This window comes from Microtus oregoni, unplaced genomic scaffold, assembly GCF_018167655.1.
Source record: "Microtus oregoni isolate MIOR12 unplaced genomic scaffold, Mior012 000016F_ref0000370, whole genome shotgun sequence".
Taxonomy (NCBI): domain Eukaryota; kingdom Metazoa; phylum Chordata; class Mammalia; order Rodentia; family Cricetidae; genus Microtus; species Microtus oregoni.
This window is the reverse complement of record NW_024543075.1, coordinates 28,600,985-28,745,163: the sequence shown is the minus strand read 5'-3', so window position 1 is coordinate 28,745,163 and position 144,179 is coordinate 28,600,985. Positions and strand designations below refer to the sequence as shown.

Below are 144,179 nucleotides of genomic sequence, written 5' to 3'. Positions count from 1 at the left end.
TTTGTTTTGTTTTGTTTTTTTCAGTGTAAGAGCTCTAGCTGTCCTGGAACTCGCTCTGTACACCAGGGTGGCCTTGAGCTCACAGAGATCCGCCTGCCTCTGCCTTTGGAGTGCTGGGACTAAAGGCGTGCTCCACCACTGCCTGTCTTCAAATGGCAGTTTTTAAAACCAGCAATTCTAGGGTTAAAGAGATGGCTAAGTGGTTAAAGCTCTGGTTGAACTTCTAGAGGACTCAGGTTCAATTTCAGTACCCACAAGGCAGCTCACAACCATCTGTAACTTTCTTGGCTGGCCTTTGTGGGCACTGCAGGTGGTTGGAACCTCCAACTCACCCCTGCATGATCCAGAAAGCCCCATTCCTGTCTCCTCTCCCTCACCAAACACCGCCCACTCAGAGAATCTCCTAACAAAGAGAAGGCACCCAAAAGCCCAGTTCCAAATTCTTGGTGGCTACTGGAGTTTTCTCCCCTGAAGTTGCCAGCAGCCCAAGTCCCCACCTAAAGGGGTCAGTTTTTGGCTATACTTGGGCATAAACCCAGCTTGTGGCAGACACATCATCACCCCTTGCCTTCAACCTATATAAGCTCCCTACTTTAGTTCAGGCATGTGACTTCTCCTGCCTCAATCTCTGGGACTGGAGAATCTGCCCAGAAGTTGCTTTGCTCAAATAAACTTTTTCAGTTTGGCTTGATCTGACTTACTGCATCAGTGGAGAAACCTACTGTGGGGTGCAGAAAACCTATTAATACATGCAGACAAAATACCCTTACAAGCCGGGCGGTGGTGGCGCACGCCTTTAATCCCAGCACTCGGGAGGCAGAGGCAGGCGGATCTCTATGAGTTCGAGGCCAGCCTGGTCTACAAGAGCTAGTGCCAGGACAGGCTCCAAAGCTACAGAGAAACCCTGTCTCAAAAAACTAAAAAAAAAAAAAAAAAAAAAAACCAAAAAAAAAACCTTACATGTAAAATAAAATATTTTTTAGATTTATTTATGTGTATGAATTTCTCGTGCACATGTATGTCTGTGGACCACATGCATGCCGGGTGCCCGTGGAAGTCAGAACAGAGCATCAGATCCCCTGGAACTGGAGTTATGGATGGTGTGAGTCCCTAAAATAAAATTTTATATCAAATATTCTAACACAATACAACCCAAAGATATGCTAATTTGACAGTTGCATCTTGAGGGATGAATCCTGTGAAAATATTAAAGTCTTTGTTTCCCATGATTAAACTGTCACATTTCTCTCAAAGCAGAGAACAGCATGTACAGTAGCAACACCGCAGTTCATAGCTGGGTAACCTTGGATCTCAACCAAGTGTTTCAGGCAGTGCTGGTTGGCACTGCGTGGTAATGATGGTGCACACACAGTGCAAGGTGCCTATGATGTGTGTTCAGAACCAAGACTATGGTGAGGTCACGTGATGCAGCACGGGAAGAGCTTCCAGAAACACCTCAGAAGTATTACACATTTGGTTTTAAATTAATTTTTGGTGGTTCTGCACTCAGAAAGCTTTTGCCATTGTCACCCTCCCACTGAGTTTTTGAACTCCATATGATGTCACGGCCCACAGTTTGAGAAGCTGGAGTCGAGATTGCTTCCGTGAACTCTTGCCTACATAACTCAGAGGCTCTTTCCTTTGACTGGCCCTCGTGTTGGACTCCTGCTGAGCACAACACTGTCCCTTCAATTTAAGTGCGCAGTAATCCATATTCAAACGTGAGTCAAATTGTGACTTAGGTCTGACATGGCAGGTCAACGCTGTAATTTCAGCTGTGATTCAGGAGACTGAGACAGGAGGATCTTGAGTTCCAGGTCAGCGTGAGCTACTATAGTGAGACCCTGTCTCAAATAAACAACAAAAATGTGATTGTGTCAGCCAAATGTGTATGAAAGAATTTTCTACCTCCAGGTGATCCATTACTACCCTGTGTTCTCTCTAGGGACAGCATGGCCTAGTGGCTTTAGAGTCAGCCCTGTGACTCCACATACTGCTCTTCTCAGCAGAATGTGGGGCATGGTAGCAGACTGTGACGCAGCCTGGATCCCACATCCGGAGCTCTCACTACTGGAGTAAGGGCTTAGGAATGAGTCCTTTCAATGTGGGAGGACGGGAGGCTGAAACCACTGCGGAGCCTGAAGCTAGAACACCAACATGGGCTGTCCTGTCCAGGTGACTAATAAACCCCACTTTGAAGATAGAACACCAACATGGGCTATCCTGGCCAGGTGCCTAATAAACCCCCACCATGAAGCTAGAACACCAACATGGGCTATCCTGGCCAGGTGCCTAATAAACCCCACCTTGCCCACCTGCTGTGAAGCTCCCCCACAAGCCATCATGGATCCCCACTGTAGTGAATCAGCCCCCCCACCCCCCGCCCCGGGCTAGAGAAGGTCTCCTCAGCCCTCAACCCGTCTTCACTCCTCTGATATGAGCAGCTGTGTTTCTGTCGCTGTGTTTCTGTTGCTGCTTTTCTTTTAAAATCCCTTTCCATGACTCAGTTGGGAGAATGCTTGCCTAGTTTGTATGAAGCCTTGGTTTCAATCCCAAGCGCAAAAAAACAAAAAACAAGAAAAACAAAAACAAAACTAGGCATGGCAGCACTTACCTGCAATCCCAGTACTCAGGAGGTTGAGGCAGAAGGATCCAAAGTTCAAGGTCTTCTTGGCTACACAAGAGTTCAAGGCCAAGACACATGTGATCCTATCTAAAAAATTACAAAATCGGGGCTGGAGAGATGGCTCAGAGAATAAGAGCACAGGCTGCTCTTCCAGAAGTCCTGAGTTCAATTCCCAGCAACTACATGGTGGCTCACAACCATCTACAATGAGATCTGGTACCCTCTTATGGCATACAGGCATATATGCAGGTAGAATACTGTATACATAATAAATAAATCTTTAAAAAAGTACAAAACCTCTACCCTGTCCTAAGAAACTATCTTGTTAGTCCAGAGTCAAAGACACATAGGGGGAGGAAGAGTGAGAAAATAAGCAGCTTAGTCAAGGGTCTCTGGGGAGCTAAAGCGGCTCAGGACCATTCCTGTCAACCACTGGTTGCATCACTGCTAGTCGTGACTCTGCAACCACGACACCTGCTGGAAAATAAAGATTATTACACCTAAAACAATTTACCAGATCTCACAACAGGTACTTAATAAATCAATACGGCAGACTATATTAACATTGAAACGTTTAGTAACTTTTTTGCTAGTACTATGGACTGTATTCTTCAAGGCTTATATGGTTATGGTGATACATCCACTTATTGGATATTGGGACTCAGTTTTTTTCCTCATATTATATCCTTAAGAAAATGGTTTGAGGCTGGAGAGATGGCTCAGCGGTTAAGAGCATTGCCTGCTCTTCCAAAAGGTCCTGAGTTCAATTCCCAGCAACAACATGGTGGCTCACAACCATCTGTAATGAGGTCTGGTGCCCTCTTCTGGTCTACAGGCATACATGTAGACAGGATATTATATACATAATAAATGAATAAATATTTTAAAAAAATGGTTTGATAACAGAGCCAAGAATGAGGCACTTTTAGAAATGATACAGTCTTTACAGACTATTAATGAACAGTTAGTTGACAGGATTAATACCTTCGAAAATCAAAAAATTAATACTATTGAAAAGGGTAACATTAACTTGACAGACAAAATTGAATCCATCTAAGGGTACTGAGAAATTATCTGAAAGAATTCATACTGTTGAATTTGACAATCAAAATTTGTTAAACGTTATAATAGGTTAGCAGATAGAGTATCTCTCCAGGATGGCAATCTGCACACTATCAAAATAATATCCAAGGACTGAGGTGTTATCTTTAAAGGAGAAACTTCAGACCTTGGAATCACATGTTCAGAATGAGGACCAGAGGCTAGGTGCCTCAGTGAAATTACTAGAAATATATACAGGCCAGGAGATTCAGGCTTTACGAAAGACAATAGTAAAAAGATTTGAAACAAGTAAGGAAATTATTGGAGCTGATGAGCAGGGAAAGAAGGCACAAGATCAGGATTCAACATCACCAGTAGCTGTCAGAGATGACTTACCAAGGGTTTTAGCTTCCTACCCTGTAATCTACTCTGACAAAGCATCAAGTACTAAAGGCCAAAAGGATACAAAGAAGGTAGATGGATACCTATAGGAATGAATGATCTAAAAGAAATTAATCAAGCTGTCATAACTTATGGCTTGCATTCCGCATTTGTTAGAGAGATGATAAAGACATGGGCTTCTAAAGCATTGAGGCGACCCCACATGACTGGCTTCAGTTAGTTTTAGCAGAGCTAGATGATGGGCCCCAATTGATGTTTAAATGTTATTTCAGGAATGAGGCTAAAATTTTAGAACAACAGGGAAAAGCAAGAGGATTTGAGACTTCCCAAGATCAAATTCTTGAGAATTCTTGAGAAAGGATACAGGAGGGAGAAGGAGAGGGAAACTGTGTGGGAGATGATTTCTACTTAATCCTAGCTATGTGGAGGTCGAGGCAGGAAGATTGCTTAAATCAAGAAGTTTGAGGTCTGGCAGAGACACATAGCGACTTCTGTCTCTAAAAATTAAATAGCTAAGGTGAAGGTTGTGTGTCCTTGTGTCTTCCTGCAGGTCCTCCATTCCCAGCTTTCCCTCCTTCTCTGCATTCATTTTTCCATTTAAGTTCAACAAAAACTAAAATCTCTCTCTCTCTCTCTCTCTCTCTCTCTCTCTCTCTCTTTTTCTCTCTCTCTTTCTCTCCCCGTGTGTGTGTGTCTGTGTATTTTTTTTCTCTTTTGATTACAAATAAAGTACAAAGAAAAATCTTTTTCTCAAATCTTTTTGCACATACATCGCCCACATTATGTCCTGGGACCACCCAACCCAGTGCATCCCAACACTGTAAGGTATTTCCATGGCTGGGAAGAGCTGAGGTAGGGTACTTGACTAGCTCATGTTAGGAGCTATGTTCAATCCCCAGCACCACGAAACAAAACAAAAAGATGAATTCCAGTCGGGCGGTGGTGGCACATGCCTTTAATCCCAGCACTTGGGAGGCAGAGGCAGGCGGATCTCTGTGAGTTTGAAACCAGCCTGGTCTACAAGAGCTAGTTCCAGGACAGAAAAAAAAAAGGATGAATTCCCTGTGAACAAGGGCATCCTCCCATATGAGCAGTATAGGCTTTGACGATTAAAATCAGGCTTTTTTTTTTTTAAATGATGCTCTTTTTCATTGTTCCTCTTTAGCTGCATACTTCTTTCAGCCAATAGCAGTCAATAGCTCACTGAAGCAGTGGACATAAACTTCATAATTTCAATGAGAACAATCACAAACTGTAACCAGATTACTACCCTCGAATCTGTTTGTTCGACTGTTACAGGCTGTCACTATGTAGTCTTGGATGACCTATAACTCAGAGATCCTCTTGCCTCTGCTTCCTGAGTGCTGGGACTGAAGGTGTGCATCCCCAAGCTGGCTTCCCTCTAATCTTGAAGTTTCCTCATGTATCCATTCTTGTCAGCAAAAGCTTTCTGGAGGAACCCCCTCTCACTGGGTCCTGTCCTTTTCCCACTCACGCTCCACCTCCCAGAGCCATCTCTCAAGAGACATCCTCCTTACCCTGCTTGGCTTCTTTGGTGCCCTGTTCTTGACCAAGGAGGTTCCCCTTCTTCCCCTACTCCTCCTCACATGTACACATTGAGCATGCACTGCCTTCCCAGACCCTCCTAACATCTCCTAGACTGTTGTTTGCTAAGAGGAAAAGAGAAAGGCTACGAGCCCTGAACACTTCTTAGCAGGCTGGTACCCTATTGTCACATCTCTGCTTATCAGGCTCAGTCAGCTTTCCAGAGTCACAGGGAACTACAAGACCATAAGGCTGACACATTGTTCACAAGTGGAGTGGCCCCAGAGTTCCTCTGAGCTGTGACCTGATGCAGTATGTGCTGTCTGTCACACTGTTTTAGTGACTCCGGATTCCAGAGCACTGGAAACACCCTATCCCCATGCCCAGAGCACCCGCTGACATCACCAAGGCAGTCTGCAAAGGCCAGTTGCTGTTTTGGAAGCACTTTACATTAGCCAAAACCAAAGTCCCTAGTGCCTTTTCATAGAAAAGACTCCTGCTTTGCAACTGCTCTCGTGGGAAGCAATAGAACACCATAGAAAGTCATAGCCATGCTTTGCTTGGCAATGGAGACAGATTCTAAGAAAGGTGACCTCCCAGCTAGGTGTGTAAGTGGTGGTTTCTCTCTCCCCAGCATGCCTGAGACTCGGACAGGAAGATTACAAGTTGAAGGCAGCCTGGGCTACCTCAAGGGATCCACACTGTCTGCAGACATCTGAGTGATTTCATTTCATCCTGTACAAACATCCTAGGGTGACTTCTATAAATAAGGTGACTGGGTGGTGGTGATGGTGGCACATGTCTTTAATCCCAGCATTTGGGAGGCAGAGGCAGGTAGATCTCTGAGTTCAAGACCAGCCTGGCCTACAGAGTGAGTTCCAGAACAGCCAGGGCTACACAGAGAAACCCTGTCTTGAAAAACCAAAATAAATAAATGAAACAAAGTAAAGATGACTATAGTGTCACTAAGTGGTATTCTATGGTACCATACCCATGTCTACAATATGTTATAGAATGGAAGTTGCTTATTTCTCTTAGGTAATTATGTTATAGAATGGAAACCAACAGACAATGTGTGGGCATTTTTAAAATGTTTTGAAGATTTATGTGCAGGTGTGGGGGGGGGCTGTGTGGGTGTGTGTACATGAGCGTGGTGCCTGTGGAGACCAGAAAGGGGTGTCAGATTCCTGGAGCAGGGCTTACCCCACCTAATGTGGGTGATGGGAGCCTAACGGGGGTCTTCTGGATGAGAGCAGGCACTCTTCACTGCTCTCAACTGTTTTTGTTTTTAATTATGTGGATTAAGTGCTGGTTTCAGCCTGCAGAGATGGCTCAGAGGGTAAGAGCATTGGCTGCTCTTCCAGAGGCCCTGAGTTCAATTCCCAACAATCACATGGTGGCTCACAACCATCTATAATGAGATCTGGTGCCCTCTTCTGGTGGACAAGCATATATGCAGGCAGAGCACTATAATAAATAAATAAATAAATCTTTTTTTTTTTTAAAAGTGATGGAGAGATGGCTCAGAGGTTAAGAGCGTTGCCTGCTCTTCCAAAGGTCCCGAGTTCAATTCCCAGCAACCACATGGTGGCTCACAACCATCTGTAATGGGGTCTGGTGCCCTCTTCTGGCCTTCGGGCATACACACAGACAGAATATTGTATACATAATAAATAAGTTCTGGACTCAGGGTATAACTGAGGATAACCTTGATAGCGACTCCTGATTGAAAAGGATGATTCTTTTTTTTGTTTGTTTGTTTGTTTGTTTTATTTTCGAGACAGGGTTTCTCCGTAGCTTTTGGTTCCTGATCTGGAACTAGCTCTTCTAGACCAGGCTGGCCTCGAACTCACAGAGATCCACCTGCCTCTGCCTCCCAAGTGCTGGGATTAAAGGTGTGCGCCACCACCGCCCGGCAGGATGATTCTTTTAAAAAAAATATTTATTTATTATGTATACAACATTCTGCCTTCATTACAGATGGTTCTCTTCCAGAGGACCTGAGTTTGATTCCCAGTACCTTCATGGTGGTTCTTTGTGAAGGCCCAAAGAGACCAAAGTTCAGAGAGTTTGGGACTTGTTTTTTTTTTTTTTAACTTTTTAAATAATTATTTTATTTTTAGATTTATTTATTTATTATATATACAGTGTTCTGCCCATATGTATCCCTGCAGGCCAGAAGAGGGCACCAGAGCTCATTACAGATGGTTGTAAGCCATGTGGTTGCTGGGAATTGAACTCAGGACCTTTGGAAGAGCAGGCAGTGCTCTTAACCACTAAGCCATCTCTCCAGCCCTGGGACTTGTTTTTAGTTCATTCAAGGTTATTGTGCTTCTAACTCAAACAAAGGTCCCACCTAGTTGTAAATCAGAGTTCTGCTCTCTCAAGGCTATTGTCAACAGGTATGGCTAGTTGCCAGACCTCACGCTCCTGAAATAGGGAAGTAGTTGGTTCCTACCTAAAACAAAAGTCTAAGGATCCAACTAGGTTCCAGTTCCCTTTATGGAAATAACTTGGAATTCCACCCAGGGAGTGGTTTGCCTGTGGAGTGTTTGGTCTAGGGCAGGAGACTAGGACATGAGCAATGAATGTAGCCCATGACTTTCATTTTGTATGTTAATGCAGTCTTTTGTTTTACTCCTACATTTTAGGGTCAGGGGTATATTAAACAGCTGGAAATTAAACATGGGTGAATTTTTAGTACTCACTGAAAAATTCCCTCCCAATGCTTTCCTATATATTTCTGCATTTTATTATTTTCATTTGTGTCTTCATATTCTTTACTATATTTCTAAATTCCCTCGCTTCCACTCTGGAAGAGGGTATTTTTGTCAAGGTTGGCCCCCCGACAGTTCTTAACCATTTGTAACTCTAGTTCCAGGGATCTGATGTCCTCTTCTGGCTTCTGCAGGCACCAGGCATGCATATGGTACACAGACACACACGTAGCAAAACATGCACACACTTAAAAATAATTATTATCGGGGGCTGGAGAGATGGCTCAGGGGTTAAGCACACTGGCTATTCTTCCAAAGGACCTGGGTTCACTTCCCAGCACCCACATGGCAGCTCACAACTGTCTGTAACTCCAGCTCCAGAGGACCTGAGGTCACCTTCACACAGACACACAGCAGGGAATACACCAATGCATATAAAAATAAAAAAATCATTATCTTAAAAACACATCAAATGAAATCCTCAAAGAATTACTAGAACATATTTTAAAATATTATTTAGACAGCATGCCATTCTTCTCAATTAAAAAATATGAATTGAAATAACTTTTTATTATCAAGTGGCATTAGTAGGCATTCAGTCAGTAAAAAATTCTCTTTTCTGCCCTCCACTCAAGCACCTACATCCGTCTTCTGTCCTCACTTCTTTCCCTCAGCTATGCCACCATTTCTGAATTTCACTAAGTATTGCTGTGTCAGGCACTATTCAATTAGCTGCATACTCAAAACAGGCCCTACCTACATTGGCCTGGTATTCTATTCCCACCCCCACACATTTTCATGTATTAATTCTTCTTTCCCTTCTTTATGCAGGCCATCCTCTCCCAAGCCCACAAGATCCTTTCTTCTCCCCTTCATGATTATTTAACCTAATTCTCCTCCAGGAAAATGCCCTGTCAATCATTGGAGAGATGGAGAGGAGGGAGGATTGGGCCAGGATCCTGTTGCCCTCCACTGCCTGCTGCCCTTTCTTTGCTGGGCTCCCAGGTAGCTCAAAGCCTGCCACCTTCCAGGTTATGTCTTTTATAGGGTTAACCTTGGCCTGTAATCCAGCAGCAGTAGAGAGGCAGGAGAATCGGGACTTCAGAGTTATCCTTGGTTGTTACTCATGAATTAAAGGCTACAAGAGACCTTGACTTGAAAAAAAAGAAAGGAAGGAAGAAAGGAGAAAAGGAAGTGGTGGCAAAGAGATTATTAATCTCTGCTGCATAGGTTTCATGTAAGGCTCAGATAAAATGGGCTTTTACAGATGTAATCCGTGAATTCTAAACATGAGGCTGCACCGGTGGGAGTGCTCCTGGGGAGGAAATACTGTTATAAACAACAGTGTTATGGTTTAAGTAAAATGCTTCAGGTCCCCCGGCAGGCAGCGGGCGGTGCGTTCTGAGACCACGGCAAGCCATGAAGGCAGCTGGGTTCCAGGCAGAGAGCCGCATGGTGGGTGAGAGACTGAGATGGACAGACATGCCACAAGACCACGCTGCAGGTCTCCAAAGGCAGCTGGTCCTGGGCAAGGAGCCACACAGCAGGTAAGAGACAGAGACATAGATAGGCACGCCATACAGAGTGAAGTTGGATATTTATTTAGTGGGTTATGGAAGGGAAAAGGGAGAAAGGAGAAGAGGAGAGAGAGAGACAGAGAGAGACAGAAAAAGAGAGAAGAAAAGAGAGAGAAACAGAAGGGGGAAGGGGAGAAGTGGGGAGAAGGGAGAGACAGAAGCCCCCTCTTCAGGGGGCTGGAGAGATGGCTCAGTGGTTATGAGCGTTGCCTGCTCTTCCAAAGGTCCTGAGTTCAATTCCCAGCAGCCACATGATGGCTCACAACCATCTGTAGTGAGGTCTGGTGCCCTCTTCTGACCTTCAGGCATACACACAAATAAAAACATTGTATACATAATAAATAAATAAATAAATAAATATTTTTTTTTAAAAAAGAAGCTGCCTCTTCAAAAGAGAGATGAAAAAGAAGGAATTCAGGCTGGAAGCTGAAGATCAGCTTGCCTCAGCAAACAGGGGAGGGAGTGGGTGGGACTTGTCTGTTAAAGGAACAGGACAGATCATTACATTCCCATTTTTTTTTATGATAAAAAGGCAGGAGGTTATGCACCATAGGTTAAAGGAATTGGGGCGGTGGATTCTCAAGACTGCTTCCTGCTTATTTGTGGGTATCGTCTTTGGGGAGGGGAACCTGAGAAAGCTGAGTGCTGGTCACATCCTGGGGTAGCTGGTCTCTTTGTTCCTGTCTGGTGTTTGTGGTATGGAAATGGCTGGTGTCTCTTATAACTGTTTAAGTTATTGGCGGAACAGAAGACAAAGTTAGGTTTAGAAAAAAAAAAATTAGGACCAGGGAATTGAGAGAGGTGTATCTGACCTGTTTAAGGTTGATCCTTTAACTCAGCTCCCTGGAACTCACTAGAATTCTTTTTTTTTTTTTTTTTTTTTTTTTTGGTTTTTTCGAGACAGGGTTTCTCTGTGGCTTTGGAGCCTGGAACTAGCTCTGTAGACCAGGCTGGTCTCGAACTCACAGAGATCCATCTGCCTCTGCCTCCCGAGTGCTGGTATTAAAGGCCTGCGCCACCGCCACCCGGCCACAAGAATTCTTTGGCCTTATGAAAACATAAGTTTTAAACAGCAGCATATTTATATTAGAAAGACTGTAACAGACATTTTTGTACAATGAAAAGTATTTTTAAAACTATGGAAGGCAGCGTGAGAGAGAATTTAATTAACTTGTATTTGTTCTCACACCTTTATAACTTGAAGGTACACACCATATTAACTTGTATTTGTGTTTTACTGAAATTTGTTTGGTGAGGTTGTCTTTTTAAATTGACAAAACCTCTCAGCTGTCAAACTGCATTAGAAATCTTTGAGAAGGATAAATTTTTACTTGAGTTATTGATTAAAAAACAACAGAGAACTTACTTGGCTGGCACCTAGAGCCCCTCCTCAGGGTCCTTCATGGTCACTGAAGGTCGTATTTGTCTTTTGCTGTTAAGCGCAAGGCCTGCTAGGCCCCAGAAGATCCTGTGGGCTGGAAATCTATAGGGAGACAAGCTTACCTTGACCTGAGCAGTTAGGCTGTCGATTCCAGTGATTCTGTCTACATCTGGTGATCTTCCGTGTAGATGAAAGGCAGTTTTGTTAGCACTTGGCAGTTGAAGCGAATTGCAGCATTTTACTTAAACCATAACAGACAGTCCTTCAGTTAGTACCGATTTTACAGCTTACATTTCCACTCCGTTTGGGTCTGTGAACCTATCACTGGGGTTGTTTTTCAGCCCTCACACAGGTGCCAGCCTCTAAGACATCTCCGCGCTTCTCCAGTGAGAGGAATTCAGTCCCTGAAGCAAATTAGTGAGAGATGTGAGGGGGAGGCTCTGATATGATCAGGCGTCCTTGAAGAATACTGGCAGAGAAAGCCACAGGGGTGGGGGCAAAGGTGTTGCTGTGATAGAGTGCCACTGTTAAGGCAACTTATAGAAGTTATTTGAGCTTATGGCTCCTCAGGGTTAGAGTCCATCACGTCAGGGAGACCCAGGAGGGCAGAGCCGGTAGCTGCTATCACATTGGCAGGTATGAAGCAGAGGGCCTGGAAGCCGAAGGAAGCCATACTCTTAGAATCTGTCCCCATTGTCACACTTCCTCCAGAAAGGCCGCAGCTCCTAAACCTCCTCAAACATCAGCACCCACAGGGGGCTAAATGTTCAAATGCTTGAGCTAAAAAAGCACACGCGCACACGCACACACGCACGCACGCACGCACGGGTGCCACCTCAACCAGTCTTGCGTCTTTTTTTTTTTTTTGCAGACAGGGTCTTACATTACTCAGAGTAGCCTTCAACTAGCTATATAGTCAAGAATGGCCTTGCGCTCCTAATTCTTCTGGATCACTGCCTGGTGCAGATTTAAGCACCTAGCAGCTTCTGGCCACTCTGCCCCATCCCCTCAACTCTGTTCATCTCAAACACACACTACTATCAGGAAAGAGAAAAGCAGTTCCTGGGAGAGGCTTCCTGATGCATGGCGCCCCTCTAGCCTCCACTCACTGCTGTCCTGTGAAGTGGTGTTCACTTTAGGACTGTTGGGGTCGTGGGATACTTCCCAGTAGAGAAACCAAATTCCTCCCAAGTTCTGACTTTCCTGTCCGGAGGAACTCCGAACAGGCATCTGAGAGGACAGACCCAAGCATAGGCAGCTGCTGGGACCCACTTGTCCCTAAGTCTGTCTCTTTATGCTTTGGCCCTTACTATGCCCACCCAGGCTGAAGAAAGCAACCTGGCACTTCTTGCCCTCCCTACTGGTGATTACAAGAGCAAAGGACTCTGGGCTGTTGCAGAGAGCCCCAGCAACATGCTGCTAGGAGCAGTTTGGCCCTAGCCCTTTGGGAGTTCGCTCCTTTCCACTTTTCTTCCCGTTAGAGTCACTAGCCAAACTAAAGTGATTACTGGTCTCGTCAACCCCTCCTTTCTCCATATTCTGCTCTTGCTGATCCCTCTGCACAGAGGCACTTGCCTGGACTGCGCCCCTACTCCCCAATGTCCTTCAACATTCAGTGGCGGTCTCCCTAGAGGCTTTAAAGCTCTGTGGTCTTTTCTTAACATCTACCGTCACCTTTCTTCTGAAGTTCACGAGGCATACACACTTAATGAATAAAGCACGCACGCACACACGCACACACACACACACGCACGGGCGCCACCTCAACCAGTCTTGGGTCTTTTTTTTTTTTTTTTTTTTGAGACAGGGTCTTTTGTAACCCAGAGTAGCCTTCAGCTAACTATATAGTCAAGAATGGCCTTGCGCTCCTAATTCTTCTGCCCATACTCTCCACTGCGGGGATTACAGGTGTTTGCCACCATGTCCAGCAGTCTGTGAACCTTCTGAGGCACATGATCATTGTGATCATCTTATTAGCGCCTAGCGTAGAGCTTTGTTTATAGCAAGCACCCAATAAATGCGTTGAGTTAATTAGCTATGCAGCCAGGTCCTAAAATGCTGCTCACTGAAGCGCACCAGTCACAAAAGTGACAAGCTCAGAAACATTTGCTGGGTGAATGGACTGCTTTCACAATTCTGGACCCCGCAGAGATTTAAAGGAATTTTTGGCAATACGGAAACAACCAACCCCTAGGAGACAGCTGTGACCAAGCCCTGCCGCCTTGCTTATAGCTGAAACATTAGCCACGGCTCAAACTCCCCGGCTGGCCTGCCTAAAGCTCAAGGAGGGACCGCTGTCCGGACTTGGGAGTTCAGCTAAATATGCCATTTGGTTTGTGGCCGCAGCAACACACAATGGTGTAGGAAGGAATGCGGCTGAGGTAAGGCTGCAGAGCCAGAAGCAGCGCCAACAAGGAGGGGAAAAGCAACTCCATTTCTAACTAAGAAACCTTGAATTTGTACGTGTTAGTAAAAACATTAGACAGAGGGATAGTCTATGGGGGGGGGGACGGGTGTTCAGCAGTAGAACATGGTACACAATGCAGTCTCTGGACCCCATCACCAGAATCCCACCTCCCCAGCCAAAAGGGACCTGCTGTACGGTGGCACTAGGCTGCATTCCCAGCTCGTGGAAGGTGGAGACAAGAGGATCAGCAGTTCTTTATTCTCTGCTATGTAGTCAGTTCAAGAGTACACGTGAGGGGGCTGGAGAGATGGCTCAACAGTTAAGGGAACTGCCTGCTTTTCCAGAGATCCTGAGTTCGATTCCCAGCAACCACATGGTGGCTCACGACCATCGGTAATGAGATCTGGTGTCCTCTACTGGCCTGCAGTTATGTATGAAGGCAGAATGCTGTATACATAATAAATAAATAAATTAATTAAAAAAAAAAGAGTCTACGCGATTCTGTCTGAAAAACAAACAAACGCAGGGTGGTGGTGGTGCACACCTTTAATCCCAGGACTCAGGAGGCGAGACGAGTGGTGGATCTCTGTGAGTTCAAGTCCCACCCCCAAAAAGAATATTTCTAATTCTTGTTTTGTTTGAGACAGGATTTTACTGTGTGGAACTACACCGACGAGGCTGGCTCCGAGACAAAGGCACTCACCAGATACTCTTCTTCACAAAAACGGACAGAATCCTAAGAAGAATAAAGCTGCCGTGATAGGAATGCTGAACGTCAGTGACTTGATTTTGAGTCTTAATTACTTTCCTGAGCCTCAGCTTTTGCACCGTAATCTTTTTTTATTTTTATTTATTTATTTATTTATTTATTGACTTTTTGAGTCAGGGTTCTATCATGTAGCCTTGGCTGGCCTAGAACTTGCTTTGTAGACCAGGCTGGTCTCAAACTTGCTGGCTGTACTCTCCCGCCTGTATCTCCTGAGGGCTGGAATAGAGGCATGCGTCACTACACCTGGCAATTTTACCGTCTTTAAAAAAATGGGGGTGGGCTGGGGATGACTCAGAGCACTAACTCTCCTTCCAGAGAGCTGGGATTCAGTTCACATCACTCGGATGGTGGATCCCAACTGCGACTTCAGTCCAGGAGGATCAGTGACCTCTTCAGGCCTCTACAGGAACTGCGTACATGTGGTACACAGACATCTATAGAAGCAAAATACCCTTACACATAAAATACATCATTTTTCTAAAATGAGGGTGGGGCTGACAATGTGGCTTAACAGGTAAGGCACATGCCACGCATGGAGCCTAAAAGGGTGAGCTCAATTCCTGTGACCCACATGGTAGGAGAGAATTAGCTCCTGTAAGTTGTCTTCTAGCCTTTCCAGTCACCTTGGCATGCACATGTATACACACGTATACACACAATAAATAAATATGCAACCAATCCATAATCATGAATATAATTTAAAAATTAAAATGGGTACAATTTTTTTCATTAATGAATTTAGATCTAGCCTCCTTCCAAAAATAGTCTGGAGTCAGCTTTCAGGGAAGTTATAAAATTAAAGAAACAAATGTGAGAGACTTTTCAAATTCCAAGCAGCTGTGGGTATTGGGTCAATGCCAACAGCAGCAATCTACAGCACCTACAGTGAAAGGAGAACATAAGCCTAGCAGGAAGCCTATAACAGAACCCTAATGCAGGTAAACACGGTTGCTATATTTGAGAATAGCTCTACTTTTTCATTTTTTTAAAATATTTATTTATTTATTATGTATACAATATTCTGTGTGTGTGTGTGTGTATGTCTGCAGGCCAGAAGAGGGCACCAGATGGTTGTGAGCCACCATGTGGTTGCCGGGAATTGAACTCAGGACCTTTGGAAGAGCAGGCAATGCTCTTAACCACTGAGCCATCTCTCCAGCCCCTTTTTCATTTTTTTTAAAGTTTTTTTTTTTTTTTTCCAAGACAGGGTTTCTCTGGCTGCCCCGGAACTTGCTTTTTAGACCGGGCTGGCCTCAAACTCACGGAGATCCACCTGTCTCTGCCTCCAAAGTGCAGAGATTAAAGGTGTGCGCCACCTTACCCAGCACAATCTAATGTAAATTTTTGAAACAATCGCTAAAAGGAACTCAGAATAATGAAGAGGCAAGGACAGCTTCAGAAGTGTGTTTCTAGGATGACCAGATGCTACATTGATGATACAGGCCTCTACAAAAGTCACCGAGGAGAAAAAGATAAGCTCCGAGCGGGGGTGTGCTGGAGGTGCTTCTGTGGGCTCACTAGAGCCGACTGTGAAGCGGGCACTGTGAGCGTTTTCACACTGTAGCAACAGGCAAGCCCTATTGATCAGAGTCAATATTGTTGTCTCAAAGAGACAGTATATCCCTGAGGCTAGGAACTACAAGAAAGTAAAACTGAGGAAATTACCAATATTAGAAGGTAACGTTGGAACTTGCCAAAGAGATAGGCAGCCGGTAAAAAAATGAGAAAATTAGGAGACCAGAGAGTCGAATGTGCAAAGAATAAGCTCTAAAAAACGTGAAAATAGGGGTGGGGTGAAGTTATTGAAGTAGTAATTCAAGAAAGTTTCCCACAGCAGCAGGACAGTTGTGGCCTGATTTGGTACTGAGCACCGCGCAGAACAAAGGAGGAGTAAAAGCCAAGCGTTGCTGCAAACCGTGCACTGCTGGGCGATGAGTCTTAGAGCAGAGGAGATGGGCGAAGCCAGGTTAGTAGGAGCCAGAACTGGAATGGCACCCGACTTTACAGCAACACCTATCTGCTTGCTCTTCAAGTCAGGAGCAATTAGCACCAAGTTCTCCATCAATCAGCAGCGGGAGCTAGAAAAGGGCAGTGTCCAAGACCTACACTGAGTCCCAGGTCAGCCAGTGCCATACAGAGACCCTGTCTCAAAACAAACAAATCCCCCACTTTTCCTACTATTCTTCAATTTGAGTACACTACACAGCAGTTTCCTGCCAGGAACACAAGATGTTGTCTTGTCTTTTGCAGCAAGTGTAAGAACTTTAGAACATACTGAAAGAGTTGGACTAACTGGGAGATAGTAGTTATTTACTTATGGCTTTTTTTTTCTTAAACATTTATTACATATACAGGGTTCTGCCTGCCTGCATCCCTACACACCAGAAGAGGGCACCAGATCTCATTATAGATGGCACCATGTGGGTGCCCAGAGAGGCCAAGGGATTATCCAATCCCCTAACTACAGGTAGGCGGTTATGAGTTGTCTGACAAGATCACTGGGAACCAAACTCCTGCAAGTGATCAGCTGCTGAACCATCATCCAGTCTTGTTTTCTGAGAAAGGGTCCTATTATGCAGCTTTTGCTGGCCTGGAACTCACTATAGAGATCAGGCTGGCCTCAAATTCAGAGATTCACCTGCCTCTGCCTCTTACTTGATGACTGTAATAATGCTACATAGTGAGACCAGTGATCCTATGTCGAGATAGAAAATAGAAAGGAGAATCATCCAGAAGTTCAAAGGCCAGCTAGCCTGCGTGCTCAGTACAAGGGCAAGACATAAGACATGCCACCCCGGCTGGTCTACAGGGGGAGTTCCAGGAACACACAGCAAAACCCTGTCTCTAAAACCACAAAGTGGCACGCATATGCTTGCACTTACACATGGGGCATGTGTATTTGACTGTGGGGAAGCAAAAGATAACAAACACTAAACGCCAGTGAATCACTCAATAATAAAGCAAGACATGTCAGAAATACAAACCTTGGGATAGTTATCTTCATGAACCTGGGGCTCTAAAAAGGCTGTTTTATGTTGGGTGGCGGTGCACTTAGGATGGCACCTGGGAGGCAGAGGCAGGTGGATCTCTGTGAGTTAGCAGCCAGCCTGGTCTACAGAGTGAGTTCCAGGACAGCCAGGGCTACACAGGGAAACTCTGTCTTGAAAAAATAAAAGACAAAAAAAAAACCCTCAATCTTTGTCTAAGGTAAATAGCGGATATGGATTACTTGAATTTTTTTTCCAAAGGAAAACAACTATTGAAATAAACATGCAAACCCTCACAGGGAAGCATCTGGACAAATAACTGTGTATATGCTATTCCCAACTGTGTCAAAGTAGATGTTTACAAATATGAAATGCTTTTTAATTTTTTTTTGTTTTGTGCATTGGTGTGCAAGTATCTCTGTGTTACAGACAATTGTGAGCTGCCATGTGGGTGCTAGGAACTGAACTCGGGTCCTCTAGAACAGCCAGTTCTCTTAACCTTACTGATCCATCTCTCCAGTCCCCATAGGAAATGTACTTAGCTGGGAGAGGCACACACCTTTAATCCTAGCACTCAGAAAGCAGAGGCAGGTAAATCTGTAAATTTAGGGCCAGCATGGTCTACATAGTTCAGGCCAGTTTATGCTACAGTTGAGACCCTGACTCAAAATAGTGAAGGAGCAAGTAGAGAACAGATGAAATACTGGGACTAAAACAAAAAAACTAGAGACAGGGTCACATTGTGTAGTCCTGACTGACCTTGAACTCACTGGTCTGCCTGTCTCCCAAATCCTAAGATTAAGATGTATTTTTTGTTTGTTTTTTGAGACAGTTTTTTTTTTTTTTTTTCTGGTGTTAACAGCCCTGGCTGTCGTGGAACTCAATGCACTCTTCAATTAAAAAAAAAAAAAAAAGATTCAACTCTTGGGGCATGTTAAGTGAAATAACCTAAGAAAGGAACTTATTCCTAATGAGGCTGGCGCATGCCTTTAATCCCAGCACTCTGGAGGCAGAGGCAGGAGGATCGCTGTGAATTCAAGGCCAGCCTGGTCTACTACTGCAAAACTCTGTCTCAAATAACAAAAACAAAACAAACAAATCTAATGCTGATGGGCTCAGTAGTCTTCAATCCCAGTTCTCAGAAGGGAGAGGCTGGCAGATGGGGAGTTCCTGACTGGCCAGGGTTCCCCTCAGGGAGTGGGAAAAAAAAAGATATAGCACATGCTATTTCAAGTTTGTGATTGAATCTCACTGTCCTGCTCAGGACATCCATGCTGGACCTGCTACCTTTTATTCACTTGGTAGTCTTCAGCGATCTCACCCATCATGGTATCTCCATGTGTCTGCACACTAGCATTACAGCAACTCTTACATAGTAGTTACAGATCACCTCCCTTCATCCCATTTTATCACGAATGTTTTGTTATTTTTAAACATCTGTGTGCGCTTGTCTGTCGTATTTTAAATTTAAATGTTTAAATTTTTTCCTTCCACCAAATGGTTCCCAGGAATTGAATGCCAGGCTTGGTGTCAAGTGTCCCTAACCTACTGAACTATATCGCTGGCCCAAAGGCTAAATATTTTATTACATCCTAGTTAATAGTTCTGGCAACATATTCAGCCTATAATAATTTGAGACTTAGATTGGGTCCAGTTTCCAGGACCAACAACTCAAAACCTTCTCTAACTCCAATCCCAGAGTAACTAACACCCTCTTCTGGTCTCTGGAAGTACTGCATGATTGTGATGCGGCCATATACAGAGATGGACAAGCATGTGCACACACATGTTAATAAATAAAAAGAATTCATTCCAAAAGCTGCTATTCCTCAAGAGTTCCTAGAGACTGAGAAAGCTCTCAGCCAGCAGCCTGTACAATGTGGGCACACTTCTGATGCTAACCGTGGTTATGCCTGACACATCATAAAAATCAAATATATCAAGGACTCAAACACCCCCCCTACAGAGCACACTCCACTCCCACTTCCTAGTATCTTTCAATTCTACACGTAGATAGCAGTTAAGGAAAAACAAATAAACAGACACTAGCTTTCTGTCCATGCTGATCAGTAACTGCCAAAACCACTTCCCACCAAAAAAGATCAAAGGAGAAAAAAAACCACACACTTGAATTTATTCAAAGTGATTTTATTGCTCGTGTATACAAGGGAATTTACGCCACTAAAGCAGAGGCTGTGGATGACTCACTGGAAAAAAGAAAACAGAAGCTGGGATTAATACTAGATTTTGGGACCCATTCACAACTTTCTTCGCTACCAGAGCTATCCCCAAACAGCTCAAATACCTAACTGCACACAATGCACCAAACTGAGTGAGAACCCAAACCCCACAGACTTAATCAGGAGGATGAATGGCTATGCTCCATCCGACATCTGAGCAAGAGGGGTGACGGGAGAAATGCCTATCCTGGCAGAAACTGAATGTTTGGATGGTCGTCACAGCGAACAATCCATGAGGGTGGGGTAGAGGACCATTCCTGAGTCAGACATTTGCCAACCATGGTCCTCTTCTCTTGTGGGACATTTCTTTCTCCCTTTAATAAGACAGGATCTCGTGCAGACCAGCCTGCCTCCACACCCAGCTCTAAACATTTTGATTGAACATTGTCATTTGATTATGTATCTATCGCCTATGCGTGCTTTCCCACTATGACAGGGATGAGCTGAAGTGGCACTTAAACACAGGACGAGACAAGAAAGGCAAAACATGTACCACCAAGTCCCTTATCTACTACCACCGTTGTTCACTATCTGGCTGGCTCTTCAACAAAAATGCATATACTTACTATTTCCAGTTGGGTGGGAGGACCCGCTTGGTCTTATAGTAACGAGCCAGCCGGTGAATTCTGCTCTCTATCAGAATCAGGCGGAATTTAGCATCCTTATCCTAAAAATAAGATTTAAGAAAACCACCAAATAAGTAACCCTTCCAAAGCTAAGTTCTTAAGGCTTTAAACAGTCTGTTATCTTGCAACTTGCTAGACCAGGCTGGCCTTAAACTCAGAGATCCACCCACCGGCCTTGCTGAGATTATATGCACACACCACCAAACCCATAGAGTCGATTTGAGGACCCAGAATAAGGTCTATAGAAATTGTCAAAAAAACTACAACAGCTCCCAACATTTGGAACCAACTGGGTATGTTTAGGGGAGAAAAAAAAAAAATCAACCCTGCCTCCTGGAGACCAGGACAAGCACGGCTACACAATCCCAGGTTCGTGTCCTCACTTACCTTTCTGTTCCTCTCAAGATGCTTTCGGACAGCGACTGCCTTCTTAATCAAATGGTAGAGATCCTCAGGGAGATCAGGGGCAAGGCCTTTGGATTTAAGGATTCTCAAGATTTTATTACCAGTCACAAAACGGACCTGGGCCACACCGTGCGAGTCCCTCAGGATCACACCTGAAAAAAGCAAGTAATTTCTAACACAAACTTGAGCATGTAATAAAGCCCTGATAGCAAGGCCCTCCAAATAGCCAAGCTAACAGCGCTTGCAGCTCACTCAGACATCCAAGGAAGGTCTACCCAACATGGAAGAAGCCCTTCTGGTGGAAACCGCGAATGTTGGAACACCGTCATCACAGTGTGGCTGCTAGAATACAGCTGACCAAAGGAACCAATGAGATCTCTGCCTTTATATTTTGCCCTAATTAAGACCGCCTTAACGTGTATTTATACCAATTTTGAAAACTGCATGTTATTCCTTTTAAACCTCAAATTACTTCTGATTAGCTGAGTCCCTCTCAAATTCTTTGTTCTCCGTATCTGTAGTATACTCAAGTCTTAGCGAGCATGTTTTCCTATGACCACTTATCCCACACCCCAGAACCACATTAACAGGAAGAAAGTATCTGTTGTTTGTACAAAGTCCCAGCCAATTCACAGCTAGATGTGACTCGATCCCAGATGCTCCTCGTTTAGCTGTGGAAGCAGGGAAAAGCGTGTCCGACGCACGGATTAGACACGTTTGTCTTTCCAGACCACACGAGAGCAGAAGTTAGAGACGACACAAACACTCACCTATCTGGGAGGGAGTGAGGCCTTTCTTGGCCAGTTTGTAAATCTGTTCCTTCACGTCGTCAGACGTCAGCTTCAGCCACTGTAAGAGGAACAGAAATCGGCCTCAGCGTAAGAAAGCACGACAGCAATCTTCCCCTTGGGCCTCAGATCCCCTCCCCACCCCATGCTGCCCCCCAACCCGCCGCCTCTACTCACCGTGGGGACGCTGCGGCGGTAGGGCAGCGCCGACTGGGACAGGCCCTTCCTGAGAACAGAAGCACAGGGTGTGAAATGGCGGCCCGCGGCTCAAGCAGCCCGGTCTCCCCACCTGCAGCCCGCATCCTCCTCCTCTCATTGCCCCGCGCCCTAGCGCCCCAACTCCAGTCCCACAACCCGGTTTGGCGCCGCAGCTCACCCGGGAGCGTGCATGCGACCCATGATGGCGGAGGTCTGGCAGCAAAGAGAGAACGAGGGAGGAAAATCCGCAGGAAGGCAAGATACGCAGGAAGTGACGCCACACGTATACGCTTCATCCAACGCGGGGCGGGGCTATACGGAGCGGCCACGGGCACCCGCGTGACTACGAGTCCCAGAAGGCATTGCGGTGAGACGTCACGCCTCAGTTTTAGTTGAGTTCCCGCCGAGCCTCAAAGGCAGATCCGGAAGTCAGTCTAACCCCTGAGTGAAGGCAGTTTCTGAGAACATAGGGTGGGATCGAGCCCCGGACTGGAGGATTTGGGTAGGCTGCGGGGTCTGCGGTTCGTCAGGGCTCGCTTACCAGCCCCAGACTCGAGCGGTGCGGCGTGAGCGCTGCATCGAAGAGACCGCCGTGCCTCCGCCTCCCTCCTCTCCAGAGCGTTAACCCTTGGCTAGCACCGAGCCCGCCCCTGTCTTTCGCTGCCTGCGCCTTTGCTGAGCCCCGGACGCGCCTGAGAAGAGCTGGGGACCAGGAAAGCAGTTTGGAGATGAGGGGGAAAGGGCATTCCTAGGGAATTTAGCTTTGAAGGATGACCTAGTGCCGGCCCACCATTAATGCGTTCCAAGAATGGGTGAATGGAACAACTTGTTAAAAATGCAACAGAAAATGAAAAGCAAGGGCTTGGGGAGGAAACTAAAATCTACAAGACCCTGTTGACAAGTGACGGGCGAGAAGTTTAAAATAATGTGGTACTGAAACATTGCTGCCTTTTTTCGTGGTTTTTTTTTTTCTCTCTCTCTTTTTTTTTTTTGGGCAGGATCTCCTTCAAGGCTAGCTTCGAACACAAGAAGTCCTGCTTTTGCCTTGAGACAGTGCTTAGGTGAAAGGCATGAGCCACCATGCCCTGTCCAGCTGCATGCTTTTAACCCATCACTAATTGAATGTTTTCCAAAACATTGGGAACTTGAACCAAATTTGTATTTTTCCTAGCAAAGATATATTTGATTTTTGTTTTGTTTTCAAGACAGGGTTTCTCCGTGCAGCCCTGGCTGGACTGGCACTCGTGCTGTAGACCAGGCTAGCTTTGAACTCACAGAGATCCACCTGCTTCTGCCTCCAAAGTTCTGGGATTAAAGGCGTCATCACTGCCCGGCTGCAAAAATATATTTGAATAATTAACCAGATTCATACTTTTAGCCCAGATATGCGACCCGTACATCAAATTTGGCTTCAATTCATCATCCATAAGCTAGAGCCCTTCATTTCAGTTTAACACATTTGCCCAAAATATAAATTCAGGGTTCTTTATTCTTTCTCATTTCCATGAGTCACCCCAACACATCTCATTACAGAGTGTATAATTGTTTCCACGGATACCCCATCCTATCCATCGTTTCTCAGGTGTTTTAAATGGTACCCCATTCTTTATACAATCTATTGTCCACCTAGTGGTCAAATAAATGCATTGCTTCTGTGTAAATACCTCTAATTTTTAAAAATTTTTTTTTTTTTAAGTGGTGGTGAGGGGGCAGAAGAGAGATGGCTCAGGGATTAAGAGCATTGGCTGCTCTTCCAGTGGTTCCGTGTTCAACTCCCAACAACCACATGGTGGCTCACAACCTTCTATAATAGTATCTGATGCCCCCTTCTGGCATGCAAGTATATTTGCATGGCACTCATACATAAAATATAAAGTTTTTAAGAAAGTGTTGAGTATGGGGAATGTAAGAGGACAACATTATGGAGAATGTTGAATATTTTCACCTTCACCTGGCTTTGGACATCAAAACTAAGCTTGTCAGTGTATAGCAAGCATTTTTACTCACTGAGCCATCCCAGGAGCCCTTTTTACACGTTCTCAGTGCATTTGAAATATGCATCGAGATGGCCTCATTCCTCCCACTTTGCCATTATTGCTAAACATTCCAGGCACATTCACATTTCTGATTCTATACATAGCAACATGTTGTCTACCTGAAAGAAAATTATATTTTTAAATGTGTGTGTGTGTGTATGTATGCACATATTTGATGTGGGAGTCCCTCTGTATGCTATGAATGTTTTATTGCTATTGGTTAATAAAGAAGCTGCTTTGACCTATGGCAGGGCAGAATATAGCAAGGCAGGAAATCAAGCAGAGATAGAGGAGGAAAGAAGGTGGAGTGAGGAGGCACTGTGTAGCTGCCAAAGGAGGATGACCCTGGAACCTTATCAGTAAACCATGAGCCTTGTGAGCCTCGTGGTAAAAGATAAAATAATAGAAATGGGTAAGATATAAGAGCTAGCTAGAAATACTCCCGAGTCATTGGTCAAGCAGTATTGGAATAATATATAGTTTCTGTGTGGTTATTCAGGTCTGGGCAGCCAGGAAACAAACGAAAAAGAAGTCTACACTTAAATGAATTTATGTCTTTGTACCACAGTACCTGCAGTACCCATGGAGGACAGAAGAGGATATCAGATCCTTTGGACCTAGAGTCACAGAATTCCTTCTTAGCTGCCATGTGAGTGCTTGAAACTGAACCCAAGTCTTCTGCGAGAGCAATAAGCTCTTAACCCCTCAGTGACCTCCCCAGCCTCCAGGACTTTTTAAAGATTATTACATGAATATATGGCTGTGCATGTGGCGTACAGTGGCCAGAGGCCAGAAGGACACTGGATCCCTAGGAGCTAGAGTAATATGCAGTTGTGCCTCTGTACTGTACCGGGAACCAAACTCTAGTCCTTTACAACAGCAGGAAGCCATTGTAACCACTGCCTACAATACTATTTGTACACCAGCACCTCCAAACAGCCTGGCAGGAAGTTAGGCAGGCACTTATTCAAAGAGTAAGCCTACATAAGCCAGCTTTCATAGGCATCATGGATATTTATTGGGCTTTAATTGTCCTTTCAGGGTGTTTAGATTCCTTTTCACAGTAGAGAGACCCAGTCTCATGCCCACACCCAGGAGTAAAGGTATGGTGTTAGAATTTCCACTGAATGTGATCGTTGCTCTATTTTTACTGTTTAAGTGAACTGTCAGAGACCAGGAACCACATCTACAGAAGAATTCACATCTCAGGAATAGTGATGGGCTGTAGAAAAATGATATCCAAACCTTCAAAGAATCACACTTAGATAGCAATTCAAACTCTCTTTTTAGATATATTAGGGGAGTCTGACAGATCTGAAATCCAGGATTACTAAACTTTATAAACTCCTGGGTGAGATACAAAGAACACTGTTATAAAAGTTTGAAACCAAAATATTAAGACAAGAAAGAAAAGACAGATTGAGTTCTTTACTTCAGAAATATTTTAATATAATTGTAGTATAGTTATGAAGTCACATTCAAGCCACTGAATATATTCCAAGTATTAATAAAAATATTATACATCTTCACTATGCTGATATAATTAAAGCATTTGGTTCTTACAGATGACACCAGTAATCACATCCATATTTGCACTGCTAGTAAATAGCATGTAAGTAAATGTGTATTTTAATAGCAGGGCTTCAGTGTTTTTTTTTTAAATTATCAAAAGTGAATTTTTAAATGCCACAATTCATGAATCCTAGAAAGAATTAAAACAGCTTAAGGCAAGATTTTGAAGTTTTTATACAGTTTAATTTGAAAAAAAAAAGAATATGTAAAAAAGATACATGCTTTAACAACTCGTCACATAAACACAGTACTAAAAAGCATTGGTGCCAGTTCTCAGTGGATTCCTCAGAGACAACAGGTTCTTGGAATGAACCATCACCTTCAGATCCTAGAGCACTGCCAAGAACAAAGAATTCTGGCACAGGACTTCTATGTAGCAGAATTATTTTTACTTGACAAAGGTAGTTATAAATGATTATACAAAAAAGTTAGTGTCTTGGCCAGTTTAGGGTTTTGTTTTCAGATGTATTTTAAGGTAAGTGTTAAAAAGTTTGTAGAAAGCGAGGTGATTTATAATTGACTGCAGTAGTGCAAAGAGGCTATTCTCTCCTCCCTATTGCTATTTTTGGTATGGGCTGAAGTTAGCATTTTACAAATAACTTATATTAGAATATGTGTTTTAGCGACCAAAGGAGGCACAGATTGAGTTAAATTAAGAGAAAATATTATCTTTTCTTCTGAATTCTCAACTATACAGTATTAATCATAATATATACTTTTAGATATGAATCAGATTTCTTGTCATTGGAAAGTGGCATTACCTTTCCAAGTTCTCTTATTGTGCTAAGATGTGCTGTAACAGATCACAAAAGTCCACACTGAGTTCCATCAAAGGCAATCTTTCAAAAAGAACATCTTTTTAAAGAAGTAGATAGGTGACTCATGGAATGGAATTAGGTCTCTCTCAAAAGAAAAAAACAATTCTAGTGCTACGTACATTTACAAAACAATTTAAGGAAATATTAATTGTGGAAAAAGTAGACAACGGTGCTTTGATCTTCATTTTAATTTATCAACTAGACAACACATTTTAATATAAAAAAATTCATATACTATACTCAGCTTTCCCTAAAAGTGGACCATAGTGTTAGGCACCAAAAATTTCAAGTTTTGATTTCTTTAAAAATCTATTCCAACAATAACACCCTTGACTCTTATTTAGCTCTGTAAGCATCATTTCTGCTAATCACTTTGTACACTTTACAAAAATTTCATTCAGCAAACTGAATCAGATTGTCCTTTCTTGGTATTACCCTTCATTAAGTAGTTTGTCAGTTTTCTTATGACTACCAGACTTGCTACATCTCTATTACCATTCTAAAAATATTTGAAATTCTATTTTCACCATGAAGTCTGTTATATTTACATGTTTACTAAAACTAAACAAAGTTATGTCTGAAAGGAGAAATAAAAATGAATCTTATTCTTAATGGTTACACTATAGTAACTTCAAACTCCTCTCTTCTAATTCTGAATTTCTTTGTATTACAGAAAATAATTCTTTTATGTGAATGTACAATGTTTACAAATACAGGACAGTTTACACAACACCTTCCATAAATGTTTATATTAAAATTCAGTCTGGATCCTACCGTTCTTTTCCTGGGCCTCTTACCAAACAAAAATGGGCACAAGGCCAAACAATTTCCATTTGTTTAATGAGGGAGTAAAGCATAAATACACAGAAGTGAAACTCCAATTTCAGTTCACACCCCTACATATAAACATAGGATTATAATGGAATGATCGAATTTAGAATGCAGCAACATCAATGAATCTCATTCAGTTACTGGGCAACAAACATTAAATCAAATAGCTTAATAGTTAAAATAACTAAATCACAATCAGAAGTAGAGAACATAGTATTTTTGTGGGAAAATTATTAGTAAATGTACCTGATATCTGTCCTCATTAAGGTGAAGATGAATGGAAACTACTTACTCTCTAATCAGAATGAAGTGCCAACGAAGCATAGAAAGTTAAGTAAGGCACCATTATTTACAACTCCAGTGATTGGCACTTACTCTGAAAAGGCTTTAACAATGAATAAAAATAGTATTTTTTCTCTACTTCTATAAACTACTGAGTAGTTCTTAGCGTTCTGCCTACTATTTGTGCTTTGCTTTTCAGCCTGTTGAGTAGCAGCTGCATCTTTCCTTTCCTTTGGTGTCTGTGAACATACACAGTGGTAAAGGCTGTGAGGTGCATAACAGGAAAACCAACTTGCTGTGTCTGTGTAGAAAGAATGCAGACAAGGTGGCCGAAATGATACAGTATTATCTCAAAGTCTTTTTGAGGACTTGCTATATACTATATATTAAGTTTGGGATTGGTAGCATTTAACAGAATGATTTTGAAACAGCAATGGCTTCCCCAAATCTTTAAGTTAGTTATGTGACAGTTGGTCCAACAGATGTGTTGAAACACTGCAAGTATATTTAAGTTTATAGTTTCTGCCCACGTATAAAAATATACAAAATTCCCAAGTGTGTGTTTGTGTGTACACACATGTGCATACATTTATAACTCCTTGCTTCCAGCGCTCAGAAATCCACAGTTTATAGGTATGTGGCCGCAGTCAGCTGGTACCACTTAACTGTCTCTTTGCTCAAGTTGAAATCTTTCAACGGCAGGGTTATTCCACCCAAGAAGAAATTCTCCCGCAGAGATTCTGAACTGAGTACACTCAGTTGAAGTTCTTTCTGTCTCAAGGTTTCTTTGCTGTATCCATTATACACAAGCTAGAGGGGGGAAAATGATAAGATTTGGTTTCTTGGAATATCTTCAGTAAAATGTGAAGGTATCAGTCAAAGAGTGATACAATGAATGGCAGTGAGTATAGAAGCGGGGCTTGTCTCAATGTATCAGGAGCAAGTTTTAATTTCTGGAATACTGGATTGAACTATCATTTCTGTCAGTGTTTAACAAAGAGACTGTAGAAAGCAGGACCAATCATTGTCAAAAAACAAAACAACCTCCAAATCCTCAGATATGGGTTCTGAGAGATGCAAGTAATGGGGCAGGGAAAAGAGATTACCTGGTGATTACCTTAAGATGATTTAACAGCTGGAGAAAAAAAGAGGACGAAAGGAAAGCAAGTTGGAAAATATAATTTTAAAATTATTTTGCGAAATCAGATTAAAATTTCATTGTTCTGTCAAATGCCAGGAAGTGGTAACTTTTTATTCACAAGGAGATACAAACCCACAGAGAATGTAGTTTGCAGCAGATCTGCAATGCTCAAAGCTATTGCTATTAGTTCAAATCCTCATTACAGCACTTAAAATGTTTATTTTTCTACAAAATTTCACAGTAAGTTCTGAGAAATATTTCCTTAACTTAGACCTTCTCACTGTTTGACTAAATCACAAGAACACTTGCTTGTATGTCTTTGTCTTGACAATATAGTATCAACCAGGGGAAAATTCACTAAAAACCCCACCATTGTTTTCTAAGACTAACACCAAGTGTTCTTTGGTAAGTGCTGCATGTGTTTTTAAAGAGTGGATGACCCTTTAGAGGGCTCTCTGTGTGTATGTATTTGAGACAGGGTCTCTCTATCTAGACGGCCCAGGTTGACTTCAAATTTGCTATGTAACCCAGGCTAACCTTAAATTTACATTCTAATCTCCCTGCCTCGACTCTTAAGGGCTACAAGTACAGGAATGTACCAGCTCACCTGACTTTTTTCTCTTTAAATTTTATTTATTATCTTTTATTATTTTTTTTTAAATTCACGTGTATGTCATACATGTGTGGGTGCCTTAGGAAGTCAGAAGATGGTGCCAGATTCCGTGAAACTGGAGTTAATCAGCAATTGTAAGCCTCCCTGATATAGTTGCTGGGGACTGAACTCCAGTTCTCTGAAAGAACAAGTGCTCTTAAGTGCTGAGCCATTTCTCTAGCCCCATGCCTGGCTTTTCTACGGGTCTTGATACATTTATAATATTGATAAAAATTCAAATTGTCAAGCTGGGTGTGGTGGTATATGCTTTTAATCCCAACACAGAGGTAGGTGGATCTCTGTGAGTTCAAGGCCAGCTTGGTCTACTAGCTAAATTCCAGGACAGAGTGTCAAAAACAAAACAAAACAAAAAAAAAATTCAAGTTGTCTTCCAATCTCTATCCAGAAATTTTTTTGTGTGAATTAAATGCTAAGGTCCATAAATAATGTGTCTATTCTGCCCCCCAAAATAGTTAAGGAAGGCAGCAAGGTGAGAGAACTCTAGGAACTTTAAAGAAATGAAGTTTAGCTTGCTATGTCATTGAATGTTGGGTTCCTTGTTTTAGGTGAAATTTTGGTTTTACATTTTGATGTTTTGTGGATATCTGGAAGTAGGTTTTAGCCGGTTACTGATGGGTTGTGGATCTGCTAGTTGCCTTGAGTATCTCAGTCACAGTTATTGTTTGTTTGTTTGTTTATTTATTTATTTTTTAAAAAACCCCAATCAAGCCAAATTAAAGGATATCCAGGCTTAATGAGATTCCTGTGCAGTTTATTTTTTTTTAAAAGATTTTTTTATTATGTATACAACATTCTGCCTCGATGTATGCCCGCACGCCAGAGGAGGGCTCCAGATCTCAGTACAGATGGTTGTGAGCCACCATGTGGTTGCTGGGAATTGAGCTCAGGACCTCTGGAAGAGCAGCCAGTGCTCTTAACCTCTGAGCCATCTCTCCAGCCCCCTTTATTTATTTTTTTTGAGACAGTTTTATATCTCTCAGTCTCCAAAGAAATTTTTTTTTTTTTTTTTTGGTTTTTCAAGACAGGGTTTCTCTGTAGCTTTGGAGCCTGTCCTGGAACTAGCTCTTGTAGATCAGGCTGGCCTCGAACTCACAGAGATCTATCTGCCTCTAACTCCCAAGAGTTGGGATTAAAGGCATGCACCACCACTGTCCAGCTCTCAATCACAGTTATACTCTCTACTGTTCAGCTGATTTTTTTTTTTTATTTTTGCATTTTTCGAGACAGGGTTTCTCCATAGCTTTTGGTTCCTGTCCTGCTGACACTTCATTTTTGTAAGAGGATACTAAGAGAATAAAACATGCGGGGAAGGTTAGAAAGATGGCTCGGCAATTAAAAGCACTGATGCTCTTGCAGCGGACCTGAGTTCAATCCCCAGCACCTACATGGCAGTTTACAACTTCCTGTAACTCTGGACACTGTGTGTACAAGGCTCACATCCAATGCACTTACATACATGACAGCAAAACAATATATACACATAAAATAAAAATAAATAAATCTTAAATAAAAACGTTGAAATCTCAAACAAAACTCTAGGAAATTTCTAGAAATGAAGTTTAGCTTACCATTTCATTGAATGTTGGGTTCCTAGTTTTACGTGAAATTTTGGTTTTACGTTTTGATGTTTTTTGGGTATCTGGAAGTAGGTATGTTTTGACGTATGGATTTGGGTCAGCCCCATCTTCAGTAACCTATAAAGAAAAGCAGTCTCTTAACAGTAATGCTTCCCACCAGGTACAGATTTGCTCAGCAGTCAGCATTTGTAACCACTCACAAGGTCTTTGATGTGCATCACCATGATGAAGAGGGTGCCATTTCGGTAAGACACAGATAACTTCACTGCTCCTCCTATTTGGCCCAGAGTAGGGCTGAAGGAACCTGCACCTGAAAAGAGAAATACTTTCCTCTTTATCTCAGCGTGCCTGCAAAGGTCCACACTTCAACAAAAGAACTGCTGCACGAGGGCAGGGAGAAGGGAAGTGGACGGGAAAAGTAAACCTCATTTGTCACTAATTTGTACCTTTTTTTGTAATCACAAGCTAATTATTAGGAATGCTAAGTTTTTCTAGAAACGGACTTAGAAAGACTAACCTATTGAGAGAAAGGAAGGGAAGGAGGGAGACAGGACATTTATTGCTCTTACAAAGAACCTGGATTAGATTCCCAGTATCCACAGAGTGCTTACAACCACCCATAACATCCAATTCGTTCTTCTGATCTCTACAGCATGTACATATACATATATACATTCAGGCAAAATACTCATGTACATAAATAAATCTCAAAAAAAAAAAATCCAAGAGAGACACCTGAAAACACCCCAAACTGATTTCTAGCCTCCACACACATGCATGTGTGCTAACACACATCAACCCCACCCATCACAAAAGTCATGAGTTATCAACCGATGGGAAAAAGTCTCACCTGCAGACCTAGCTATTCCTTCAGCTTTCTCATCACGAAGTAAGGGGTGGAAAAAAGTACAAACAAGATCGCACTAAGATAAAAGAGAAAAAAGTTCATTAGTTAAATATTACACAACACAAAGGTAGACTGTGTTATTTACTTATATTGGAAAGTCACCTCTGCTACATCTGTTGATGCATTCAGCAAATTCTGTAAATAACTGTTTAATTCAATTTTCCTTTTGGCTGCTACATCTTTTATGTGTGTTCTTCCCAGAACCATCCTATTAGGGAAGCTACAAAAGATAAAGAAAAACAGCGAGATTTAAATTATTTTATCAGAAAATATTTGTAGAGTATCATGCACAATATTTACCTAGAAATATATTTTGAAGACACAAAAGTGTGGTTTTAACCTATTATATTTTGCCGGTGTGATTCAAAACACTAGGGATAAACTATTCAATTATTCATTTTCTTCATTTAAGTCTTGGCATCAAGATGCATGTGTTAGTTGGGCTTGGTGGCACATGTCTGTAATCTCAGTACCACTTGGGAGGTAGAGATGGGTAGGTCAGGAGTTGAAGGACACTCTGAGCTACACAGCAAATTCCAGGCCAAAAAAAAGAGAGAGACCCTATCTCAACAACCCCCTCCCTGGGAGAAAAGAAGAAAGAAAAAGAAGCATGCCTTACTAGTTTCCTGTATTTGTTACTAATTTTTTGATATTTGGCTTCAACTTTAATCATTCATAAATATTTACCGGATTTTGTCTCTAAAAGAATCATTACTCAATAATCATAAAGATACACAAACAATGACATAAAACCTAAATCAGGTGCCAAAACCAATATCTCAATTCTTACTTTGGTGATGTTAAGAAAATGAGAGTACACACAGTAAGAAACTCTTTATTGTCTGAGACAAGGTCTCAATAAGTATCCCTGGCTGGCCTTTTACTCAGAGATCCATATCCAACTGTAACATACTTTGGTACCCATTTTGCCTCCATGTTTTTGAAATATTGTATGACAAGAATATGGCAAAGGAAAGCTGTAAACTTTTTTAATCTGAGGTTTTACAAAAGGAGTCAGATAAAAAGCTAAGCACTAGCGGCAAAAGAGACGGCTCAGCAGTTAAAGGGCATGTACTGTTCTTGCAGAGAACCCGAGTTCAGTTCCCAGCACCCACATTGGTCAGCTCACAATGGCCACTGTAACTCCAGCTCTATTGGATCAATGCCTCTGCAGACACCAACACAGTAAACATACACAACACACATATACAATTTAAAATGAAAAATTATCTTTTAAAAAAAAGCTAAGCAAGGGCCGGGCGGTGGTGGCGCACTCCTTTAATCCCAGCACTCGGGAGGCAGAGGCAGGCCGATCTCTGTAAGTTCGAGGCCAGCCTGGTCTACAAGAGCTAGTGAGCTAGTTCCAGGACAGGCACCAAAAACTACAGAGAAATCCTGTCTCGAAAAAAAATCCAAAAAAAAAAAAAAAACAAAAAAAACAAAAAACAAAAAAAACAAAAAACAAAACCTATAAGCATTGAAGATTAAAACATCTGTGAGGCAGTGTCCTTAATCTTAGCACTTGGGAGGCAGAGGCAGGTAAATCTCTGCGTTCAAGGCCAGCCTGGTCTACACAGTGACCAGGACAGCCAAGACTGTACACACAGAGAAACCCTGTCCTGAAATGACCAAAAAAAAAAAAAAAAAAAAATTACATCTAAGAATTTCAGTGGTAACTGGCAAGGGGTCAGCGTTATTCCATGGCACATGTTGAGGTCTGAGTTGTCAGGTTTGGAAGAAAGAGCCTTTGCCAGCTAAGCCATAACATCTGACCTCAGGTTTACTATTTATCACAAAAGTCAGTATGGCTCATATGGATGATTTATGCAGCTGTAGCATGTGACATTTTAAAACCAAGATTCTATTATCTTAGTTGACACATACAATCAAGGTGACAAAACAGGTGCCTTCAAAGCTCACACCTTGGTTGTTGTTTTGGTTTTTAAGACAATGGGTACATACTTAAAACAGTCCTCTGAAACCAGACCCACCCGAAACTTGCAGTGTCCTCTTGCCTCTGCCTCCAGTGTACATGTGCACCAGGCCTAGCTTTAAGATTTTAGTCACATGTTCATTCAACACAAAATTCAAACTCCTTATCTATGTTCAGTACTGTACGAGGTACTTATTATTTTAACTGTAACTGAGTGTTAACCAAGTTTTCCACTTGCATGTAAAAATAGTTTCTACACAGGAAAATAAGAATGAATTTTTGTCAGGATAGGAACATACCCAGGTAACTTCCAAAGTGGAAAAATAATGCTGAGCTTATTGTGCAGTTCTTGAAACTCATCAAATGTCCGGAATACAAATGATGGTTCAAGGTGTCCTTCTCTCAGAATTCGGACTACATAAATCTGGAAGGAAATCAATGATAGGCACATTACATTATAATAAAATTTCTTTCCTGACACAAAAGTTTTAGTACAAGTAAGTGCTTTTACCCTTGGGAATATAAGTCACTAACAGGAAACAGGTTGTGAATAGAGTTCATTGTATTTATATAGCACACACTGCATTCTGAGACTGAACTTAACTACTGGAAGATTCAAATAAAACTTGGAAGTGAGCACTTTTGTTTCCATGCTTAAATATAATGTACTTCTCAAACATATACACTTAGTACACTTCCAACAAAAAGGAAAAAGGTTTATTTAAAGTATTGAACACGACTGCAAGAAGAGTCAGGTATATCCATAGAAAGCCCAAGACATGTGTGTGCGCATGTGTATGTAAACTGAGTACACTTTCCAGTGCCATTATAAATCAATGGCAATATGACCTCAACAAAGTGATTAAAATTAAAGTGAAATGACTTTCTAAAGATATATTAATCATAGATTTAAAAAAAGCATTATCTAAAAAAGTATTAGCATGGAGGATAGAGATGTAGCTCAGTGGTACAGCATATGGCTAGCATACCTGAGGCCTTGGAATCGACTATCAGCATAGAAAAAGAGAGGGAAAAACAACAACAACAACAACAAAGACAGCACAAGGGTGAATAATAATAGCCATGGGAGAATATGTAAAAAATAATACAAATCCTGGATTTGTTTAAATATAAGGTGGTAAGCCATGGTGGCAAAAGTCTTTATTCCAGCACTTGGGAGTCAGACAAATGTGGCTCTCCAAGTTTGAGGCTAGCCTGGTCTACACAGAGAGTTCCATGACAATCAGGGCTAAGACCCCTTCAGAGAAAAACAAAGAACAAGTTTTATGCATATGTTTAATAAATGCTATGTAGTGGTTAAAACCCTGGGTTTGATTGCCAGTCACACAAACAAATAGGAAAATACTGAACTGAAAAGTACAATGGGAGCTTAAGACTTTTTTGTTAAGTCTCTCTAATCAGCCCTGCCTGTCCTGGAAGTAGGTATATAGATCAGGCTGGCCTCGATCACAAAGATGTGCCTGCCTCTTGTCTCCTGAGTGCTCAGATTAAGGTGTACATCACCATGCCCTGATGAAACTTTAAAACTTTTTGAATTATATTGGTTAAATATGTTTCAGTAAGCAAGATTTACCTTTGAAACTAAGAAAAGATGGAAGGAAAAAGAAAATACTCTGACACTAAAAGGAGGAATGTATTTTGACCTTCATGATTTATTTCTAAGCAAATTAACAGTACAAAAAAAAATCAAAGTAATTCTTTAAGTATATTTACTTATTTTTGGACCATCCATGGAAGCAACAAGCATAAGCAAAATCAAAGCTCAGAACTTCAGCAATCAGTGAAAAATGTATGAAGGACAACAAAAACCTTACACATGGTAATCTACACATGTTGAACAAACTTACATAGTGTTTATCTGGGTTGTATTTCTTGTGATATGTGAAAACAGAGGCTTCCTTGATTCGACCATCTTGTCTAAAGGAGTATGTTTTCGGTGAAAATGAAAGGATGGGTTCATCATTAGAAGGAAGACCAGAAAAACGGAGCTGAGCAAGGTTATGAATGAAGAAGTTAAACTTTGTGGCAATGCTTCCCAAACTTGACTCAATCAGCCTAGAAAAGAATCAGAAATTTGTTAATAGTAAGTTTACATGGAGACACGCACTAAATTCAAGATAATAAAAAATGAAATCCCCCCTTTTTTGAGTTTTCCGAGACAGGGTTTCTCTGTAGCTTTGGAGCTCTTGTAGACCAGGCTAGCCTTGAACTCACAGAGATCTACCTGCCTCTGCCTCCTAAGTGCTAGGATTAAAGGCGTGCGCCACCACAGCCCAGCCAGGTCAGTGCTTTAAACCTCCTCTCTACCGAGAGGAAGAAAGCAAGAGGAAAAGGACACATCAATGCAAGCTCATTCTTCCCTGCCGAGAAACATGACAGCAGAAGTCAGTGAATATGGTCACTGCGTCTTTAGAACATGTTTGCCCAAAAGATCTGTTTTTATTGAAAACAGCAATGATATCCAAATGCTAGCTGTTAACTGGCATGCACTTCAAATACTGTCATGAAGAAATATTTACAGCCCTAGAGTATCAGTCGGCTGCTGTGTTGTTGAATTCATAGAAGCTATTATGGTAGAATCTTGAAAATAGAATCATTTCAGAAGGAAACCTTAAAAAAGCACATTATCATTAATGTAGAAAACATGTTTCTTAGAAATACACTTATAAGCAGAATTCATCCAGTGGAAATCATACTAAATAACCTTGAGATTATACTTTGAAAGGAATAAACATTTTTCTAAGCACTGCTGCAACTTTTAGTAGCTTTTTTTCTTTCAGTGCTGGTGAATGAACACCCAGGATCTTTCAGAGGAAAAGATAAGCACTCTACCTCCGAGCTCCACCCCTAGCCCTTTGCATCTTGACACAATTAACATGTCATACCTAGTGAAGAAAATGGTAGCCTCAGCGTCTGTAGTCTGGGGCTGAAGTGCATCTCTGACATATTTCAAGTCCTGAATACTTGTAAGTTCTGGCAAACCTGAGGGAATCATCTATAGAAGAAAAAATATTAAAATTTCTCTTGGTCAAGTACTTAGAATTAAAGAAACAAAATTTATCAAAGACTTGAGTTTGTTAATATCTTGGGTATCTAAGTGACTCTTACAAATGAGAAAAGTCATACACCTCGCTGGAAGAAAAGTCCATTTATGGAATTAAACACATACATTCTCAATCTCTCTCCTAGGCCTATGCTGACTCTAACAGCTCCAGTCACAATCATTACAGCACGTTTTGGTTATTTCTGTTCTTTTTACTTAGGTGTACTACTTATCCTAGGAAGTGCAGAGATCCTGTCGAGACAGCTTAACAAATGTTTGCCACTTGAATACACGTAGATCTAGAGACACAAATACACACTCACTCACCAGCAGCCATCGCCCCTTTCCATTCTAGTGTCACCACTCTCCTGACTTTTTGTAGTTTTTTTTTTTTTTTGGTTTTTCGAGACAGGGTTTCTCTGTGGCTTTGGAGCCTGTCCTGGAACTAGCTCTTGTAGACCAGGCTGGTCTCGAACTCACAGAGATCCGCCTGCCTCTGCCTCCCAAGTGCTGGGATTAAAGGCGTGCACCACCATTGCCCGGCTCTTTTTGTAGTTTTTAATCAGTGGAACCAGACAGTGAGTACTTATATCAGTAATCTAAAAATATTGCACTAAAATTTTGACAACTGTGACTATAGCCAATTTTATTCCAAAAGCATAAAACATCCTTCTTAAAATATCAAAACATAGAGGTTTTAGTATACAATTCAATGCCAATAAGGAACAGTTACCAGTGAGAGAAGGTTAAGAAAGAGGTTTGTTTGCTTTCTTATCAAGTTGTAGGCTTGACAGCAGAGGTCCACAAACAACTGGAAACGAATGGTGGGCCTTTCACCCCCATTAATGACGTATGCCATGTCAGAGGTAAGCACAAAAGGAGCTCGATCCCTGTTGAAAGTATACACAGAGCATATTTACATAACATACTCAAAATAAATGCTGCTATTGCTGTTAAAAGTTATTAAATAGGGCTGGAGAGATGGCTCAGTGGTTAAGAGCATTGCCTGCTCTTCCAAAGGTCCTGAGTTCAATTCCCAGCAACCACATGGTGGCTCACAACCATCTGTAATGAGGTCTGGCGCCCTCTTCTGGCCTGTAGGCATACAGACAGAACATTGCATACTAAATAAATAAATAAATAAATAAATAAATAAATAAAAAGTTATTAAATAAGCCACGTGAGCTACAATAATTTTCAAGTGGGAAACAGCATGCTGTGGGATGTCTTTCTACATGCTGTGCTGCTCTCACTGGTTGATAAACAAAACTGCTTTGGCTTATGGCAAGGCAGGATAGAGCCAGTCAGGAAATCCAAGCAGAAAAACAGGGGAAGGGTAGAGTCTGGGAGACTCTAGCCAGCCACCAAGGAAGCAAGATGTAAAAAATGAGGTAACAAGCCATGATCCATGTGGCAAAGCATTGACAAAAATATGGGTTAATTTAAAAATGTAAGAGCTAACTAATAATAAGCCTGAGTCATTGATCAAACATTTATAATTAATATTAAGCTTCTGAATGATTTTTTTTTTTTTTTTGAGACAGGGTTTCAGTGTGTTAACGGTCCTGGCTGTCCTGAAACTCACTTTGTAGACCAGGCTGGGCTTGAATGCACAGAGATCCAAATGCCTCTGTCTCCCAAGGGCTGGGATTAAAGGTGTGCACCACCACGCCTGGCAACTGAATATTTTTAAAACGGTTGCAAAAATGGACGGGACATTCGATTCCCCGACGGGGAGCCAAAAAAAAAAAAGGACGGGACAGAAAAGCTTCCTTTTATAACAGCACCAAGAGTTTTGCCTTTCCGTAATCCTGAATGTTCACATTTTGAGGAAAACTATTACATAGCAACTTCAGCATTGGGACAGAACTTAAATATGAAATTTTCACAAGAATGATTACTTATAGATCTTTATGACCAAAGAGAGATTCAACAGTAGTTACAAAAATATGCAGAGTTAAATTTATATTCATTACCACTGTACAGATGGACCATTTCTAGCAGATGACATAACCTAGATTAAACAATACATGACCATTTACTTCAACAAGTGCACACACACTGGTTTTGTCTATTATATGGTAAAGGCATCTCTTAGGGCCTTTTTCATTCCCAGTTACATTGAAAAGGAACCACAAGGCAAAGCACAACAGGAGGATAAAGTCTGGGGCGCTTCCCTTCACTGACAATAATAACAACATTTGTACCTTTTGAAGCTACCGAACATTTGTGCATGGCCCAAAAACTTTCCAAAATCAATGTGGAACATGTGTCCTGTGCTTCGAAGCATTATATTGTCATTGTGCCGATCGCAAATGCCTAAGACATAGGTAGCTACACAGCACCCAGCACAAGAGTAGATGAAGTTCTCGGAAGCCTGGAATAAAGACATAAAATTATGTGAGAGGGAAAAAAAATGTCTTAAAGGAGGCAGGGTTTGCCTGTGTGTAGTAATAATTTATCACTTTTTTGGGGGAATGGAGGGACAGGGTTTCTCTGTGTAGCCCTGGTTGTCCTGGAACTCTCTCTGTAGTCCAGCCTTCCTCAAACTCAGAGATCTGCCTGCCTCTGCCCCAAGTGCTGGGATTAAAGGTGTGTACCACCACTGCCTGGCAGGAAAGCATACTTTTTATTTTTATTATTATTATTATTTTTTATTTCTGGTTCAGTGGAAATGAAATACCTTTTAACAGAGCAAATTAATTTTCCTTTCAAATAGAATAGAGAACACATGTAAAGAAAGTCAGCTTGGAACTTTATTAGCAACTGTTGCCTTTCCTGATTCTAAGCATCTACGTCAGGTAGCTCCCAACTGCCTGTAACTCCAGCTACAGATCTGATACCCTCTTCTGTCTTCCAAAGGTGCATGAGGGTACACACATATAATACACATAGATAAACATAATTTTAAAACTAAGTCAGTTTATGGGCTAAGAGTATATATAACTCACTGTTTATCTAGCACGTGGAAGAACACAAAGCCAACTTATATCTTAAAACAATAACATGAGGGGGCTGGAGAGATGGCTCAGTGGTTAAGAGCATTGCCTGCTCTTCCAAAGGTCCTGAGTTCAATTCCCAGCAACCACATGGTGGCTCACAACCATCTGTAATGAGGTCTGGTGCCCTCTTCTGGCCTGCAGACATACACACAGACAGAATATTGTATACATAATAAATAAATAAATATTAAAAAAAACAAAACAATAACATGATTGGCTCTGTGTTAGCATCTGATGACTCTGTGTCTTCTAGAGTCTCAAGGGTATATCCATTTGTTCAGTTAGGCTTGCTATTCCTGGGGATTGCTAGCATGATACAGAAGGGTACACAGCATGTAAGATGCACATAATAAGTATTATAAAGCATGCCCATTAGCCGGGCGGTGGTGGCGCACGCCTTTAATCCCAGCACTCTGGAGGCAGAGGCAGGCGGATCTCTGTGAGTTCGAGACCAGCCTGGTCTACAAGAGCTAGTTCCAGGACAGGCTCCAAAACCACAGAGAAACCCTGTCTCGAAAAACAAAAAACAAAAAACAAAAAAACAAAAAAAAAAGCATGTCCATTGATTCTCAAAATACAGTGATGGTTTTTTCTTTCTCAGACAGAGTCTGTATCCCAATCAAATTCACAATCCTTTTGTCTCAATCTTTTCGGACCGGGACTGCAGGTTTGCACAATGCTAATACTAGTGAAATACTCGATTTTTTAAGTGGTACAATTCTATTGGTCTCTGTGGTTAATTTTATTTTATAATCCTCCAGACACCAATGCCAACAATGATGATAACAGCAATATATATATAATACTTAATATCAATCAATCTCTCTATTTATACAACTACTTATTTAAAAATCTCATCATAGGGGGCTGAAGAGATGGCTCGGAGGTTTAGAGCACTGGCTGCTCTTCCAGAGGTCCTGAGTTCAATTTCCGCAACCACATGGTGGCTTACCACCATCTTTAGTGAGATTGAATACCCTCTTTTGGTGTGTAGGCATCCATGCAGATAGAGTAGTTGTATACACAGAATAATTAAATATTTAAAAAGACCCACCACAAATCACTAACTTAGGTATAAAGATTAATGCCATTTTAAAGACAAGTGAAACTAAGATATAGCAAGACTTCAATGTTTATCAAGATCATGTGATTGCAGAGGTGGCAAAGCCAGAATCCAAACAGGACTCTATTGTGCTGTACTCCTTCTTAGTCAAATGCAAATAAGGTGCTTAGTATACACTGTTCAACAAGTATTTTGGGGCAACATCTTATCAGAAATCACAAGTCAATACTAAAATGAAGAAAGAGTGTCTTCTGCCATACTGTTTCCCAAGACTACAAAGAATCAAAAAATGGAGCCAGACGCGATGGCCTATAATCTCAGCACTAGGGAGACAGAAGCAGGTGGAACTTTGTGAGTTCAAGGGCAACCTGGTCTACACAGTGAGTTCCAGGACAGCCAGGGGCTAAGTAGAAAGACCCTGTCAAAAAGAATTAAAAATGGGAGTGGTCTAACTAAACCACTCTAGAAGAACAACAAAGCATGAAATTCTCTTGCTTTTCCTTCACAAGTCAACAGATTGGATAGCATTTAATAGCTATAAAAATGACACATTAATGGCACTTAAATTAGGTGTCTAAATGACATTAAAACTGGGGTCTTTTCAAACAGAGAGCACAAGGGAAGAGAGGACAGAGAAGAGGAAGGGAAGACAAACAACAAAAGGAAAGTTTGTTCGAGAAATGCCATATCAAAACATAATTCTTCAACAGCTAATAAAACATAAATTGTGAGTCTTCCTTAAACCATATGAACACTATAACAGGTTTTAAGCACTAATAGTTTTCAGAATATATTTTGACAAAGTTCTCTAGGATAAAGAAGCATGCTGATTACCTTCTCGTACTCTTCTTCAGAAGGATTGTACTTCCTCAGCCACTCGGCAAGAGGTTTATCTTTAAAGGATCCCGTCACACCATATTCCACTTGGATTTTCCTGAGGGTATCTGAAGCAGGAACTAGCTCCACCATGCCTTTAACAAACAAAGTATCAGCTGTATGAAAATGTGTCCCCAAAGTAGGTCTCAAAAATATTGATATGTGGGCTGGAGAGATGGCTCAGAGGTTAAGAGCATTGCCTGCTCTTCCAAAGGTCCTGAGTTCAATTCCCAGCAACCACATGGTGGCTCACAACCATCTGTAATGGAGTCTGGTACCCTCTTCTGGCCTGAAGGCATACACACAGACAGAATATTGTATACATAATAAATAAATATTTAAAAAAATATTGATATGTTTCAATCCTTGAAATAAGACACCAAATCTAGCAAGTCATGCTTAAAAATGTAAGCAGTTGAAATTATTATCTTTTTTTTAAAGATTTATTTATTTATTAAGTAAACAGTGTTCTGCCTGTATGCATTCCTGCAGGCCAGAAGAGGGCACCAGATCTCATTACAGATGGCTGTGAGCCACCATGTGGTTGCTGGGAATTGAACTCAGGACCTTTGGAAGAGCAGGCAGTGCTCTTAACCACTGAGCCATCTCTCCAGCCCTATTATCTTATTTTTTAAAAGTACCCAAGGACTGGAGAGATGGCCCAGCAGTTAAGAATACTAGCTTCTCTCTAGAGGAACCAGATTTGAAACCCAGCACTCACATGGTAGCTAGCTCACCAAAATCTGTAACTACAGTGCAAGGAGATCTGATGCCCTCTTCTGGCATCTGCAGGTACCAGGCACTCACATATTACAAACACATGTTAGTCAAACACCCATATACACAAGTAAAAATAGAAATAATGCTGGGTGGTGGTGGCACACACCTTTCATTGCAGCACTGGGAGGCAGAGGCAGGTGGATTTCTGTGAGTTTGAGGCCAGCCTGTGTATACAAAGTGAGTTCTAGGACAGAGCTACACAGAGAAACCCTATCTCAAAAAACCAAAACCAAAGCCGGGTGGTGGCGGCCTTTAATCCCATCACTCGGGACGCAGAGGCAGGCAGATCTCTGTGAGTTCGAGGCCAGCCTGGTCTACGAGAGCTAGTTCCAGGACAGGCTCCAAAGCTACAGAGAAACCCTGTCTTGAAAAAACTAAAATAAACAAAAACAAACCAACCAAACAAAAAAGAGTAATTACAGTGTCATTTGATGAACATGTAAAATATATCACAGAATGAATGGTTATCAGTAACTTGAAAAACTTATCATCAATTGAGGATTGAGGTGGTTCAGTGGGTAAAAGTATCTATGCTAGCAGGACAACTTGATTTCAGTCCCTAGAATTCACAGAAGAATGAGAGAGAGAGAAAGAGAAAGAGAGGGGGGGCGGGGGAGAGAGAGAAAGTTGTCCTCTGACCTCCATACATGTGTGCCTACTCTTCCCAACACATACAAATAGCACAGTAAAACTGAAAAATTTGAGATCGAAATGGCGACCGAGGGAGATGTGGAGCTGGAGTTAGAGACCGAGACCAGCGGCCCGGAGCGGCCTCCCGAGAAGCCATGGAAGCATGATAGTGGTGCTGCTGACTTGGAGCGGGTCACTGACTATGCGGAGGAGAAGGAGATCCAAAGTTCGAATCTGGAGACGGCTATGTCCGTCATTGGAGACAGACGGTCCAGGGAGCAAAAGGCAAAACAGGAGCGGGAAAAGGAACTGGTGAAGGTCACGATCAAGAAGGAAGATCTGGAGTTGATAATGACAGAGATGGAGATCTCTCGAGCAGCAGCAGAAAGGAGCTTGTGGGAACACATAGGCAACGTTGTGGAGGCTCTTATTGCCCTAACCAACTGATAATGTGCATTTTCAGACATTCTGGACTAATTACTGAAATAAAGTGTTTTGTTGTTCTGTTCATTTTTTTTTCAATTTTATCTCTGATCAAATGCATTATATATTCTGTTTTGTTGTCAGTTTCTATGTTGGACCTTCATGAAAATATATGAACAATCAGTATAAAGAAGTACCTAATGTTCAAAAAAAAAACTGAAAAATCTATCAACTTAGTAATAAAATAAAAATCTAGCTAAAATAGATCAGAATAATGGGTTAAGATACGTCATAAGAACTAATAAGAGGCTAGAGCTAATGGGCCAATTAGCTTTATAACTTAAAAAAAAATCTACTCTCATGAAAAAAGAAAACCTCATTATTGCTATTTATTCTAAGGAAATGAATCCAAAGTTGGCTTAAGTAGATGATGTCCTTACTGGGTCAATAAACCTATACTACTGGTTACTACAAAGTGTTTATTAGGACTACCTACTGAGCTGTTTTCTTAGTAAGCTATGTTCATGAGACAAAAGAAATCAAGATCCAAGTAAAAGACATACCTCGATCTCGGCCAGTTGACAGGCATTTGAATATCACCATCCTCAGATCCAGTCCCTCTTTAAGCCAGATCTTATCCATAATCTTTATCATCTGTAAAGCTAACATATCTTGTCGAAGGTCTTCACCAACCTTGAAATTAAAGAAATAAAAATCACACCTTTCCCCAAGCACTTGTTACATGCCATAAGATCTGAGGGGTGTTTGACAGGGCATGCACAGAGAGAAGGGATTTCAGAGCTGCACTGTACTCTTCTGTGGTGTCCTAGAGAAACTATTTCAAATGCCTCATGTCTCCATTTCATGTACAGTGCATTTTATTTTAATTAATTTTAAGGTGTGGGGGACTGAGTCCTTGGCCTTGTGTACACTGGGCAAGCACTCTACCACTGAGCTACACTCTGCTCAACAGTACGTTTAAAAAGCTGAATTTTAGAGTATGTAAAATACCTTCAATCAAAAGATAAAAGGAAGGTGGGTGGTGGCAGTGGCACATGCCTTTGATCCCAGCACTCCAGAAGCAGAGCATTGGAATCTCTGAGTTTAAGGCCAGCTTGGTCTATAGAGTTCCAGGACAGCCAGGACTACACAGACAAACCCTGTCTCAAGAAAAAAAAAAAACCAAAAAAGGAAATCACAGTGATCTTATGATAGTTTGTTTCTTGACTATATCAATGCTAACATTCTGACTATAACATTACATTACAGTTATATAAGAGGTCAACAAGAATCTCTAGGTAACTTCTTATAATTATCTATAAATCTACAACCATTTCAAAATAAAGGTCACTTAAAAATATTACTCCTTTTGAGGCTGGAGAGATGACACAAAGATTAAGATCATTTGATGTTCTGGCAGAGGACCTAAGTTCAGTTTCCAGCACCTATACATGGTGGCTCACAAATGTCCATAACTCCAGTTCCAGAAGATCTAATGCCCTCTTCGAATCTCAGAGGGCACCAGCATGCATGTGTACACATTCAGACAAACATTCATACATATACAATAAATAAATGCTGGCCTGGAACTTGCTAGATTGACTAGGTTGGCCCAGAACTCAAAAGATCTTTCTGCTTTTGCCTCTGGTGTGCTGGGATTAAACATATGTACCACCACACCTGGTTGAATAACAGTTTTAACACAAACAATGATAAATATATTTTTGAGGCTAGCCAAGAAAATTGTGAAAAAGATTAAGGAGGATTTGCCTTAACAAAAATTGAGACAACTTGTAGAATATCTATCATTAAAATAGATGGTATTGTTTTAAGAAAAGGTAAAAATATCAGTAAAATAAACAGAAACTTCTATCAAAGAAGGTTCGATTTTAGCTATCTTTATGAACCTTCAATTTATCAACTTAATGAATTATCCAGAACTCCCCATTTTTTCTTCAATGTATGATTACAACTCACAAAATTTCAACAGGTAAAAGATTCTTTTCTAACACTCCAGTCCTTCTGATTCACATAGGTAATCTCTATGCTTCTGAAAACCAATAGTCAGGTATGATGGCATACCCTTACAATCCCAGCACATGGGAAGCTGAAACAGGATGATCCAGGGTTTAAGGCCAGCCAGGATTATACTGTGAGCTGTTGTCTTGCACAAGTCCCTAAGAAACATCACCCTTTCTAGTTTTGCAGCTTGGCAAACCTGAGGGAGCCTGTCTGTTGTGATACTATGCTCACCAGCCTGGCCAAGGGCTGCAGTTGCCCCCCAGTCCTATTTGGGAAGATTTTTTTTTTTGGATTTTTTTTTTTCGAGACAGGGTTTCTCTGTAGCTTTGGTGCCTGTCCTGGAACTAGCTCTTGTAGACCAGGCTGGCCTCGAACTCACAGAGATCCACCTGTCTCTGCCTCCCGAGTGCTGGGATTAAAGGCGTGCGCCACCACCGCCCGGCTATCTGGGAAGATTTTATGTCAGTAATAATTTTACAGAAATACTCAAATTGTTCCCGTCATTGTCTGTTTTTTTATGGGACAGGGTCTCATAATTGAGGCCCTGTCTCAAACAAACAAACAAAATCAAACCAAACCAAACCAATCCCCTGTGAAAGAACCCAAGAGACGAAACCCACAGAAGCACTCTAGTCATCTCACCTTGAAGATGACATTAATCTCTTCCCCCATAGGGTCAGCATTCAGCATTGTGACTCTGAGGGGCATAGCGTTAGAGCTGAAGAAGGAGCACGACTGCAAACACAACACTGAGCGTTAGAAAGGCTGGCGACAGCATGAAAATGGATTCTGCATTTATTGTGCCTGATATTTTTTCTAATGCTTTAAATTAGAGCAAATCAAACAATGGATGTTAACTAGTGCTTACATGATCTGCCAATAATATGGATATGTAAATAGCTCTTGAAATTTAAACAGTGTATATCAGTAAAATAGCTACTCAATAAAGGCAGAAAAAACAAAAACTTAAAAACTTGGTGCAAAACCCTTTAAAGCCAGCCTGAACTTCTTTCTAAGTATCTGAATCACTCAACAGAGCACACAGCTGTGTGATACTCATCCTGACCGGGGACAAGAGCTCCATTTTCACATAAGTACTGATGAAACTCATTACCTATGTAATTAAATACTAACACTCTAATAACTTCACGGCTTAAATCAAATCACATTTTATCTATTTATTTTGGGAATCAAATTCTGGGCCTTGTATACTAGTCAAGTGCTCTACCACTGAACTACAGATCTTACCTTAAAATAAAACTTACAAAAAGCTAGTGTAAGACCATAACCCTATTTTAAGAACACAAACAAAACCCAAAGTAATAAAAGAGTCTGTCACTATGTCCTTCGGGAACTCTGGTCAGGTAACAACATGCAGAAAGACAGAGCTCAGGGCACTCTCCCTAGCCAAGGACTTACACACTGCACTCTCACCCTCGCCTGCAGTAACAACTCTCCTTCTTGTGCATTATTTTATGTTTATATGAACTTGAGAGTACTGTGTTACCTTAATATTTAATTCTTTTGCCACTAGACTTGGTTTGAGAGGAAGACGACAATTATTTTCCAGAAAAAAGGACTGTACTCGTTCCATACTCTTTTGGAGGACCACCTATGGAAGAGATTGCCTCTGTAAGTACATTATGAAAATGAAGAGAAAATGAAGATTATTCATTCTGAGAATGAACGTGTCTATGCAGGTACACATTCATGGAGGCCACAGGTCAAGTGGGTTTCTTCTGTAATTGTTCTTTACTTATTTTTCTGGATAGACTCTCTCATTGAACCTGGACCTCACTGATTAGGCTAGCTGACCAGTGAGTCCTAGGGATTCTCTTGTCTTTGCTTCCCCAGCACTGAGATTTCAGATGGGTATCACTGAGCTGCCTTTTTACGTAGGTACTAGTAGGGATGCAAATTCAAGCTTGTGCTGCAAGCACTTTGCTGACTGAGCCATCTTCCAGCACTGAAGATCTGCATCCCTCCCAACATCATGAACTCTCTTTTCTCCTATATAACTCACTGAGTCCAATTAGGAATGTCCATATACACAAGGGTGTGGGGTCACAGGAAACCTACCAGTGGCTACCCCCTAATATTTATCTTTTGTTTTATTTAGTTTTAAGATACGGTCTCACTATGTAGCTCTGACTGTCCTAGAACTCACTCTGTAGACCAGGCTGGCCTCAAACTCACAGAGATCCACCTGCCTCTCTTTCTCAAGTGCTAGGATTAAAGGTATGTGCCATCATGCCCCGTGCAGATTTTTAGAAAAAACAATCTAACAATCTAATGAAGTCATTATAGTTAAAATGTATACAGCTCTTAACTCAACTATTTTGTCCATAGGAATATTCCATAAAGAAACTAAAGCAAGCCTGAAGCAGTGACATGTATCTACAGAGTGAGTTACTAGGGAGATTGAAACAGGAGTGCAAGGCAACTCAGTAGATTCCATCCTTTCAAAACATGAAAGAAATAAGGAAGAAGTGCTAGAAGGCAGTAAAGATGTGTGCAATAATGTTCACAGTAGCATTACTTGGGAAAAATATATAAACAATGTACATGGAGGCTCATAAATCATACACTAAATACTTTGTGACATTATGTACCTCTTGAATGCTAAGTGTACTTGTATGGATTGACAAGTCTCCAAAATAAAAGTGAAAAAAGCTATTTTCAAAAATACAAAACAAAACAAAAACACCAACAATTTTTTAAAGAATTTAAGAACATATAAATAGAAAATATTCTTTCCCTGTGTTCATGAATTGGAAGACAAGCTGAGTTCAAGAATTAAGATATATTATTATGGCTAGATGTGGTGGTGAACATTTTAATCCAGCACTGGGAAGCAGAAGCAAGAGGATCCTTGTGAGTTTGTGACCAGTCTGGCTTAAGTACGAGATCAAGGATAGTCAGGGCTTTATAGAGAGATCTTATCTCAAAAGAAATTAATAAATAGCTGGGCAGTGGTGGCGTGAACCTTTAATCCCAGCACTCGGGAGGCAGAGGCAGGCAGATTTCTGTGAATTCAAGGCCAGCCTAGTCTACAAGAGCTAGTTTCAGGACAGCTAGAACTATTACATAGAGACATCCTGCCTCAAAAAAAAAAAAAAAACCAAACAAACAAACACAATAAAAGTTTATTATTATAATCACAATATTTCCAAAATTGATCTATAGATTTAATATAGTTCTTATCAAAATCCCAACTGCCCAAGTGTGGTGGCAAGCATCTGCAATCCCAGCACTTATGAGGTCTATGCAGGAGGATACAGGGCTAGTCCAGTTATACAGATTTGTCTCAAAAACAAAACAATACTTGTGTTCTCTTTCATGGGTACATACCTGTCTGGTTGATCCACTAGCCTGTCTTACTTTTTCTGCCACTCCTCCTAAAAGTTGTACAAGTTTCATCTGCTTAGAAAGTTCTTCTCTGAGTCCTTTTCCTCCTACTGAGAGGAGAGCACCCAACACATGCTCATATCTGCTTCCAAAATGTGTATCATGCAAAGCATCCTTGAGAAGCCTAATGCAACAAAAATATTTATGTCAGTCACTTCTGAGAACTAGATGAAGCTCGCTCAAAGATCAGTTTAACAAGTTCTAATTTGGATATCCAGGAAATTAAGTCACATAAGCAAGAAAAGGCTCATTAATTATTATAAAAAGCATGATGTTGTTTTATTAATTTTAGTTTTATTTCTAAAGACAAACCCTTCAGCTTCTTTAAAATAATAGATTCACTACACAGCTGATTACCCACAGCAAGTATCATAAGCACACTGTTTATATTTAATAATTATGCCAACTCTGTTAGTGTCTGCAAAACAAAGGAGCCACTTAATAAAATTTAAGTCTTACCAATACAAACTGTGTGCTATCTGGATATTTCCCAAGGCCCTGGACAGAAGGAAGCGCACTAGTGAACTATTCAAGTAAATTTCATATTTCAAAGCCTATGTGTAAGAGGAAATAAGAGTTATTAGAAGTTAAATCATACCAAATTGCTCAGATAAAAGCATCAAATATGTAGACTAAATGCTACTCACTGGTGAAAAGATGACACTTATGGAAAAAAAAGGCTAGGTTTTATAGCCCAGAGGTAGAATGCTTGCTTAGCAGAAGCAATGCCATTCCTTCCATCCACAGCACTGCAAATATTTAAAAAAACCAATACTACAGGGGCTGAGCATGATGATACATGCCTTTATTCCCAGCACTCAAGAAGCAGAGGCAGATCGATCTCTGTGAGTTCAAGCCCAGCCTGAATAAATGAATTCTAGGACAGCCAGGGCTACATCGAGAAAGCCTGTCTCAAAAAATAAAAGTCTATGAATATAGGTCAAATTGTTGAACTCAAAAGGAATACTATCTATTATATTAGCTATGTTTTACCAGCAAAGAAAAAAAGGCTCAAGTCTGGCAAATTCCCGAAAATTGCCGGGTGCACACCTTTAATTCCAGCACTCAGGACTCAGGAGGCAGAGCCAGGCAGATCTCTTGAGTTTGAGACAAGTCTGGTCTACAAAGTGAGTTCCAGGATAGCAGGGCTGCACAGAGAAACCCTGTCTTAAAAAATTTTTAAAAAAAAGTCTAAAAATTACAAGTTCACACGGCTATATGCCACATTACCTATGGCAGTAATGGGAGATCATACTATATTCTCACACAGTGCCCTCAACATTTCTGCTGTACTACAATGGCATTTTAAAACAAAGAAGGGGTCCCATGGCCAGTCCCTTACTAACTGAAACTAGGTGGGTGAGTAGGAAGCAAGGTAGCCTAGTAAAAACTCCCACCTGTACAAACTGTGGGAGAAGATCTGTTAGCTCATCATCACTAATGGCCTCAATCCAGCTCACAGCTAGAGATCGCACTTCCTGGTCAGCAAATCTAGAGTATCAGAAAATCAATATATAACAGTGATTTCTTGCAAGTGTAGTTTTATTAACTGAAAACACAATTTTAGTCTGTCCCCGACAAAGAAGATTCAAATGGCTCTTACTCAAAACCAATGTGCTGGCGTGGCAGTACATGCCTTTAGGAGGCAGAAGCAAGCCAATCTCTGAGTCTGAGGCCAGCCCAGTCTACATAGCAAGCTCCTAACGGAATTTTCATACATACTGAGTACAATGACAATCTCCACTTAAACCCTTCCATTCTTACTATTCCCTCTTCTACTTTCTATTACCTTTCCACCCTTCCCTTAATACTTTTCTTTTTTTCTAAAGGAGCAAAAACTTAACTGTGTAAATACAGACTCAGTTCCCAGATTATTTCAAAATTTTAGCTTCATAAAAATTAATTTTGTCCCCATAAATTATTACAATTATATAATTATTAAAAATAATCAATTACACAATTAATAAAAAGAATTATTCAAATTAGATACTTAATTCTTTCTTTAGGTAAGCTTTAAATGATACAAAATGCTTTCTTGAGCATTTCAATGAAAAAGAATATGTTTATATAAATTATGCATACACACTTACATTATCATGTTGTTTTTATGTTAAAAGGGAAGTACCCCTGCAGCATAAGACACTGCTGTGAAATTTGACAATAAAACATCAAATAAATGTATCTGACTTACTTTGCATCAAGAAGCTCCAATGCAGCTAGTGGGCACAATGGCGGCCACTGGTGCAGCAATGAGTAAGTTTTGGCAAGATTAGCCCATTTCCAGTTTGGGGCACTTGCTAGTATCTTAGGAAGACAATTTGGATGTTTGAAGCAATAATAACGTTTTTCCCACAAAAAGACCTTATCTTCTTTAGAAAGTCTGCATATATAATAGAATTAAGTTACTTCTCAGTAGAATTATGACATGGCTATAATCTCAATAATTAAAAAGTCAAAGAAGAAATGTATTTGTGACAAGTGACTAGTACTTGATGCTGCTAATACTAATAAGAAACAGAAATATTCAACGTACAGCAAACATACTAATCTACCCTCATCTGAAGATGGAAACTGCTCTCTCTGCCTTGACAAAAGTACAAGAGTTGTTAAAGTGAGGGTAAACAAAGCAAGAGCTGAATGAGCAGAGTGCGTCCACACAAATAAAATGAAACGCTATGGAGAAAACAAATCTTTAGGGAACAGTTGAGTTGAGAAGCAGTGGAAAAAGTGTGAAAAACTGAGAAACAAATGAAAAAAAATATTTTTAGAGATAAATTGTGAGTTAAGTTCAATGACATGTTCATGAAATATTTCACTTTTATTATTCGTTTATTTTTGAGACAGAATTTCACTGTGTCACCTTTTCTGCCCTGGAACTCATTCTGTATGCCAGGCTGGCTTTGAACTCACAGAGTTAACAACTCTGCCTCCCAAATACTGGGATTAAAAGCATGTGCCAGCACCCAATTTACTCATTTTTTTTTTGTTTTTTTTTTTTTTTGAGGCAGTTTCTTATATAGCCCAGGTTGGCCTCAAACTTGCCGTGCAGCTAAAGTGGGCGTCAAACTCCTGTTCCTCCTGCCTCCATTGCCTGTGTTAGGATTACAGGTATGCAACAGCATGTCTGGCTCACCCACTCCACTTTGTGCATACAGCACACCTGCAAAATGTATTCATCTCATGTGCAGTATAAAAAAAACCCCACAAATATGACAAAAAGCACCTAAATAAAATGTGCTGGCTAATGGTCCCCCCTCCCCAAGACAGGGTTTGGAGCCTGCCCTGGAACTAACTCTTGTAGACCAGGCTGGCCTCGAACTCAGAGAAATCCACCTGCCTCTGCCTCCCGAGTGATGGGATTAAAGACATGCACCACCACTGCCCATCTTGTGTTGGCTAGTTTTAAATCAACTTGACACAAGCTATAGTTAGAAGCCCATAGAGCATTTTCTTAAGTAGTGATTGATGAGGCAAGGCCCGGGCAATTGATAAGGGGCCATCGCTGGGCTGGTGATCCTGGGTTCTATAAGAAAGCAGGCTGAGCAAGTCACTGGTAGTAAGCCAGTAATCAGCAATCCTTCATGGCCTCCACATCAGCTCTTGCCTCCAGGCTCCCGCCCTGTTTGAATTCCCGTCCTGACTTCCTTCAGTGATAAACAGTGATGTGGAAGCATAAGTCAAATAAACCCTTCCTCCCCAAGCTGCTTTGGTCATGGTGTTTTATCACTGCAATAGTAACCCAAGACAGAAGTCTTCCTAATTCTACAGACAAGGATCTGCTATGCTTCCAGAGATGGTTTAGTAATATAGAAGTATCCACACGGGTGTTTTAGGTTTTATTTCCTTTGTGCTGATGGTAACACTATCCTAATATGCTGATGAGTTTGGTATTAGAGGTGGAGACAAACAGATTCTTAGGGTCGGATGGACTGCCAGTCTATTCAATTTACTGGCAAGCTCCAGATTCAGTCAGAGATTGTGTTTCAAAAACTAAGGTGGGAAGTGATTAAGGAAGATACTTAGTGTTGACGTCTGTACTCTACATGCACATACATGTACATACACACAGTAAAAATGGTCTGGGTGAATGGCTCAGTGGGTAAGGTGCCTGCTGTGCAAACATGAGGACCTGAGATCAGATCCCCAGCACTAACATAAAACTTGGGTGTGGCGGTATGCATCTGTAACCCCAGCACTGAGATGAAGAGCTAGGAGGACCCATAAAGCTCCATGGCCAGCCAGCCTAATAAATTAGTGAGCTCCAGGTTCAGTAAGAGTCTGTCTCAAAAAATGAGCTAAAGAGACAGAGAAGGTATCCTGTCAACCTCTCTCTGCATAGACACACACACACACATGCGTGTGTGCTATACAAATACATGATTTAAGAAAGACTAAAACAGGGCTGGAGAGATGGCTCAGAGGTTAAGAGCATTGCCTGCTCTTCCAAAGGTCCTGAGTTCAATTCCCAGCAACCATATGGTGGCTCACAACCATCTGTAATGGGGTCTGGTGCCCTCTTCTGGCCTGCGGGCATACACACAGACAGAATATTGTATACATAATAAATAAATATTTAAAAAAAAAAAAAAAGAAAGACTAAAACACAGATTTATATAATTCCCTGATTTGTATGTAGCCAGTCTTCCACTGGAAGTGCTGGGATCATGCTGTACTCTTAGTCCTGTACAGCTTCCTCCATATCAAGAGCACTTCTAAATCACGGGCTGTAATATTAAGCCCTGAACCTGATCTTTTACACCACAGAAGATTCCCAAGAAAATAATAAACAAAGCATACCCAAATGATGAGTCCCTGTGAAGAATATCCAGAAGTTTTCCCTTTACATCGTTTTCCAGTGTTTCCAACTTGTACTGTTGAATAACATTTCTATCATCTTGGGGAGATGTATAAACAATGTCACATGAAGGAGAAGGAAAATCAACCTGAAAAAAATTAAAGAAATCACTGAACTTGTGTGTGTGTTTTGTTTGTTGTTGGTTTTCTTTTCTTTCTTCTGAGACAGGGTTTCTTTGTGTACCCTGGCTGTCCTGGGATTTGCTCTATAGAGTAGGCAGGCTAGCTTCAAACTCAAGAGATCTGCCTGCCTCTGTCTCCTGAATGCTGCAATTCAATGTGTGTACTACCATCACCCAGCGAAGTTGCTCAAATTATAATCCATTTCCATATTAGCATCTTTGTCTTTCAGGAAACTGAGTTTTCATAACAATCTAGGTAAGTTTATTTTAAGTATAAACCTGGTGCTTCTTTTCTCTTCTTTTGCCAATAGCTGGTCATTCTCAAAAGCATGTACATATTTCTTAGGAAAGATATAGGGCATGTTTTCTTCTCTCAGAAACTGGAATTTTTTTTAAATATTTATTTATTTATTATGTATACAACATTCTGCCTTGATGTATGCCCGCACGCCAGAACAGGGCGCCAGATCTCAGTACAGATGGTTGTGAGCCACCATGTGGTTGCTGGGAATTGAACTCAGGACCTCTGGAAGAGCAGCCAGTACTCTTAACCTCTGAGCCATCTCTCCAGCCCCAGAAACTGGAATTTTTTTAAACTTTCTTTTTATTTATTCTTTGTGTTTTTCACATCATGCATCTCGATCCCATTCATTTCCCTGTCCCTCTGTATCTGCCCTCTGCCCTTGCAACCACTCCCTTAAAACAAAATAAAATCAAATTTAAGAGAGAAAAAAACCAATCTTGTCATGGAAGTTGTAGTGTGACATGGTGAGTCATGCAGTAAAGCATTTTATCCATATATCTTTACTTCCAAGTGAGCACTGCAAAGAGTCACTGGTCTGGTTTATGGCCTCTGGCTTCTGCTACACTATCGATGCTGAGCCCTCACTGGGACTCCTCTTGGATATCCTTTTTTTTTTTTTTGTTGTTGTTTTTTTTTTGTTTTGTTTTTTGTTTTTTCAAGACAGGGTTTCTCTGTGGTTTTGGAGCCTGTCCTAGAACTAGCTCTTGTAGACCAGGCTGGTCTCAAACTCACAGAGATCCGCCTGCCTCTGCCTCCTGAGTGCTGGGATTAAAGGCGTGCGCCACCACTGCCCGGCCTTTGGATATCCTGTTGTTGCCCTGTGTCGTGAAAATCCTGTAATTTCGGGTCTGTAAGACCAGCGTCTTCATGTGCTCCAGCAGATTATAGATGGGTGGGTGTGGAGGTAGCCCAACTCATAACCCTGGTTCAGCGCCTGGGTAGTTGCAGGGTTGGTCAGCTCACTAGCTCTCCCTTGTCCTCACCACTAAGGTGAGCTTCAGTTATAGATTTTAATATAATTTTATGAAAGACATTATTTTTTAATTATTTTACTTATATTATCTACTTTAGCAATTTATATTATCTGGTAGACTTCTAATAAGACATTTGTCCTGAAATACAAGCAGATTGTTTAGTATCCCTTTATTTGACATTTTAACCTAAATTATTTGGAGCAAAAATTGGGAATAGAAATGCAAATTAATTACTAGGAAGTACATTATTAATACACACAATCGTAGCCATTAAAAGCTGATGGAAAAAAATCAATTCATGGCATTTTAATTTTGAAAGGGCATAAGATTCTTGTAAAATCCCATTTTATTTAATTTATGCATACAAAATCTAAAATTTCTTAAGTGTCTTTTGACCATTTGCTATTCTTCTATTGAGAATTCTTATTTAGATCTGTACCCCATTTTTTTTAATTTTTTTGATCTTGAGTTCTTTATATATTTTAGAGATCAGACCTCTGTCTGATGTGGGATTAGTGAAGTTCTTTTCCCATTCTGTAGGCTGCTATTTTGTCTTATTAACTGTGTCCTTTGCTTTACAGAAGCTTCTCAGTTCCAGGAGATCCCATTTGCTCTCAGTGACTGTGCTACTGGTATTTATATTTAGGAAGTGTTCTCCTGTGGCCATGTGTTCAAGGCTACTTCCCACTTTCTCTTCAGTGAGGTTCAGTGTGGCTGGAGTTATGCTGATGTCTTTGATCCATTTGGACTTGAGTGTTGTGCATGGGGACAGATATGGATCTATTTGCATTCTTCTACATGTTGTCATCCAATTATGCCCCCACTTTCTGTTGAAGATGCTTTCTTTTTCCATTGTATAATTTTAGCTTCTTTGTCAAAATTCAAGTGTTCATAGGTGTGTTGATTAATTAATATCAGGGTCTTCAATTTGAATTGCTCAACATCCTTAGCCATTAGGAAAATACAAATCAAGATGAGATACCATATTATACTTGTCAGAATGGCTAAGATCAAAAACACCAATGACAGTTTATATTGCAGAGGATGCAGAGTAAGGGGAACACTCCTCCATTGCTGGTAGGAGTGTATACTTATACAGGCACTTTGGAAATCAGTGTGGCGGTTTCTCAGAAAATTGTGAATCAACCTACCTCAAGACCCAGCAATATCACTCTTGGGCATATACCCAAAGGATGCACACTCATACCACAAGGACATTTGTTCAACTGTGTTCACAACAGCATTATTTGTAATAACCAGAACCTGGAAACAACCTAGGTGCCACTCAACTGAAGAAAGAATAAAGAAAATGTGGTACATTTATACAATGGAGTACTAGTGGTAAAAAACAATGACATCTTGAAATTTGCTTGTAAATGGGTAGAACTAGAAAAAAGCCATCCTGAGAGAGGGAACCCAGATTTAGATAGACAAACATGGTAAGTACTCACTCATAAGTGGATATTAGATATAAAGCAAAGGATAACCACCAGTTTATCGTCCATAATCCAGAGAAGCTAGGTAACAAGGAGAACCCTAAGAGAGACATACATGGATCCCCCTGGAAGGGGAAAAAGGCAAGATCTCTTGAAAATTTGGGTGGAAAGCAGGGGTCGGGAGGGAAGAAGGGTAGTAAGGAGGAGAACATGAAGGAATGGGATGCTCAAGAAAGGGGAAGGACAGAGAGGGAGAGAAAAGAAAGTGACATCTTGATTGAGGGAGCCATTAAAGGGCTAGCGATTACATAGCACTAGGGAAATTCCCAGGAATCCACAAGGATGACCCCAGCTAAGACTCTAAGCAACAGTGGGAAGGACGCCTAAACTGGCCTTCCCCTGTAAAATTGATGACTACCTTAATTGTCACCATAGTACCTTCATCCAGAAACTGATGAAAACAGATACAGAGATCTACAGTAAAGTCCTGGGCTGAGCTACTGGAGACCAGTCCAAGAGTGGGAGGAACAATAATATGAATAAAGGGGTCAAGACCATGATACCCACAGAAACAGCTGATCTGAGCTAGTGAGAGCTCACTGACACTGGACTGATAGTGGGAGAACCTGCATAGAACCAAGGTAAGTCCACTGAATACGGGGAACAGTTGTGAGTGCCACTGGCAGTGGAACCAGGATCTATCCCTAGTGCTTGAACTGGTATCTTGGAGCAAATTCTCTTTGGAGGAATACCTTGCTTGGCCTAGATATAGGGGGAGGACCTTGATCTTTCCTGGAAGTGAAGTGTCAGACTTTGTTGACTTCCCATGGGAAGCCTTACCCTTTCTGAAGAGTGCAATGGGGGGGGGGGGGGGGAGGAAGATAGGGATAGCTACATAAAATAAGAAAATATTGCATTAAAAAATTCTTAATTAAAAAACAAACAAAAACAAAACTAAAATGAACAACATCTTATTATGATCATTCCAGTAGAGATTGATTAATAATATTGAAGGAAACAAAACCTTAGATCTGAAGATTAAGATCTTTGCCCTGCAGAACACCAGCTATAGCACATAGGAGAATGAGCCCAGTAAATGTTTTTATAACACTTAAATTGAAGACAGATTCTGATATCAAATTAATTAGACAAGATTAATTAGGCTTCTTCAATACAACCCAAGTCATCATGGTATACACAAACACTTTCTACAAAGACATTCACATGTAAGCCCCTCTATGTGTCAAGAACAACCATTACCTGTAGCACAATTCTTTCCATGACACAGCCTTTTTTTGGGATTGCTCCAGGAACAGAATTTGTATGTGATGAAGTCCAAAGGTAGAGAAGTTTTGTTCCACATGTTAAAAACCTTCACGAACATAAGAATACTGTGATTTTCATTTCAAAAATCTCAAACTTACAATATATCATGACAATCAATTTGAAGTATCAGTAAAAATAGTATGGTCTTCAAGAACATTTTAGGAGGGGACTGTGTATATATGTATGTTGGTTGGTATGTAAAATGAATAAAAAGAGAACATACTAGGAGGAAGCAGCTGGCTGGGCGGTGGTGGCACACACCTTTAATCCCAGCACTCAGGAAGGAGGCAGGGGCAGGCGGATCTCTGTGAGTTTGAGGCCAGCCTGGTCTATAAGAGCAAGTTCCAGGACAAGCTCCAAAGCTACACAGAGAAACTCTGTCTTGAAAAAGCAAAACAAAACAAAACAAAACAAAAAAACAAAAAAAAAGAAAGAAAGAAAGAAAGAAAAAGAAGGAATCAGCTGCCATATTGTACTGAGAAGTTAGGTAAAATATTAAGGGGGGGCAGGGAAGAGAAATTATGGTCATCATGTAAAATAAATGAAAAAAACTTTAATTAAAAATATTACTGTGTAGGATCAGAACAAAGAAAGGGAGAATAAAATGCACCTTGGAAAGAATGACACTGAGGAGAGAACACAGAAGGGAAAAGGACAACCACTGTCCCCAAAAACACTCTAAGCAGGAAGGTGAAAAAAATTGTCTCCCAAAGTTTTTTTGAGAGACCATGACTTGAAGGTCATGGTTTGGATTACAGCATTACACCCTGCTTTTTACCATTGTTATAAAAAGTACATGCCAAGAAAATCAGTAACTGCTTTGTACTGAAGTACAAATTATTTGATGTAAGCTATACATGAGAGCTCCTCAGTGAATTTTTTCTCTAAAAGATTAGACAATAAATATTTGAGCCAGCATGTGTTTGTAATCGCAGTATCTGGGAGGCTGGGGCAGGAGAATCATAAATCTGGGCTACATAGTGACTTCCTGCCTAAATTTTTTTTTTTAAAATAAGAACTAAGGGCTAAACAGTGGCACAGGGGGCTGGAATAATGGCTCAGAGGTTAAGAGCACTGATTGCTCTTCCAGGGGTCCCGAGTTCAATTCCCAGCAACCACATGGTGGTTCTCAACCATCTGTAATGAGATCTGGTGCCCTCTTCTGGCCTACAGGCACGTATGCAGACAAAGCAATGTATACATAATGAATAAATAAATCTTAATAAAAAAAAGAGAGTTGGCTCAGTGGCTTAGAGCACTTGCTGCTGCTCTTGCAGAATACCCATGTTTAATTTTCAGCATCCACACAGTGGCTCACAAAAAATTCTAGCTCCAGGGAATCTAATACTCTCTTCTGATCTTTGTAGTCACCATGCATGTTCATGGTACACAGATACACAAATAGGCAAAACAATCATATGCATAAAATAAAATAAACACCTAAAATATATGAATAAATAAATTTAAAAAGGCCGGACATGGTAGCACATAATAGGATTGGTGAGATGTCTTAGCATGTAAGGTGTTTGGTCTTATACCTGACAACCTGTAATCAATTCCAAATCATTCTCTTACCTACACACACACACACACACACACACACACACACACACTAAATGTTAAAAAAAAAGGCAGTGGGGCTCATGTATGTTGATCCTCATCCTCGACTACCAACTTATGGTTTATTTAAAACATTTACTTACAGACTTTGATAAATTGTTGCATAGATAAAATTTCTTTTTTTCCAAGAATAATCTCTCAAACTTTTTGTGTATGAATGTATAAAGGCTAGAAAGATGGTTCATTGGTTAAGAGCACTTGCTACCCTTCCTGATGACCTTAGTTTTGTTTCCAGAACCCACGCTGTGCAGCTCACAACCACTTGTGACTCCAGTTCCAGGGGATAAACTCCAAATTATCATTTCATTTATAAACTGTTTTGTATTTAAAAAAAAAAAACAAAAAACAAAAACCAATTTCAGGGCAGGGGAGATGGTTTAGTTGGTAAGTGCTCGCCCTACAAGCATGGGAAGCTGAGTTTGATCTCCAGAGCTCATATTAAGAAGCTAGGTATGCCAGTGTACACTTTCAATCACTGTGCTGAGAGAAGCAGACATAGATGGGTTCCTGGAGCTCACTGGCCAGCCAAGTTAGTCTAATATATAAGCCCCAGGCAATGAGAGACCCTATGCTTCAGAAATAAGGTGGATGGTGTTCTGGAAGAAGGCAACTGTGGCTGCATTTGCGCCTCCACATGCACAAATAGGTTACTGTCCACAGGTGAGATGTGCAGAACTCTTAGACCAAGGGCCCACAGCACTAAGGATTGGTTAGTGAGTTAGAATAGTTAAATCCTGTTGCTTCTCTGAAAATGGAGAAAGGTGGGAAATAGGAAAAACAAGGTCCTTTTAGTATCAAGAAAAACTGACAGAGTAATGGCATTCTGTCATAATATACTTTACAAAAATGAGTCATTGGTTACTGCTTTTCCCCTGGATCCTCTGCATACCCACCATGCTACACTGAGACCACAGCAGAGGGACTACTTTGCTAAGCTCAAAGATCATGTGCATCAGTGTTCCCAGCCCGTCCCCAGCCTATCTGTGATGCAGAGATATGCCCTAGAATCACAATTAAGTAATACTCACCGTTTAAAGTCAAAAAGAGTCAAAGAAACTTTACCCAAAGTTTCTGGCCCCTTTCTTTGTTTATTAGAATCAGGTGAACTTCCACTGCTTTGATTTAAAATTCCAAACAGAGTAAGATGAAGAATTGACTCTAATGGCAACTGTGATATCTGAATAGGAAAAATGATTCTATGGGGTAGAAAAAAAATATTCACTGGTGTTAAGAAAAAATTAGATTAAAAGTGACGCTCAGTAATCATTTAATGAAAACTGATTAACTTTAGGTGTTTTATTTCACTTATAAAACAATTTTTAGTTTTAAGTAACTTTTAGCTAAGTAGCAAGTATGGCTAACTTGTACTGTTAAGTCTTAAATGTCATTATGAGCATAAAACTTCAAAAATCTCACAGTTCTTTCTGTAAAAATGCCTAAGTACCTAAAGATATGCAGTTCAATAATCAGGCAAAATAAATTAGACCTTAATTCTGCAACTAGCTATTTACCCAAATAATTATGAGGTCTCTCTATTAAAAAAAAATCAGTATTTAAAAAACATTAACATTATAGAATGTCATCATGTATATGGATTTAAAATTTAGGTTGGTTATTAATCAAGAGCAAGACTCTTGTATAGTGTTACTATATAATAAAATACTTAAGCAGTTTATTAAACACTATTTCTAGAGTTCTGGGTAAATTTCTAATCTTTGGCATGACAAAGTCTAGGAAGAATTAATACCATGTTACTGCAATTTTAAGATACAGATGTTTATAGGAATACTTATGAAATTTTCATGTTAATTTCAGTTTGTTTTATAGAATTTTATGTAGAAGATATTTTAACATATTAGTAAGAATCTATTGGATTTCAGTTGAGATAATAATAAACAATAATGTATACATTGAAAAAATTAAAGAACAGGGCACAGTGAACTATGAAATAATTATAAAAGCAAAAAATTTCACTTACAGTTCATCCCATTTAATAAGATAGAAGAAATTCTTGTACGTGCCAACCTTCTTTGATTGAATAGGTTTAAAAAGATCCTTCCCATTGTGAGACAGGGAACATATCAAGTAGTATTTTTCATAACTAAGAAAAGAAAGCTTAATTTGATTTCTAGGTTAGTAACTAACACAACTACATTAGCGATTTCCCCCCAAGTGACAAACTATAATAAACTGGTCACCATTAATTTTATTTTTTTGAAATTCATCTGAAATATAACCTTTGCAATTTCTACAAAAACAGGGAAGTGGTATAACAAAAAGAAGTATAGGGGGAGCATAAGCCCCTAAGTGTCAGTCTCAAGGAGACTGTAGTAATGAGACCCACGTACTATAAGCTGTTTCAGGTATTGTGCTCAGTAAATTACTAGCTTCAGAGCACAGGTAAATGACAACAGACTATGCATTTATCCATTCCGAGGTAAAATCCAGAAAGGAAGTACCAACAATTATCTTTCCTTGGTGCTGCTTTCATTACATTTCTGCTTTTTGTTAGAGCTTGTTTAGTTTCATTTGTTCTCTCTCTTGGCAGTGGTGGAGATGTTACTTACCTTTGCTATATCACTAAAATACTCAGCTAATTATATTAAGTTTGCCATGTTTTTATCTGGGCATTTGGGCACATACTTATAACCCAGGTACTTAGGAGGCTGCAGTGGAAGGATCCCTCAGTCTCTGAAGGTGAGACCGGCCTGAGCAACATAGCGAGCCATCATCTCAAAAGCACGATAGACAAAAAGAAATAAGCACTAATAGCCATTTAAATAGAAGTTCCAGAAAAGCACTGTTCTGGTTTGTTACCAGATTTCCAGCACCGAGAACTCTGTTTATAGATGAGACTCAATAAACACTTATTCCATGACTTAAAAAACCATTTTCAGCTTGGCAAGGTGGTGCATGCCTTTAATCCCAGCACTTGGAAGGCAGAGGCAGGTAGATATTTGTAAGTTCGAGGCCATCCTGGTCTACAAAGCAAATTCCAGAATAGCCAGGACTACATAGAGAGATCCCATTGCTTCAAAACACCAAACTCAGCCAACCAACCAAAAACCCAACCAATCAAAACAGAAAACAAACAACAAGCAAACAAAACAAAAACCACTTTCAAGTCACACCATCATTCTAATCTGAAGCTTAATTCACATGGGATTTCTGTTTGGTAACTCTTCAGTAAACTTTATAGTACCAAGCCATTATGAACCTATTTCAATAATATTCTTTTCAGACTTTTCAGTTTATATTAATTATTCCAAAGTAAATTAAAATTGGCCCCCAAAATACTATCCTTTAAAGATATTGATAAAAGCAAAAAAAAAAAATCAAAAGAAGAAAACCCTTATCAAAACTTCAGTAGAAGAAATATGCTCATGTAGAATTCAAAGACTAGCCATTAGTGACTGTGAGATATTAATGGGGAATAGGGCCTGAATTCTAGTCCCATTACATTCTGTTTCAAATTACCTTGGCTCTAAAGGAAAGGCAGAAAAGCTCAGCAATTTTAATTCATCTTTCATCTTCATAATTCATCTTTTAAATAAAATTTTTGCTTGATAGTTTCATCATATATTCTCTTGCTTTTTTAAAAAAAATAGTTTTTGAGATAGGGTTTCCCTGTGTAACACTGGCTGTCCTGGAACTAGCTCTGAAGACCGGGCTAGCTTTGAACTCAAAGATCTGACTGCCTCTACCTCCTGGGTACACCACCACACCAGGCTCTCTTGCTCTTTTTTCATGTCATAGGAATGATGTTTTTCACAACAATAATTTCAGATATCTCTATAAATTTGTTAAAACCACAAAGGTACAAAGGGGTACTCAGTGATCTTTGTATCATCCATTTAAACAAAGAAAAGTAGTTACAACATTAAGATTAGCATAGCTTCTGGGTACGGCTGTGCAAGTCCTCTAAGCAACTACTTACTTTGATACCCAGTTACTGGAAATTCCATGTGCAGCATAGACAGTAAACTGGAGCTGCTCTGTTGCAGTCCACGCTTCCTTGATGCTCCTGCAACTTTGAGGACAGTCTGCAGAACTCTTACTAGAATTTGCATGGAGCCTGAGAAGATCGTAAATTGCTGCTGTTAAGTGATCCAGGCTTACTTGAACAGGATTTTCAGGATTCATTGAGTCTACATTGAAACAAACTGTTAATTCTCTAAAAGAGCAAAAATCACAACAAAGTGTTAATTCTCTGAAAGAGCAAAAATCATTGCCAAAATATAAATAATCTAAAGACATACCCCTAGTTGAGTTCTTGGTAGTATCTCCTCCAGATAATGAAGTCACCTGTATACACATATATCAATTAGTCAGAAATTGAGCATAGTTTAATATAAAATGTTTACTTTTTCTTCCTTTTTTGAGACAGGGTCTTGCGTAGCTCAGGTTGGTCTCAAACTTGCTAAACTCCTGATTCACATCCAAAATTATGGGATAACAGGGGTGTATCATACACTGGACTTTTGCTATAAATAAACCTTACTTTTGATACATTTCTTTAAATGTCAAAGAAACCCTTCTCAGAAGAAATCTGTCCTATATGTCTGAAAAATTACTAGAATAGTAAGCAAAGAAATAAAGGGCTATAAAAATGCCTTAATCTGTAAAATAACTGCCAAGAAAGCATGAGTTAGAAGTCTCTGCACCAAGTAAAAGCTAGTCTATCATGCCAGCACAGGGGAGTAGCAGGGTATGAAGTAGAAGGTGGACCCTGGAGCTCACTGGTCAGTTAATCTAGCTAATCGGTTGAGCTTTAGGTTCTGCAGAAGATCCTCTCTCAAAAGGAGTGGGGAGGTGTAGCTGATACCTGATGTAGTCCTCCAGTCTCCACATGGACATGTGCCTACTCCCAACACATATGCATACACTCACATGAATATCTGCACCCACATAACACACAAGTGCAAATTCACAAACAAAAAGTGAAAACATAAACCCAAGTAAACATAACTTTTTTTTTTTTTTGAGACAGGGTCTCACTATGTAGCACTGGCTAGCCTAGAACTCAGAGATCTGCTTGCCTCTGCCTCTCAAGCCCTGGGATCAAAGATGTGTGCCACTATGCCTCACAAGAAATGATCTTTAATAATACAAAAATTAAGGCAAGCTGGAGTGGGAGTTCACACCTGTAATTACATCATCTGGGAAGCTGAGGAAGAGTAATATAGCAAGTTCAAGGCCTCCTGAGCCACAGTGAGACCTTGACTCAAAGCAAGCAAGAAAAAAAAAAAAGAGCCAGGCATGGTAGTTCATGCCTATAATCTCAGCACCTGTGAATAAAAGCAGGCCAGGAGTTCCTGGATTTCCTTAGCTGAATTAAGAGACAGTTGGAAAATATGAGACCCTGTCTCAGGAAGTCAAACAAATCAGAGCACCTAAAACTTACTATGGAAAAAGAACAAAATCAGCAGTTTTATTTTAAATGAATTATAACTGTTTTCTAACACAGTACAATATTTTTCACTAGCATGAGAATAACATACTTAAAGAAACTCCATTACCATTAGGTGATTGAAGAAAATTCTTGTATACAATTATTTAAGGTAAACTCCTCTCTCAACTACACTTTAATGCTTCTTCATCCGACAAAAGAGCAAAAAGAACAGCCACTTCAGGCATTAGGGCATATGGTGATAGTTTTCAAATAATTTTTAAACAAAACCCCCGCTCCCAAAATAAAACCGAACTAAACCAACAACAATGAAACAAACAAAAAACAAAAAGGAATCCCAAATTAAGGGTCATGTAGCTAGAAAGTCTTTGAAATTGAGTAGCCTTGTGAACACCCAGACACGGAGATGGAGGAGCAGGTCAAAGATATAGCTTCTCCTTTAATGTAAAGTAACTTGTAGGAGTCACTTTTTCTTTACTCCTTCCAATTGAAGATATAAACATTTCTATGAACTGAATTTATTAAGGCCCCATGGAAGGAAGTATTATGGAACATAGTTTTATTAAAAGCTGACATATGGCACAGAAGTCTCAACAACTGGCTGCTTCTAAGACAAGGCCACTTCCACAGGTCAGGAATACGACTCAAGTGTAATGTACATGGATATTTCCATTAAGAGAGAACTGGCAGCTACTACTCCATAGGCTCCCTATAGAGAGGTAGGGATCTCACCTATAGGAAGCAATTTGAGCCCACTATTTGATGTCAATGTTCACAAAGCTCCTCCATCATTTCAGCAAGGAATCCCTACCTCACCAACAAAGCAATTCAATCAGCTCAAAAGTAAAAGCCAAAGTGAAAATGACAATGTTTTGTCTACTAAGAGGTGAACATCCTCCTGTTGAAGTGATACAAATACTTACATCAGCACTTTTGTTCCTTGGAAGGTTAACAACTCGCTTCAGCTTCTTCACCGCTTCTGTAACGGCAGGGGTCTCCACCCCATCTAAAGCACTACAGATTTTTCTTACAGCTTTAATTACTTGGTCGACAGCTCGGTGTTGGCTCTTTAAAAATGGAAAATAAAATAAAAATAAGTAGGTACAATGTAGGGCCCATGTCAAAGATGAAGTCAGAAGCTAGATATTTTTGACAATTCTAAGAACAGATATTCTCTATTGAAAAAGAAATGAGATAGCTTCTCAATTATATGGTATACTGTGAAATGTATTAAAACAAGACATAGTCTTCGCTCTGACACTATTCATATGCAAATGCTACAAATTTAATATTAGAATCAAAAGAAACAAATTAGAAAAAGATTACTAAATCATTTTTAAAAACTAGATCTGGCACACACGTGGTATATATACATACATCCAGGAAAACACTCATACATTTAAAATAAAATAAATCTAAAAAATAAGCACAACTAGATTCATCTTTTAAATTCTCACTTGGAAGTAATTTTCATGTTGAAAATAACCTCTTCTGTAAAAAAAAAATACTGGTATTAAAAAAAAGTTCTAAGAAAACAAAGCAAACAGAACATCCTTGAGGGGCTACAGAGATGGACCAGTGGTGATGAGCACTTGCTGTGGCAGATGATCTTTAGGAGTTCAAGGCTAGCCTGGTCTAGATAACAAGTTGCAGGATAGCCAGAACTGCATAGAGAGAGCCTGCCTTAAAAAACAAAACAAACAAACAAACAAAAAAAAACCAACAACAGAACAAACAATATCAAGAGGATCTGAGTTTGGATCCTGGCACTCACAAGCTGAGAACCCCATAAATGCCTATAAGGAACTCCACATGTACGCAGGCATGTGCACCCCCATACGTACATGCACATACACAAATGTTAAAAAATAATAAAAGAAACGCTTAATTTTTAAAAAAAATAAGATTGGTTTTAGCGGTGTTGGGTCAGCTTGCTCTCTTTCTCTTTCTCTCTCCTTTTTGTTATTTTTTTTTTCCAACACAGTATCCTTACTGGCCATATGGGAACTTTCACAGTCCCCCTGGGTCTACTCCCCACGCCCCCACCTGTACCCTCCCAAAGGAAAAGAAACACCAGTTCAATCTGTGTTGCCTATACATTTACCAGAGCACGATCAAATGCCCAGTGACCAGCCCCACAAAGAAACATGAATTCTTCCTTACCTGCTCCTCTGCCTGAAGCCATCACCTGTGGAGAGCTACACCTCAGCACCCTTATCACAATTTTTAAGTTTATGATGACTTCCTGTCTGTGCTATTTTCCTCCACACAATCACAAAAGTAGCTTCCCTGCCCTTCAGTCAGCAGGAGCACAGATCATGGGCCTACATACAGTCTGTAGCAATAGCAGAGTACAGATAGTGTCTGTGGCCTGTGCTGTGGCAGAGGGCTGTGTTGATTTCAGTGATCTGTTCTGCCATCAGAGACCATGCTGAGATCTTTCTCCACTTAAAAATTTTATATCTATTTATTTGTGTGTGTTGTGTATCCATGCAAGTGAATGCCACGTGTGTGTAGTTATCAGCAGAGACCAGAAGAGTGTTGGATCCCTTGGATCTGGCAGGTATTTGTGAGCTACCTGATGTGGGTACTGGGCACTTGTGGTGGTTTGACTAAGAATGGCTCCCATGGGTTCATGTATTTGAATCCTTAGTCACCAGGGAGTAGAACTGTTAGAAAGGAGTGTGCAGTGTTGCAGGATATCTTTCTGTATGCTGTGAATATGTTTTGTTCTCATTGGTTGATAAATAAAGCTTCTGGCCTATGGCAAGGCAGGATAGAACCAAAAGGGAAATCCAAACAGAGATAAGGGAGAAGGGTGGAGTTTGAGAGACTAGCCAGCCAGCAGCCAAGGACGCAAGACACGTAAAAAATAAGGTAACAAACCACATGGCAAAGCATAGATAAGAAATATGGGTTAATTTAAATGAAAGAGCTAACTAATAATAAGCCTGAACCATCAGTCAAATATATATAATTAGGTTAAGCATCTGAGTGATTATTTTAAAAGGAGTTGAGAGGCTGGGCAGGACAAAAAAAGTTTCTGATTACATTTGGTGCCCAACGTAGAGTATGTACAACCACATAAAGCCTGAAAAAAGCTTTAAAAAAAAGGTTCTAGACACACAAAAACAGATTCAAAAACAGCTTCTTGGTAGCCAGATTTTTTCAACTAGGCTCTGTTTAACTGGTAGTGAGTAGGAAGCTCCTTTAAGAGATGGCTTCCTGCCTCGGTACTGGCAGTATGGTCAGTTCTTTTGGGAGTCTTGCTATGGAGCACTTGATCGGGGTTTATGGGCTGGTGGGCTGCACACTTGGTGGCAACATGGACTCCAGAATTGGGGAGATAAGGGTGACTCTCACTGGTACCTCTGTCATGTTGGGAACCCAGGTGAGGCATAGCAGCAACCAAAGCTGCCGGTTTGGTCCTAGCCGCTTGCATTTGGCAGTTTAAAGACTCCTGGTCCAAAAGGATTATAGATATGCAATAAAAACATATTTAGATAAAAAGAAACCTCTAAACTGGTCACAATGTGTTCAAAACATGTGTAGGTTTAAGAAAAAAAGAGTATGTAGTTATAGAAAGGAATAGTTTAAAAAATAATATAAGGAGGAGCAGAAGAAGGGAGAACATGAGCAAGGAAGTCAGGACCGCGAGGGGTGCATCCACCCATTGAGACGGTGGGGCTGATCTAATGGGAGCTCACCAAGGCCAGCTGGACTGGGACTGAAAAAGCATGGGATAAAACCGGACTCTCTGAACATGGCGGACAATGAGGGCTGATGAGAAGCCAAGGACAATGGCACTGGGTTTTGATCCTACTGCATGTACTGGCTTTGTGGGAGCCTAGCCAGTTTGGATGTTCACCTTCCTAGACCTGGATGGAGGGGGGAGGACCTTGGACTTCCCACAGGGCAGGGAACCCTGACTGTTCTTCGGACTGGAAAGGGAGGGGAGAGGAGTGGAAGGAGGGGGGAGGGAAATAAAAAAAAAATAAAAAAATTAAAAAAAGAAGATAGAAGCAAAACAGTAAAAAAAAAAAAAAGCCACGTAAAAATAGGAAATTCACCTGGAGTCTGGATCCTGTATGTTATTATGTTGGCTTTGAATTTTTTGATGGCTGATGGGCAAGAGACAGCTACTAGGAGACATGGGATTGAAAGAGAGACTGATAAAATATACCAACTTAAATATTTTTAAAATGTCTTAACTTTAAACCAAAAGTCAAAAAATATATTTGTAAAATGGAACTTAAAAGATGCATTGCTTTGGAAAAGCAGCTTTACTTTTTTTTCACAGGAAACAAGATGCTATGAATTTGTTTCATGTTAAGATGGGCCAGGTTTGATAAAGGGAAACCTCCTGAACCTTGACATGTGATATCTATTAACAAAGGTTATAACTGGTCTTCCCAGGACTTGGACAAATTTTCTCAGGGTCCCCTTAAGATCACCAGCACCAACCAACAGGAAATAATCTAGAGAACTACACCCAAACTCCCAAAATATTGGTTATAAACATTGTTTTCATTTAAGGGGGGTTGGTTATAAACTGTTATTGATCATAGTCGATCTCTTCCTAAAAGAAGAAAGGGAGATATGAATGGAAATGTATGACATATAAATAATGGGAGAAAAGGATTATTGAATCCACTTTTATTCAAAAATCAACTGTTAATCTCAAAATATTTTACATTGGTATAGATTTTAGTTTACTGACATAAATTTAAGGTCAATTTTGTTATGCTGTATGTATATTTCTACTCTTATTTAAAGTATTATGCTTATGCAACTCATTTTAAAATGTAATACATAATAAAAATACAGATTAATAGTCATTTATAATAGTTAGATTTTTTTAGGTATACAAAGATATATTTAAATTATATAGGTAATTTTCAAACACTTCAAACACATATAGAATATGGCATTTAAAATGTTTTAAGAACTTAAGACTTTTAGCCAAATGGTGGTGGTATATGCCTTTAATCCCAGCACTCAGGGAGGGAGAGGCAGGTGGATCTCTGTGAGTTCAAGGCCAGCTTGGTCTACAAAGCTAGTTTCAGGCCAGCCAGAGATACACAGAGAAACCCGTCTTGAAAAACGAATTAAAAAAAAGGAATTTAGACTTTTCTCAACAGTAAGACATGTCTGTTCTTGGCAGCACCAATTACTTCAAAGAGGATGATTGGTATTGAAGAAACTTACTATGGAGTTTGCCTTTAATGTGGCAAGGCTAGTCATTTGGGCAAGAAACTATCTTGCCTGGAATGCTTGACAGTATGCTGTATAAACTGGACATGCAGGACCCACAGAAAAATGACCACTAAACTTTGCCAAAACAAGGCAGGATGGTCCTTTAGGTTCCTGTTTCACAGAAGAAACTTAGGACGACACAAAGGAAAATGACTGATGAAATTTGCCAAAATAGGCAGGACAGTCCTTCAAATTTCCTGCTTCAGAGAAAAGTCTGCTAGATACTTTACACCCACAGGCTGAAGATGCATCAATGTCCCACTGTTACAGAAGAACTTGGGTGACCCTCCAGGCAGTCAGATGTCTCTGTCATTTCTAGAGTTTTGAAAGTTGTTTAATGCACTTCCTGTTTACTCAGGTAATATTATGTCCTTCTGGGGTTTTTGGTGGAGTTGAAGACTAGATAATTTATAGTTTTCCTTAGTTATGATAAAAAATTTGATATGAAACTTTAGACTCACAAAGATGGGACAGATGATAGAGTATTTTCTTTAATTTTGCCACACACAAATAGACTAGATATTGTAACTGCAATTCTTGCTTGATAATTGTTTTGTTATATGCAATTTTACTATGCTAAAATAAAAATCTTTCTTTTTGATTAGACAGAAAGGAGGCTGGAGAGATGATGGCTCACACTCACTGGCTGCTCTTCCAGAGGTTCCAAGTCATTTATAATTAATCTATAATTTAATATAATTTAATTATATCAAATTAATAATTTATATTATATTATATGTTATATTATATAATACATATTTATATATGATATAATATTATGTTATATACCATTATACATTATATAATATAAAACAATTATATAATATAATTTAATTATATTAAATTAATAATTTAATATAAAACATTTATAATTAATATAAGCTTTTTATTGATTATTTTAAAAGTAGCTGCAGGGGGCTGGAGAGATGGCTCAGTGGTTAAGAGCATTGCCTGCTCTTCCAAAGGTCCTGAGTTCAATTCCCAGCAACCACATGGTGGCTCACAACCATCTGTAATGAGGTCTGGTGCCCTCTTCTGGCCTGCAGACATACACACAGACAGAATATTGTATACATAATAAATAAATAAATATTTAAAAAAAAAAAGTAGCTGCGGGACAGGGAAAGACAACAAAAAGCCTCCATTTACAGTACAGCCTTGTTGGAGGAAATATAACACTAGGGATGGGCTTTGATTTTATTATTACATATATTAGTTAACTAATTGCTGCTTGTTTTTTCTTTTTAAACATCTCAGTATATAACCCAGACCGACCCCAAATGTAAACTTTCTTCAGTCAGTGCAGTGATAGGATTGCTGAAGTATACCACCCTGCCTTGGCATGGATCATTACTCATTTTACACATGCACTGAAATGTCACATTGCATTCCATAAATATATGTAATTATTTTGTATCAGATACCTATAAATTTTTAGGGCTACAGAAATAGCTCAGTCAGTACAGTGTGGTCCTGGCCTTGCAAAAATGAGGATCTTTGTTCAACTCCAAGAACCTACATAAAAAAGCTAGGCATAGTGGTATATGACTGTAATCCCAGTGCTGAGGAGACAGGCAAATCCCTGAGGTTACCTAGTCAGTCACCGTGGTGGTTTAAATGTTTATGGCACACCGAGGCTAATATATTTCAGTGTTTGGTTCCTGAGCAGCAGAATATTGGATTCGCGGGTATGGCCTCATTGGAGATATGTCACTGGGGTGGGCTTTTTGAAGTTTTGAAACTTCAAAAACTTCAGGGCCAGTCTCTCAAGTTCTCGGTCTGCAATTTGCAGATAATGTGAGTTCTCAGCTATTGCTCCAGCACCATGCCCTCCTTGCTGCTGCCATACTCCCCATCATGAAGGATATGGTCTAGCCCTCTGAAACTGTAAGCAAGCCCTCAATTAAATATCTTACTTTGTAAATTGCCTTGGTCATGGTGCTTATTCACAACAATCAACAGTAAATAAGATAGCCATACTAGCCTACTCAGTGAGCTCTAGCCCTGCCTCAAAGGAAAGATGAACACCATGCTTGAGGAATGATGCCTGAGGTTATCCTCTGGCCTGCACATACACATGCACCTGTACATACAGATATTCACTCACAAAATGTAGCTTTAAAGACTTGAGCAACAGAAGCATTCATGGTCCCTCTCCCTTCTCTTAGACAGGGACTCACTATGTCTCCTAGGCTCTTCTCAAATTCATAAGCTCAAGGGATTCTCTGTTTTCCTCCTGTATTACTGTGATTGTGCACTACACACAGCTTAAAGATTCACAAAACATTCATGTTACACTTTTATGTCAAGAACTATGAAAGGCTGCGGCTAAGCTTAGCATCTTCCCTTTAAGTCTATTTTTCTATTCTTGAGGCTTGGCTACTATATATACATAAGCCAAATGCTTCTTTTACCTTCAAGCATAAGTGAAACCATCTCATTTTCTATTTTAAATAGCCAATTATGGTGCAGTTCTCAGGGCCTGAATTGAAGATCAGCTTTCAAGTCCCCCTTTTTAGATATCTAATTTATATTTCTGCTTCTTTTAACTCGCCTTCATGTAAAAACTTTCCAATCTGAAGGTCTGTAACAATGTCTCGCACTATTCCCCACTACTCTTAACATGTGATGAGCTAGTATACAGTCTAGCAGTTCTAAATCCACCCTTCTTTTGCTCTTTGTAGAGCCAGAACTAAACTCACATTTTTTGGCACTAGAGGGCACTAAAAGGGCACTTTAACCAAAAAGCAACAGGGCTAGGTTCCAGTCCTGTATGCATTTATTCCTTTCTTTTCAGTTTACTGGGAGAGCTCAGTGGTTCTCAAAGACCAGCCCTACCTGTACCCTTAGGCCACTTTAGCTAAAATTCTTTGGGAAGTTTCTTTACCATGGGCAGCTTCTATCCTCCTGTGGTAGCCATAAGCTAAAGTTCAGTCTGGGGAGAAGGTTTATGAGAAGTTATTATGTCCTAAACTGTTCATTTCTTTACAGCCTAGTCATGGCAATTGCTTTTTCACATCTGCAACTTCTGAGCCCTTCTTAAATAAAGACTAGCAAATTTTCTTAAAATAAAAAAAACAACAAAATACAAAGTATCCAGGTGTGGTAGCATCTATCTGTAATACCAGTACTTAGGAAGCAAATGTAAGAGTGAAAAATCTGAAGTCATCCTGGTCTATACAGTGAGTTCTGGGCCATCCAGCCTATATAGCAAGGACAGGAAAACCCTGCCCCCTACTACTGCCACACTCAAAGTCACTAATTATCAGGTATGGTAATACATACACATCTGTGGTGGTTTAAAGAAAAGGTCCCCCAAAGAAAGTGGCCTTTGAGGAGGCGTAGCCTTGTTGGAGGAAGTGTGTCACTGTGGGGGCAGGATTTGAGGTCTCTGATGTTCAAGTTCCCTTCAGTGTGACTATTAGTCAATTTCCTGTTGCCTACAAGATGTAGGACTCGGCTATTTTTCCCACACCATGTCTGCCTGCACGCCACCATACTTCCCATCATGATGATAATGAACTGAACTTATGAAACTGTAAGCAAGCCACCCCAACTAAATGTTTAAACTTTATTAAGAGTTGCTGTGGTCATGGTGTCTCTTTACAGCAATAAAAACTCTAACTGACAACATCTATAATTACAGTAACTTAAAAGTCTGAGGTGGCAATACTGAGATCGTCTCAAAATCAAAACACACACAAAACAAACAAACAAATATTAGTTAAGTAAATATTTTATATTTTGTGAGTCATCCTCTAGTGAGATTCAATTCTAGCCTTTTAAGGATGAAGACAGATAATAAATAAGACACAAAAACTTTACGAAAACAGGCAGTAGTAGGCTAGATTTGGTATATGACCTATCAGATGTCAATTTTTGCTTTGAATCCTCTTTTATGGGATGGAGAGATGGCACTACAGTTAAGAGCACTGGCTGCTCTTCTGTAGGAGGAGGAGGCATGGACGAGCAAGAATTCAAGGTCAGGCAACTGGAACTAAATGAGACCCCAATTCAAAAACAAAACAGTCCAATATAGTATACTGCCTTGACTGGTCAGTGACTGATAAACATTAGTACAGATAGGTGGCCAATTATCCACAGCATGTTATACTTTTGTTCTGGGTATTTATCTGAATTTCTATTTTAAGTCCACACAGAACAGTCATACTGCCAGCACCAAACATGAGTTCATCTGCTTTCTGAAGTACATGGATCTCCTTGGAGTTGGCGTTACAGATGGTTGGAGCCATTCCATATAAATGCTGAAAACCAAACTTAGGTCTTCTATAAGAGCAATACAAACTTTTAACTGCTGAGTCATCTCTCCAGTCCCAGCATGCCCTTAGAGTATTACAAGCCATTGTTTTCTTTTCTCAAGCCCCATACTGCCACTTTAGCAAAACAGAGTATTTCTAGAAAAATAAAGTCAAGAGAATTAAAAATTTCTGCAACTTCCTGATCCCTTTGTAAAACTTTTCCTAAGAGAAAGTAAAATATTAATCCATACAAAAACTAGGAATACATGTATATATTTCATTATGCCAACATTATTCATGATAACCAACTTATTAACTTAAGCCCAGATATACATTATTGGATGTACAGATGAAATGTGCTGTAGCCATTCAATGGAATACTATTCAATAAAAAGGAACCACTGGTAGGGCTAGGGAGATGGCTAAGTTGGTAAAGTCTGTTGAGCAAACATAAGGGCCTGAGTTTGGATCTTTAGCATCCAAGTGAAAAGCTGGGTGTAGGGCTGTAGAGATAGATGTCTCAGGGGTTAAGAAAGTGCTCTTGCAGAGGTCCCCAGTGTGGTTCACAGCACCCATGTGAGGTGGCTCTCAGCCACCTGTAACTTCAGTTCTAAGAGACATACACAGACACTATGGCAACGACAACTCTTATAAAGGAGAACATTTAATTGGGTGGTTTACAGGTAGAAGTTCAGTCCATTATCATATGCTGGGACATGGCGGTGTACAGGCAGACACGGTGCTGGAGAAAGAGCTAAGAATTCTACATCTTTGATCCACAGGTCACGGAAAGTGAGTTCCAATACTGTGCATGTCTTGAGCATATATGAGACCTCAAAGCCTGCCTATACAATGACACATTTCCTCCAACAAGGCCACACCTACTCCAACAAGGCCATACCTTCAAAAAGTGCCACTCTGTTTGGGAGCCATTTTCTTTCAAACCAACACACACACACACACACACACACACACACACACATTAAGTATATATATGTTCTATGATAAATATATATATATATTTACAACATACCACACAATGTAAAAAAATTTTTTTAAGGTACAAACTACAAAAGATTAAATGGTTTAGTATTTGAGAAAAGTAAAACTGACAGAAAAATAACTATATTTCTTTTACAAGAAATGTGCAGAAGAGGAAATTATGAAAGAGACAGGAATTGGCTCAGCGATTATTTGAGGCTAGAGCTGGAAGGAGGGTCAACTGCAAAGTATACATGAAAATGCTCTAAAACCGGACTGGGATGATGCTGGTAGAGTTCTGTGAATTTGGTAAGTCTTTGAATGGTGGTGGATGCCTAATAATGCTTGCACTAGGGAGTTACAAGCAGGAAGATCAAGCACTCAAGGTCAGCCTAGGCAACACAGCAGCTCAAGGTCAGCCTGAGCTGCATGAGACCCCATCCCACAGGGAAAAAGCAGAGTAAAAGAAAATAAATTATACTTAAGGTGAGTGAGTATAATGTATTATGGGCATATACCTATAATCCTAGCATGTAGGAAGGCTGAGGGCGGAGAATCCTAAATTCCATAGCCTAAACTACAAAGCAAATTTGAGGCCAGGTTGGGTGGTGGTGGCAAGCCTTTAATCCCAGCACTCACCAGGCAGAGGCAGGCGGATCTCTGTGATTTCAAGGCCAGCCTGGTCTACAAGAGCTAGTTCCAGGACAGGCTCTAAACTACAGCGAAACCCTGTCTCAAAAAACAATAAACAAACAAAAAAATTGAGGCCAGGCTAGGATAAATAGGAAGACATTGTCTTAAAGCAAACAAACAACACTTTAACTAAACTTTAAAGGGAAATAAGTGATAAGAGTTGCTATTTCAGATAAAGAGGTCAGTGGAAAGCACCGTGATAACATTTAAGTACTTAAGGGGAAAGCCAGGCAAATACCTAAGGGAAGGGCACTACAGAATACAGGTCCCAGGCTCCCTGCTGGGGAGCACACCTTGGCACACCAAAGAGCTAGGTTTTGGATGAAATACTAGGATATAGGAAGTTGAGGAGGGAGGTTCACAAGTTCAAGGAAAGCTGAGCCTAAACAGTAATTTCAAACTAGTTTAAGAGCTCACTTTGCTTTACTGTTAATTTTTTGTTTTTCTGAGTCGGGATGTCTCTGTGTAGCTTTGGAGACTATCTTGGAACTCACTCTGTAGATTTATTTATTTATTATGTATACAATGTTCTGTCTGTATATATGCTTGCTGGCCAGAAGAGGGCACTGGATCTCACTACAGGTGGCTGCTGGGAATTGAACTCAAGACCTCTGGAAGAGCAGTCAGTGCTCTTAACCTCTGAGCCATCTCTCCAGCCCGAGTTTATAATTCTTAATTATCTTTTTTGAAGACAAGATCTCGTTCTCCTGGAACACACTATGTAGATCAGGTTGGCTTTGAACTCAGAGATCCACCTGCCTCTGCTTCCTAAGTACTCATCTACCTGGTTCTAAAAGTCCTTTTTTGTCTCTCTCTTTTTTTAATTTGACATCTGCTTTCTGTTCCTATTTCACTTTTAAAGTAAACTTTTCATTTGGAATAATTTTAGAATTGTAGGAAGTTACAAAAATAGTGCAGAGTGTTCCCATATAAACCAGTTAAGCAGCAGCTTGCATAACCATGATCCATTCGACACAACGAAGACTGGAGCAGCGGCACACAATCAAGTAAACCCAACCTACTCAGCCGTGCCAGTGCTTCCACCAGCTCCCTTTCCTGCTCTGTTCCAGGATGCAATCCAGGATACATCATTTAGTGAATTATTTTTAAAGTATCATTTTGGTTGCCTGCGCGTGCTCGGGGGGGGGGGGTTACAGAAGGAAAAGCAAAGAATTTGGAAGACTAGTAAAGAATAACACAACTGACTTAGGAATGATAATGGTCACATTCTCCATTTGTTTTCATGACAGAGATGGTAAGAATTAGGTTTAATGTGGAAGATGAAAGATCTTTTTTCTTAAAAGGTCAAGGATAATACCAAGATTTTAGCCTGAGCAAACAGGAGAACAGAGTTACTATTTATTAAGGCAAAATAATAATAGTAACTTCTAAGTGAGGAGGCTACATCTAGGTAGTAGCAGGGGACGTATATATGGGATATCTTCTCCTTTTGCTCCGAATCCAAAACTTCTCTTAAAAGTATAGTCTTGGGCCATTGAGATATCCTAGTGGGTAAAGGTATTTAAAGTCAAGCCTAATGATCCAAGTACAATGCCCCAAATTCACATGGTGGAATGGGGAAACCAAATTCAGCAGTTTGACCTCTGACCTCCTCTTGTGTACTGTGCATGTGTGAACACATACATTCATATTCTCCCCATCCCCACCCCCAGAGATGGCTCAGTGGTAAAAACACTTGCCGTTAAGCCTGACAATCTGAGTACAGTCCCCAGGACCCGCCTGACAATCTGAATACAGTCCCCAGGACCCACATGGCCATATGGTGGAAGGAGAGAACTAACTACGGACGTTGTCTTCTAACTTCCACACAGGCATGCCTACACGGCCCTTTCCAATTTGTGTATGTGTGTGTGTGGTGTGTGTAAAAGTTACTTAAAGTGCTAGAGAGATGATCAGACGCTAAGAGCACCTGCTGCTTTTATAAAGGACACACCCTCCCCAGCACCAACACCATGACTTTGTTTCAAAAGAAAACAAAATTCACCAAAATAAATCTTAAAAAAAAAAAGCAGGTGTAAACAAATCTACAGAAAGACTAGGAAAAAAAATAAGTACTACTAGATTGGGATTATGTGCATGTCTGATGACCTTAAGTACAGTTTCATTTAAGTGCTAGTAATGGGCCAGCAAGATGGCTTAGCAGGCAAAGGTGATTGCCACAAGCCTGATAAGCTGAGTTTGATTCCTGGAATCCACATGATAAAAGGAGAAAAGCAACTCCTTCAAGTGTACTCTAACTTCCACAGGCGTACTTACAGACATATTCGTGTCCATTTACAGAAGAAACAACTAAAAAAATTTTTTTAAAGGAGTGCTGGAAAGGAGCATAGTTGGAGTGGGTACCTAAGAGAACAGGAAAAGGAGAGAGAAGCAGTAAAACCACATACTTTCAGTTTTGTTGTAAAGAGAATAGAGAAGTGGTGTGGCTGACAATAGGATAACAGGTTCTCATTATGTGTGTGTGTGTTTATGTATGCATTCATGCATGCATGTATGTATATCTGAGAACTACATGTGTGCCTAGTACCCAAGAATGCCAGAAGAGGCCATCAGATCCCTTGGAATTGGAGTTACAGATGGATTTGAGCTGCCATGTAGGTGCTGGGAGTAGAACCCAGGTCCTCTACAAAAGCAGTCATTGTCTTATTTGATGAGATAACTCTTCTCTTGCAATGATTTTTTTTTTGGGGGGGGTAAATCAACTAATCTTATAGCTGTAAGATACCATTTACACTCTGATAGCTCCCAAGTATAGTATCTCTACTTGGACCTCTTGCATTAAATTCCAGATTCATATCAACTACTCACTCTGTGTCTCTTCTGGATAGTTAAAGCTATCTCAGACATCCAAATTAGCTACTTTCTTTGTCACTGTGACTAAAGAGCTGACAGAAACAGCTTAAGGGAGGTAATTATTTGGGTTCACTGTTTCAGAGGGTTCAATGTGCCAATGTTGTCTCAGGATGTGTACTCAGTATTTCTATATGGTGATCAGAATGTACTAGTAGTAGAGCTGGCAAGATGACTCAGTAGGTAAAGGAACTCACTGCTAATCCTGACATATGACTTTAGTTCAATCTCAGGAACATACATGGTAGGAGAGAACCAACTCCTGCAAGTTGTCCTTAGTGTGTTGTGACATGTGCATACGTAAAAACACCCACATGGAGAAAAATGTACTAGTAATTAGCAATCTGTTCATTTTACATTTCCATCTCTCATGCCCTGCTAACGCTTAACAATTTTGCCTCCAAGTATTATTAATCAGCTCTCTCTGTAGCAGTCATAATGCTTACCTTTTACTTGAATTGTTACAAAAATCCTTCCCTTTGAAATCAATTCTGCCACTTTTACACCTAACCTCTACATCATGTTCAAGTGAGAGTTGGCCAAAAAGAGGCTAGATACAATGGGCCAGGCAATAATTTAATTAATACAATTTCTGTGTGATTATTTCGGGTGAAAGCTAGCAGGGCGGCCGGGACCAAAAGCAGGCCCTCTGCACAACAGACTTGTGTCTACAGGTCCTTCTCAACTCCTTTCTGGCTGTTTAAGAGTTACCAAGACAGTTCCTATGTGCCTGACTCCTCCAGGTCTGACTGCTGTTCTAGGTCAGGACTTGGAAAGGTATTAACTATTGCTTTGTCTTCTCTTTTGACTGCTTCTTTTATATGCTGACTAGAGCCTAAGTATGCTATTAAAGTCGATGCTTTGGGCTTTCTCTTTCTCTAAAGCTCTCACTACCCGTCATCCACTGCCATGTGGGTGGCTAACACCAAGAATATAGCTTTAAAACATATAATCTAATTCTAAAACTAGTATTTCAGAGAAAACAGAAATAATCTTTAAGTCCCTATGCCAAAACTTACTTCAGTTTGAAGGGCCAGTTCCACTTGGTTGTGATAGGAATCTAAGAGTCCTTCAACAGGGTGTCTGAAATGGAAAACAGGTATTTTTTTTAATCACAGCAGTTGCTTTGATCACAGAAAATAAATATATTTACATCCAAAACAAAGTTTTAAAACCTGCAATGGATGCTTTAAATGCTATACCTTGTCATGACTTCTTTATAAGGTTTTTCTATTTGATTCAAGAAATTGTTTAAATCCACAGGTGCTTCATCATCTTCTGCCTAAATAAATACATACACACATGTTTAAGAATAATCAAATATAATTCTTTGGTCATTCAATTAAAGTAAGTATAGTTAAACAGGTGATGAAATCTTTAGACTAATTTTTGAACTGGAGACATAATGCTATCTCTAAACTACTATTTATAACTGACTAAAAAGTTAGTCAATAGTATGAAAAATTACTTTTGTTTTAAATGTTTCAGTATTTGGGGCTGGGGAGATGGCTCAGAGATAAAGAATATTTGCTGGTGTTGCAGAGGACTTGGATTAGGTTCCTAGGACCCACATAGTAGCTCACAATCACCTGTAATTCCAGTTCCAAGGGATGTGATAGCCAGTTCTGGCTTCCATGGACACTAAGTATGCATGGGGTACACATACATACAGTAAACACTCAAGTACATGAAAATAGAAATAAATAAATCTTTAAATGTTCCATTACTTATTTTATTTTGCATATGTGAGTACTAGGGTGTGGGTAAACGTGCGTGTACATATAAAGGCCAGAAGTCAATGTCATTTGTCTTCCTCTATTGCTCTCCAGCTCATGTTCTGAGAAAGGACAGGCTCTCTCACTGAACTATGAGCTGATAAAATGGCTATACTGGCTAGTCAGCCAGCTTGGGAGATCTGTCAGTGTTTTTCTCACTAGTGCTGGGATTATGGAAACACTCTGTCATATCCAGCTTTTTACAGGGACTGGGGCTCCAACTCAAGTCCTCAAGCACTTTATCCATTGAGTTATTGCCAACTTCCTCCACCCTGCCCCCCAGCACTCCTTAATTTTAAAGAGAGGTTCTCAGGTAGCTCAGACTGGCCTTGAATTCTTGACCCTTGCCTTTTTGCTGGGAGGATAGAAGCATACCATCAAATCTGACCAAAACTTCTACTTTTACAAGTTTATTTTGTATGTATAGGTGTTTTGCCTTCATGTGTATCCGTGTATCATGTGCATGCCTGGTGACCTCAGAGGTCAGAAGAGGGTGTCAGTTCCTGTAGTACTGAAGTTACACATGGTCATGGGCTATCACATGAGTATAGGTAATCAAACCTAGGTCCTCTGGAAGAACAAACCAGTGTGCTCTTAACTCTGGAATCCTCTACGCAGCCATAAGCTCATATTTTACAGAGCTAACAATATAGGTCAGAGGATAAAGGCCTTTGTCCCCAAGCCTAATGACCTGAATTCCATCCTTGGGACTAATATGGTATAGAGAAAAAACCAAGTCTCACAAGTTGTCTTCTGACCTAAACACACATACTGTGGCATACATGCATATACAAACACACAAAAAATAAATATATGCAATAAATTTCTTAAAAAATAGAAAAGATCAATGTTCTTAAATCTAGTTTATGGTGATCAAATAAAGGAAAAACTAAGCTGGGCCATATGGCATACATCTATAATCCAGGCATGGCAACAAACTTAAGGTCAGTATGGTCTATGCAAGTAACCTCAGGCAAGCCAGACCTATGAAGCAAGATCCCATTTCAAATAATCAATGGAGGAAGAGGTTGGATAAAAACTAGGTGGGACTAGATGGGGACAAGATGGTTTGAATTTCTGCTTCTTTTTCCTCAGTAAGTTTTGTCCCTTCCTTCTCTGCTCACCACCAATGAGAAAAGTAGTCTCGCCTACATTCCACATTATGCAAACATATTCATGAGAAACTGAAAACCCTTATTTAGTATTCAATACCCCTTTCTTCTTTGTTCCCTCTTAATTAACCCTGAAATTTTCACGCTTGTGTAAGACTATTAAATATGAGACTTGGACAGGCAGCCTTTGGCTGTTGCACTCATGCAGTGAACTAAGTAAACTTAGCTTTTTCTCAAAAAAAAAAAAATGGAAAATCAAGGACTAAGGATGTAGCAAGTCCCAGGATGATGACCAAGTCCCCAGCTCAGTATCCAGCACTACATAAAGCTGGTCATGGGTGGCAGAAGGTGACCCTTAGCTATATAGTAAGTTTAAAGTCAGTAGGAGAAACAGGAGACTATCTTCTTTCCATTTAAAATAAAAAAGGACAAACTTTCATTCTTTCATTTTGCTTTTCCAATTTATACTTCTAGATCTGAGGAATGTGCTACCTAAACTTCCATGACTAAAGATCTTCTGAGAAGACTCCTGCTAGAAACAACAAATGTATCAACCCAGCCTGGTGCAGAAAAAAATGGAAAACAAAGTGACTGAAAATCTCTCAACTATCAGAACTATTCTGATTCACTAAATGCAATTCATACACACTTACTGTTCGAGCCAGATTCTGGCACATTGCACTGAAGGTCAAGAGTTGTAATTTAATCTCTGTGTCCCATTTTCGACAATTTTGAATATGTTCATGACTTCCAAGGCAATGATTACTGTTAAAATACAATAATTATCCATCAGTATTATTCTATTCAAATCACAAGTTAAAGACATAAAAATAAAGTACAAATTGCATCTGTATGAAAAATTGAAGAAAATGGAGAAACACATTGTTTTAAAGCCAACTGTGAACATTTAAACAGGAATTTTTCTATGTGAGTCAGTGAAGATGAAAGAAGATAGAAAACAACTGGACTAATTGTAAGCTTTAGTAAATTACTAAAGTTCATGCAATGATTATTTCAGGCAAATAAAAGACAGTAATTGCTGACTCTGTATATATAGCAACTGCATGCTGCAAAGGAGATTAGAATCTACAAATGATGCGATTACTGACTCTTTTAGAAGGTTATTTTATTTCCCTTTTAACCAACTGACTACAACTTTTAGTGAGTGCATAAGGCTACTAAACTTAAGAGAATACCATATCTTTCTTACTTCTGAAATCCCACTATTATATCTCAACACACGTTAGGACCAAATATATTTCTTATATTTTATAAATATGTAATACATAAAAAATAAATGAATGGGGGCTGGAGAGATGGCTCAGTGGTTAAGAGCACTGACTGCTCTTCCAGAGGTCCTGAGTTCAATTCCCAGCAACCACATGGTGGCTCACAGCCATCTATAATGAGACCTGGCACCCCCTTCTGGCTTGCAGGCACACATGGAAGGAATGCTGTACACATAACAAATAAATAAATATTTTAAAAAAATAAATAAATGAATGAATTTAGGGACAGGGTCTTATTATGTAGCTCTGGCTGGTCTGGAACTTGTTATGTAGACTAGGCTGGCCTTGAACTCAGAGATTCACCTGCCTCTGTCTCCAAGTGGGGGATTAAAGGCATCCAAACCATGCCATATACAAAGATATTTTTATATTACAAATTTAAATTGAAAAAATTCTAATTTAAGACATTAAGAATGAAATTTCCAAAGACACCATTCAGTAGTCATAAGTGAGTAAGTAAACTTACTTCTGTAGAACCTCCTCTTGACCACAAACTTTCAGAACATAGCTGCCAACATCCACTTGATTCAAGTCATCGTGTACCCAGCAAAGGGCTTGCATTATAACTATTTCTACAGCAGAACTCACTGAAAGAGAGTTAGTTTCATTTTGCTCAATTACCTGTCAATTAATAATTAGATTATTACTCATAATCTAAGAGAAGACCGTATAACAGAAATATAATGCATACTCCCCCACCCCCGTTTTTCTGTCTCTCTCTGAGATAGGGTCTCACTATATAGCCCTGGCTGGCCTGGAACTTAACTATGTAGACCACACTGGCCTCAAACTCACAGAGAGGCTAGAGAGATGGCTCAGCAGTTAAGAGCACTGGCTGCTCTTCCAAAGAACTCAGGTTCAGTTCCCAGCACCACATGACAATTTCCAACCATCAATAACTCTAGTTTTAAAGGATGTGATGCCCTCTTCTGGCCTCCAAGGGCACTAGGCATGTAAAATGGTGAACAGACACATAGACAAAACACTCATATACATTTAAAACATAAGAAGAAGAGAAGAGGAGGGGTGGAAGAGGAGGGGGGAAGAGGAGGAGAAGAAGAAAACAGAGATCCACCTACCTCTGCCTCTTGCCTAAGTACTGGGATTAAAGGTGTGCACCACCACACTCAGCCATTTAAAATTTTTCCATTAGCCACACTGAAAACAGCCAGAGAAAGAGGCTAATTTTGGAAATAAACTGTAAGGCAAAGACATGTGTGTGTGTGTGTGGGGGGGGGGGTTTGATGTAGCCCCAGCTGGCCCAGAAGACGACCTTGAACTTCTGATACTTCTGTTTCTCCATCTCAAATGCTATGATCACAAGTATGCACTGTTATGCCTAGTTTATGTGGTGCTGAGGATCAAGCCTATCTCATGGATTCGAGACAAGCGCTCTACCAACTAATCTACAACTCCAACCTTGCAAAGCTAATTTTAATAATATATTTTATTTAGTCTAATATATCAAGAACATTGGTTTAGAGGCAGGATGATCATGAGTTTAGCCCAGCCTGGATTATATAACAAGGCCCTATCTTAATAAACTATGTAAATATATGATGCTAGCATTATCAGTATTTGCTTACATTTTATTATTTTTTTTAGGCTAAGGCTCTGAACTTTAGTGTGTATTCTGGATCTACAGCACTTAATAATACAGATGAGCCATATTTCAAGGGTTCCACAGCCTCTATTAATTGGTAGAAGTGAAGGCCTAAACAAAGAAGTTACATCCTGGTAATTTGAACAGAAATGGCACCCACAGACTCATGTGTTTGAATGCTTGGCCCATAGAGAGTAGCACTATTTTTTTGTTTGTTTTGTTTTTCAAGACAGGGTTTCTCTGGTTTAAAGCCTTTGCTATTCTTGAACTCACTCTGTAGACCAGGCTAGCCTCAAATTTATAGAGATCTGCCTTTCCCTTTCCCGAGATGAAAGGTATGCATCACCACAACCCTCAAGAGTGGCACTATCTGGAGATGTGGCCTTGTTGGAGGAAGTATGTCACTATGGAGGTGGGCTTTGAGATACTATATGCTCAAGCTACACCCAGTATGGTGCACAGTCTTTCCTGGCTTCCTTGGGTATCAAGATGTAGAACTCTTAGTTCCTTCTCCAGCGCTATGTCTGCCCACACACTGCCATGCTTCCTGCCATGACAATAATGGACTAAAACTCTGAACTGTAAGCCAGCCCCAATTAACTGCTTTCCTTTATAAGAGTTCACAGCAATAGAAACCCTAAGACACACCCATATCACAGATGCCTTCAAATAGGGCAGCAGTCAGCAATACCTAGAGAGCAGTGTCTTAAAACAAATTACAAGGAAAAGAGAATTACTACTTCAGATATTTGTATAGTGAATTCTCCAATGAAGAACAAAAAGAGAGCAAATAAGTAGGCAGTCTTACTCTTGGCAAAGTTGAGCTACTAATATAACAATGAAGAGAAGATGAAGGTTTTGATTTTTTTAGATATATTTATTTTTACATGTATGAGTGTTTTGCCTGCATGTATATACATGTACCATGTGCATGCCTGTGCCAGCAGAGGTCAGAAGACAGTGTAAGATCACCTGAGACTGGAGTTGAAATCATATTTCAAAGGCTCCACAGCCTCTGTTAGTTCTGTTAGACAGCGAGCGCCACGTGGGTGCTGAGAATTGAACCGAGTCCTCTGAAAGGGCAGCAAGTGCTCTTAACTGCTGAGCCAACTATGCAAACCCAAATTAAAGTTTTTTAAATCACCTATTTTTTTTTTTCTTCTCAGAGTCTAACACTGTAATCCAGGCATGTCTTGAAATCATAGCAATTCTGCCTCAGTCTCTAAATGTTGTGATCACAGGCATGAGCCACCATCTGGTCAGCCTGTTCAATTTTTAAAAAAATAAGCCTGCTTTTAAAATACACAGAAACTGGAGACTTGGCATTAAAAGCTTTTATGTACTAAAATATTTTTTTTTAAAAAATATTTTTTATGGTTTATTTAACTTTATTTTATGTGCATTGGTGTGAAGGTGTCAGATCCCCTGCAACTGGATCTTCAGACAGTTGTGAGCTGCCATGTGGGTGCTGGGAATTGAACCCGGGTCCTCTGGAAGAGCAGTCAGTGCTCTTAACCACTGAGCCATTTCTCCAGCCCTGTACTAAAATATCTTATAACACAATTCTATTTTTGAACAGACCCCAAACAAATAAAAATATATAATCTGATCATATAGTCTATACTTTTATCATAAAATGCTTATAATTTTTCCAGTTCTAAGGATTAAACACAGGGCCTTATTCATACTAGATAAGTACTGTACCACTGACCTATGCCCTCAGTCAAGTTACACTTAATAGAAACATACATAATAAATATGCATTTATGACTAACCAACAGACATGGACAATACATTCTGAAGTTAGTCAGACGTTGATGTAAGTTAAGACTTGATGGAAATGAATATTTGCTATCAATTTTTACTCATGATTTACGGCAAAGCACCTGTTGACTCTTTAGAAATTTAATATTCTTACTGTATACCAAATTAAAATGACTTAAAAAGAATAAGTTTTCCTTTAGAAAATAAAGCATGACTGTTATAGTTGGCTAACATTTTGTTTCAGATTTACATTTTTTTATTTGTTTGTTTCTTTTTCGAGACAAGATTTCTCTGTGTAGGTTTTGGAGCCTGTCCCCGTACTCGCTCTGTAGACCAGGCTGGCCTCGAACTTACAGAGCTTCATCTGACTCTGCCTCCCAAGTGCTGGAATTAGAGGTGTGTGCCGCCAGCACCAGGCTCAAATTTACAGTTTTTTAAAGGGCTATCCAAAAGTACAAAACCAGAAGATCTTTAAATATTGGATACATTGCTAGTTACAACCACTAAAGAAAAACAAAAATGCTTCAGTCTTAGGCTAAATTACTAGAGATGAAAAACTTACTCCACCATTCAAATCCTACTTAAATACTATACACCATAAATAAATTAAAAGAAAGCCAATGTAGTTTAAAAAACAAAAACAAACATAACAGAAAACTGTTACAGACATCCAGGACATAGATCTAGAGAGGATATTTACCCAAGCTTGGAAGGGAAAATTAACACCAAAGGAGAACTACCTTCCCTGCAGAGATTAGGAAGTGATCTGAAGGTTCGTGTAACCAACTCTCTCTTTTATTTCTTGCCATAAAAGCAGAGGAAGTATTATAATTAGCTTTTATAGTTAATGCTTTTGGGCTTTAGTTAAGAACCAACTTATTATACTCAGAAATAGCCCTACTGTGACCTGGTCCACTTAACCAGAAAACTTCCCAAATGAATATAAATGTTTTAAAAGGATATCGAATGAAAACAAATTTGGTTTATGAAAAGAAAGGATATACTGACATTTGAAACATTTCCTTCCCAGTTAAAGCAAAGCTTACCATCACATGTAAAAGTAACTGGCAGTTGAAATCCTTCAATTTCAATGGAGACCTTCACACTGGCATGTTCTCCACACATACTTCTTTGCACTGTGACTGGACTTAACAAATAACCTGGATTTGTGCAGTGATCTGTATATGGAAATTTGGTCTTCAATCTGTTCACAAGAAAGAAGATATTTAATACGTTTTTAAAGCTGCATTTGAGAGCCCTGAACAAGGCTGTTGTACATGCTTTCAGCTACTCAATTTTTGCATCTTTGTCCAACTCCAGCCATAGCTCATGAGAATGGCAATGAATGAACTCCTGTTAAAACTCCAAATAGCAGCACGTGCCTTTTAAATGAAGGGGAGCCAAGGAAAAAGAAGAAGTTAACTTGTGCCAGAATATCTTTGGTAATACTGTCAACAAGATCTAGGCATTCCAGAGATGGCTGGCATCAAATGAGTTTTAGATTCTTAGGCTGTACAATACAATAAAGTGATTTGTTTTAAATAAATTGTTGATAGCACTAACAATGTCACTAAAAACTGTAAATACCAGAGGGATAAAAAGTTTCTATCTTTTCAAAGTATTTTTTTCTAAGCAGAACTTTTTTTTTCCTATAAACATTGTGGTTTCAACACAAAGAAAAGTGGAAAATGGGTTTCCATAGAGCTACAAGACCTTTACAGTGCTACAAGGGTACCTTAAAAGGGGTCAAGCAGGGCATGGTGGCACATGCCTTTAATCCCAGCACTTGGGAGGCAGAGGCAGGCAAATCTCTGAGATTTCCAGGAAAACCAGGGTTACACAGATGAACCCTGTCTCGGGAAAAGAGAAAGGAAGGAAGGGAGAGAGGGAGGGAGGGAGGGAGGGAGGGAGGGAGGAAAGTTAGGGGGTCACACCTTAAGGTATTCATAGGAACAACAAAGTCACATATAAATACATGAATGTAGTATGTAACTCATCTCCAGACATGACTGCATTATGAAAATCTGAGTCAAGGGGCTGGAGAGATGGCTCAGTGGTTAAGAGCACTGATTGCTCTTCCAGAGGTCCTGAGTTCAATTCCCAGCAACCACATGGTGGCTCACAACCATCTATAATGAGACCTGGCACCCCCTTCTGGCATGCGGGCACACATGGAAGACTGTACACATAATAAATAAATAAAAAAAATTAAAAAAAAAAGAAAATCTGAGTCAATTCCTGGGACTTACAGGGTAGAATAAGAGAACTAACCCCTGCCAGGTGTCCTCACATGCTTGCCATGGCATGTCCACCCATATGTAACTCTCAACTCACTCACTCACTCACCCACACATAAGCACAACACAATGAACAAATAAATAAAATAAACATTTTTTAAGAACGGGGAGATTTAATACAGTCAACTTCACAGGCCCCAGTAACTGCCTTTTCCTAGAGGTTAACAAAAGGTTCCAGTCCCCTCTTCTTATCGGTTTTTCATTTTTCCACCTTTTTTGAAGTGCTTGGGATTGAATCCAGGGCCTCATACATGCTAGGCACATAGGCTATTATTACTGAGCCATATATTTAGTAATCATCTGTTTTTCATGAGGCCTTAAGTAGACGTGTGCTGGAAATACTATGTGCTTCTACGGATATTAAACTATTCAAGGCATAAATACAGAATAAAACAGTTTGAAATGATGAGCAAATTCAGCAGCCAATACAAAACCTGTAAGGCATACTATTAGAATCTGATCCTTGTTTTTATTATTTATTAGCTGCATAAATGCAGTTAAGTTACTGACATTCTCTTGCTTCAAAGTAATATGACCACTGATTTCTCAGGGCTGTCATAATACCATGTAAAATAAGTTTATAAAACAGTGCCTACTATATAACAAATACTGTAAATGTCTTATAAAATTAACTAGTGTAAGAATAAATGTGGTTTTTACATTGTGATCCAATACTAAAACGATAAAATATGGAACAGAAGAGATGGCTCAGTGGTTAAAAGTATATACTGTTCTTGCAGAGAACCTACGTTTGATTTCTAACACATATGTCAGATGGTTCACAATTACCTATAACTCCAGCTCCGGAGAATCCAATGTCTCTGGCCTTTACTGACAACAACGCTAATTTGTACATAAATAACCACACATAAACTATATATACAAAATTTACAAATATTTTTTTAAAAAGATGAAATGTGATCAAAATGATACAAGTTGAGTTGATATTGGAACCTGTAAGATATTTAGTTGCTGCCAAGCTTATCCTTTCATAACACAGTAAGCTTGCAATGGCTTATTTTTATTATTTCTCACATACTTGGCATTGTACTGTTTGCTAAAATTCATAAAATAAAACTGGACCTTTAATCCCAGCACTCAGGAGGCAGAGGTAGGCAGATCTCTCTGAGTTGAGGCCAGTCTGGTCTACCAAGAGAGTTCTATGTCAGCATGATTACATAGTGAGATCCTGTCGTCTCACCCCAAAAAATAAATTAAGAAATAGAACTCATAAAATAGATAAAGTAAACCATATAGTTAACTAATCTGAGAACTGAGAATGGAGTTTAAATGGCATCCTCGGTTTTATGGCAAGTTCAAGGTGAGATTGGGCTGCAGGAGACAGTGCCTAATAAGGAAATAATTATTTTTTTTAAGATTTATTTATTTATTATGTATACAACATTCTGCCTCGATGTATGCCCACACGCCAGAAGAGGGCACCAGATCTCATTACAGATGGTTGTGAGCCACCATGTGGTTGCTGGGAATTGAACTCAGGACCTCTGGAAGAGCAGCCAGTGCTCTTAACCTCTGAGCCATCTCTCCAGCCCCAGGAAATAATTATTAATGAAAGATGAATTCAATCTTTGAAAACATATGGAATGTCTTAGAATTAAGACACTATGGGGCAGAGGGAGAATGTTCAATGTTATTTGCATGTATGAAATTGATGCAATGAAACATTTTTCTGTACAACACTTCCTAATAATAAAAAGCTTATTATATGCCATAAATATGAGATCTGAATCACATACAAAGAAAAGGTAGGCATAGAATATAGTTTCTCATTTTGTGCTAGAGAAACATAGAGAAAGCAGTAATAACCACAGACCTGGGATGGAGCTCAGCACTAGATGCCATGCCCAGTTCCCCGAGTTCAATCTTCATTATGTCAAAAAAAAAAAAAAAAAGGCCTACTACAACAACATTCTTTTAAAAATTTTTCTCTAGATCACAACTATTAGTTTTATCAAGAAAAAGAAACAAAGAAACAAATATAACGCATAATGAATGGCAGTCCTGAGTCAAAGTAAAAGACTTCACTAGTTCAATTCTTTAATTTCATTGACAAAAACAATATAACAAAAGCCCAGGCCGAAAATTGGCACTGAACTGTTAAAACTTCTAAGTAATTTCAACTGTAAGCACACATAGAATACTAATAATCAGATGTTGATTTCACAGCTGAATCAAAATAATGGCATGAATAACTTCTAGAAGACTTTTAAAATAGGTACTACATATAGCGTGGCAGCTGTGTGCATGCTGGCTTCATTTCCCCAAAGGGTCAGGCGTTGTAGAATATTATAAATGAGGCCAGTAATCTGGGCTACAAAGTCAGTTTCCATCTCAAAAGGGGAGTGGGGAAGAGAGTCAAAAACCTTAGTGTTATAGGGATCGTCTGGCATCTGTGAGGTCCAGGGTTCATCTCCCAGCATGGGAAGAAGGGCTGAGCCTACTTTAGTCTGTGTGTTTTGAAGTCCACTGGGTTGTGGGGAGACTATGCTGGAGAAAAGCAGCCACTTGAGGAATATATGTACTGAGCCCCCATATTTTCAGGGCAAAAAGAAAAATTCCTAGAACATGGCTTCAGAAACCTCTATTCTGAAAGTTGTTGCAATCATACCATGTATTACTGGAAGTCGGAGATTAAGAACTCATTTTCTCGGGAGGCAGAGGTAGGTGAATCTCTGAGTTTGAGGCCAGCCTGATCTACAAGAGCTAGTTCAGGACAGGCTCCAAAGCTATAGAGAATCCTTGTTTCCAGAGGGGAAAAAAAAAACAAACCTCATTTTCTATTTGGTTCATCTGGAGTTACATATTAAATAAGCCACTCTGAGTATAAGTATGCATATATGTTAATAAATACAGCAGCATCCTTATTTAGTTGCAGTTACTGTCCTGTCAACTATGATCTGAAAATAATTCCAGTAAGCAAAAAGGAAAAAAAAAATCTTGACCCAATAAAGGAAGAAAAAAAAAATCATGTGCTCAGGCTGTTTAAAATTTATGGTAAATTACTGCTGTTATAAATTACAATTTTTTAACTTAAAAATTTAATCTGATGGGGCTGGAGAGTTGGCTCAGTGACTAAAAGCACTTGCTGCGGATTCAGGTTCAATTCCCAGCACTCATATGGCAGCTGGCAACTGTGTACAACTCTAATCCTGGGAGGATCAAATGCCCTCTTCTGGCATCAGGTATACATGTGGTATACTTACATATATGCAGCCAAAACATTCAGACACATAAAATAATAAGCAAATTAATTTATGTGGGAAGGGGGCATATAGGCAGAGTCCAGAGGACAGCCAAGGAGTAGATTCCAAGAATCAAACGGGTTATCAGGCTTGATGGCAAACACCTTTACCTACAGAGCCATCAAAAGACCTCGATAAATTATTTTCAGATGCGCTTGTTTTACAAAGCGGAGTTTACATAGGACTCAGTGTTCAGTTTCAGACATCCACTGAGGCATTATGGAATATAACTAAGGAAGGACTACTGTAATCACTTAGCTAAGCTGGGGGAGTTTCAGAAACTATATTCTTGTTTGGGAAAAAAGAAACTATGTAAAAATGTAACATTATTTCCAAAGCATTAAGGTAAAAGAGTACTTCTAAATCATTAACCAAAATGGCAAACATACTCGAAAATGGTCTTGGGGTCCCCATGACTTATTTAAAAAGGAGGCCTTTTTTACTGAAGACAACTCTGGATTAAGAATAAATCCCTGGTGATGATCACTTTTTTTTTTAAATATTTATTTATTTATTTGTTATGTATACAATATTCTGTCTGTGTGTATGTCTGTAGGCCAGAAGAGGGCACCAGACCTCATTACAGATGGTTGTGAGCCACCATGTGGTTGCCGGGAATTGAACTCAGGACCTTTGGAAGAGCAGGCAATGCTCTTAACTTCTGAGCCATTTCTCCAGCCCCCTGATGATCACTTTTCCCTTCATGAGAGAGCAGATTTTGTCCTCTGCCTTCAAGTTTGCTGCTTCAGCCTTCTGCATAGCTTTTCTCTGTCTGACTGGCTAGGACTTATTTTCCTCTCTGCTAGCAAAAACATCAGAATATGGAGTCAGTGACTATGTGCCCTGTCTTCAGAAGTCCCATTTACAATAGGAAAAAATAAAGCTAAACCACATGGAGGATGAGTGTGGTAAGAAAAGGAAGTAAAGGAAAGGGAAAGACAGAAGGTCTAAAGAGAGCAGGAAATTGTGAATTTAAGTCTTCATGGCAGCAAGTCTGTAATCCCAGAACTTGAAATGTACAAGTAGAAGAATCCCAATCCAAGGTCACTTTTGGATTTATAAAAGATAACCATATTTCAAATAAAAAAAGGTGAATTCAAGGTGGGCATGCTGATGCATAACTGTTACTCCAGAACTAGGGAAGCAGAGGCAGAAGGATTGTTGTGAGTTCAGGGACAGTATAGCCTACACAATACATTGCAGGGGCTACAAAGTGAGGCCTTCCCTGTTTCACAAAACAAAACAGGGATGGCAAGATACTTTAGCAGGCAAGTGTTTGATGCACAAACCTGTCAACTTGAGTTTGATCCCCAGAACCCACAGAAGAATGTAACACAAGCCCTAACTGATCCAATCATGTAAAGGAAACAAACATTTAACCAGCGGCAAAGGTGATGTGACGCTGTATTGACACAGAGAAAAGTTTGTGAGGGTATTTTCTTGGAGTCTCAATTTTTCCATCTATAAAGAATATGATATAAGGGCTGAAAATGTAACTCTTAGTTGGTAGAGAACCTGCCTAACATGCTTGAGGCCTTGAGTTCCATCCCCAGTACTGCATAAAACTGGAAGTGGTAGCTCATGACTATAATTCTAGCCCTTGGTGAAAGCAGAAGCATCCACAAGTTCAAGATCAGCCAGGCAGTGGTGGTGCACACCTTTAATCCCAGCACTTGAGAAACAGAGGCGGGAGGATCTCAACGAGTTTGAGGCCAGTCCAGTCTACAAATTGAGTTCCAGAACAACCAGAACTATTACACAGAGAAACCCTGTCTCAAACAACAACAACAAAAGTTCAGGATCATCTTCCGCTAATCAGGACTTTGAGGCCAGTCTGGGTTACAGATCCCATCTCTGAAACGGCAATAACAAAACAAAAACCAATACTGTCTAAGACATACAAGAGTGAGAAAATATTTAAGGACTAAATTTTTCTAATATTTATAAAACATATTTTTATTAAATAAGTGGGATAGCTTTCTGGATGGTAGATAAGTTTGTGAGACAATGGGCAGGGTTATGTATGCCTGTAAACCTAGAACTCAGGAGGCTGAAGCAGGAAGATTGGGAGTTTGAGGCCAGCCTAGACTACAAACTGAACAGCATCTCCAAACATAAATAAACAAACAAATAAATAAATAAATAAATTTATTTTTATTTTTTGAGGAGATGGAAGTTTGTCTAGAAACAAAAGAAAGCACCTTCTAGGTGTGTGGAAACACACATGAAACCCAGATTTTCACTTGTTAATAGAGGACCAGAGCTCACTCCCGGTCTTACTTAGAAACTGTTTGTTTCAAAATTTAGCCACCCAAAGAAAAAAAAAGTTAAAAATTTTAGGATTGGCATGCAGTAGCAAGTTTTGGATTTTGTTTTGTTCTGTTTTTTTGAGACAAGGTCTCATATAGCCTTGGCTGGCCCAAAACTCAAAGATACGCTGCCTCTGCCTTGCCCAGCTCTTATTTTGTTTTTTGAGACACGAAGTATATCTTTTAAATGACCATTTTAATTTAAAGAATCTGTAATTTATAAAGAAAATTCCTTACTTCATAATGGATTGACAAAAAGCTGCCACCTCCTCATTCTGTACTTCAAATTCTTGTAGAAGAGAACTTCCAGTTGGCAAACTACTGGTCCCATTTGGGTCTTTCTGTAATTAAAAAAGTGATTTTATTTTAAAAGTGAAAGATCTCCAAAATGCTACATAGTAGTACCTCATAAACTAATTTTATGAAGCTATACAAAATTGCAGAGATAAATCATTTAAGTAGCAGAGCTTTTAAAAGTGGCTTTCTTTAACATAGTGCCTTATCCTGTACCTCAGGCAGCCCTCAGACTTTAAGTGATCCTCCTGTCTTAGCTTCACAGCATGAACTACAACTGGCATACACCTGGGATTTCATCACCCAGAATGCTGAGGCAGGAGGATCTCCGACTCAAAGCCAGCCTGTATGTAATTATGAACCCATTTCAGAAAACAAAGCAACACAAGAAAAAGAGGATTTCTATCCTAGCAAAGTACCAACTAAGTCCAGTTTTAACTCACTGTTTTAATTGATAAAAACTAAGAACATGCTGTACTCATCAGCTAGAACAGTGAAGACCTTTCCATTCTGAACGTTTCAGCAAGCTAGCAGCTGAATGAAATTAAAGGACTGCCGTCTCTCTTAAGAAAAGAGCTCGTGCTCATTTGAGACTCGTGTAATAAATAAACCAGGACATCCACATACCCAACTCAAGCTTCAAGTTACAAGAACTGGCATTTTAGGTAGAGAATGAGTTTTTAGGAGAAGTTATTGTTTTCCTATGTTAATAAATATACACAAATATCCTAATAATCCTTTATAAGTTAAATTTGGTCAGGATTTTTTTGCACTATTTAGGGAGATCAATTTGTTAACCAATAACAGTGAAATAGTAGAGTTCACTTAGAGGTGTTTTGATATACAACATGAAATATTTGATTTGGCACAAGTTTCAAATATAAAATTTCCTTTAAAATTAGGAATAGTTTCAATCTAAACTAAGTGAATAAAGAGTCACAGCTTTAGCTAGCCCAATGGCAGAGAGATGGCACAGACCTGGGCTCAATATTCTACATGTCAATAAGCAAACGAATAATAAAAAAATTAATGGAGCAGAAAGATGGCTCAGCAAGTAAAGGTACTTGCTGCCAAGAATAGAAACCTAAGTTCAATCTCACATGATGGAAAGAGATAAATTATTCTTGAAAACCACCTGCTGGCTTTTGTGCTTGAGCACGCACACTCTAAATAAATAAATGTAAAAACAAATAAGCAGCATAAAACTTGGAAAGTCAATAGATTTCAATGATCTTGGTGCCTACAAAGATGCTTACATTAAAATTTTAAGGGCAATAATTACTTTAAGAGCTTTCTTTGTTGAAATGGCGCCAGAGACCTTTCTGCTAGAATGTGATAGTGTTTTTGAGGGAGGGGGCAACTGACAAAATCACAAGTAAAAATAGCACCACTCCTAGGAAAGATAGTTAAGAGAGACTATTCAACATGCAAAAAACCCCTAAAACAAAAATAATCTTTATAATAACAATTCCTAACACAGCTAGGCATAGTAGCTCTCAACCAGGAGAAGAACGGAACTCCAAGCCAGTATGGGCTTTACAGGGTGAGACCCTGTCTCAAATGACAAAAATACACCAAAACAAACCTAACAGTTAAATATTAATCCTTATTTACCCCTCGCATATGGTCTTCAATTCTTTTGAAGCCTGTCTTTCTTTCTGTTTTGTGATGGAAGTTCTTGAGGGTATTTACTCCCTTGAAAACTGTTGAATAATGAACACAGAGGGTGTGGACTCTCAACTAACCAGAAGACAAAGTTCTTCTAAGGCAAATGTCCTCCCAGCTGCTCAGTACTCAGTTTCACCAGTTCAATTCTGTGGACTTCGAACTACTCCTGAAATTGTATTTGCAGAAGTATCTTCTGCAAGATACTCAGTGTTTTCCATAAAACCTGTCATATTGTTAAAGGTCTCTATTAAACTGTAAGAAAAGTTCGTTCAGGATTGCTACAAAATAATAACATGCTAGGAAGACTGAACTAGCACAACCTTGCTGCTGTACTGACAGCAATCTGCGATTATCAATAACGTATTTGTGTTACAGAAACAGACAGACTTCAGTTCTCTGAAGAATGAGATCTGACCTTGCTCCAGATAGATCAATGGATAAAATGCTGCCTTCCCACAGTCTGATGATCCAAGTTTGGATCCTCAGCACCCAGGTAAAAGCATGAGTATTCGTGCCGGTTATCGCTGTACCCCTATGGGAAGATGGGAAGTGGAGACAGAATCCCTCAGAAGTTCACAGCCACTTAGCCTGGTGTTCACAGTAGTGAAACCCTGTTTCAAACAGTGGAAGGTGAGGACTGACACACAAAGCTGTTCACTGATCTCTACAAGTGTTACATGTGTACCATGGTATGGGTGGCTTTCACATATGAATACGCACACAAAATTAAATTACATTAAATTTAAAATAAAAAATCATCTGTTCTTAACCTCTTTAAGTCAACCACTGTCTACTCCAGCCTTACTTGTCTAACGCTTCCACTGACTTCTACGGTCCAGTTAGCTTGAATCATATCCTGTTCATACAAAACACAATGGGACTTACCCCGGCTCTGAACTTTCTCTTTGCCAAAAAATGTCTTCCTTTTCATCTACCCTCAAAACATGTAAAAAAAAAAAAAAAAAAAAAAAAAAAGAACCTAGCCGGCTTTTAGGGCACAATGAATAGCACTTCTACACGCTTACTATAGCATAAGTGTCCCCTGCCCCAGCTCTTGGCACACTCATGTACGTGTGGGCATGTGCATGCACATGTTGAGACCAGAGGTTGATGCCATCCTTAACCATTTCTCACCTTTTTTTTTTTTGAGACAGAATCTCTCACTGAACCAGAAGACCACTGTTTTCTTTAACACTGCTAATTTATGTTATAGAAACAAGCACTGTAACAGAAAAGACTTCAATTCTCTAAAGAATTCAGAGCTGACTGACCCTTGCTCCATTCCCCAAGTCTGAAGACCCATATTTGGGTCCTTAGTACCCATGGAAGAACAGCAATGCTCATTTCTGTAATCTCTGCCAGTGAGTCACCTGTCTCCCCCACTTGTAACCAACACTGAGGTTACAAGCCAGCTTTTTACATGGGTGATGGGGAATATGGACTTAGGTCTTCATGCTTGCAGGCCAAGAACTTTCTATTGAGCTATCTTTCTAGCTCCACCCCCACCACCTCTAACTGCTTAGTCTGAACCAAACCCTGACCATCACATCCTGTTTTGAATCTTGGTGTAAAAACCTCCTGGAGAACAAGCACCAAACTGAGTTTTGCATTTTCATAGAACTTAACATCCAGCTGAAAAGGTACTCAACCATCAATCAGTTCAATCTGTTGAATATTTTGCTTCTGCTAAAAAACACACCACAAAACATTTAAAGAATGTGAGAAACTGTGCTTTCTTCAATAATCTAAAAAGAGTAGCAGCAACTTTAATATTTTATTCCCTAAAATAAGCTTTTTAAATTATTAGTATTATTTTAAAAATAACTTGCAACAAATACTGATAAGGTACTCTATCAGACTCCTCTATATAAAATCAACATGCATTTATTTGCTTATCAAGTAGCTTCAATAGATTGGTACTATTATAACAAGTTTTTACAGATGGGGATATGGAAGACTAGACTCACACTCAAAGGGCTCACTGAAAAGCGAGGGAAGCACTTAGGGAGGGAGTAATCAATCACTAGCATATGGGAGACAGAGGCAGAAGGATCAGAGGCTCATGTCCAGGTTCAGCTGCACAGTAAGTCTGAGAATAGCCTGAGATTAGAAAACTGTCTCAAAATCAAACACAAAACAAAACCAAAAAAAAAAAAAAAGCAAATACCTGCCCTCCCCCACCCAAAAAAAATCCAACTCAAACAAACCAGAGAAAGCTAGAAAACAATACTGTGGTCTTTTGGAGACAATGACATGAAACCTGCCCTGTTGAATAGATTCCCAATCTCCTTAATGGCATGCTTAGACTTCTAATTAAAGTACGTATTTTTCATGATACCTTTTATTAATGAGGCCCTTCCTTTCATTAAGTCACTGAATTTGACTAGACAGGAACAATTTCAAGATAATAATGTAGGGGGGTGGAGAGATGTCTCAGTGGTTAAGAGCATTGCCTGCTCTTCCAAAGGTACTGAGTTCAATCCCAGCAACCATATGGTGGTGCTCAGCCATTTGTAATGAGGTCTGGTGCCCTCTTCTGGCTTGAAGGCATACACGCAGAAAGAATACTGAGAAGACTGTATACATAATAAATAAATATTTAAAAAAAAGATAATAATGTAATTACAAAAGTTTCATGTTCACAATGGGTTTTTAAAAAAAGCTACCTAGGCTACTTCAAATGATAACATCAACTTTATTTCTGTTTTGCAGGATCTCACTATGTGGCCCTGCCTGACCTCAATCTTATGCTCCTCCTCTTCCTCAGTTTCACAAGTTGGGATTGTAGGCATGTGCCATTATACGCAGCCATTTGAGTCCTTCCGTCTCTCTGGAACAACACAATTCTATACCTTCCTTTTGAGCCATGTTCCACTATATCCCTAGGTGTTACGCCAACGACCAAAAGCGTCAACTAGCCTATTTCCATTAATCTTGATGGCTTTTCTTTTGTGGCATCAGATCTTCTGGAACTGGAGTTGTAGATGGTTGTGAACCTTCATGGGGGGTGTTGGGAATTAAATCCAGTTTCTCTGCAAAAACAAGTGCTCTTAACCACGGAGCCATTTCTCCACTCAATCATTTTTTTCTTAACACATAAAAAAGATACAATAATTAATAAAACTGTTAATGCTGTTAGCCAATACATAGAATAAAAAAATGCCTGTAGAAGATACTGAGTTTTCAAGTAAACATATGTTTGGAATTTCAAGTAAATGTTTAGATCATAACCCAAATGTTCTCTTCTAGAAATGCCATATTAGAGAAATTCCAGAGATAAAAACAGTTTTGGGCATAACCCTACTTATGGAATTCTCTAAAGGATGTTCTCCTGATTATTGTTGGCACCCATTATGATCATTTTAAGAACCCCTCAGTCAAAGGGAACTCTGCCTCTCCCAAGACTCAGACAAAGGGGTGATCCTGTCCTCAGAGTGACTGCAGACTGCTATGCTCTCTACCAAACCTCAGACTGCAGTGCTTGTCTCCTCCTGCCTTATATACCTCTCTCCACCCAGCCATATCATTCCTGTCTCCACCCCCCTAGTGCTGGGATTAAAGGCGCGTGGCTCCTGAATGTTGGGAACACCTGTGTGAGTTCAATTTTTCTTTTTAGATAGATTCAATCTCATGTAGTCCATGGTGGCACTGAGTCCTGGAATTAAAGGTGTATGCCACCACTCCCTGGCCTCTATTAGCTCTATGTTCTGATCTTCAGGTAAGCTTTATTTATTAAAACACAAAATATCACTATAGACTAAGCATGGGGTTAGCCTTTCTGTCCTCAACTGGTTGGTTAAGATCTATTCACAGAAAAAACAGGCAATCTGTTTTCCCTAGACTACCAATTCAAGTGCCAGCTTCACCCAAAATACTTTAATAGACATTCTCAGAATAATGTTTGCCCAGATGTCTAAGCAGTTCATGCTCTAATCAAGATAAAACACAGAAATGGAAGAGAATACTCCAAAAATATTCCATGATATCATATAAACCAAATCAACCTGCAGTACCAAATAGGTTACATTTTTTTTGAACATTGGCCAAAGGAGTCCCAGTAGACACCCCTCACCCCAATAGTACAGGCTATTGACAATGCTATTGGTTACCTTCCATAACCTATCGCTATGAACACTACATATTTACATCATAGAACATGGAAAGATGGAGCTTCACCCTACTGACTAGTGCTCAAAGTCTTGGAAGGTAATATATACACTACTGGAGGGGAAAAATAACCATCAATTTCTCCCAGTTACAAAACCTGTGAGTTACAACAGTGACCAACCTGCAGGATCTGTCCACTAATGCAACAGTGGTATGACTATTAAGGGAGTAATCAGCCATTTTTTAAAAAATTGGATTTAAGGTCTCCTCTGTGAGATGAAATCCATACCAGACACTACAAATAAGGCCTAGGGCCCAAGACTAGATTGGTAATGGATCCCACGGGAAAACCTATCATTATTATTCTGCTAAACAAACATAGCAATAAAGTAATACCTAATGACATTTTGCTCATAGATTAACCTTCCATGGGGAAGCTTCCTACAGTAGATGGTAATTAACACAGAGACCTATAACTGGACAAAGTGTGGAGAGTAAGAGACTTAGGGGCACTTTGCCCTAAATGGGATGTATTTAGCACAAAAATTTACCAGTATATCTTCTGATTAAAAAAAGCTGTCTCACCAGGCAATGGTGGGACACCTTTAAACCCAGCACTTGGAGGCAGACAGGTGAATCTTTGTTTGTTTGAGGTCATCTTGGTCTACAGAGTGAGTTCCAGGACAGCCAGGGCTACACAGAGAAACCCTGTCTCAAAAAAAAAAAAAAAAAAAAAAAAACAGAACAAACAAAAAGTCATGTCAAGAATACTGTATGGATTGAGCCTGATAGCATACACCTTTAATCTCAGCACCCTTAGCACTAGGGAGGCAGAGGCAAGTAGAGTTCTGTGAGTTTAAAGTCACCATGGTCTATAAAAAAAAGTCCTGGCTAGTCAGAGCTACACAGAGAGATCCTGTCTCAAAACAACAAAAGTGGGAAGCTAGGTCTAGTGACCTACACCTATTATCTCAGCACTAGGAAAACTAAGGCAAGAGGACTACACAAGGTCAAAGTCAGCCCAGGCTATATAACAAGTAAATAGCACAGTATTTGCTACAGACTGAGATCTTGTCAAAACAACCAAGCAACCAAACAAACAATAAAAACCAAGAATAAAGGGATAAATTATTGGAAAGCTTCATGGTAACATGAGTTTTAAAGTTCCTGACACACTACTCCGAAATTAAATGGGATAAAAGCACAGTTTGTATTAGTAAATGCACTCTAAGAATATTTGCTATTCTTCAGAACTAAATGCACTGCTTCCTTATTTACATTTAATTTTCCAGAGAGGTGAATTATTAAAGGTGATTAGCTTTAGCTGTACAATAAAAACATTTTGAACCTTCCTTCTGTATAATTAATCAGAGAAAAACGAGGGAGAAAGAGGTAAGAAAATTAGTGGTAGAAACTGGTACAGTGATACATGCCTATAATCCCAGCATTTGGGAGGTAGAAGGAGGAAGATCAGGAGTTGAAGACCTCAGCTACATGGTGAGTTCAACCTATATGAGACCTTGCCTCAAATAAAAAAAATTAAAAAGAAAGAAAGAACATGAAATTGATGTTAGACATTCTGCCAATAATATATAAATTTGACTCCTAATACAATAAACTTTTAGAAATACCCAGTATCCACATTTATAAAACCACATTTTTGTTTTTAAAAATAGGGTGTCGCCAGCCAAACATTAGGTGGAGTTTGGAGAATTCTTGAAAAGAGGAGGAGAAAGGATTGTAGGAGCCAGAAGGGTCAAGAACACCAAAAGAAAACTCAGAATCAACTAACCTGGACTTACGGGGCTCACAGAGACTGAACCGACAACCTGGGAGCCTGCATGGCCTGCATATTTGATCCTCTCGTGGGACTCCTAACAGTGGGAACAGAGACTGTCTTGGACTCACTGACTTTTGGTACCTTACTCCTAATATTGGGTCGCTTTGCCCAGTCTTAACACAGGGAGAGGTGCTTACTGCAATTTGATATGCCATTATTTTGCTAATACTCATGGGAGTATTCAAACTAACTAAAATAGTTATTGACTACCAGTCTGATTTAAGCTTAAAGTACCAAAAGGTTGTTTTAATGCCGTTCCTTTTCCTGGTTTTGATCACACACAAAAACTACACTCAAATATTTAGATTATTATTAACCAAACAAAAGACAGAAGGAGGAAACAGGAAGTAAGCCTGCTGAGTGAGAAGAAAAACACCCTTTAGAGTAGGGTTTGTAACACACAGAATTTCTAACAGGAAATGAACACGTAAGTACCTACAGTAATTATGAGAATAGGCACAGCAATGCTGTTTCCCAACAGAAAGCCTAAATTGTGGGGAAATACTTATAAACAGCCAGAGATGAATGGTATGTGAGCATGTGAAAGCACCAGGTCAATGGCTTCCAAAGTTAGTCTGCATTGGTGTTCTCTTTACCTTTTGGTCTACATAAACCAAACTTTCTTTTCTTTCTTTTGTTATTATAGTGCATGTGTATGATGTCAGTGTGTGGGTGTGTATGTGTCTGTAATAAATGTCACTGTGTATGTGTGGAGATCAGAGGACAACACTGTGGGGTCAGTTCTCTTCATCTTTACACAGGTTCTGAGGATTGAATTCATGTTGTTAGGTTCACCAACCCTCCCCCCCCAACTTTTCTTCTTGTACATGTACAATCAGTATAAGATCTCACAGACAGAATAAGATCTTGGTATCAGGAGAAAGATTGAGGCTAGCCTGAGCTATCAAGGCTTTATTTCAAGAAAACTAGTAAGACATAGGTAAGATGACTTAGAAAGTAAAGGTGTTTGCTGCCAAGACTAACCACTTGCAGTAGATACATGGGATATAGTAGTCCCATATGCAAACTCCCACAAACACTCATGCACACATATGCACAAATAAATAATAAGTGAAATTTAAAATTTTAAGTAAATAATAGGCTTGAAACTTTAATACAAAAATCATTCCTGTAGTATTTATAAATTGCACATCAAACTCTTATTGAATGTTTCTATAATTATGCTTGCAACCTAAGAGTCGCTATTATGAAATAGCTATTTATAGATTCCTTGTAGATAATTAGATATCAAGCTGCCTTCTTGATTTTCTTCCCCATTTGAACTTGCTCTACTTTTTTGGGATACTGAACTATAAAATTAAGTTACTAAATTCTCAATTCACAGGAAAAAAAGTAGGAACCTTGCCGGTAAGCTAGAGACAAGTGGTGATACACAGATTAATAGAAATGGGTTAAATTAAGATGTAAGAGCTAGTCAATAAGAAGCTAGAGCTAATAGGCCAAGCAGTGATTTAATTAATACAGTTTTTGTGTGGTTTTTTTCATGGTCTGGGTAGCTGGGAATGAACAAGGGCCTCCTACAACACTGTGTCATTATTGGGGAGCCAACAGTTGTGACAAAAAAGTCCAAGAACATATAGCACCTAATGTCTAGCCATGTATATCCACATAGGCCTGAGAAAGCTTTAAAAAAAAAAGTTTGGGACATGGAGCTAAACGTGGCTTCCTGGTGACTGTAGTCTCTTGGGGAGGTTTGGTACTAATGGCATATATAGGTGAGGATCTTCTTAGAGGCCCTGCTACTGAGTAATTGAATAGGGTTTGAGCAGTGGGCAATGCGTTACTTGGCAGTAGAAGTGTTTACATCAGTGTGGACCTAGAAACATCCCAAAGCTGGGACGGTAAATGAGCTCCTGGTGGCACCTCCACCATGAGGTTAGGCTATTAGGGAACCAAGGGTGGGGTGGAGCCAGCCACCAGTATGCCAAAAGCTAAGTGCAGCTACTTTGGAGGTCCTAGCTGCTACTTAGCAGTTTATATGGCTCATGCAGAGAGAAGGCTGCAGGTACACAGTAAAGCGGTCCAGACAGAGAAAACCTTTAAACAGACACAGTAAAAAATGGGTACAGTCATAGAAAAGTTTATGAATAATAAGATAAGGTCTTTAGAGAGAAAATAAAATAATATTAAAAAGGATACGCCATGTAGAGATGGGAAACACACAGGGAGTCTGGATCCTGTGTTGTGTTGTGTTGACTTAATAAGTGTTTTGATCATTGATGAGTGAACAACAGCTGTTAGACATTGGAGTATGGGAACTGCAAAATTAAACTAGCCTATATATTTTATAAATGTCTTAACTTTACAAAGTGGAAGCCAAGAAATATTTTACATTGGAGAAGGGGTTGTTTCTGTTTCCACGGAAAACAATACGTTGTGGATTCGTTTAAGGTTGATAGAGATCAGATTTGATTAGGCGAGATACCCTGAAAATCCTGGCTGCAGACATAAAGACATAACCTAGAAAAACTACAAGACAGGTGACATATATTTTACCTGCTCAAACATAAAAGAAAAAAATCATATTTGGCTGGCTTGTGTACAACACACAGTTCATACTTGTGTTAATGCACATATTATGTTACCTTTGAAAGTTTGTGTTTTCAGAGCAAGGGGACCAGACACCAGTGAAAACAGGTGGCCCAGAAATCCAGCCTATCAGAATGCCTCTGTTGCAGTTTCTTTCAAATTCTGTGTCCAGAATAGCTTCACGTCTGCTTGCTGAAATGATCTAGCCTCACAGACTTCTCTAGTCAAAACTTTAGATAAACCTTTCATTATCTCATCACACTGAGACTGGACAACAGCTAACACCCCTAGACTTGACCATTATCTTAATTTGTTCAGGGTCCCTTAAAGATTGCCAGTGCACCCAGACAACAGGAAGCAGTCCAGAGAATACAATGTCTACATACCTAAGAGAAGGAGTGGGTGATTTTTGGTCATTCGGTGTGCTATGGATATTTGTTGTTGTTTAGGGGGTTGCTTACAAATTGTTATTGGTAACAGTCAGAAAAAAAAAAAAAACCCTGAACAAAGAAGATTAGACTCAGGGATCTCCTAAAGAGAAAAATGGGGGATATAATATAGAAATGATGGGATAAAAGAGTGGATTGTTGAGTCTACTTCTGAACAACCATTAACCTCAAATATTTTACATTGGCATGGATTTCTGTATACTGATACAAATTTAATATTTTTGTTATACTGTATTATATATTTCTATTCTTGTTTAAGTTATTGTACCTATGTAGCTCATTTTAAAATGTAAAGTTTTAGTCCTTGAAAACTATTTAGGATAATAAAGAAATACAGTTTATTAGTCATCTATCACAATCAAATATATAGTCATGTTAGATATGTTTTCAAGGTCATACAAAGATATATTTTAGATAGGTGATCTTTAAACACTTCAAAGATCTGTAGAATATGGCATTTAAAATGTTTTAATAACATAAGGCTTTTCATAACAATGAGACATGTCTGCTAATGACAGCATCAATTTACTTCAAAAAAGATTATGGGCATCAAAGAACCTCCATGTGGAGTTCGCTTTCTTTGTGGCAATTAGTCGCTGGACAAGAAACTGGCCTTGCTTTAACTGCTGACAGCATGCTGTCCAAATTGGAAAAGCAGGACACAAAAGAAAGTGAGTGCCAAACTTTGCCAAGCCAGGGCAGAAGAGTTCTTCAAAAATTCCTGCTTCATAGAAAAGTCTGTCAGATATTCTTGGCATGTAGGCCAAAGATGAATGTCACAGTGTTACAGAGGAACCCTGGTGTAATCAGATTTCTCTGTCATGTCATAGTTTTGGAAATTGCTTTCTCTGCACTTCCTGTTTACTCAGGTAATATTATATACTTCTTGGTTCTCGAAGTTGAAGACTAGATAAGATATTCCTTAGTCATGATAAAAAGTAAACTAGATATAAAGTTCTGGACTCATTGAGGATAGTTAATGGAGTATTTTATCTGAAATTTGCCAAATACAAATGTACTGGACATTTTGTGTGAATCAAGGTGTAATTCTTAACTGATAATTGTTCATACTGTATATAGTTTTACTGTGTTAAGAGTTAAAACCCTTTTTTTATTGAGACAAAAAGGGGCAAATGCTGTGAAATAATTTTTTTTTGTTTTGTTTTTCTGAGACAAGGTTTCGCTGTAGATTTGGAGCCTGTCCTGGAACTAGTTCTTGTAGACCAGGCTGGTCTCGAACTCACAGAGATCCACCTGCCTCTGCCTCCCGAGTGTTGGGATTAAAGGCGTGAGCCACCACCACCCAGTGTGAAATAATCTTTTTATACACTGTGACGATGTGTCAATGATTGGTTTAATAAGAAGTTGAATGGCCAATAGCTAGGGAGGCTTTCCAGACACAGATGCTGGGAAGAAGGGTGAAGTCAGGAGGAGATATGGAGGAAGCATGACATGTAGGAGATGAGGTAACAAGCCAGGAGCTACACGGCAGCACGTAAACGGAAAAGTCCATCTAAGTTGTAAGAGCTAGTTAGAAACAAGCCTGAGTTATTGGCTGAGCTTTCATAACTAATAATAAGTCTCTGTGTCATTATTGGGAAGTTGACAGTCCTAATGAAAAAGTCTGACTATACACCTTATTTTATTTATTTAATTTTATTTTTTATTGTTTTGGTTTTTTGAGACATGGTTTCTCTGTGTATCCCTGGTCCTCCTGGAACTAGTTATGTAGACCAGGCTGGTTCCAAACTCACAAAGACCCACCTGCTTTTGGCTGCCAACTGCTGAGATTAAAGGTGTGTACCACCAACCACCCAACCGAAATTTTATTTCATTTTTTTAGACAGGGTCTCACTCAGTAGCCATGGTCATCCTGAAATTCACATCATCAACCAGGTTGAACTTGAACTCAAAGATTCATCTGTCTCTACCTTGAAGGAGAGTGCCACCATGCCAGGCCTAGATTATTGTAGCTTAACAAGGGGGGGGGGAGAAAGGGTGAATAATGGGAATTAAACTAGGGATAAGTTCACAAAGGCAGAGTGAGCAATACAGCTGATAATGTAGTAATATTTCCAAAGGTCAAGAAAGAATTTCAGTTTTTTTCACCACAAATGATAAACCATTTAAATTCCTTTTAAGATCAAAGGCTCACTTTTTCTTTGACAGTGACATTACAACTTTCCAGGCAGCTGCCCTTTTCAAACAACCAACTACAAACAGCTGACATCTTGAGCCCTGACTAGTAGCATCATACACAGAATTAGTTTCTATCATTTTTAACCTACAAAAAAGCATGTTTAAACCTATTAAAACAAGCAGGAACTCATCAGTGCCCTACAGTACAAGGTCTGAGGATGACTAACTTCCTTCCTTCCCCTCCCCTCACTTAAAAAAAATTAGGTAAAACTCACAGAACATAAAAGTCACAATTTAAACCATTTAAAACCGTATAATTCTGCAGGACATTCAAAATTTGATGCAATGACCAACAATTTCAGGACAGTTTCAATACTTTAAAGAGCCTGTACTGTTACACTATCCTACATATAGCAATTAAGTCCATGTAAACACTAATCTGCTTTCTTTTTCTACACATTTGCCCCCTTCAAAAAATTGTTTATTCATTTAATGCATATGGGTGTTTTGTATGCATATATATAGTACATCATGTGCATGCCTGGTATCTCTAGAAGCCAGAAGGGGTCAGATCCTCTGGAATGGAATTATAGGCCATTGTGGGTCTCCCTATGGGTACTGGGAACTGAGGTCCTCTGGAAGAGCAACCAGTGTTCTTAACCACTGAATCACTTCTCCAGACTCATTTGCCTCTTAAGAATGCTTCATATAAATGGAATTATATAATACATGCACAGTGGAGTTTTGTTGTTTATTCTGAAACAAGGTCTTAGCTCTGGTTGGTCTAGCATTCACTATGTAATTCAAACTGGCATCAAAATTTGTGGCAATTCTCCTGACTCAGCCTCCTAAATTCTGAGATTATAGACATTTGGCGCCAGGTCAATCTATGTATGAAATTTTTAGATCTAGTTTCTTTCAACCAACTTGTGTGGTTTTGTTTGTTTTTCCTGCTGGTGGGCAATAAACCCAAAGAGCCTTGTTCAAGTACTTTACCACTGAGCTAAACCCTCAATTCCACACTCAGCGTATTTTCAAGGTGTATGTAAGTATTGGGATTTCTAAGGGAAATTGTATGGCTACATCACATTTGTTAACCCATTCATCAGTTCAACATCTGGGCTGCTTCTACTTTGCAGGTTTCTGTGAATAATTCATTTTTTAAAAAGTAGACAAAGATTTTAAATAGATATTTCTCAGCCTGACATGATGACACAAGCCTGAAACCCTAATGTTTGGGAAGCTAAAGCAGGAAGATTGCTAACAGTTTGAGGCCAGCATGAGATACATAGTGAGCTCTAGAGTGAGACTCCATCTCATACAAATAAACAAACAGGCCAACAAAATGTGTTTGTATCTCTCCCCCAAAGGGCACAGAGATGGCCAGTAAAACATAAATAGAGGGCTAGAGAATAGTTCAGTGGAAGAAAGCTTGCTAAGCTTCCATAAGACCCTGGGTGTGATGCACAGTACCACAGAGACGCAAAGAAAAGCCATTAAAGAATCATCATCATCGCCGGGCGGTGGTGGTGGTGGCTCATGCCTTTAATCCCAGCACTTGGGAGGCAGAGACAGGCGGATCTCTGTGAGTTCGAGACCAGCCTGGTCTACAAGAGCTAGTTCCAGGACAGGCTCCAAAACCACAGAGAAACCCTGTCTCGAAAACCAAAAAAAAAAAAAAAAAAAAAGAATCATCATCATCAGTATAAAAACTGGAAAATAGTAAGTGTTAGAAAGAATGTAGAGAAACCTGAACTTTCATATATCACTGGTAGGAATGTAAATGGTGAAATGTTATGGAAGACAGTATGCATAGTTAGGTATATCAGCACCTGTCCAAAACAGCAGCCCGTAGAAGGCTGAGGGATGAAGAGCATGAGTTCAAGGCTAACTTGTGTTACATAGTGACAGAGACCCTATAACCAAAAACAAATAAAGCAACAAACTATACATAAAATTACCATATCATCACTCAACTGTATTTTCCCTGCCCTGTTCTTTTTGAGGCAGACTCTCACTATGTAGTCCTGGTGGGCCTGGAAACTGCGATACAGACCAGGCTAGCCTCAAACTCAGAGATTTACCTGCCTCTGCTTCCTAAGTATGTGTACTATGAACTATCATGCATGGGTGCTTTTCTTTTTTAGTCCTTAGACATTTCCAAGATTGACAGATATTATAATATTTGGAATGGTATGTTAGTAAAGGAAAATTCTAAACTATGCGTGACTCTCTTCTGAGCAAAAACATACTATTCTAGTTACCTCTTAACTAACAGTGTCTCATACCTATAATCCCAGCACTTTGGCAGGCTCTTGTAGGACGGCCATTCCAAATTCGAGGCCAGTTTGAGACTTGTCTCAAATAATGGAGCTGGAGAGCACTGGCTGTTTTTTTACCAGTGACCAGGTTCAGTTCCCAGCACCCACATGGTGTCTTGCAACTGTCTGTAATTCTGATGCCTTTTTCTGGCCTCTACAACATGCATTGAACATATGTGGGGCACAGACCTACAAGCAGGAAAAACACCCACATATAAAAGTAAAGCTTTAAAAAAGTTCCCAATTAAAAAAACTCAAAGAATTTTTTTAAAAAAAAACAAACCACATATACTATTAATAATCTACACTACCATTCCATTCTTCTGCTTTATCAATACAGGTATTTAAAGGAAAAGCCTTTAAATGGTGTCTTCCCTGACTTTTTGAGGTTATGGTTTTTTGTGTGTCTTTCATTATTAATAACAAAAGGAAAGTGTTCAAATTTATATACTAGGTGACAGACAAAATTCCTTCCTTGCCCTGAAAATGAGAAAAAAAAGAAAGGTTCACTTATAAGATAAGACAGAAATACCAAGAATATCTTCAATTCACCTCAGTGATGACAGTTGTTCAACTAGGCTTATCTTGCTTGCTTGTTTGTGTTTTGAGACAAGGTCTCTCTGTGTAGCCCTGGCTAGCCTGGTAATCGCTATGTAGAACAAACAGGTTGGTCTCAAATTCAGCGATCCACCTGTCTGTCTCCTGACTGCTGGGATTATAGGTGAGTGCAACCATATTAACTAGGTTTTTATTTATAGTCTTACAAAAAAACTAAGCAATTTTTTAGTTGACCTAATCATATTTAATCTTTTGCCACAAAACCAAAAAAAAAAAAACAAAACAAAAAAAACCCATAGCAGCCTTGGAGGCAAAAAAAAGCAAGATTACCTCCCCGCAAAACAAGTGACTCACACTAAGATGCACTCTGTTTTACTATCAAATTTAAGAAGCTAGCAAGCAAAGACTGTACCTGAGATACTTGGCCTTGGGCTTTTGTAGGTTGAGCCGTTCGAATGTTTAAAGACTGGCTTCTTGTTACAGTCGCCCCAGAAAGGTATTTTCCATTCACCTTTCTTTCTAGGTGACAACTTGCTAGAGATCTCTCTTCAAGAAGAACAGCATCCCAAGGATCCTCTGCTAGCAAAACTGGACTCTTCTCTCCATCATGTTCTAACAACTCCACACTGTCCACCTTAGGTTTACTTAGAGGATCCAAGTCTAACCAGTCAAATTTACTGATGTCTTCAGACTTTGGAGACACTTGTAGACTGCAGACTGAAGTTTTCGAATTTGCAATCTCCAAATCAGTCCTTGCTTTCCCATTTTTTAAAAATTCTGATGTACTTGCTATTTTGTCAAACAGTTTTGCCATCTCAGGACTGACTATTGGCCGATAGATTGGTAAATTTCCTTGTGGATGAAATGGTGTGGAAGGTGTCAAAGGATATGAAAAATATGGAGACTGTCCTGGAAGTCGTAAATATATAGGTTCTGTAGATGGAAAAGTGGGCATCCTTGGACTGAAGCCATTCTGGAATGTGGCCTGTTTACTGTATGCTGAAGGATAAATAGAAGGTAAAGTATATGTGGAAGGCCCGGATAATCCAGGGGCCCACTGTTCTCTTTGAACAGTAGGTCCAAGATACAGCTGTGCTGAAAATGAAGGGCTCAGAACAGGAGTAACTGGCAGCACAGGCGGTTTTTTAGTCTCAAAACTGTCATCCAGCAATATCTTCTCAAGTTCAGCTTGGGTGAGCTTTTCTACGTCAATATCTACTGCTCTCTTTTGGGAATCAGACTCAGGAAACACCATGAGGTCATAATCCTGTTTGTTAAAACCTTGTGTTCTTTGTCTAGTGCTGCTAGACAGCTCAAAGCTTCTAGGGCTGCCAGTCATTTGTCTATCCTTCTGAAGTTTTGCTAAGGCCTCTGCTTCCATCTGTAATGCTTCTGCTTTGTCCACATCTTTGGTTCTTATTGGTTCTGGATGTGAAGATGAACACTGTTTAAATTCATTGCTGTTGGAAATCTGAGCCATGTCCACAAAACAGACCAAACCTCTTAATCTTTTTTTCTTGTAGCTTCCAAAATACCAGGACCTATACATAAAAATAAACATAACACTCAGTTAGATTTTCTAAACACAAATTAATTTTGTTTAAACCTAACCATGCTGGATGTGGTGACAAACACATTTAATCCCAGAATTTAGGGGAAGAGGCAGGCAGATCGCTTTGAATTTGAGGCTAGTATGGTCTACAGAGTGAATTCCAGGGTAGCCAGGAATATATAGTAACATGCCATTTCAAAAAAAAACAACCAAATAAATTAAATAAAACCTATCCTATATTAAGTTTTGAAGCCACTTACAAAAATACACACCAATACAACACAATGAGAGGTTTCATGAAATCCTACTGGAAAAGTACGTTAACATTTTAACCACTCTTGGGTTCAGAAGACACTGAAACACACTTTATCCCGCTTGCTAAGTTATCAAAATACTTGGCAGAGTAAGTGAAGTTAACAAGGCCTCATATCAGCTGTCATAATGCCTGTCATTTCCCAGTGACACTCTGGCTTTATTCCTGACATGAAATGACTTAAGTACCATTCACATATTTCCAAGACAGGGCTTATGATTATGCAACTAAAAAGTCAAAATAGTCATGATCTTCTTGCTATTACACTGCTCAAGAGCAAACTTTATCAGTCAAAATAAAACAAACAACTCTTACTTGATCAAAATCTATGAAAAATTTATAGAAGCTTCTTATACTCCAGAAATGTTTAAAATGTATAAAGTATCATAGCTTAGAAGAGAAGGACAGGTTTTAAAATTATAAAAAACTATAATATTCTATTCAAATATTTTATCATAACTCAATTCATCATATAGTTTTGGGTTTTGAGATATGTGATTACACTGTCACTGTGATTGGTTTAATAAAAAGCTAAATGGCCAGTAGGCAGGAGGTATACAGGCAAGACTTCTTTCTAGACAGAGAGAGTTCTGGGAAAAAGAAAGGTAGAGTGGCCAGTCAAAGGCAGAGAAAACATGACATGCAGGAGGAAGTAAAAGCCATGAGCCACATGGCAGGATATAGATGAACAGAAATGAGTCAATTTAAGTTATAAGAGCTAGCTAGAAACAAGCCTAAAGTTGAGCTTTCATAATTAATGTCTCCATGTTTTTTGTGAGCTGGCAGTCCAAAGAATAATATGTCTACAGTTTTGATTATACTTCTATTCAATTTATTTGCAGTTAAATCAATACTATACTTATCCTTTAAAAAATTAGTTTAAACCTTCTCCTAAGCAGTAAATGAAAAAATATACATTTCTGATTAAGACAAACACTCCAGACAGAGGCAGAAGAATCAAGAATTCAAGATCATCCTCAGCTGCATATGAGTTCAAGGCCAATCTGGGTTAGCATGAGACTGTCCCGTGATTCGTGTGCTCTTTTTCTTCTGTTTCTTTGTCTTGTCCAACCCTGATGTGACAGTTTTTATCTTATCATATTTTATGTTTTTTTTCTAATGAGAGATAGAAAGGGAGTGATCCAGATGGGAGGAGAGTGGGGAGGAACAAGAAGAACAGAGGGAGGGGAAACTATAATTAGGATAAATTATGTAAGGAAAAAAATCTATTTTTCTTATTGAAAACAAAAACAAAAATTATGGAACCCTGACAAAAAAGATGGGCGCGAAGTGCTAGAGTAATGGCTCAGTGGTTAAAAGCGTTGGCTGCTCTTCCAGAGGACCCAGGTTCAATTCCCAGCACCCACACAATGACTCACAACTAAGTGTAACTCTAGTTCCAGAGAATCCAATGCTCTTTTATGGCACTCTATGTATCAAGTTTTACAATAGTACACATATATGTATAAAAAACACCTTTACACATATAATAAAATTTTTAATTCTTATTAACTTTATCATCATCATCATCATTTTTATCCATATGAGTGTTTTTCCTGCATGTATATCTGTGTACCACATGCATATCTGGTACCCATGGAGGTCAGGGAAAAAACTCTCTAGAACGAGAGTCACAGATGGTTGGTTGTTAGAGCCATGAAGGTGCTGGGAATGGAACCCAGGTTCTTGGCAGGAAAAAGTGCTTTTAAATTACTGAGCCACTTCACTAGCCCCTAATTTAATAAGGAAGGAAGGAAAGAAGGAAGTAGCTATATGATCTTTTGTAAATGAAAATGAAAATGTTTCAATGTGCCTCATTTTAAATTTTTAAAATATTTATTTATTATGTATACAATATTCTGTCTGTGTGTATGCCTGCAGGCCAGAAGAGGGCACCAGACCTCTTTACAGATGGTTGTGAGCCACCATGTGGTTGCTGGGAATTGAACTCAGGACCTTTGGAAGAGCAGACAATGCTCATATCCGCTGAGCCATCTCTCCAGCCCCACTTTAATTTTAAAGTTAAAAAATTAAAAGTCAGATTAAAGATATAATGCGATATTTATTACTAACTTTAACGGTAACCCCTTGCTGATCACAAAAGCTGTAGCTACTTAAAATTCTCTAAAAGAGGGCAATTACATTAGTCAAGCAAATTTTTGGATACCATTTGCATACCCTAAAACAAAGGAATTAATTTAAAAGCTTGTTGATTATTCTGTGCATTCATTTACAATTTAAATTTAAACTTCAGGAAAAATAAAACAGGTCAGTCTTGTTACTCACCTAAATGCTTTCTGATCTTAACAATTCAAGATACCTAGTCAAGTGTGGTTGACTATCTAAACATGGGAGGATGATGTTCCAGAGAGCTTGGGGGGAGGGGGAACAGCCATGAGTTCCCAGTAAGAAACAGGGCCAGTGGGTAAAGGCAACTATAGCCAAACCTGACAACCTGAGTTAAGTTATCAGTACCCATAAGACTGAAAGAAAAAAAAAGTCAGTTCCTGAAGAGAAAGCCAGTTCTTACAGGTTGTCTTCTTAACTCTGTCACATACACACAAACACAATTTTTAAAACTTAAAGTAACAAGATAACTAAGAAAATAAAGAAGCAATGGGTGTTAGTTCAACAACAGACACAATTCTCTTTGCTGTCAGGTGCTGTCACAGTTTGCAAGCATGCGCCTTGGAGGGGCCTGTCCCAGTTGGCTCTGCTCTACTGCCTAGATCCCCAACCCGGCTGAAGGTGTTATCTGACAGTGTCAAGGATCAGACTTACAAACCGGCCAAGAGAAGCCTGAAACCCCCAGAAATTGGTGTGATCTCGAGCGGCTCATGATGTGTCACAGGTCTTTTTTGTAACTGGCAATAAAATTTTAAGAATCCTTAAATCCAAAGTCCCCTGATATTCCCGAGGATCTCTACCATTTGATTACAAAAGCAGTTGCTGTCAGAAAACATCTTGAGGATCAGAAAGGATAGCAATATTAAATTCTGCCAGATTGTGAAAGACAGACGAATTTCATTGGCTAAGCAGATCTCCTCTCAATTGCAAGTATGAGCCATCCATGGCCTCTGCTCTAATAGCATAAATATGTCTTAAATACTCAAACAATAAAAATCAGTTAAAAAATCTAGACACTATTCTAATATGACAATAATATGGAACCAATTAAGCCATTATTATAAATAAAATTAACCTGGGAAGACAGCTCAGTCAGTAAAAAGCTTGCCATGAAGGCTTAAGTTTGATCTCCAGCATCTATGTAAAAACCAAGGCATGGTTGCATAGCCTGTGATCCCAGCATTGGGAAGGTCAGTCAGTCTAGCCTAATCAGCTAACTTGTAGTGAGCGACTAGAAATTTTTACAAAGTCCTTGAAAATTTTACAAAGTCCTATTGCTAATATCTCTGTTTCATAAATGAAGAAATATAAGCAGTTATATGATATGCCTAAAGTTAGAGCAGGCAGGGGCTTGGAAAATGGCTTAGCAATTAAGAGCACTTGCTCTTTCAGAAGTCCTCGGTTTGGTTCCCAGACTTCACACGGTGATTCACAACCATCTGTATCTCCAGTTCCAGGGGGATCTAACACCCTCTTCTGATCTCCAAGGTGTGCATACATACACGCAGACACAACATTCATACTCATAAAATAAATCTTAAAAGTAAAATAAAAATAAATTTATAGCAGGTAGCAAGTGTGGAATGAATCCAAGCACTACTAATTTACATGATACACTTTTAAATTACCTGGAATCAGTATAGGCTTAAATCACCATAACCTATCCATCACAAATATTAAATTTCTTCCTCAATCTTGGACTATTTTTTCTCCACTGATAAATTCTGCTTCCGTCTTATCATGCGGCAGTCAACACTGATATTTAGTTAGAACACACACAACTTATTAGCCAATTTACTATCAACAAATGGCCAGCACATTATCATTTCACTGAGGGCGACAATTTTTCCTCACTTCTACAATCAGATTTCTAGTGACCAGACATATTCTTCCTTTTATCAAAGAGAAGCTCAATCTGGAAGCAGAAATCAAGCAAAATGAGCTCATTTATTAACAATTTGCCCTTTACTGAAAAAAAAAATCACATGGTTGGGTTTAGAATAAGCAGGGAGAGACAATTATCTTGAAAACTAGAAGGAATATGGTAACAGAGAACTAAAAATAGGTGTTCATCTCTGTTAAGACCGAAATATCAATAGATGAAAAAAGAATATTCTATCTCTGATTCATGGGGAGGGAGAACTCATCTAAAAAGAGCAGTCAAGTACTTTGGTATTAAACACTAATTTGTCACAAAAAAAGATAAAATGGAAGACACAGAATGCACAGAATTTAAATGAAAATTTAATATTTTCAACAATTTTATTAATAATTAATATTAATAATAACAAATAGATGAAATCACTTTAACAATATATTTTATTCAAATGTATCTAAATTATCACATTACAGATAATCAATATAAAATTTAGTATTTTCTTTTTTAAGTACTGAATTTTTTAAATTTGATGTTTATTTTATACTTACTCATCCCAAATGAACTATTTTACCTTTGTTTTAGGTTCTCTGATACAAAGTTTCATGTAGTAGAGGCTGGACTTGAACATGTTATGCAGCTAAGGATGACTTTCTAATCCTCCTGCCTCTCTGTTCCAGGTGCTGAGATTACAGGTCAGTGCTACTGGGATTACAGCCCTGCACCAGTGTACCCAGCAAACTAGTCACATGTGCGCACAGTCCAGGGTCACAGTTTAGAAGGAAAGGTTTAACGAGGGAATAAAAAGGCAAACAAGCATCATACTTTCTGCACATTAATGGATGTATTATAATGAAACAGTTCCCAACAGCCATCTCTTTCCTTAAGTCAGAAAAGCATTAAACTGTTTATTATTTGAGAAGAGAACAGATTTTCTTTTTATTTAACTCTATAATTATGGTCTTTAGATAAAAACTACCTTACCTTTTGTAACTTATTATAAATTTTATTCTATTTTTTTTGTAGCACAAGAAATCAAACCAAAGACAAGTGAGGCAGTTGCTTTATCATCAAGCTATATCTCTAGCCCTGTTCCTAACTTTTGTATTTTTAAAGTATATAACTTCTTTTTTAAAAAATATTTATTTATTTATTTATTTATTTATTATGTATACAATATTCTGTCTGTATGCCACTGAGCCATCTCCCCAGCCCCTAAAGTATATAACTTCTGATTAACAATATTTTAGAATTGTAAAATTAACATTCCATAAACAATGTATTTATGGCTGGAGATATAGCTCAGTGGGTAAGAGTGCTTACTCAGCAAGAGTACCTGAGTTCAAATTTCTAGCATCCACATAAAAAACTGAGCATGGAGTCGGGCATGGTAGCACACGCCCTTAGTCCCAGCACTTGGGAGGCAGAAGCAGGCAGATCTCTGTGAGCAGGAGGCTAGCCTGATCTACAAAGCGAAATCCAGGGCAGCCAGGACTACACAGAGAAACCCTGCCTCATAAAACCAAAACCAAACCAAACAACAACAACAGCAAAAACTGAGCATGGTAGCATATGCCTATAACCAGAACATTGGGGTGGAGACAAGCAGACACCAGGAGCTTGTAACCAGCCAACCTAGCATAAACAAGGTACTCGATACAGGCTCAGTAAAAAATCTTATTCCTTAAAATAAGTGGGAAAGTGAGAAAAGAAGGCAGCTCATGATACATTCTGGCCTTTGCATGTGCATACACAAATATATACACCCACACATAAAGAATGCATTCACAATCAACGCATCTTATAGGGGGTGGCTGGAGAGATGATTTAGCAGTTAAAAGCACTGGCTGCTCTTGCATAAGACCTGGGTTCAATTCCCAGAACCCACATGTCACTTACAACTAGCTCTAATGCTAGTTCTAGGGGATCCAATGCTTTCTTCTGGTCTTTGAGGGTACCAGGAATGCAGGTGAAAACTCATAGCCATAATGTTTTTTAAAGCTAGGCAGTGGAGGTGCACACTTAAATCCTACCACTTGGGAGGCAGAAGCAGGCAGATTTCTGTGAGTTCAAGGCTAGCTTGGTCTTCAGAGTGAGTTCCAGGATGCCAAGGATACAAAGAAACCAGTCTTGAAAAACAAAAGCAAAAACAAAACAACATAAAGTAAATATATATTTAAATATAAGAAAAGACAAAGAACAGAGTTTATGTATAGTCACTGAATACAGAAGGTCTCCCTAGCTTGGTTCAAAACCTATAAACCATATAAAATTTTCAAAATGTTTGGGATACATACATTTTTAAAAAGGTTTATTTTTATTCATGTGTATGAATGCTTGCAAACCTACATACATACATGTATGTGTACTGTTTGTATGCCTGGTGTCCACAGAGGCCAGAAGATATCAGATCTCTTGGCATTGGAGTTATAGATGATTGTAAATTGCCATAAAGATGCTGGAAACTGAAACAGATTCTCTGTAAGAATACTAAATACTCTTAACCACTCAGTCATCTCTCCAGTCTGGTTTAAATAAATATCATGACAAAGGAAAACACTATATGTTCATTTCAATGATGTTTCCTAGATGTATACTATGCACCCTGCACTGTTCTCAGTGATGAAAAGCAAAATAGAGTTTAATTATAAAATGTCTGTGGAAAGCAATAACCCAAGAAGAAAGTTTCCTACTTACAACATACAGCAATTAATCCTTCTAATATATAACACAGAATCATTAGGGGGAAAAATTAATAACAATGTATTAAAATGGAAGAGTTTGAATAAACAGTTCACAAAAAAGTAAAGATGCCCAATACACATCCTCTTATTGAGACAATAGCAATTAAACCATACTAAACCTGTATACCAAACTATATCCCCAACCTATGAATGAGGAAATGATGAAAAATAAAAAACTATTTTAGAAAATTTAAAACTTTACAGTAAAATAGATGAGATAAATAAAGATCAGAGGCGGGCTGGAGAGATGGCTCAGTGGTTAAGAGCATTGCCTGCTCTTCCAATGGTCCTGAGTTCAATTCCCAGCAACCACATGGTGGCTCACAACCATCTGTAAAGAGGTCTGGCGCCCTCTTCTGGCCTTCAGGCATACAGACAGAATATTGTATACATAATAAGTAAATAAATTATACATAATAAATAAATATTTAAAAAAAATAAAATAAAGATCAGAGAAGAAAACAGTAACATAAATATATATTAGGAAACTAATAATCTATCTGGCAATAATTATCAGGAAAAAAAAATTAAAATTGGTGTGGTAGCACAAACCTGTAATCCCAGAACTCAGGAAGTGGAGGGAAGGTCAGGAGTTCATGGTCACCTCCAGATATGTATTTATTTTATTTTATGTGTATGAGTTATTTTGACTGCATGCATGTCTGTGTACCAACCACATGCATGCAGTACTTATGGTAGTCAGAAGAGAGCATTAGATCCCCTTAGCATGGGAATATATAAAGTCGTTAACTGCCATGTGGAGGCTGGGACTCAAACCACAGTATTCTCAACTATATACAACAGAGTCCAAGGCCAGCTATATAAGAACCTGTCTCAAAAGCAAAACATTTAAAAGAAAATAAATATTTTAAACAAAACATGTACTTACGGTAGTTAGTATGGGATGAGCAGAAGCGCCTTCCTCTAGTGAATGTATCAGCAACTCACACTTAATGGGAAACCTTGCAATTTTCCTTATGGCCATAACATAAACAAAAGCAGAATGCTAACTATCACCTTAATTCAACATTTTAACCAGTTCTAGACAGTACAGTAAGGTAAGAAAAAGAAATAATGGCGTGACATCTTTGTACATCTAAAGACCTAAAGTCATGAAAGCAATTGATGCTGTTCTCAGAGAATGCAGAGAATGAAAAGGGAGAAACCATGAGACCCAAAAATATCCAAGTAGGAAACAAAAAGAGGAAAAGAATGATAATGAAATACAGGAACGCTCTAATGGACAATAGAGAGACAGGATAAGGAATGGAAAAAAAAACCACACAGGGAAATCTAAAAGCTCCTCAGCAACTTTGAGAAACAGATTTATTAAAATACATTCTGCTAAAAGTTCATGCCTTTAATCAAAGCACTTGGGAGGGAGAGGCAGGATGATCTCTGTGAGTTGAAGGATAGCCTAGTCTATATAGAGTTCTAAGATAGCCAGGATTACATGACACAATCTGTCACACACACACACACACACACACACACTCATTCAGACCAAGTGTAGTGGCACATGTTTTTGGTACCAGCACTCAGAAGGGAGAGGCAGAGCTGTGTAAGTTCAAGGTCAACCTAGCCTACATAGTGAGTCCTTATTTAAAAAAAAATCATTAAATTATACCTACAGGGCTAGAGAAATGACTTAGCAATTAAGAGTATGCACTGCTACTGCAAAGAACTGGAATTCAGTCCCTAAAGAGAAATTATGATATCCAATACATCCATGTCAAGTAGCTCACAACTACCTGTAACTCCCTTAGTAATATGTGTGAAGTTAGCATCAAATCAATTTATTACATAGATGGTACATTCTTTAACTAAGGAAGTAAAGGGTTGGTTTGTGAAGAGTTGTGTGTTTATCTCATGTATTTCAGGTTCGCCTTGAACTCCTGATTCTCTTGCCACCACTTCCTGAGTGGATTATAGGCACTAGTCACCATGCCTGACTGGAAGTAAGCTGTAATTTTATACACTGTATAAATAATTTAGCCTCGTCCAAAAAGAAGTTTATTTTGGCATATCTGGTAGGAATGTCATTGCTTAGTGCAACTGGCCACAAAAAATGACCAACATGATAGGGAAAACATGCCTGATAGTGTGATTGGAATTCAACCCAGAGACTGAGTTCAATCATACGGGTACTCTACCAACTACGACAATGTAATGAAGACATACTGAGAAAAAAAATATGGTCCCTGCAACTCATGTGAGAATCCCTGGCTGCTAAACTTCATGTATACTGTACACATGGACACTGGAAGCACAACACATTTGGATGTCACGGGGAAAAACCTACCACAAGTTCCACGTTGGGAACACTCCTGGACTTTGTTCCGAAATATGTTCTTTTCCTTGACTGATTTCCCTATAATAAACCATTAACCACAAGTATAACAACATTCAGTAAGTTTTATGTATCCTAACAGATGTCAAGCCTAAGGGTGGTATGGGTAACTGCTTTTCAATGTGCAGCTCATGTTTAACACAGGGCAGTCTTATGTCCATTATGCCTTCAGAGGTGAGGTAATAATAAAGACAGTAAGGCAGATCTGAAATACAGAAAGACAAGAAGCAAGACTTTCTAGAGACAGGATAAGCTGGTTAGTGAGGCTGACAACAGAGATCTATAGAATCATGTCAGTGTGCAGAATCCATATTTTGCTGATATGTCATGGTTCTTCTCCAAAGTTATTTATCTATTCATTTATTTGCAGTTTGAGTAGATCTATGTAAACTTTTAAATACTCTAGATCGGGGTGACAGTCTCACTTGTGAGCATATACTTCAAAGCATACCAAAGTGCACATGTTAAATATGAACAGTGCATTATACGTCTATTATTCTTTATTCAACTTTGTTAGAAATAAAATCAAGTGGAGAATCAGGAAAAAATACGCTAGATCAATATAAATCAGAATAGCACTAGATTTTTATAATAAGCTATATTACTACATTCAGTACTTGGCTCATATATTATATAACACTTATAACAGACAACTACAAAGAACCAAATAAAACTGACAGCAGGGCATAGAGCAATTGTTCTCAACCTATGGGTAACAACCCTTTCGTGGGTATGTGTGGGTATGTTGAACAACCCCTTCACAGGGATTGCCTAAGACCATCAGAAAACACGGGTACTTACATTATAATTCACAACAGTAGCAACATAACAGTTATAAAGTACCAACAAAAAAATTTATGGCTGGGGATCACTACAACATGAGGAAAAGGATTAAAGAATAGCAGCATTAGGAAGGCTGAGAAAGGAGGACTGCCATGAGTTCAAGGCTACTCACAAACTTATGTGTGGAGCTGTAAGTCAGACTGGGCAAAACAGTGAAATAGAGTGAGATGCCTATGAGAAAGTAGGATTCTGTGAGAGGAGGAAAGGGGAGGATGGGGAAGGGGACTGACTGACATTGAGACTGATTACTGGGTTCTTATCCTAGCTGTACTTCAGCTTTGATTAGGCATTTCACCTCTCAGGGAACCAATTTTTCAAGTAAATGAAGTGGTTATGCATCGAATAGTAAGATTTACTCAAACATTAACATTTCAACATCAAACTTGATTTGCAAATTTTAATTCTTTCCTCCAAACTGATATAAATGTGTAGTAGTATTTCTGCCTTACGGTCTGACACAATGTATGTTTTCATTTGAAACAAACTTAATTTTACTCTGTAGATCTGATGAAATGTTTTTGAAAAAGATGGAGACTAAGTTAGCTGAGGCTGTAGGCTTTGGGCTCAATGTCTAGCCTCAAAACGGAAGAAAAAAATGTTCAATCGCTAAGACTACATAACAAACCCCCCTGCCCTCCTTCAAAGAACCTCGAAAAATCTGACAATAAGAGTGTGTGATGTACTTATCTACTGTACTTACCAGTGTAACAGGAAGACAGAGAAAGACTCCATGTACAAGAATTTATACTGTTCAAAAAAATCCCTGTTCTGTAGAAAATGGAATGAAAAACAAAAAATTGAGGGCTTGGGATGTAGCTCAATAGTAGAGAGCTTTACCTAGCATGGAAAAGGCTGTCGGTGTCTTGGCAAAAAGAGGGCGGGAAATAGGGAGACCCAAGAGACAAATAAGCAGATAAATAAAATTAGGGGATTAACTATGACTTGGAGTAAGTAAGGATGGTAGCAGTGGAAGTATTAGAAGTGGTTCGATTTAAATGGAACATGCTAAGTTTAGCTAGCAAGTGAAATAGAAAAACAAAAAATCATTTAGATTGGGGAACACAGATGTTATTTTTAGTCAGTGAAAACAAATAAGACATGGGAAAACTAAGAAGAGCTTCCCCAAGATTCTTCATGATCTTAAAGACAGGGAAAATCAGGCATGGTGTCTCACACTTGTCTAATTCCAGCACTCAAGAGACACACTATGATTTTAATGCCAGTTTGCTCCACCTAGAGAGTTCCAGGCCAGCCAGGCCCACAGAGTGTAACACTGTCTCAAAAGGAAGAAAAAGCAGGTAAGAATTTCCAGAGTTTCAGTCCCTGCCAGGTCAGAATCAATGAGATGACTCAGTGGATAAAGTGCTCGCCACATGAACTGTCAAGAGAGGAGCATGAAAGTTCAAGAATGGAGTGGGAGGAAACTATTCCTACCTGTCTTCATTTTATTTAAACTATTATTATTATTATTATATTATTCTTATTGTGTGTATGAGGTGTGTAGGGGAGCTCATGCCATAGCACTTTTTGAGTTGGTTCTCTCTTTTCACCACAAGGCTCCTAGGGATTCAACTCATGTTGCCAGGTTTGGTGGCCAGTTTCTTTACCTACTAAGTCATCTTGCCAGTCCATAGTTTTAATATTTAAAATGCTTTGTACAATTATATTAATAAAGAACTAAAGTCTTCTATCTTGGCAAAAAGCAAAAAGTAACCGAATACACACTAATCATTGTTCCACTCTCTGCCCTTAAGAGCAACATTCTAAACATCCAGGATACAGCCACAACAACCTTCTGTGTCTAGACAGGAGTCTTATTGAGTCTTATTGCATATGAGTGGGAGGGGTCAATGAAGAGAAGACAGAGGTCATAGAAAAAAGCTCATTCTAAAAGGCAACATGCTGACCACAAAGTCTGCACTCTAACTTGGTTTCTCAACAGAAGTATTTGGTAGAGATAATTGCTGAACTTTGGACTACTTTACTCTTCATTCTTTTGACATGAATCATTGAATATACCTTGACGTTACTGAAATTTCAACATGACAAATAACAGTAAATCTTTTGTGCTAAGTGTTATGGTAGTATATGCTTCTATTTTCAACATGGCTTAAGAGGAGAAAAATTAAAACTGAGAAACACAACTAAGAATCACAAAGTAAGGAACAGTAATAACAAAAAACTGAGCCAAGCTGGGAATGTGCTTACCTAGCATACATGAAGAATATGTTTGCATATAGGTGTGTGTGTGTGTGTGTGTGTGTGTGTGTGTTTGTGTTCAAATGCTGAAACGAGAATCAAAATGCTCCCAACACTAAGAAGTCCAAGCCCATGAAAAGATGCTGAGTAATATTAGTCAGAAGGGAGATGTAAATCAAAACCACAACCAGACATAATTCAAACCTACTTGACGACTATAATATTTTTAATGGAAAATTTGAAGTGGTAGCAAATATATGAAGAAACTGAAACTCTCATACTTTGCTAATAAGTGATGCAAAATGGTGCAGCCACTCTGAAAAACACTTTCGTGTGCTTCATCTAAAATGTAATCATAATTATTGTTTGAACCAGCAATTCTACTCCCACTCAAAAGAACTGGAAACAGACACTTATATTTACATATCAATCTGTGTTAAGGATACTATGCTTACCAAACAGTATGCAATCTTAGTATAAGTGTCATTATTTACAATATCCAATGGATAGATGGAAATAACCAAGTATCCATCAATGAACTAATATACAAAATGTGGTAAAGACATAGAACAGAATATTATCTAGTTATAAAAAGGATAACCATGAACTCCTTCTGATCTACTTGCCCCTATCTGTTGAGCACTAGGACCACAGGTGTGAGCCACCTAACCTAATCACAGAGCTTCACGCCTGCTAGGCAGGCACTCTAGAAAGAGCCAGAACCCCAGCCCTACATTTCTTTGTCCTAGCTGCTGTGGTACTAGTTCTGGGACTGCTATTTTCCATACTCCATAAAGTGTTCACTTTATGCACAGATTTCTAGTTGGATGGGTTTTCGGATTTTATATTTAAAACATACCGCAGTAACTATGACTAGAAAAAGAAAATCAACTGCAGCTAGTAGGTGTTGGTGGTTCACATCTGTAAACCTAGCACTTACAAGGCAGGAGGAGTGTTGTGAGTTCAAGGCCAACTCAAAAAACAAACAAAAACCAAAAAATAAAAAGTCAAGCTCTGTCAAGCATTTCAATATGCATAGAATCCTAGTCTAAGAACTCGAAGGCAGAGCATGCCCCTAGTATTCTAACATGCAAAAAAGGAAGGGGAGGTTTAGTCAGACAAAAGTGGGTCATTCCAAGCCAGGTAAACACCTGTAATTCCAGCATCTGGAGACTGAGGCAGAAGGATTTGAGGGAGTTCAAGTCTACCTTGGGATAGATACCACTGAGAATCAGTCTCCCACACCCTCCAAAGGAAAAAAAAGTACAAATTGTGTATTCCCTGGAACTAAAAAGCACCCTTTTCCACTTAGCACTGTAGTCCAAAACAGATTTATACATTAAACTATAAAGTGTTTATCAGAACAGTCATAAATTCTATGTGAACATAGATAAGATGACTTAATAAATAAACCAATGCAGTTACAGCAACTCACTGCACTGTGGTTTTGTTTCTAAGAATAGTTAGGCCTCCGTCAGAGCTTATCTTGTAGGAAGAGCATACATGTTTACTTACTCTCCCAAACTGAAAATAGAACATTTGAAAGAAGTATTTTCCTGATTCCTAATTAGACTGCATTTTTTGAAACAAAATCACTCATGCTCTGGTCCCTCCTCACCAGAAAGCATTACTAGCACTGATCTATTCATTTTCATATACTTTGGAAGAAGCTTGTGCTTTTGCTTATTACGCAGTGGAACGTTAATGACAATTTCTTAGACATGTAGTGGTCCACAATGTAACTCTTAATATTCATGAGGCTGAAACAGTAGAATTACTCTAAGTTCAAACCCAGCATAGGCTACACTATGAGAGGATTTCTTGGTAGATAGGTAGGTTGGAGGGAGGAAGGAAGGAAGGAAGGAAGGAAGGAAAAGAGGGAGAGAAAAAAGAGGGGGGGAGAAAAATTGACTAACTACACAGGCAGGTGTACACACCTGCAATGCCAGTTCTTGGGAAGTATAAGCAGTAAGATCAAGAGTTCAAGGTCATTTGTGATCTGTGACCTTATTGTGTGTACACACGAAGTCAGCCTGGACTCTGTGACCCAATCTCGGAAAAATATTATCATATGGATTATAACTGGTCTCTCAGGTTGGACTATAAACTTGCTCATCCTTTAATAAACACTCCAGAACTGTGCTATATTTTACACATGTAAACATTAAGACACCAACTTAAGAAACACAATGAAAAGAACACTGGGCCAGCACTATAGAACCTGGATTCAAGCAGTGTGTTCTAGACACTACGTTATAAAGTTAAATATATTTAGGTCTCATTTTCTTCTCCGAGAAAACAAGAATATTTACTATTTATTTGAATAATAAGGTCTTGAGGGACAAAAATATTAGTTAAGCTATAATCAACAATCAATGCAAACATAGGTTTTTTATTATTGTTGGTCTAAGTCAGTGGTTTTTAATGCTGTGACCCTCTAATACAATTCCTCATGTTGTGGTGACCCCAACCATAAAATTATTTTCATTGCTATTTCATAACTATAGTTTCGCTAGTTATAAATCGTAACGTAAATATTTGTGTTTTCTGATGGTCTTAGGTGAACCCAGTTACAAGGTCATTGCGACCCACAGGTTGAGAACCACTGTCCTGAACTATCTATTAGTATCTGTTTCTAATAAATCTCAATGTATAGCAAATAAAGTTAAACATTATATATACTATTTGATTCTTTCTATACTGTAACTGTTAAGCCTGTAATTCCATGCACTTAGGAGGCTGAGGTGGCCAGCAAAGTTCCAGGACATTCTTAATTGTGTAACAAGACTGGATCTCAATACTAAAGAGTAGATATGGTGCTTCATGTCTATAATAAAGCATTTGGAGGGCGGGGGCAGGAGAACTACCACTGAGGTCAAGGCCAATCTGGCCTACATAGTGAGTTCTGGGCCAATCTGAACTAAATTATAAGACCCCATTTCACAGTAAGACGTACAGAAAGCATTACTGTTTAACACTAAAGATGTTGATTAAATAATATTTAATGTATTCTCAAAGTTAAGAGATAAATACCAATAGCTAAGTCAAAAAATTGCACTCAAATCTTTTTAGAAATTATTTTAAAATTTCACTTATTTTACACCCAAATCGCTAAATTTAAATTTTTAAGAAATCTAAGGTGGGCTATGGTAGTGTCTGTCATCCTAGCACTTGGTGGATAGAGGCAGGAGGAGCCAGAATTCAAGGTCCTCCTCAGTTATAGTCTAAAGCCAACATAGGCTTCATGAGGTACTACATACAAAAGCAAAAAGAAATTCAGAAAGTAGTTCACAGCTGCATTTATTTCCATTATAACTGTCAAAATATCTCTGTATACATCTCATCAGAACAACATATAGTCTGGGCATGGTGGCACACGCCTGTAAACCCAGCAGTCAGGAGGCAGAGGAGGGCAGATCTCTGTGAGTTTGAAGCTTCTCTACATGGCAAATTCCAGGCCAGGGCTACACAGAAAGACCCCAAGTGGGTAATGTTCCAAAAAATTAAAAACAAAAAACCCTAGTCTAGGGATGGTATACAATACCCCTTAGTAAGAATGTTGGATAAGGAAGTCCCCACCACATCCCCCATTCAGGCTATTGCTATTGCTCTTGGTTACCAACCAGAACTAGGTAATAAGACACTATTGCTGAAAACACCAAACACATCTGGTTGCAGGACATACAAAAATCAAGCTACAACTGAGCTGCCTACCGTTCTTTTACTGTGTCAGAAGGTGTTATGCAGGTTATCAGAAGAGAAAGTCTTACTTTGCTGTGGATCCTGCAAGCTATATATAATACCAACCTTGCGGCTAAGATGTGTCCACTGGTGCAATAGTGGCATTGCTGTTGTCTTAGGGTTACTATTGCTGTAAGCAAATTGGGGAGGAAAGGGTTTCAGCTTTTGTTTCCAAATCACTGTTCATCACTGAAAGAAGACAGGACAGGAACTCAAAACAGGGAAGGAACCTGGAGGCAGGAGCTGATGCAGAGGCCATGGGACATGACATGGCTGCTGCACCCATTACTCACAGAAGCAATGCTACAAGACCTGCATGTACCAGGTCCATTAACATTCCATCATGACCACCCTACTCCCAAGGAGCTATAGGAATGGTTGCTAGGGTTGGGGAAGTCATATTCCTCAGTGGTGCAACCCCTGGCTGGCAGCCTTTGCTCAAGTAAATAACCATCCATCTAAACTCATACAGACATCCTAATTAAAATTTTCCACAAAAGGGAAAAAGGAGAACATAAAAGTAGTTGGGAGGAAGAAGAGGTTCACTGGAAAGAAATAAAAGAGAGTAAAAGGGCGAGGGGGTGGAAATATCAAAGTATATTACATACATATAAGAAATTGAAAATTTTTTTTTTTTTTTTTTTTTTTTTGGATTTTCGAGACAAGGTTTCTCCATAGTTTTTGGTGCCTGTCCTGGAACTAGCTCTTGTAGACCAGGCTGGCCTCGAATTCACAGAGATCCGCCTACTTCTGCCTTCCGAGTGCTGGGACTAAAGGTATGCGCCAACCACCACCCAGCAAGAAATTGAAATTTTAAATCAAGAAATAACATTGCAAAAAAAAGAAACAGGGCATACATAAATGCACAAAATAAAGATCCACAGCCAGATGTGGTGGTGCATGTCACCTTTAATCTCAGCACTCAGGAGGCTCACTCCGTGAGTTCAAGGTCAGCCTGATCCACAAAGTGAGTTCCAGGTTAGCCAGGTATATACAGAGGGACCCTGTCTCAAAACAACAACAAAAGCAAGCAAGCAAGCAAACAAACAAAACTGTGACTCCCACCTAAGAGGTTTCTTTTAGCCTCAACCAGAATCCTATGTATAATGTACAAGACATCTATCTGGGGTAGTATTTCTAGTGAGACCATGATTTCCACTAAAAAAAAAAAAATTAATATGAATGTTATCAAATAAATACCAGAGTTATTGAGACTTTTCTCAATTACCTTACCACTTGGAAGTAATGGGAAAGAGCTTAGAACCTGATCACTTTTGCCCATTCTGCCCTCATTAATAGAGAGAACTAATTCTGTAAGCCTCAATTTGAGCATCCCTTCATTTCCCCAGCCAGATCACATCCTTCTTAGCAGCTGAATCCACCACTGTCCTTATAACCACAGTGTTAGAACTTGTTAATCTGTCAGGGAGACGAGACAACAACTTCTACTTTCTCTCCTCTCCTCATTCCCCAGTTTCTTAGGGTGGGTTTGTGGCCCAACTCAGTTACAACTATCAAATGAAACCACCAAACTAAAGCAGATCTGGCTCAGTGGTAGAGCCTTGTTTAGGCCCTGGGTTCAGTCCCTAGTACTGGGGAGGTGAGCTGTTGAGATTAAACAAATCACCAAATTCTATAAATGCAGCATACTAAAACACCATCATTTGCTTGTCTTAAATTTCTTTTGGAAATATGATAAATTAGTAAAAAAAAAAAAGATTAAGTTGTCTTATCAAAGCAAGATAAATTCCAACTCATTCTGAAAGTACTGAGAACCGAACCCAGAGCCTTGTGGTAAGCAAGCACTAACTCTTAGCTACATGCCCAGCTCACAAAACTTTGTCATTTTGCTTTGTTTCTGTCTTTGGAGACAGGGTCTCCTGTAGTTCAGGCTCATCTCTCCAAATGCATTACTAAAGCATATTAAGAAAGTGCTCTGCACCTCTCCTGATCTCAGGGATTAGTCTGGTGCTCTGATAAGAACTCTGAGCTCTTAGAAATCAGACTCTCTTAAGATACAAATTTACTAATTAAATGTGCTACTTATTACATTCAAAACAATGTGCCAGTCTTACTCCTGGGCACAGAAATGTACACAGCAACATTAAACTGAATGGAAAATTTGGAGCTCTAAATAGAAGAACCAACAAAGAACCATACGCTCAATACACAGCTGACTACAGAAAGTTGTTTCTAAAATCCTGAAAGCAAATATGCCCAACTTTAAGCTCTCTGAAACTGAGAAAAGACTGAGACCATTAAAGTGTGACTGCAAATTAAGCTGCAAGTAACATGGACACAAAACAAATTATAACAGAAAATTTCCTATCATCATTATTATTATTATTAATTGACAGTGTCTCACTAGGTAGCCTAGGCTGGCCTTAAATTTGACCTTCCTACCACAGCTCTGTGGTGCAGGCAAGCACTGCGATTACAGAGTGCACCACCGTGCCCAAGACAACAGACGTTTTCCCAAGACAAACCGCTTTTGAATTAAGTTAGCCAACGCAGATGGAATTTGTGGAAGCTCTGTTTATATTTTGTACCTATGTTAAAATCACTTTGGAACTACGTTTGAGTTAACAAAAATCTCTGTATCGATCGCAGTGATTTTCAGTGCTCAAAACACTGACTGTCAAACCCGCAGACGGCTACAAAAATTTGAAAATCTCAACCACGGCACTTCAGTGTGGTTTGTAACCGTGCATGACCACACCGACTCCAATGACGGCGCGGCTGCTCAACAGTTTCTCGTGGACACCGAACCATCATCAGGGAGGCAAGAGTACAAAGTCTTCCTTGGAATCAGTGTTCCAGGACCTCTGTGCAACCTCTCCTCCCGGATGCTACTGCAGCAACCCTCTAAGACTAGCTTTTTTTCCCCCTCCAGTCCTTGTGGCTTGTGATGATCTAATGCATTCAATAGTTTTTCCCAAGGCAGTTTTCCTCCTGACACCCACCTGGAAAGATTCGGGGTACCTCTTTAACAAGCAATCTCGTTCAAACAAGGAAGCTTCCTTCAAACACCTACTGTCTAAAATAAAAGTATAATAATTGGGACTTCGCCTTCTATCAGGACAACACAGGGAAAGAACTACCTTGCGCACTCTCCTCCTCTTCAATTATTTCTTGTTCGCAGTCACTCAGGAAGAGTTAAATAGTCTTACTCTAATGCCTTCCCAGAAAGACGGTGCGTTAAATACGCATAAATATTATTGCATTCCCAAAGCAAGTAGGTTCTGGAGTTTTGTTTTAAGGTAAGGGGGTGAAGGATCCCAGGAGAAGAAAAAGAATCACCCGAGGCTCCAAAGACAGAGCTGGGCGAGGAGGAGGAAGAGGCCATAGCAGAAGTTCAAGCTACTCTCCAGAAAAGTCCGGAGCGGAGCCTGGGACCCGCCGCTGCAGCTCCCTCACTGTCCCGGGGACCGTGGGGTGGCTTCCCCTCCCCCTGAGGGACTTCGGCGCCCGGCGGCTCGCGACAAAGGGGCCTGGCGCGGGGCGCTGGCGACCGCCGGGTGGGGGACGGGGCCCCGAGGAACGAGCCAGAGAGGATGGAGCGACCAAGGGGCACCGCGGCCGCGGTCCCTCCCCTCGGGTCCCTCGGCGGCCGCGCAGCGCCAGGCCTCGATCCACACGCACCCGCCGCCGCTCACCTCACGCTGCGGGAGCTTCGGTCTCCACCGCAACCCGAGCCTTCGCGCCTTCCAAGGTCCGAGCCATGTTTTGCCCCCGCCTCAGCTGGCTCAGCCGGCCGCCGAGGAGAGCTTCGACTGACTCCGCGGCCAGCCGAGCACAGCACGTCACTTCCGATGGTACAAGCGCCGCCCCCGGGCTTGGGCGCCTGACGATTGGCTGGTGCAGGCGGCCTACCTGGTGCGGTGGGCGGGGCACAGGCGGGACCGCAAGGCAGCAGCAGCGGGGAGGTTGCGGGCTGGACTGGTTGCCCCGGGGAATGGGTGTCCTGTCGCGGCCTGGGGCCTCTCTGGTTTCTGGGACCCCCTGGCCCGCCTCGGGCTCCCAGGCGCCCTTTGTTCCCCGGCCCCTCTCAGCCCTGCGCGCCGACAATCTCTGGCTTGCGGCTGCGGGCTTTGCGATCTTGGCCCCAGGCCGCTGGGAGATGAGTTTGGATTGGAAGGCAGAAGTAAACAGTCAAGGCGAAATCTTTCATTCCCTCCAGCAGTTATCGCGGACGTTCAGGTGCTTCGAAGTTTGTAATTAGCAGCTCATTACGTGGGTCCCGTAAAGGGCTGAACGTGTGCTGCGTCCTCACGTCGCTGTTTGCTGACAGCCTGGCCGGAGCCAGGTGAGGAAGGCAGCCTGATAATAACAGCGCTCGGCCAGACAGCACACCCGGGCCCCGGAGTAATCATACTTCTCTCGTGAGCATCGAATGGAATTGTGCTTGTAAAGCGTTTAGCCCTCTGCTGTCTGGTTCACAAGTGAAGCAGATGGGGAAATTATTCCCGTTTTACGGATTGCAAAAGAGGACGGACAGCCGGTAACTATTGAGGAGAAGGATGGCAAAACAAACTGGATTTGGCTTTTGGAATTTAGAAGTTTATTCCCAACATTTTCTCCTTTCCTGTAGTAGGAAAGAGGAGACCTCTGATCTGTTCTTTCCAATAAACATGTCTGCACTTCTGGAGTTTGGATGAAGTTCTACATTAAGGGGAAGGAAGCCAAGAGAGAGAGTGTGTGTGGCATCTTACTGTAGTCCAAGCTGAGTCCAAGGCAGGAGATTACTTAAGCTCAGCAGTTCAGAACCTGTCTTTAAAAAAAAAAAAAAATTAGAAATAGGACTGAGACCAGCTCCGTGGTAGTGCACCTAACTAGCATGTGTGAGGTCTAGGTCCAATCTCTAGTACCAACTAAGCAAAACAGAGGCTATTCCATGGGGAAGTCTAGGAGCAAGTCTGTACCACCCTCCCAGCCCCTCGCTGTCCACCAACCCCACCTTCCTCTGTACACTGGCACTTCCAGGCGTGCGTACACACCCCAGAAGAATGTCCCTCAGGAATCTGCTCGGCTCTACAGCATTGTTGTGCTTTATCTTCCAATCAAAGGAGGAATTTATACACTTGGCAGCTCTTCCTCAAAATTTAAAAGGGTGAGGAAAAGGAATTCTTTCAGGACTGGCTTCCTACCTTCTGCTGGGGAACAGAGTGTGCCTTATGGGAAGATAAAACGCTCTGTCTCTGTCTGTCTCTCTCTCTCTCTCTCTCTCTCTCTCTCTCTCTCTCGGAAGGAGGGAGAAATTGTTCTTCTGGATCCTGGCAACTGGCCTTGGTCTGAATCAAATCCTTGGTGAATTTCTGACTTTCTCGTTTCTTATGGCTTTTGCGTGGCCTACTGGTAGGCTCTGATCACCCAGGAAGTGCCAATAGACTGAACAGGCAAAGACTTGGGTGGCTTTCAAAAAAGGCAGCATTGCAAATTGCTAGGTGTCAAGAAACTGAGCTGGAGGCCCTCTCTTAGCCTCCCTTCTCTGGCTGACAATGGCACCTGATGAAACCCTCTGAACACAGACCCGTGAAAGAAAAGTGCGAACCCAGGCTGCTATTATTTGAAACCAGTTAGAGACTAGCTAGAAGCTACTTTCTCCCCTGGCTTCAGTTTTAAGATTTGAAAGTAGAAAGAAAATAAAAATTGAGGGGGTAGCATTACATTTTAAATTGCTCCAACCTTAACTTCCCACAGAGAACTTTATAGCACCCTCAAACTTCTTCCAGTACCAAATGAGAAATGGGGAACCTTTCTCTTTGACCATGTGTAAAAAGAATGACTGATATTGAACATTTCCTGAAACCAGACCCTGTTCTTAGTGCTTTGTATTATCTTACTGAATCCCTCCCACAAGCTGAATGAAAAGGGGCCATTATTGGATCCTTGATTTATGGTTGAGTACTTTGAGCACCAGAGAGAAAAGCAACTTGCTCAAAGCCACACAGCCATTAAATAATAGAGTCTAAACGCAGATCTTCCTGCGTGGCCCAACCTCTTTAACCTCTTACTGCCCTTGAAAATTTAGCCAAGAGGTTTAAATGGCCATTGATAGTCAAACATGGCGGTGTACACCTCCAAGCCCAGCACTCAGCAGACAGAGGCAAAGGGATCACCAAGTTGGAAGCCCCTTTTTCTTTTTTTTTTTTTTTTTTTGGTTTTTCGAGACAGGGTTTCTCTGTGGTTTTGGAGCCTGTGCTGGAACTAGCTCTTGTAGACCAGGCTGGTCTCGAACTCACAGAGATCCGCCTGCCTCTGCCTCCCGAGTGCTGGGATTAAAGGCGTGCGCCACCACCGCCCGGCTTGGAAGCCCCTTTTTCTATCTAGAGATTCTGACCAGCTTGGTGTGAGGTAGGCTACACAGCAAGACCCTACCTCAAACAAACAAAGCCATTAATAAGTAGTTCTGTTGTCTGTTTCTCCCATAATGTCATATTCCAACCACATAGGAAGATTCCACTGTGGTACTGTACTATAAAATTTTTAAGTTGTGGCCCTGCTGGGCAATGGTGAACCACACCTATGATCCTAGTACTTGGGAGATAGAGGCTAAAGGCTAGAGCTCAATGCCTAGGCTACATAGTGAGACTTTGTCTCACTATATATATTATTTATATTATATACTATTTATATAATATATATAATAGAAAGGGCTGGAGATGTAACTCAGTGGCATATCACTTGCCTTGCATGTACAAGACCCTGGGTTCCAATCCTAGCTCTATTTTTTTAATTAAGTCTGTACACAGAAATCATCACCCATGGCAAATAACATTGACACAATGATACTTAGAATATTAAATTTGTAAACAATAAAGGTGTATGCAGTTTGTGGAGGTAATGAAAAATGTTTGCCTTAATTAAAAAAGGGGGGGTTGGGGCTGAGGGAGCATAGGGAGGATATGTTGAGCCCTCACCTTCTGTATTATATGTCAAAAACACAGCTCTGTGCCGAGGAGACACTGGGCAGCAAGACAGTGTTTCTCTGTCCTCAGAGTTTGGAGTACATGGGGAATGAATACAAAATACCCAATTAAGCAATCATCTCCTCCTAATTGTGATAAGCAGTGTGAAGGAAAATTACAGTGTTCTCTGATTTAGAATGGAAAGCAGGAAGGCCTTCTCTAGGAGGTGACATTGGGCCGAGTAGAAATTAAGGAGGTTGGGCATGGCAACACACACCTGTAATCTCAGCACTCAGAAGATGGAGGCAGGAGAACTAGAGGCTCCCTGCCAGCCTTGACGACAGAAAAAGACCAGCCTGGGAGACATGAGACACGATCTCGTGTTTTTGGTTGTGAGCCTAGTCTTTAACATCTGGGTCATCTCTCCAGCCTGAGACCCTATGGCAGAAGGTGGGAGGGGAGAGAAAGAAAGTGAAGGAGGACAGAGAAATCCACATAGAGGAAACTCTGTTCAAGGAGCACATTCTAAATCAGAGAACACTGTAATTTTCCTTCACACTTGCCTGAGAGAGCAAGGTTCAACAGAGGAACTGAAAGACCAATGTCATTGTTAAAGCGGGAATTAGAGGGAAGTGATATTTCCCTGGTGAGACAAGCAAGTATCTTGGAGCTCAGAGACAGTGTTAAGATTTTAGGTCTTGTCAAATGGTGATACACACCTGTAATCCCAGCACACGAGAAGTGGACACAGAAGGCTCGGGAGCTAAAGGCCAGCCTGGGTTACATCCAGCTTTGTCTCAGGACAATTTGGGGACAAAGAGGTGGCTCAGTGGTTGAGCATACACATTACTCTTCCAGAAGACTTGAGTTTGGTTCTCTGTACCCATGTCAGACACTCACAATTGTCTATCAGGCAGCTCACAACTGCCTGTAACTCAAACTCCAGGAGATCTGATACCTTTGGCCTCTTTGGGTACCCCTACATACACACACAGCATAGGCTCATGAAGAAACAAAATAAAACACCACGTAATTTAAAACTTTTAAAAATGAAACAAGATTTAAAAGAAATGTTAGCTAGGAGTGGTGGCACATGCCTTTACTCTTAACAGTAGGGAAGCAGAACCAGATGGATCTCGGAGTTTTAAGCCAGCCTGGTCTACATAATGAGTTACCAGTCAACCAGGCATAGTAAGATGGCTTTCAAATGATCAGGGTTGTATTTTTTGAAGATTTCATAGTGTGCTATGAAAATGCCCTAGTTGGGGGCTGGAGAGGATTTAAGTAGCCTACTTTGGAAATTGGGATATCTGTGCTTTGGACTCTGCATAAGACACAGTAAACACTATGCCATCTGAGCCAGAGTTTCTGTTCTTGGAGACAATCGAGTTGGGGAGAGTGACTCGGTTGGGTAGCATGGGATGATCATTAATAGCGATCTGTGCAAATGACTTGGGAAGCCCAAGAGAGATACACAGGGAAGATGGAGGTTTGTTAGTTATCTGTGGCCTTCGTGTCTGTTTACTCCTGAATTTAGCAGCTTGAAGGAACAAGCTTTTATATTCATATTTCTTTAGGTCAGGAATGTAAGCACTGTTCAAACTGGTACCTCAGCTGTCAGTCTCACTAAGTGGCTTAAAATGGTGGGGAAACCCTGTCTTGAAAAACCAAAACAATGGGGCTGGAGAGATGGCTCAGAGGTTAAGAGCACTGACTGCTCTTCCAGAGGTCCTGAGTTCAATTCCCAGCAACCACATGGTGGCTCACAACCATCTGTAATGAGATCTGGTGCCCTCTTCTGGCATGCAAGCATACATGGAAGGAATGTTGTATACATAATAAATAAATAAATCTTTAAAAAAAAAAAAAAAAAAAAAAAAAAAAAAAGAAAAACCAAAACAAGCCATGCCTTTAATCCAAGGTAGATCTCTGTAAATTCAAGGCCAGCCTGGTCTACAAGAGCTAGTTCCAGGACAACCTCCAAAGGTATGGAGAAACCTTATCTGAAAAAAAAAATGGTGGGGGAGATAATATCAAAGTTTATTTCACTGGGACTGAGAAAAGGCCCCTTCAGAGTGCTGGCTCCTTCAAGTTTAAGGCCGCTGGACTATCTAATAAGTTCTAGAAAAACCAAGGCTACATATCAAGATGTCTCAAAAACAACAAGATGTGAGAACAAAACTATGTGAGGAAACCAGTATTTTAATGGTATCCTGTCGCTTCTCCTATACTGTATTCATTCTGAGTGGAGAAGCATGGTTCATACTCAAGGGAAGGAGAACACACAAAGGTGGGAAAACCAGGACGGGACTACATAGGAATCACTGGGATTCAAAAAGTGTTCTAAACCACTGGACCGTTTCTCCAATTTCTTATTTTAAGGATATCGGTTTATCTTGACCTTTCTCCACAAAGGTCCTATTCACAAATAAGCATGCATTCTAAGACCTTGAAGTTTTAGCATGGCATGTATGAAAATACAAGGGACACAACTCAACTCCTAAACTGTATGGCATGAAAAGAGTGAAAAAACCTGTGATAAATCTTTGTTGTCAACTTCTCTAGGTCTGAAATCAACTAAACCAATGGGCATGTCTGTAAGAGATTTTCTCTTTCTCTTTTCTTTTTAAGATTTTGTGTATGTTTTGTCTGCCTGCGCACCGGCTGAATGCTTGCTGCCTGACCCCCTGGAACTGGAGTTTCAGATGGGTATGAGCTTCCATGTGGGTACCGGGAATGGAATCTGAGTCCTCTGCAAGAACAGCACCTGCTCTTGACTGCTCAGCCGTCTCTCTAGGCTCTACAAGGGATTTTTCTTCATTAGGGTATTTGAAGTGGGAAGGCCCACCTTAAATAAAAAGGCTGCACCTTCTGATGTCAGCCAGAGAAACAGAGGTCCCAGGGGAGAAGCTGCATTCTTTCTGCTTGTCTGGTCATTGCCTTCCTGTCATGCTGGCAAGTTCACCTGCCCTGTGCATCCTGCTGCTGAGCACGTGTGCCCCGCTGCCACGGCCATCCTTTGTAGGCACTGGAACCCAGCTTCCTCAGCCTTCCGACACAGACTGAAGACCAGTGGCTCTTCAGGAATCCTCTTGGCTTTCAGCATTAGATTGGGACCGCTGAAGCCTCCAATGTCTCAGCCTCCCCAATAGATTGTTAAGACTGCCCAAACCACATCATTTAAGCCAATCTAATAAATCACCTTTTATTTTAAAACTTTTAGGAAACATTTTTTATACTGTGTGGGTGTATATTTATGCCTACACATGTACGGTGCATGTGTGGACATCATAGGACAATGTGTGGGTCCTGGAGTTCAATCTCAGGTTATCAAGCTTGGCAGCAAGTGCCTTTTCCTAACAAGCCGTCTCATTGGCCCAAATCCCCCTTTTCACATATGTATGTTATATAGGATAAATGTATTCTATTGATTTTGTTCATCTAGAAAACCCTAATAGACAAATTAAATGTCTGTCAACAGGGAAATGGATTGAATCTGCTATGAAATAGAATAATATGATATAATGTTAAAAGATGTGCTTCTCATGCTGGTGAGATGGTTTTCTCAGGGAAAGATGCTTGCAGCACAAGTCTAAAGACTGGAGTTCGAACTCTGAAACCCGTGTAAAGGGAGGGAGAGAAATGGATCCACAAAGTTGTTCTCTGACTTTACACACACACACACACACACATACACACACACACACACACACACAAGCACACAAACATGCACACACACATTTTTAAATTTTAAAGTCTGGGAGCTTAGTAGTTGTGGATGAAGTATATTTAGATTACAGTGGACATGTTTGGCTACAAGCTCAATGGTCAACAAAAATGAAGATAAAAACGCAAACAGTACAGGACTCTTGTGTAATACAAAGTTGCAGTGGGATTTTTATCAGTCCTTCAAGGACTTGAGTCCAGAAGTTTCCAACAAAGTCTCCTTATTAAATTCAACTGAGTTCAATAATTGTTGACTGAGCGCTAGAGCTGTTAGCTGTTGGAAGAGAGCTTGCGTTCCTAGCATGCACAAAACCCCTAGTGGGTTAGTCCCAGCATCCCATACACTAGAATGGTGGCACACTCCTGGAAACCTAGCCCTCACTCAAACACACATGAACACATCATATGTACATACATAGAATTATAAAAACTGGAAAGAAAAATTGAGTTCTACTTTCCAGGAGAGGAAGAACATCCAAGTCAGCTGGAGGCAAGAATGGGGCAAGAAGGAGTCTAGAGGAAGTAACCTGGGCAAGGAGTAGAATGGACAGGAAGAGATGTAGATTGTTGCTCCAGACAGAGGGAATACATTTGGAATTGCCTCTGTTAAAAATATTTGCAATAGGAGATGGAGAGATGACGCAGTGGCTAAGAGTACTTGTTCTTCCAGAGAACCCTGGTTTGGTTTCCAATACCAATGTAGTGGCTCACAGCTAGCCATAGCTTCAGTTCCAGGGGATCTTCTAACTTCCTTATGACATGCATACATACGGGCAAAACATAAAATAGATTTTTTTTTAAAAATTTAAGTATTTGTGATGACTAGTTTTGTGTTTATTTGTTGTTTAATGGTTTTGGGGTACTACTGGTCAAACCAAGAGCCTTAATTCTAAAACTTAGAAGTCTGAGGTAGGCTACAAGTTCAAGGCCATCCTGTGTTAAAATAAGCACCAAGTCAGCCTCAACTAAATGGCAAATTCTTCTTTCATTAATGATAAAAATTTCCCGAGCATTGTGTATGCTAGGCAGGTGTTCTACCCCTGAATTAGTTAAAGCTCTTGAAGTTTGTCGACTTCTCCCATGAACTGAATTAATAGAATTTAACCCTATGATGGGTCCTAATTTTTAATAAGAAGAAGGTAAGTCACTATGGTTGATTGTAATCTCTCCATTTTCTGAAGTCCTTCTGTTTACTTGGTTTAATCCTTAAAAATCTTTCATCTTTTTTTGTTTGTTTGTTTTTTGGTTTTTGTTTGTTTTTTGAGACAGGGTTTCTCTGTAGTTTTTGGAGCCTGTCCTGGAACTAGCTCTTGTGTACCAGGCTGGTCTTCAACTCATAAAGATCCACCTGGCTCTGCCCCCCGAGTGCTGGGATTAAAGGTGTGCCCCACCAGCGCCTGGCACCTCCCATCTTTTAAAAAATGTAAAAGTGTGTTGGGCTAGCACACTTGTCAGCGCACTTCTTATATGCCTGGTATCTGGGCCAGAAGAGGGCCTCAGTCTCCTGTAACTGGAGTTACTGTTGCAGGTCACCATGTGGGTGCTGGGAACTAAACCCAGGACTTCTGGAAGGGCAACCAGTGCTATTACCTGCTGAACTCTCTGTCTAGCCCCATTACTTCATTCTTAATGTTTTCAATTAGTTTTATAATTACAGTTCCCTCCATCTAGTGAGTTCTGACTGTTCAGCATCGTATATACAGATTTCATTCAAAGTTATTTTGAGACTATATGATGTAGCTCAGGCTGGTCTTGCTGTCTTCATGCGGCCATGGATGACCTTGTATTTCTAAACGTTGTGTATTTATTTATAGGTCGGTCTCCTGTTTCCCAGGCTGGCCCTAGACTCATTATGTAGCCAAGGATGACCCTGAACCCCTGATTTTCCTGCCTCTACTACCTTAGTGCTGTGATTATAGGCCTGTGCCACCATACCCAGTTTTTATATGGTGCTGGGGTTCAAACCCAGGACCTTATATGCTAGGCAAGTACTCTACCAACTGAGCTATCTCCCTAGCTGTCCTGGACTTCTGGCTCCACCTCCCTAATGCTAGAATTATAGCAGCCCCAGTCAAGCATAAAGTTTTTGTCATTAGTATTGTTTCTGCCAGACGTGATCATAACCTTTCTAAGAGTAGGAACCAAAGTTCAAACTCTTCTCCATCTCAAAGCTTCCTGATTTACCCTCTTCATTCAAAACCCTGCACATATGTATGCCATCCCATTTTCCTTTTTAAATTTTAGCTATGGTGTTAGCACAAAGGTACAAGAACAGCTTGAAGGAATTGCTCCTATCCTTCCACAATTTGGATCCTAAGGATTGAATTCAGGTTTGTCAGCTTTGTGACAAGCACCCTTATCTGCTGAGCCCCCACGGTCTCTCTGGAAAATGTTTTAATTTACAGTGTCTGTGTTAGTATATGCCACATTTCTGCAGGTGCAGGCAGAACCAGTTAAGAGTGTTAGATCCCCTGAAGCTAGAGTTGCAGGTGGTTGTGAGTTGTTCCTTGTGGGTGCTTGGAACAGAACTCTGGTCCTCTTCAAGAGCAGAAAGAGTCCTTAGCTGCCAAGTCATTCCTCCAGGGCCCTGTTTTCTCTTCACATAACATGCCTTCTCCACTTCCTATTAAAACAAAGCTCAAACGAATCACCTATGCTTGCTGACTGCTTTCTCACCCTAGTAGGCCTCATCCCCTCCATATACTGAGATGGTTTTTAAGACCCTGGCTTTCTGGACCTCTCAGCAGTTTTTTACTTTGTGACCACTCCTTCTGAAGGCTTCCAGGGCTCTAGGGTCACCTAGCGTTTCCTATTCTCCCCCTTTCTTACACACTGGCTAGTTAGTTCTGTTTTGTTTTTCTGTACTTGGGATCGAACTGTGGCACACATGCTAGAGAAGTCGGCCAATAAGCTAGCCCAGTTCTCCTTTTTGAAATGTGGAGACAGAATCTTCCTATATGTTCCAGGTTGTCCTTGAACTCATGATTCTCAACTACTCTCTTGGGTAACTGAGGTTGTAGGCATTCACCACCACACCAAGCTTCTCTGCTCCTCTGTTTTATTTGTCTGCTCCCTCTTCTTCATCAGACCTCTGATGGTAGGTGAGCTCTAAAGACGTAGATCACAACTCCTTTTTTCTCTGTTCATATCTTCCACCTGGGGGTTCATTGAGTCCCATGGTTTGATGTACACTTCTGGATCAATGATGCTCAAATCTGTATAACTAGTCCCTAACATCTCTGAACTCCCTTAGGTCACTGTCTACCCTGCGTTTGCATTTGTATGCTTGGCCACTCAGAATTCAGAAGAGGTGAGTGTGGTGGTACTGCCTGTGATCCCAGCACTCGGAAGAGTGAAGCACAAAGAATGCTGTGAGTTTGAGATTGCTGGGAGCTCGAAGCCAGGCTGGGCTTACATGAGTTCTAGTTCCAAAAACAATGTCAACCAAAGAACCAACCAAACAAGACAGCAAATCAAATCTCACCAACTGGTTAAAACTCCCCAACAAGCTGAGCATGGCAGCACAGAGGAAAGAGGAGGGGCTGTGAAACTGAGGTCAGCCTGGACTACATAGCAAGACACAATCTCAAACAAAAGCAGAAACAAGATAAACTCTCCAGAACCTTCCCATCCCACCTACAGTAGCCCATCCCCTTTGCTCCCAAAGCCTTTTGCAAACAGAGCTGGTTTACCCCTGACCACAGTGTCCCAGTCAGAGCAGCCTCCTTCCCATTCCTGCTATGATGGTTTGGTATTAGTTATTCCCTTGCCGAGAATGCTGTTCCCTTGAGCTTGGTTGGCTCCATCTTTATCCTTCAGATCTGTCCTAAGTGTTCCTTCCTGAGAACTCACCTGACCACTCTGTCTAAAATAGCCATGGAAGACCTATCTGTACAGCATGTCTTCAATGCTCTGGGAAGAACTATTTCCTTCTAGTCTTTGAATTTTAGTTGTTTCTCCTTCTGCTTGAGAAAGTAAACTCAGTGACAACGGGGACTTTGTCTTGTCCATTACTAATTCCTTAGTATTTAGAGCAGTGCCCTGGCATAAAGCACAAGTCTCACTCTCAAGCCAAGGCCGGTGGGGTCTACAACTTAACTCTGTAACCTAGAGTGGCCTCAGATTCCCAGCAATCCTCCTGCCTCTGCCTCCCAAGTGCGTGCTGGAATTACAGGTAAGATCAACCATACTCAGTAAAAAGTTTGATTCTTGAATGAATAAATGAAATAAATTCTTTCTATTGGACACCACCTTGGTCAGAGTCATAAAGCCTAACTTTGTAAGTCAGTTCTGAGAAGCATCTGTATTGAGTTGAAATGTTAAAAAAGAAAAACGGAGTTGAGTTACTACACCATTAAGCTGGAAAGCTCTTCACATGCTTTCGGATAGCAACTCTGTACGTCAGGAGAGTGGTTTTGTAGGGCCTGTGGCAGGGGAGTCTGAGGCAGGAGGAGCCATAGTCCAAGCCAAGCCTGGGCTACAAAACAAGCTCCTGTCTCAAAGCAGGAATACAGGTACAAGGTGGAGGGGGAGGGGGCAAAGCAGGAAGAGGAGGAGGAAGAGCTGGCAGACTGCTTCTGCAGCCTTGTCACAAACTCGATGAAATGCAGACAACAGAGCATCCTGGCGATTGCCTTGCAGGCAGCTTTCTTGTTCAGAGCCACCATGAAGGTGCGAGGGTTGTGGGGCCATGGTGTCTTACTTTCTCTATCTGCTTAGGGAGACCATGTGAGGCTCAGGAACAGCTGGAAGAAACGGAACAGGGACAATTACACTACTTGGCAGGAGGAGGCTCCATCAAAGCAAGTACTTTTAGCTATTGAGCCATCGCACCGGCCTGTGTTTTTATTTATTTAAAACTTAATTTGTTGTTGTTGTTGTTGTTGTTTTTGAGACAGCTTCCCTGTGTTGCCCTGGCTGGAACTCTAAGCAGATCAGACTGGAATTCAAGCTGTGTACCACAAGGCCTGGCCTATTTACTTTTATGTATATGGATGTTTTGCCTTCATGTATGCCTGTGCACCACATGTGTGCCTGGCACCCAAGGTTGTTAGCCAATAAGTAGATGCTAGGAATTGAATCAGGGTCCTCTAGAAGAGCAGTCAGTGCTCTTAACCTCTAAGTCATCTTTCCAGCTCTTTTGTATTTATTTATTGTTATGTATTTATTTATTTATTTATTTATTTTGAGACAAGGTCTTACTCTGTAGCTCTCTATGTAGACCAGGGTGGCCTCAGACTCACACAGATACACCTCTCCCTACCTCTGGAGTTTGGGATTAAAGGCATGTGTCGCCATACCTGGTTTGCTTAATTTTTTTTTTTTTAAGACACAGAATCTCCTGTAGTTTGGACTGGTTTCAAACTTACTATATAGCTGAGGATGACCTTGGACTCCTGATTTTTCCTACTTCTTCTTTCCAAGTGCTGGGATTACAGGCCTGTACCATCACACTTGGCTTTGTTTTTCCCAACTAAAAAAGTAGAACTGGGTGTGACAGTTCATATACCCATAATTTCAGAACCATGAGAAGCAAAGGCAAGAGAAAGGCCATGAATTTCAAACCAGCCCGGAACTTGCTATATAGGGGCTACATATGAAGACCCTGT

General features: G+C 40.0%; 3 protein-coding genes across 3 annotated transcripts; 1 reads left to right on the top strand and 2 right to left on the bottom strand.

Annotated features, from left to right (window-relative positions):
* Window positions 1-19,588: 19,588 nt before the first annotated feature.
* Window positions 19,589-21,987, bottom strand: Rps13 (ribosomal protein S13). The gene is made up of 6 exons (XM_041666573.1): window positions 21,888-21,987; window positions 21,689-21,737; window positions 21,494-21,572; window positions 20,706-20,875; window positions 20,259-20,359; window positions 19,589-19,659 (listed from the first exon to the last, which is right to left on the bottom strand). The coding sequence occupies exons 1-6, from the start codon at window positions 21,908-21,910 to the stop codon at window positions 19,626-19,628; spliced, it is 456 nt and encodes a 151-aa protein (XP_041522507.1). The 5' UTR covers window positions 21,911-21,987; the 3' UTR covers window positions 19,589-19,625.
* A 3,166-nt stretch (window positions 21,988-25,153) lies between these two features.
* On the bottom strand, window positions 25,154-131,714 carry Pik3c2a (phosphatidylinositol-4-phosphate 3-kinase catalytic subunit type 2 alpha). Its single transcript, XM_041666242.1, has 33 exons — window positions 131,593-131,714; window positions 110,604-111,732; window positions 94,503-94,606; window positions 87,443-87,600; window positions 83,496-83,616; window positions 82,394-82,505; window positions 80,056-80,135; window positions 79,873-79,936; window positions 65,717-65,860; window positions 63,643-63,688; window positions 63,321-63,531; window positions 61,362-61,484; window positions 60,412-60,579; window positions 57,698-57,809; window positions 53,545-53,690; window positions 50,939-51,127; window positions 50,145-50,238; window positions 49,207-49,301; window positions 48,691-48,871; window positions 46,847-46,951; window positions 45,982-46,074; window positions 43,881-44,010; window positions 41,443-41,579; window positions 38,751-38,920; window positions 37,277-37,433; window positions 36,386-36,495; window positions 35,348-35,555; window positions 33,779-33,903; window positions 31,649-31,766; window positions 31,490-31,562; window positions 30,840-30,949; window positions 30,631-30,756; window positions 25,154-28,058 (listed from the first exon to the last, which is right to left on the bottom strand). The coding sequence occupies exons 2-33, from the start codon at window positions 111,669-111,671 to the stop codon at window positions 27,876-27,878; spliced, it is 5,061 nt and encodes a 1,686-aa protein (XP_041522176.1). The 5' UTR covers window positions 111,672-111,732; window positions 131,593-131,714; the 3' UTR covers window positions 25,154-27,875.
* Window positions 42,972-43,522, top strand: LOC121457505 (huntingtin-interacting protein K-like). Its single transcript, XM_041666243.1, has one exon. It carries the CDS (start codon window positions 42,976-42,978, stop codon window positions 43,339-43,341), a length of 366 nt encoding a protein of 121 aa, XP_041522177.1. The 5' UTR covers window positions 42,972-42,975; the 3' UTR covers window positions 43,342-43,522.
* Window positions 131,715-144,179: the final 12,465 nt, after the last annotated feature.

Bases quoted from the DNA above. Each gene is read 5' to 3' on its own strand.
- Pik3c2a (XM_041666242.1), bottom strand. From the start codon at position 111,671: ATGGCTCAGATTTCCAACAGCAATGAATTTAAACAGTGTTCATCTTCA. The intron at 83,617-87,442 runs GTAAGCTTTGCT...ACTCTCTTTCAG, and splicing joins AGTTACTTTTACATGTGATG to TGAGTTCTGCTGTAGAAATA. The intron at 30,950-31,489 runs GTGAGACTTTTT...TTCTCTTTTCAG, and splicing joins AGGAATAGCTAGGTCTGCAG to GTGCAGGTTCCTTCAGCCCT.
- Rps13 (XM_041666573.1), bottom strand. From the start codon at position 21,910: ATGGGTCGCATGCACGCTCCCGG. The intron at 21,573-21,688 runs GTGAGTAGAGGC...TTCCTCTTACAG, and splicing joins ACCGCCGCAGCGTCCCCACG to TGGCTGAAGCTGACGTCTGA. The intron at 19,660-20,258 runs GTAAGTATATGC...TCTTTTTTCCAG, and splicing joins CTCCCACCCAACTGGAAATA to TGAGTCATCCACAGCCTCTG.
- LOC121457505 (XM_041666243.1), top strand. From the start codon at position 42,976: ATGGCGACCGAGGGAGATGTGGAGCTGGAGTTAGAGACCGAGACCAGC.